Here is a 126581-nt window from a genome sequence, read left to right on the forward strand (position 1 = left end):
CCATAGAACTATATATTAGAAGAGGTTTGTCAGCATTTGGAGGGGTGACTTGTGCAGATTGGAATACATACATAACAGCACAGGCACTGGAACTTCTCTCCATTGATTTTCACTTAATGCAAGTATTTTCTTTCAAAGATGACACAAAATATCTTTGCTCTTGTTGAGAACCTTCATTTTGCTGAGAACGACTTAGTGGTGAACTCCTCCCTCTCCAATTTTCCTTGGCAAGCCAGCAATGTAATACTTAATAAATAGACAGCTTTTGCTAGACTTTTCTTCATTCTGTTTTATACTTCCCTGGTACAGGCAAAGACATACCTAGGGCATGGAGCACCTTTTCTGTACAATTTTGTAGCATTCTCCTAAGTGATGTTGTTTCCTTATGAAACATCTATCACTGTGGGGAGGGGGAGTTGTTGCCAGAACAGTTTTCCGTATTGTTATTGCCTTCTCTGGATCCTTTTCAATAATATATTATGTGAATGATTAAAAACAAGTTGTTGCTATTAAATGTATTATCATATACTACAAAGGGGGTATACCTACGCTAGTGAGAAAGCTGTACTGTGTAATTTAAAACAGGCTGGATGACAAATCAATGCATATTTTCAACTTGACCTCTCCATTAGACCTTAACTCCCATTATTATCCACATTTAAATTGCAGTGGCATTTTCTCGATGACTAGCTGTTGCAGCTAGTTAGCTAAGCGCATCTCAGTAGCCTACGTAACCTTACCTAAGTAGCCTAGCCAGCGAGGTTGAGCGGGATGGGATTCTGTCAAGCCTCCTCCAGCAAGAGCGGTTGTACTGCTGGTGAACGTCTGCCAGGGAAAGGAGTCTTCAGGAGCCTCCTGGGATCTCAGCAAGCTCAATGGCCAAAACTTTGGAAAAATCGCTTTTCCGTTTGAGCTTTGGCTCATCATCACGCGAGGGCCTGCAGCCGCATTGGCGCAGAGGGGGCTACAAGGGCAGATAGAATGCCCCCGCTGCCTCGTTTGGGCTGGGCACGGACCAGCGGCAGCGTGACACGCAGCGGGTGGCACGAGTCTCCCCTCACGCAGAAGCGCACGGACCCGCTACACCATCTCTTTTATTTCCCTCTCGGCCTGATCCGAACGTGACGGAGAGGTTGAGCTCGGCAGTTTCAGCTCCCACCTTGGGCATTTCGAGCCTCCGCTGGGCAGACGCCCGCCGCGAACGACGGGTTCCGGAGGGGTTGGCGGGCCAGGGCTGTGAGGGGCGCCGCGCGCCGCCTCAGGCGCGGAGCAGCACGCGCCCTCGGGAGACCCCCCCCCCCCCCGCCTCGCGGGGCAGAAAGCCGTTTAACGGCCGTCACGCTCCACAGTGGCGGGGTCGGGGCGGGCCCGCGCTGCGCGCTGATTGGCTGCCGTCCCTCCCCCCCCCCCCCAGGGGCCCCGCTGGCCACAGCAGCCGGCGGAGGTTGCAGGCGGCGGCAGCTTGACCAGTTCTGTGAGGCGACGGTGCTGTCGCCCCGTGCCCAGCTTACGGCTCTGCGAGCCCCCGCCTCCGCTTCTCCGCGCCGGGTCCGGTCCGGCTGCTTCGCCCCGCGCCCCGGCAGAGCGGTGGAGGGGCGGCGGCGCTGAGGGGGCTGAGGAGGGAGGGAGTGAGGAGGAGGAGGGCGCCATGCGGTCCCTGAACATCACCCCGCAGCAGTTCGCGCAGCTCCTGCGGGACAACAACGTGACGCGGGAGCAGTTCATCGCCCTCTACGGGCTACAGCCGCTGGTCTACATCCCAGAGCTGCCGGGGCGCACCAAGGTGGCCTTCGTCCTCATCTGCGTGCTCATCTTCGCCCTGGCGCTCTTCGGCAACTGCCTGGTGCTCTACGTGGTGACCCGCAGCAAAGCCATGAGGACCGTCACCAACATCTTCATCTGCTCCCTGGCCCTCAGCGACCTCCTCATCGCCTTCTTCTGCGTCCCCTTCACCATGCTGCAGAACATCTCCTCCAACTGGCTCGGCGGTGGGTACCGGGGCCGGGGCGGGTGGTCCCGGGCCGTTACGGGCTCGGCGGCTACTGGAGGGAGGGGCGGGGGGCGGACGATGAGGCGCAGCGATGGGGCAGTCCTTGTGGCCAGCCCCGCCGCTGAGACCCTCCCGCCGTCTGTGAGGGACCCCGAGGGGTGTGGGGTGTCCCCCGAGGCGAGCCCCGGGCAGCCCCGGCCGTTGGGGCCGGTCTTGGACTGAGGAGGAGGAGGGGCGCGGCCGCCCGGTTGTGAGGGAACCGCCGTCCTCCCCGAGGGCAGCGTTATTTGCCGCGCACCCCCGCCGAGCTCTTCGCGCTGGCACAGGGCTTCAACTTCTCGGTAGAAACTTGCAATGTCTGCTGTCCCCGGAGCCGCTGGTGGCGTTCAGGCATTCGCAGTCTTTTATCGCAGGACTGGGGCGCTGTCTCCAGGTGTGTAGTTCAGTAACCTCAGCCTGCCGTCAGCTGCTTTTCCGCAGAGTTCAGTAATGGCTACACCACTCCCTCAGGTTGTGTTAAACCCAGTGGGCTTTCATGCTTGCATACGTTAAAAGTCGCAGTATGTGTGTGAGAAACTATACGTTGTCTGGTGCTGATGAGGTAGTCTTGCCGTACTTTCTCTTTTTTTTGCCTCATAAATAATGGAATTTGTCTGGCAAGTGAAATATCAGTCTTTATTCAGCTTAAGTTCCTCTGACAGCGGTTGACTTGAAGTCAGACCTCCTTAACCTTTTGTGAGGAAAAAGAATGTGTCCTTGGAGAAATAGGAAAGTGAAAGAACATGCAGAATTTATGTTGAAATTATGCATTATTTTCAAGATATGCTGATATGAAGGACCTTTGGGCAAGGCCTCCCTGATGCCTAGAAATAATAATTATTTTTTTCTCTTTTTTGTGCACCCCAGTTCCGAAGTGGTAAAGTAACATAAAGACAAAGGTGAAGTAACACTGCAAATGGTATTTATCTTCCTTTTCTTGGTCTTAAAAGTGTTTGACCGTTGTAAGTGGAAAAATAAAAGGGATGGTTTTGCAGCAAGTAGCAGACAACATCTTATACAACTACAAACTGAAATATTTGTCAGAATATTTTAATATGAACAGCAAAGATGTTCGTAAAGTGACACAGTTATGTTTCGATTTCCAAGGCTTCCTGTGCTTCCATTGTTGGGAGGCAGTGAAGGTTACCTTCAAAGCATGGAGATTTAATTGCAGTACATCCCACAGGCTAGAATGCAGGATGGGAATTGACAGGTCAGAGGAAGCTTGAAAAGCACATGGATACCTAACCCAGTGAGAAATGGGCTTTATTTTTGTCTGAAAAACAGGAACTTTCTGGGAGAAGTGATGAATACAAAACTCCAGGGGCTACTGACAGTAAGGGCAACTGTTTTATTTTCTTACAAGCTGTCTTTGGGGGGGGTGGGTAACCACTGTTTTAAGACAGTACAGATGTTGAACCCCCAAACTAACAAGGACGTGTAAATAAAAATAATGGAATAAATTGATAGCTATACTGCTGTGCCTTCCTTGTGGCTGCTGTAGTTCTAGTTCTCCTTCCTCTAAGACAAATACAGCAGAAAGTTACTGGTGGCATCAAGAGATCTCACATAAAGGGGGGAGGACTGAATTGAGTAGCTTTCCCTATAGGTAAGAGGTGTGATTGTTCTCACTCCTAAGGAAGACCCTGGTCTGTCAGCTTAACCACACATCTGACAAGAAGCAACTAAAACTTAGGTGGGATGAAGCCTCCACCAGAGGTGAATTACAGCATATATAGCACAGGCATGTGCAACGTTATGGGGAAAGTATGTATGTTTATACTTACTTTCTGTTACCGAGGTCACTTGACAAAAATCTAGAAGTAGTGAGTGCGAAAAGTATAGCATAGTTGCAACAAATATCTTCAGATATTCAGTAGCTGGATACTTTAAAGTATACTGTTCTGTGGGTTTTACTGTACTTTTTGTCTACCCTCTTTGCTGTGCTAGAGCATCTTCAGTACAAGTAGATCCATAGGTCCTGTTGACTTTGATAGCTGCCTTTATGGTCCTGGTAAGATAATTAGCTTTAACTAACACAGTATTGGGAGGGTGTTACTCTTCACTGTTGGGAGCGGGGGCTGCGAAGTAAAATTCAGGAAAAGAAATGAGATATAAACTGGCGGTATCCTAAGGGTATCTGATTCCTGAGGCTTACACTGTGAAGCATGAATAGTGATTACAGTTATACTGCAAATCAGAGCCTGCCAGTTTGGGAGCAGTCTTTTTCTTGCTAGCTTTACTGGTTTAATTTTTCTTTTGCCTTTCATTTTGTAGTCTGAAAAAGCTTGTTCTCATCCACCTTAATGCAACGTCAAATGAACCTTAATGAACGTACAAACATAAGAACAGCTGCAGTTTCAGGGTAGCTGTTATCTTTTAAGACATTATGGGATGCTATCAGAGAGGACTACTACCATTTTGGCCCTTCTAAAGTGAAGGGTGAAACACTTTCACCCCAAAGGGTTCCAGGTGTGCATAGTTTACAATAGAACTCCAAGGAGAATGTTGATAGCTGGTGATGTAAAGTAATTAAAATTGTGGATGGTAAAGTGGCTCCTCTAATTGATAGCGTTTGTCAGAATTCTTTAGAAATGGAAGCTTTCTCAGCTTCACTGCATTACGCTTACCAGAACTTCTGACAGAGATGGGAAGAACTAAAGCACTGGCATGACTTTTTCCACAGTATATTCATTAATATGTCTTAACTTCACCTACAATTTAGCAACTGCAGTTTCAAGAAACTGAATGTGTGCCTCACTCTGCCTGGTGGTTATGCAACTTTAACGCAGACCTGCTAGCTCTACATAGACAGCAACCGGGAACAGCACCATATTGACCAAAAATGGGTGAATCGGTCTCACTTTTGATTCTCTGATCTCTTAAGAATGTATAGCTGTGTGAGACTCTGATAGTGACAGTATACAATTTAATTTCTGAATTTATACTTTGCAACTAAAATGGCTGTAATTTCTAGGGGAACTTTTAATAAAAATCTTGCAAGCTAATCTCTCTGTAATGTGGAAGGCACTCTGGAAGAAAATGAAAATTGTAGCTGTGGCATAAATGATCACTAGGATCATATTTATTGGTAAGAGGAAGATAAAATGGGAATTTGAGTAAGGGGTAAATTGATGCATACAGCAAAGGTAGTCTTGGTGCAAACTGAAGCAGTTGAGGATTTGCTTTCATATGATCATTGGTAGGCAGCAGCAGTGGTCTCATTGTCATACTGATGGCAGCACTGTTAAAGATAAATTTGGGCTTTTGTCTCTGGGCCAAATATTACAAGAGTTGCTTTATTTTCTGACACTGCTTAGTCAGTAACACGTTATCTTTACAGAACTGCCTGGAGCAAGTATTACTTGTAATGTTGTGTAATATAATAGCCCTGGCAAAAGATAAGGTCAAAACATGAGGTTACGGTAGACCTAGCACTATGCTACAACTTTCTCCTGAATTTCTCATCAGTTAGAATATGTATTCTCAAGACAGGTATCAGGGGGTGGCTTTTCCTGTGACTTAGAGAGTAGTGAGTCATCTGAGGCACTGTTGAACACAGAGCAGCATTTGCAGCATTTGAGATGCCCTTGCATATCTTGTTTGGCTTCCAGCTGCCACTCGAGAGAGAGGTGGGTCTTCTGTACATTGCTGTCATATCTGGTGCTCCTTGACATGGCAGTTTCTTCTTTTCTAAAGGCTTGGTTGAAAACCAAGTGGCATCTTCTACCCAGTTGAGTATTTAGGGTGCTTTCTGTTCTTTACCAAACATCTTGTGTCAAGCAGTGTGTTACCTTACTTGTACCTTTCCTGTATGAGAATGCATAAACATCCCTTTCTGAGGAACTAAAACTAGATCTTAGTAATGGAAATTACTGGGCCTTTTGTGTCTGGTATTCTTGGACACCTCTAAGTTCTTCAGAGAGACAGAAACTTCTTCACTCTGACTCTCTTCTGGAATGTTCTTGGACACTGAAGAGTTTCCAAATACTCTCAAACTGCTGACATGCTGTTAGGGTTAATATTAGACAGTAAAGCTGGATGTGAGAGATCCAGTTATTTGAGTCTCCTGTTTTTAAGCTTTTTTTTAACTTTCCAATTTAAGTTGTCTAGACTTGCTGTAAATCAGGTCAGGGACACAACAGCACTCTTCATTTGCCTCCTGCAGTGTGACAGGTTGTGTCTTGGGATTGATCCGCTGCTGTTAAGAGCAGGGTGATTTTGTAGTTTTATCTGTATTGGTGAAATCTTGCATTATCCTTCATTCTCCATGCCCTGCTATTGTGTATTTTGCGTTATTTGCTTATGAGTAGAGGCAGGAGTAAAATTCTGTATGAAGATGGTTTGAGAATGGGTTATGTAGTGAATGCCTCAGTAAAGGAAATAATAGGCATAGTGTTTCAGTGAGGTGGTTATTACGTCCTTTTTCTTGGTAGAAATACCTGGCATTCTCTCCCTTGCATCGAGTGAATCAGGAATGTGCTTGCTATGTCCTGTTTTGCTCCCTGCTAGTGAGTCTCTCTCTTGAGAAGAGATCTGGACCTTTAACCTATAGCCTGGCCAAAACCCCTCACCTGTACTACTTGTTGTTTGTACCACAATTGCAGACAGTAATTTACTGCAGTAGTTTTGTGTTCTAGTAGCAGTGTTTTGGTGCTGCACAGCTATCTTACATTTGCCTGAAGACTGTGGTGCCAATTTTGGTGGCTTTGTAAACCCACTGGCAGAGAAGCTGCATGTAAGCTTTGGAAGGAAGGAGGGTGGATGGTGTGGAATATCTTGGTCAGCTAGCCCGAGGTGTGTGGTCCACACTTTCAAATTGCAGGATAGAGGGAATGATGTGGACTCCATCAGTAAATAAACTGTAGGCTATTTGAGGTGCATGGTCTAATTGCATGGGCTCATAATGTACCATTTTATCTCAGCTGCTGTAGTGGACCATAAACGGACTTAAACTGCCATCAGGTGCTACACTCATGCCTTTTTCTGGGCAGACGTATGTATAATGTTCTTTATCCTCTATAGGTAACATGTGAGAGACTTATGTATCATGAATGGTAAACTACTAAGGATGCAAAATGTGTGTATACCCAGGAATCGATATAAAACAGTGCATCGCCCAGGTATGAAAGACTCTTAAGGATATCATCTGTATGATGATGACTGACTTGTTTTCTGCCCTGAAGTTAGAAAATATAAGAAAACTTACCTTGCTTTCATCAAGTGAGCTGGAGAGAACTTACTTACAAGCTGTGATAGAGATTTTAGTGCAAGGACTTGGTCAACAACATTTTAACAGAGGAAGGAGCAATTTAACTTTTATCAGAGAATAGTTTCAGGATTTTGCCTTTATTACTCTAATAATAGAAAAACTGATCTTTTAAATATGTGATGAAATGGCTAAGTCATAGTTACAAGTGCAACATCTGATAATGAAAGCATGAAGAATTGTTTAAAGGAATACTATTTATCTTTGCAGCCTTCTGAATGTGTTATCATTGGGGAAAACTAATCATTGCTTGAATAATCTGTGCAGTTTTTAGCAGTGCATAGGGAATACTTTTGGGAACCTCTCAGCTTCTTGAAAAAGAGAAGCAATTAGTTATTTTCATTCCCAATATTCCTCTGCAAATGATTTTCTTTCCCAATTGGAAATGGTCAGTAATAAATGCTGCACTGCTGTCTTCACTGACAATCTATTGGAAGTGTTTGCTGAAAGCCTTACCTTGTAGACAGTTAAACATTTTGATACATATTTAAGATATCGGGTGAAGTATTAATATTGTTATTTAAAATATTCAAAAAAAGTCACGCATTTCTGTACTGGGGGTATGTAAGTGGAAATTGAGCAGGCAAAAAAGGAGATTTTTTTTCTTGGAAAGACTTGGTGAAAAAGTATTATTTTTAAACAGCCTTTAAAAAGAGTTTGAAAAATATTAATCAGATTCTTTCTGATTCAGATTTATGAGGCATATTAGATGCATAATTCATAGCTTGCCAAAGATCTGAAGCAAAATTCTGCTCTGAGAGATTCAGCGTAGCCACAGCCAAAAAAACCAAAAAGTGAACCAGAATCTGAGAAATAGTTTTCCCAGTGTCTAAGTTTAGCACAAGAAGGCTTCAGTGCTGGGATCATCTCAGAGTGCTTAAGTGTGTTTATCTGTGCATTTGAAGGCATTACATAGGTGTTATGTATTTTGTGCAGTATAGTATAAAAATGTCCCAGGTGTCTCAAAGACCTGGAATAAATCTAGCTGTGTGTTTTGCATTGGGAAGCAGAAGGTAGCACCCTTTTCCCCCAAGCTCCATCTGTCTAGGGTTTGGCTCATTTAATGTTCATTAATGACTTCAGGTAGCTGGTGTCCACACAAATTTTGGAGTCAGGTTCAATAATTTAAACTTCAGTTAAAGTCAGGATCTAGCCAGCCTTTTCATATGAATCAAACTAAATGTTATTTTCAAGAGTAAATCAGTGATTGCATTAATCCTGGATTTTTATCATTATGTCCTGATTCTGATTTAGTGGCAAGGGGAATGCCTTTTGTTCTAGCAGTGCTGGTTAACTCAAGGATGGGATGCACATAAACAGACAATAGAAAGAGGAATTTCTGTTTTGAAGTCACTCTCGCTTTTTAATCCTGTGTATTATATTTACCAGGTGATCTATCATTGTGAAGTCTGAGAGAAGAAATCTAATTTGGGTCAATTAACAGTAATACATAGGGAAGCAGAGTAGTCCATGTAGACTGACTTGTCTTTTGAGAGTGGGTGACTAGGACCAGGAGCACAAGGATGTGTGAGGTGGGCTGTAGCTGCCAAATCCTGAGCTGTATATTCTGCTTGCTTTTTCCCCCTGCTTTTTCCCCCTGCTTTTTCCCCCTGCTTTTTCCCCCTGCTTTTTCCCCTGCTTTTATTGCATTTATCTTCATTGAAAGAAGCAGCAAATAATAATTTTGTTTTGTTTTCTATGATTTAAAGGCTGTGGGGATTTAAGATAAAGAATTAGTAGTAACAGAACAAGATGGTCAGCTTGGAAAAAAAGTGAATGATCGAGCTTCTCTTGAATTCTTTCACTTGACACTGAAGGTGGCTTTAGTAATTAATTACTTAAATCAGCAGCTAAGAAACATTGGTTTATATAAATTTTAATGTTTGGAATTTGCACTTCATAGCTATTTTTCCTAGAAAGGGGTTGCATTTTGATGGTTAATGATTAAAATGTGATGTGTCTGTTTAATTAAAAATAGTTCTTTTAACAAGGTAGGAGACTGCTTTTTGATAAATAAGAGGATATTTTAAATGTATGTGTGTATTAAATGTTTTCCCTTATGGAAACTTAATCACTGTTTTCTAATGTAATTTATTATATGGTTGTCATTAACTAACTGTTGTGAGGTTGTTGAATGGAAGTTGCAGTGTAACTGAAGTGTAGGAGGACAGCATTGCTTTCAGCACTTACCTGTAGGCAGTGAATGTACTGTTATAATCGATGTACAAGTCAGATTTATTTGAGGCAAGTAAATCGCGTCCTTTCTTACCTCATTTTTCTTCATAGGTTTGAAGAAGAGTGCATACTACTGGTTTCTTCCATATCAAAGGCTACTTGCCTCTTCTAATCTGATTATTACAATTTGGGGTGTTGTTTTCTTGACAGCAGGTGTAGGTTTATGTTGATGATTGGTCTGTCTCAAGAGAACTTTTAGCATTGTTTCTAAAAATTTGTCTTAAACCTTCTTTTCTTTCTCGGTTATTTCTTTTTCAGCATCATTATTCCAGAGCCAGGAAACGCTTCACGTTCCCTTCTGCCATTAAAACGAAGTTACTTCTTTCTTTGGTGAATGCTTCCTTTATCCAAGTGCTGATTTGTTTAATGACTCCGAAAACACTATAAGGAGTGAGATTTAAATAATCTTGACTGAAACTCACTGAAGTGGGCTTTTGTTCTTTACTTTTGTATGTTACTCTTTCACTAGTTGTTCTCTTTAGGTAGGATCTGAAATTATGTTTTGAAGAATATGTTGTTTAAAAAGAAATAAATTATAAAATAAAGCCATTCCAGTGCCTTTATCATGAAGATAAAATGAAAATCCAGTCTTATTTTCAGATTGGTTGGGAGATACAAAACTTCACTGTATTCTTAATCCAATGTTGATTTATTATAGGTGAGTGTATCATAACAAGGACATAGTACCTGATACAAATAACTAAAATATCTAGCAGTCATTGTAATGAATGGAAAGAAGACTTGAATAATACTGGCTGTTAAACCATACTATCTCCAAACCATGTTCTAAACAGCTACATTTTTATCAGTTTGATTAGAAATAAGGTGTAAACTAGTACCTCCCTTTAAATCTTCTGTTATTCTGTGATAAGTCTGAACACAAACATGAAAACTAGCTTGACATGTCGTCGTGGTTTAACCCCAGCCAGCAACTAAGCACCACGCAGCCGCTCACTCACTCCCCCCCCATCCAGTGGGATGGGGGAGAAAATCGGGAAAATAAGTAAAACTCCTGGGTTGAGATAAGAACGGTTTAATAGAACAGAAAAGAAGAACTAATAATGATAATAACAACACTAATAAAATGACAACAGTAGTAATAAAAGGATTGGAATGTACAAATGATGCGCAGGGCAATTGCTCACCACCCGCCGACCGACACCCAGCCAGTCCCTGAGCGGCGATCCTCCCCCCTCCCCTTCCCAGTTCCTAAACTAGATGGGACGTCCCATGGCATGGAATACACCATTGGCCAGTTTGGGTCAGGTGCCCTGGTTGTGTCCTGTGCCAACTTCTTGTGCCCTGGCTGGGCATGAGAAGCTGAAAAATCCTTGACTATAGTCTAAACACCACTGAGCAACAACTGAAAACATCAGTGTTATCAACATTCTTCACATACTGAACTCAAAACATAGCACTGTACCAGCTACTAGGAAGACAGTTAACTCTATCCCAGCTGAAACCAGGACACATGTTTTTAATATATCACAGTGTTTCACACAGCTGTTTTTTGCCTGTCTCAGTCTTATTTTAATTTCATGGTCTAAACTATGATGTAGTAGCATAATTTGGGTTTTTCCCCTGAAATTTAATATGTCTTCCTTATAGTAAAAATTGGCTTTTTTCTCAATTTTTCCAGAAGGGACTTTAAACTAAAAGGCATTTGAGAATGGGGTTGCATCAGTTTCTTCTTGCTGCAGGTGAAGCTTGTTTTACACAAATGGGTTAAATAGTAAGTGAAATGTGCATGCATTATTGGATCAGGGACTAGACCTCAGTACCTGTTTCCCTAATAGTGACTATGCAAGTTTGCAGGTATTGTGGGTTTTTTTCTGGCTGTGAAAATTCGTAAGTATTCTTGTGAGATGGTCCATTTCAGGGGGAGGTCCTGAAGGTGGGACCCTAGTGGTAAGGCTTTCTCCTTGAGGTTGTAGAGCCAGGATTTGTGGCCCCTTTTCCACACTTCCCTTGTTCAGTGATTACAGCATTCAGTCAATTTAAGGGAAAGAAGAAGTAGTGCATCACCTGTGTTTTAGGAAGGCTCAGATCCAGTAAAACCTACCTCAGCTGTTAAATCGAGTCTCACAGGCAAGGCTGTGTTTAGGGTCCAGAATACTGTGTCCAGTTTTGGACACACAGTACAAGAAAGATATTGATAAACTGGTATGAGTTCAGCAGAGGACTGCCCTGACATCAGGGTTGGGAGCAGCTGCCCTGTAAGGGTGGAAAAGCTGAGGGACTGGAGCTTGTTCGGTCTGGAGAAGCAACAGTTTTGGGGCAACCTAGCAGCATTTTGCAGTGCATACAAGTAAGTTATCGAGAAGATGGACCCAGGCTTTTCAGAGCAGCGCATGGCAGAAGGATGAGAGGCAAAAGGCTTCAACTGAAACAGGAAGGTCAGACAGGATATAAGGAAAATCTTTTTCCATGTGAGGACAGTCAAGCAGAGAAAGAGGCTGACCCAGGGAAGGCTCTGCTGTTTCAGCCTTGGAGATTTTCAGTACCTGAATCCTCTGGGCTGCATCTGGCTTGGTCTGGCTTGATTGCTGATCCTGCTGTGAGCCATGATGTCAGATGAGAGACCACCTGAGTTTGCTTCCAACCAGCATTATTCCATGGTTCTCTAATTCTCTTCTATGCTTGTCAAGACTGACTGAGACAACTCTGCAAGGCTGTGCTGGGAACCTGTAGCCAGAGGTGTCTGAAGGAATAGGGCAACAGAATCAACACTTTGGACATTAGGCAGGTAAATCCCAAAGAATAAAATGGTGATTGGACTTCCATAAAGGACTTCTGAAGTCCTTTCAGTAATCTAATTCCAACTCAATGACAACAAGCTTTCTGTTAGGAAAGAATGTGATTTAGGGCTTGTGGACTTGGAGAAAGTGTTTTGAAAAGATCTGCTGAAGAGTTAATTTCCATATAGATATTCTGTTTCAGAATATTCCTGGAATAACCAATGTGATCACTCTGAGCTTTTTAGTATTCTCAAATAATAATTCCAGGTTGTCTTCTTCCTTTCTCTATAGCACCCCAGCCCAACTGCCACCATTCTGAAATAGTTACCTTATTTAACAATAAATGATTCTCGTTTTCCATGTGTACAAATTATTTAATTATAAATAAAATAATGAAAGTTTTGAAAACCTAAGAAAAGGCTTTATGTGGAAAATATTCCCTATTCTGTCAAGTACAATGACCCCTGGTATCTCAGGATTGAATCCCATTCAAACACATTAAGGATGGTGGAGCTGGATCTCTAATCTGTTGGCATCAGATTTCCATTGAAGTTGATGACTTCTTTTGGCCGTGACATTCTAAACACTGTCTGTCTTTCTTTTTTTCTGCCCAAACATACCTGTTTCAAACACTCAAGCAAACGAGAGTTGATTTCCTTGCTAAACAGTCATTTAACATTGGTGAAGTGTTGCATTTGAAACCCTAGAGTGTCTCATGATTTCAGAAGACAGGAAGCATTTGTATAGTGAGTGACAATCCAGGGAAAGCAAAAGAGCCCTAATGCAATATGGTAATGGTAATACAAGTTGATAGTCAGAGACCCTGGACTTGGTGGCAATGAGGAGCTTCAGGGAGGTTGAAATACTGTTCTATTTTTACTGTTGATAAATAGAGGCTTTTTGAGTAGCTTTTAGTTACTGTCCTTTTGAAGATTTCATGTTATTTCTTGGTTAGAAAAATGCATGTGGCTTTTTTTCTTTGGTCACCAAGTCCACCAAGGATCCAAAATGTGTACCATGTGCCTCAGAGCAGGTATTTCTGTTTCCAGCAACCGTATCTAATGAAAAACATCCTTTTGTTTTTTGTTTTCCATCAAACTTTGCTTTTCTGTTCATGTTATTTGTATCAGGAGTCACTTCTAACTTACCCAGTGAAGAAAAAACTTGAAACCAATAGTGGAAACTCTCCTTTTGATTCAAAGGAGTAGGATTTGGGTTTGGCTGAAGATTGTTTTAGCTCTGCTTTACTCATGGCAGTAAGCTGATTTTCAGAAGTGGACAGAGATTGTGCACCATAGCCTCTTTGGTTGTATTCACCATTTGTCATGTGCAAAGAAGGTATGATCTGAGCTTGCTTTTTTTATATCACTACAGAAGTTTCAACACACTGGTTGAAGGACTATAAATTTGACCGAGTGGGTCTTGTGCTTGTATGTGTAGCACATACTGTACTGAGTGTAGTGAGAAAGTGATGAGATGCTGAATTAATAAGATATTGGCCGTGTTTTGTAAGGGTTTTACTTTGTGCTTACTGAAGCCAAGGAAGAAGTGGGGGGAATTTTATTGTATAAATTGCAGTTGATAAAAGATGTCAAGATGTCTTGTCTTGCTTTTCTGACACCCTGGAAAAATACATACTGGGTGAGAAACAGACTTGCAGCCCAGTGCATCTTCTTCCATGCAGTTCCTACTGACCATGCTAAGATTTCATTCAAGTAGCTTGAAATTGGGCTGCATGGTATATTTTTATTCTGTTTTAAGCCAGATCTGTGTGCACATTCACGGTGTTGCTGGTGTTGAAGATGTACTTGGAAGGTACTTGACTTCCATCCTTTGCCCCTTGCCCTCTCCTTCCCTTTTTGAAGCCACAGAAGTAGTGATTTTTTTGGCAGCTAGAATTGATAAGACCAGTAGCAAATGAGTTCCTTCTTGTAAGCTACAGTGGCTTTTGGCCTGGCCTAGCAGACAGAAGCTTCCCTTTTCATTGTTCCTTTCGTGGAGGGCAGGATTAACTTTCCTGTTTGTTTTCTTTCTGTTTTCTATGCTTTTGTTGCTTAAGATGTCTGTAGCATCTTAAAGCTTGACTTAAAATTAGATCAAATATTCCTTTGGCTATTTTGAGTTTATGGATTATATCTGGGTAAGGTATAATTCATAATCAAGTAAGGGAAATAACCCCAGCTGTTGCTGAAATGAGTAGCTGATACTGAACTAAGAATGTGAGGTAACTAGAGAATGCAGACATAAAAAATTATGTCAGGGTCAGAAAATGAGTAAATAAGAAGTAGGTTGGGAAAGGTGTTAACATAAGATTTTTGAGAGAATAATTTATACCAGTTTCTAAGATGCTTCGGATTTGAGGATGAGTAATGGAAAATGACTAATGTGTTAAGAACTGAATATGTACTTTTGGGAAGCTATAGCAGTAATGAAATCTGAACATCTGTGGTAGCTGTGCATAAATAATGGGAACTTATACAACTGTGAAAATGCAGGCAGAAAATTGCATTTAATTTGGACAGTGTCATTAACATAATGTGTTAATCAGGAAAGAGGGAGACTTGAAGAGTGGAAAGGTGATGAGGTTGATTTTCTCCTCTTATGTTATGCCTCTTAGAGGACTCATATATATGTATCTATATCGATATATATCTATATCTATCTATTTCATTTGGCAGAATGATGCATTAAGTGACAAAGTATACAAATAGAGTGGCATTTAAATGAGCCAAAGGAATGTATTTGCAACAGCAGAAGAGGTGAACACTAACAGGTTAACACTAAGACTTTCCTAAAACCAGAGAGTAATCTACCAAGATAAGAAGATTAATAAATATCCCTCTAACTTGGCATATTTGAAAACAGGTGGTGGAAGACTTGGTCAAAAGTGAAATAGGAATAAGTGTCAGACTGATACAGAGCAAGTGAATATATCCTTAGAAATCTTGGTTTTGCAGATGTAGTGTGTATGACAGAAGAATGACTGTTGAAAGCTGCATTTGATGAATAGCTTGAATAGGTGACTTAACAGTTTAGCTGTTGAAATAAATCTAAGAATATTAGTCTGTTCTTTTTGCACAATAGCCCTTTAGTAATAAAGTCTATTATTGGTAGCTCTTTCATGAACTGCAGCAGTTGCATACCTTACTTTCTGACTATTGCAGGTGCCTTCGCTTGCAAGATGGTACCGTTTGTTCAGTCCACTGCTATTGTAACTGAGATTCTTACAATGACCTGCATTGCTGTGGAAAGACATCAAGGAATTGTGCATCCACTAAAAATGAAGTGGCAGTACACCAATAAAAGAGCTTTCACGATGCTTGGTAAGATTTTAGGCATCTCGAGTAATTGTGTGTATCGAGAAATAATCTTCAGTGTAGATGGTGTGTCAGAACAGAAGGCACTGATATGACCAATGATTCAGAGGTAGAATTAATAAGTCTGGTAACATTTATAGAATAGCTCAGAAGTCAAAGATTTACTTAACCAAGACTCTGATAAACCTTTGGCAGGCTTTTTTTTTTTTTTTTAAGAAAGGTTCAAAATATACAAGCACTGGTAAAGCAATGTCTCACCTGTAAATGGTCCTTCCATTGTAACACAAAGAGAACATAGATAATGCTGGTCATGCAAATTAAGTTGCCTTTACACTTTAATACCAATAAATGAGGGTAGTTTGAGAGAAAGAAAACTGATTACAAAAGAGCATGCTGTTATTGATGTGAATGTTGACTGATATATGTCTCATATAGAAAACTTTGTTCTTTATTTAAATTGTCTACTTAGCCTGACTTTTTAAAGATGAAGCTGTTAAACTGTTCATATCAAAACTTACTCTGCTTGTACAAATTGTTAAAAAAATGTATTTGTTTACAGGCATAGTCTGGTTGCTGGCACTTATTGTTGGGTCACCTATGTGGCACGTGCAACGGCTTGAGGTATGTTAGGTTAAATGGGAATTTACATTTTAAACTCAGTCCTTGCTGGATCTTTTTGTACCTTTAGCAATGAATTGAATAAACTTGTAAGAAATGAGAGCGGGATAAGAGAAGTGGAGCTTTTGTTGTGTGTGCCAGCATGAGAAAAGCTAAGGATTAGGATTTGCATGCACTGGAAGGACTACCAACAGGGACTAGTCACGTCTACCCTCCCCCGTTATGTCAAAGAGCAGCAATTACATCTCACTTCCACAGTGGTTTCCTTTTGGTTTATAGGTACACTGGCACACAGCAGTGTAGGGCTTAGATGACTGTTTCAGGGTGACATAGTGTCCCTGAAATTTGGAAGAACTGTGCCTAGTTTAAAATGTAATTAGCTGCCCATTATAGTTTAAGGAGTTACTGTACACTTTTGGAGGAAATTAAAAAAAAAAAAAAAAGCTTGTCAGAATCTGCCGCTTGTGAGTCTGAATGTTAACAGTCTTTTGTTTGTTTGTATGTTTTGTTTAAGTGACTAATATGCAGGGTTTCTATATGCCCATCTTTACTTAGCCAAGGTCTCCTTTGAAAGAACTTGTTAAAAAAAAAAAATTCTGAGGAGGAGTGCAGATCAGAGCATCTCCTGATGTCTCTTAGTCAACTTGGATCAACTCAACGCTTGATGTGGAAAAGTGCTTGGAAGAATTTTGTCACTTTGAAAAGTCTCTCTGTTGAATTTTGGTTATTGTATTAAGAGCAAGGAATATTTGAATGTGCTTGGTTTTTACGCATGGGGTAAACACTGTAGTGACTCATCTCCTTTACACTTGTTACAGGTTAAATATGACTTTTTATATGAAAAAGTGTATGTTTGTTGCTTGGAAGAATGGGCCAGTCCGATTTATCAGAAGATATATACGACCTTTATTCTTGTTATACTCTTCCTTCTTCCACTGATGTTGATGCTTTTTTTGTACACTAAAATTGGCTATGAACTGTGGATTAAGAAACGAGTGGGAGATGCTTCAGTTCTTCAAACCATTCATGGGAATGAAATGTCTAAAATATCAAGGTTTGTAAAGTAAAATACAGTTGGAACTTTGACTTCTAGAAAGCTTCCCCCCCGCCCCCCGACAGTTCTTGAAAACCAATGCAAAAAAAAGTAAACTTGTCTTTCCTTATCCATTGGGAAGTCTACAAGCATAGACCAGATTTTTAAAGCTAGCTAGTTATTTAACACTTAGATACCCAATTTAAGGCAACTTAAACAGATTTTTTTTTTTTCTTCAAATTATAGTATAGCCATACCTTTGAAGTCAAGCCCTTTCAATAAATCTCATAAGTTATGAAATGCTTGTTTTTAAAAGATGTAGGCCATGAGTTAGAAGATGACTTGGGGAAAATGCTGCTACATTGTTTCCGTATGTTCTATGGAAAGTTCTTTATATAATTCTGAGACTGTGAACACTGCTTTATGATCCTGTTAGAAGTTAAATTGGCAAATGGGCAAATGGGAAAAAATCAGAATTCATTTAAATACTTTGGTACAGTTTAACTTGATGTAGCTTCCAAAGAATTTTGAGTGTTCTCAGATGTGTTTGTGTGAGCCTATCCAGATGGTAATGCTCTATCTGAAATACTATGAAAACAAATATCAACTTTGCTATTTAGCACTAAATACAGGCTACTCCTAATATTGCCTCATGGTTTTTCCTTTCATTTGGCAAATTGATCTGTTGCCTGATGTGCTACAAACCTCTTAACAGTTCTGCTCATTGAGGAGAGCATCACCTTAAGTATCAACTGTAAGGACAATACTGACAAGAAGCTTAAAAGATAAATGATTCCTTAGATATTTGTCTAACAGTGTGCCTAAGGAGGCAGACCCCTGTAAGTCAAAACTGAAAGAGGGTGCAATCTCACAGGAGTTAAGGTGACATATCATCTTTAGGCTACTCTTCAGTTTATTTTCACACTGGAGAGAAGATCCTGTAACTGCTTCCAGTAAATTGCTGCTTCTTTAGCTCAAATGAGAGATCCATCTTGGGATCTCTAAATGTAGTTATATGAATTACATGTATCAATTTGACGATGACAATAAATTCGTGTGTACCTTGAGTTTGTGAGATATTACAGTGGAGGCAGTGAGTGTGTTTCTTGCTCTTATTCTAGCACTTCACCTGCTGGCAAAGGTTGAATGTTACAGGTGCAGTTTCACCTACTCACTGTTAAATCCTCTGTGTAATCAGGTGCTGCAGGTACAGTCAGTGCAGCCAGATCTAGGAAGGGACTCTTGGTTTTTGAGCTATTAATGGAATTTCATGTGGTTTTTTTCCCCCTCCGTCTCTTACTATTGGAATTGCATTTGCTAGAATAGAGTGAAAATGGCTTGCAAGATATGCTAATGTCATTGCTTGCTGCAACTGCAAAGTGCATTGCTTTCCCAAAAGAGAGAAATAAAAGGTGTTAATTGATGTGCTGGATTTATATGATGCTGCATTTCTTGTTCCAAAGGGTATTGTGTACTTCTGAGCATTCTTCCAGGGTTTTATTTGCATCAGCAACCATCAGAACACATTTACAGATCTAACTTGAAGAGACACATCTAACCACCAGTCAATTCTTAGTGATTCAGTATGGAATGTCTTGATGCAATTTCAGGAAGAAGAAGCGAGCAATTGTAATGATGGTCACAGTGGTGTTTCTCTTTGCAGTCTGTTGGGCCCCTTTCCATGTGATTCACATGATGATAGAATACAGTGAGTATCTGCCATGTGTCATACAATAAAGCCTTTCTAAGGTTTTTTATTTGGTTGGTTTTATTTGTTTTTTTGATAATGGAACTACAGGTTGTGAAAAGCTAGTGCTGCTGTAGCGTTCAGCTATAGAATGCCTTCTGCTAGCAAAGCTTAATGTTGTGCCTATAAATCCTGGATTACTGTCTTGTAATAGACATACATAGCTAACAACAGATGAGTTACTCTGAAGTCTACAAGGGACAGACAGATCTGCAGTGCTCATACAAAATGAGTACATTTCAAAAAACCTATTATCATAGAATTATTTAGGTTGGAAAGGACCTTTAATGTAGTGTTTGGGAGATACCTTATAGCTGAGAGAAACTTGTGTGTCAGCCACCTCTCTTCCCTGCTGTGTGAATTAAAAACAAACAAACAAACAAAACCCCAAAGAACCCCAACTTTGTGCCTTGCTGTAAGCCCTACTGAACTTTGTTGCAGGGTGGGTGGGAGGGAACCCAAACTCTTTACAGGCTCCTTTAGAATGTAGGCTCTTTAGAAAGGAGATCCTTTGCTTCTGGATTTGTACAGAATATAATCCAGTCCTGAAAAGGATGTTTGCTAGGCCTTACAAGACTCAAGAAAAAGAAAGACGTGACTATTAGGATGGTGAGCATATCTCTGTGGATTCTTTTTCTTTCCATGTCTGTCATGCTACCCTCATTTGCTGAAAGGTCAAAAGTACCTGGCTGGAAGGTAAAAGTTATTTCCAAGTATAAAAACTCTTGAACAAGTAACTTTTTAATTCAAATTTAATTTTAATTTAATGTGTGAAGATTTCTATTTGCATCCACTTAAGTTGTCTTACTGCTTTGAGTTAAACTGTTAGGAAATATTTCCTTCACTTGCCCTGGTTTTCACAAGGTAGGCATATTGGAAATATAAATAGTGGTAATGCCCAGTGAATCCAGTGGAACTTTCAATGGTCTCAACTGGATACTGGCTTGGAAATGCCCTCAATGCTTGTTATCTTTGCTTTTTGCTGTTTGCCCTATTCTCTGGGGTCCTGCACTGTTCATCTCCCATCTCCTACATGGGTACTGGAATAGCACATGGGACTGTGCAGCAGGCTATGTATAGGAACAGGAGTAATTTTTCAGTAGTTTTTGTACTCTACTTGCCAGAGGCAGCAGCTGTTTCTTTGTCTTCTGTCACAAATGAGGTTGTAGCAGATAAATCAGTAGTCCTGCAGCCAGTCAGCTCACCCAAATGATGTTTATGCCTGGGCAGAATCAGAAGTGCAGAAGCTGTAACTATTAAAATGGTCTGGGTTGTCCCATGTTAAGGTTGCCCGTAATGCTACATGAACTGTTTGCTCTCTTTTAATTGCTAATTTCAGGAATTATTTCAGGTGCTGCAAGGCCTTTATTTTACTTGTCATATAAACCTTTGTAGTATTTATCCAGGGTCTGATCGCTGAGTATTTGAATTCAAGGAATTCAGTCCTTTGTGATATCAATGATTAAAAAGTGAGAGATGTGACCAAGACAATGCATTTTTACCTCCATGGGCTGATCTGTGTCAGCACAGAGAAAAAAGCCGTGCGTGGTCAGTGACAAGACAGGGATTGGTGTTAAAGTACTTACACATTTGATATGGACATGAAACTCAGAGCCAGAAGAACAACTTGAATAAACAAGGCCAGTACTTAATAGGCTGGAAGCTCTCTGTTGCTTGGACATTGGGCAGGTTTTTTGGCTCATAAATTGCCTTTTTTGAATGACTCTGTCCTTATTTACATATACACAAGGCAGGGCTATGTGGTAGATCTTGATCTTTCCTTGCTGATCAAACCGAACCCTATTGCTAATACTAAGAACCTCCAGCAAGGTCTTTTGTTGATTTTTAAACAAAAACTTCTAATACCAGACTGGATATAATTAGGCATAAGTAGTAGGCATTTATGCCATTCCATGCTTACAGCATATTTCCTTTTTCCTTTCCAGGTAATTTTGAAAAGGAGTATGATGATGTGACAGTCAAAATGATCTTTGCAATCGTCCAGATTATAGGATTCTTCAATTCTATTTGCAACCCTATTGTGTATGCTTTCATGAATGAAAACTTCAAGAAAAATTTTCTGTCTGCCATCTGCTTCTGCATTGTCAAAGAAAATGCATCACCAGCCAGGCAATTTGGGAATTCAGGGATTACTATGAGGCGGCAAAAGGCAAGTGTTTCTCAAAGAGATCCCATTGACTCGGATGAAGCCAGGAGGGACGCATTCAGTGATGGCAACATTGAGGTCAAGTTCTGTGATCAGCCAGCTTCAAAAAGGAATTTGAAAAGGCACCTTGCCTTATTCAGCTCTGAGCTTACTGTGCATTCTGCATTAGGAAATGGACAGTAGCATCACAAAGGTTTTGAGAATGGAAAAAGCATTCTCTTTATATGATAACTTTCAATAAGCTGTTTAAAATACTTTTCTACTTTGCATGCTGAAATGAGGGGAAAAGTATTTTGTGGATTATTATAATGTTGGGATAATGTTGAGAAAATGTAATATATGTTATAAGGATGAGGAGTAAAACTTTGGAAAACAATATTACTGTATGATTTCCAGGAAAAAAAAAAAATTCTTCCTAAGCTAATTTAGGGCTTGTTTGCCCTCTGCTTAAGGTAAACGAAACAACTATTGCTTGCTTTGTTTATTCTGTGTTTGGATGCTGGCACACTGCTCAACCATACAGAGCTGAATGCCAGAAGATGGGAACTATGGAGAGAGTGCACACTTTTTTTGGACAACTTGGAAAAACTGGCATGGGTCTAACATTGTAAGATTTGCTCTTTGCAGCTCTGAGGACAGAGGAGCTTCAGGTGTGAATTCAGGAAAAATGCGGACTGAGATGCAATTATATTTTGGAAAAAAAAAAAGTGAAAGAGCCAGAATTTGACTCTGAAAAGATTAAGATTTAAACCTTGCATGCATGGTCAGATTTTGTTAACAGGAAACATATTAGAAATTAACAATGCATGCATAATTAATGTGCTGTTTCTACAGATTAATTCTTGGGTACAAATTTAAAGGTCAGTGTACTGCCCTGTAAACCGCATTGTTCTGCTGAAAAATGCAGAAGTTGTACTGTACAAGCATGCAGGTGCTGGAGGTGTGATCTCTAGAGTAAACACTGAGTTTAACTTAACAGTCATGCTTGCATATGTGACTTACAGGTTGAAAGTGTGATGTTGCCATTTTCTGGAAGGATATAAAGGCCAGATCCAGAGCCTGTTGGGACTCTACAGAAGCCTTTCAACTGGATATCATGGTCTTTTGACCATACACTTCTCTGAAGACATGCACAAATTTTTCTGTCTCTTCATCATCTTCAAAGTGGATTAATTACTGTCTAAGAACAGGGTCAGTGTTCTGTTATTTTTAGGCTTCACAGTAAATTGTGGGGTTGAAATCTATATAAATGCTAAACATTTTTTTCTCTCAGTGGGTCAAACTGAAAAGTTATAAAAGGATGCTTACAAGTGGGGCTGGGGAAAAACTGTGATCTAGAATGGTACACTGTGATCTGATCCCATAAATGAGGCTTTGAAATACATAATTTGCAACTGCAGCTGAGGTTAGGTTGGATCCTTTAATAGCCTGTGAAATGTCAGTGCTCTCTTCTGTCATCCCTTGCCTCACCTAACGGACCTTGGTGCTCCCTTGGCAGTGAATTTTAAGATTTTCTTACTTTGCTACTTTATACTTCATTGTAAATGAAAACTTAGTCTAAATTATCCTTGTATAAATTGGAAGTAATCTGATCCTTCTCTAATGTTCAGAAATTCCCATTGGATAAGGTATTCTGATGCTGGTTTGGGATGTACTCTTTATTTACATATATATTATTTATATTGTATATGATATACTCCGATGCAATGACAGGGGAAGATACCTGACTGGTCCTGACAGCCAGGAATTAAGAACAGTCCTATTTACATAAGCATATGTATTAGATAAAATAACAATTTTTGAGAGCTATATCTGGGTAAAACAACATGACTTGAGGTCAGGTTTTGCTTTAGACAGTCATGCAGACATGGCCCTGTGCATTATCTTTGAATAATGCTGTAAGCAACAGCAACAATTTTTGCCTGCAGTTACAACTGTGATTTCCTTTGAAGGCCATTTCTGTCATAGCTTGTCTTTCATCCTTCTAGACAGGGGTCTTATACTAAAAGTTTTCTGCTCTGGAGAATAGGGCTAACGGTGGTTTGTTATCATAGTTTTCCTCAGTTGGTGTAAACTTTATCTGGCTGATGATGAGAACTATGTGTTTTTACAGATTCTATAACTTAAAAATGATTTATTTTAAGCTTCTTATTTATTTGCACTGCTATTTTCGATGACAGATTTTAACACATATTTAACAAGAACTTTTAAGTATTTTGTTTTTGTTTCATCTTACCCGTTTCTTCTATTGTGTCGTAAAATGTTATGTCGATGAGTAACTGTTGGAGTATTGTATTTTTTCATTAAAATTCCTCTTTGGCATTGCTGGTGCTGTTTGCACTGGGAGCATCTGCTGTAAAATTCATTCTTTGAGTCTCTTTGTTTAAAGATTCATATAAGCTTATATGTGCTTTTTTAGTGATTAAATTCCAGTCCTTTTACAGGTGCCAGCTGTTACTGTAGTCCTGAGAGATGTGATTTAAAGGACTTCACAGAGAAGTCGAGAGAGGGGAAAAAAACCTTCCAGTCTCTTGGTAGGAGAGAAATGGTAAATATTTCAGCACAAGTATATGTGGCTACAGTTAGATTAAATATAAACTAAACTAGTAAAGACAGTTCTCTTACTGTCCTTAATAATAGCTATATTATTTGTGCATTTTTGACACAGTAGTTTTCTTGGAGCCAGATAATCTTGTAAGAAGTCCTAGCTGCAGGGAATAGAAAAACTTTTATTGACTTAAGGAGAACCAAGGTTTTGCCCATGGTTTTTTTTGGTTTTTTTGTTTTTTTTTAATCTGTCAGAGCTTCAGCTTTGATTTAACTAACAAAATAAATTGTTCTATTGAATCGGGTCAATTGTCAGTCCAGGCTAGTAGCCTGTCTCTTGCAGTGGCTCATATCATGTGTTTCTTGAGTGCGTGGCTGTAACTGAGTACTTCAAACCAATGAAAGCTAGCGCTGCTGTGGAAAGAACAGCGCTGCTGTCCTCTAAGCTTGCCTACTTATTCCTATCTTATATTAACAGAATTGCATGATGAATCTGATCAGAAAAATTTCTGGCTAATGATTTTACCGGAGAACAGAAAAGATAACCACGCTCATTTCTCTAAACTGAGAATATTTATCAAAACTGTTGTGTTCTTTGAGGAAAAATGCTTCCTCAAAAAAGTTTCTTTCTAACATCTTAGTTACAAATCACTTATAATTTCTTTGACTTTGATTAAATTAAAGAGAAATTTATTTTATTCTCAGCTGTAAGAGGCTAAGCCTTAAAGTTACGATGAGGTGATGCCAGGAACTGGCATGTGGATGAAGACAGGAGCCTGAAAGGTCATGTCCAACTGAAATCACACTCTGGAAATTTGAATGGACCAGGAAAAAGTGTCAGATGTGTGGTCTTGTTCAACTGAAATCAGAGAGTAAAAACAAGGAAAACAGTGAGTAGAAGGGAGGAAACCCTCTCAGTAATTTTCCATAACAGTGCATCTGCTACAGAATTCCCATTCTTTGGGAGGAGGAAAAAAAAAAAAGATAAATATTAAGTGAGATTTCTTCCTGGCGGAATTCTTTTATTGTTTTGTAGGGGGATTGGTTTCAGAGGACATCAGATAGATTCATTTGTGGGTATGGTTTTAAGCTTTAGAAATAGGTGCTGGGCTGTAATACTTCGTGATGAATAGACAAGGAACTATGCTTTTACTGAAGAGACTTGATGCTGTTATTGGCTAACACAATGCTGTGCAGGCATTAAATAATCTGAAGATGATGAACAACTAAACAGAGAACTTGCAGTTCTCCTGTAGTGTTGACAATGTGTTCAGAAGACATTTATGGTATTGAGTGAGAGGGGCGTTTAGGTGCAAACCAGGAGATGTCCATTTGAAGTTTCATAGTTTCATTCTGTTTTCAGGTAGGCTTTGATTGTTCCCTAAACAAGGATAACAAATACTAGCAGAGAAGATGGTGTGTCTCAATCTGGCAGTGTGTGCTTAGAACATCCTCAGCCAAATTCTCAGTAAAACCAAGGTCCAAAGGTGATCTGTTAGCTGTTTAAGACCTTGGGTTATGGTTAGCATTTTGAGGACTACTGCCTAGTCTTTGGAAAATGGGTTTATGTAAATATGTTTGTAGATCAACTGAAAATCTGCAAGTTGCTGGTTCTCCGTGAAGAAGAAAAAATCTGTCTTTTGCTGAAGCTAGTTTGCTCCAGTAGAATACCCACAAGAAATGGTCTGTTTGGAGGGAGTGGTAGTGGTGGTAAGGATTTAGAAAGCGGCATGCCCTAAACGTGAGGGAGATATTGGAGAGAAAGGTAGACAAATGCTTGAAGGCCAATGACATGAGCAAAGCAGAGATGGGCAGTTGAAAAGCACATGTAAGTAAGTGTAAATCCTTGTCCAGGGTTCAGCTGTCCAAGGCTTGTTTATGAAGCACAGATGCAAGTCCTGTGTTTAGCTTTTGCTGAAAAAGTCGTTGAGCTGAGAGTATGTGTTGTAAAGCCATGTAATAAAACAATTACAATTGTTTTGTTTTTCTAAGATAGTAGTGACAACTCAGAGACGAGAAAAGTTCAAATTGAGGCATGAGGCGAAAGATTAGTTTTGGAGAGTTAGAAGATAGCAATTAAAAAATACTGAATATCAGCCTGTTCCAAGGAGTAATGGGAGGCAGCCTTGCTCCATGTGTCTGTCTCATGATTGCAAAGCCAGAAGAGATGTGTAATATGCCTACATCAAGGGGCTAAGTACCTAAATTCTCAGCTTGGCAATGTGTTAGTCCTATCTATATGCTGATTACATGATTAGCTAATATGTAATAGTTGTATATGCTGCTTGCAGAGTCTTTGAGAATGGTAGAAGCTGTTAAAACAAGTCATCCAGTTAGAAGGAGACATCTGAGAGATGAGAGAAATATGCAAAGAGCGTTGAAGGTAAGGACTAGATTATTGCCCAGGAAAAAAAAAAAAGTTAAGTAGATGAAAGGATTTAGTAGAGCTGGTGGCTTAGAGAGATGGGATAGGAAGATAATCATGGCAAGCTATATTTTTATGTAGATTAAGGATGATCTGAGTGTTACAAAACCTGGGAAAGTTTAGAAACTAAAGAGGAATTTTGGGAATGGGACAGCATGTAAATGCACAGGGCAAAAGGCTGGGAAGAGTGAAAGCTGCTCTTCTGGTGCTCCTCTGACTGGAAGCAGTGGAATGGAGCAGGAGCTTCACCAGGGTGAGGAGGAGACAGAGCATTGGGAGCACAGTCCAATTGCATCAAACTTACCTGGTGAGAACAGGAGGAGGTCTTCTTGAAACAGCAGAAGGAGGAGGATTAGAATAATTTCTCTTTGCATCCTGGTTTAGCAGATTACATCTCATGTTTGTTTTAAGGTTTTCAAAGCTACAGGTTTTCAAAGCAGGTTGTCCTTTATGTTGTAGATGAATTCTGACTAACAGCAGCGTTCTAAAGCTTGTATCTTTCTGAGAAATGGGGATTTAATACAGAAACACAACACGGGGTTAGATTGTATGTATTTCTTCAGAAACATTCATATAACAATTTCTTTTATTTCTGTCTATACTGAAAGTCCTGCTTTGGCACATCAAAACTGTATTCCAGGAGTCCTGCTGGAAATTCAAGCCATCTTTAGCTTCCCCTGTTGAAGCCTCAGTGAAATTGATGGATTATGAAGTTATTTTAAAAATTTCTGGTGACTTGAAATGAGAAAGAATCCATGCTATTAATATTTACTTAGTAATTTATTGCAAGTGGCTCTAGTTCCTCAAAACTCTCAAGATGTGAAGTCCTGCTCAAATGTTATGGAGATTTTATCAGATCCTGTAATAGATTCTGATTTCAATTACTATCTCTGATGCTGCTATTAGGATGTGATACTGTCTTTACCAGCTTCTGATTACTTCTGCTTGCATGGGTATTGTTTACTGTTCTGGGATTTCTGGGTTTTGCTCGGTCTTGCCAACAGTGGAAGTTTTTGTCTTACTGACTTGTCTGTAGGCAGCTGCAATGATTAGAGCTGCCTCATCCAGATTTCATTTTATAGAGGCATGAAGATGTCAGTTTTAAAAAATGATGCTTAGATACTTGATGCTTGAATTAAAAAAAAAAAAAAAATCACACTGGAGTAAATTCGTGTTTAAGGCACTCCTTGACCTGATGCAACTGTAGGTGAAGCTTGGTGTGTTTCCTTGGATTGAGCAGAACTAATGGTGGAATAGGTGCTTGCCTTGGATTCAGCAAAACACTCTGTAATCCTGCAATAGGAACATCTGGAGGAATAAATTAAGTGTAGTAGTCTGCTCTCCTCGAGAGTCACATACTGTTTTACTATGAGAGCTTAACCCCCCCAAACTTTTCAGCCGCATCAGTACAACAAAACACAGTCAATCGAAAGCAGTAAAACCCAGTTCCTTTCATTCCTAGAAATACAGACTTAACAGTCAGCAAGTCAAGCTGAGATACCATCTGTTTTGCTGCAAAAGTGTCCTACAAGCCAGGATTGTTTTTGAGAAGGCTTAAGGATATTTGCACGTAACATACACATTCATAAAAGGCTTCTAGTAATTTAGTAGAGATATAAACAAACTTCTAGAAATTTTTCTGTGCCCTGTAGTGTGCTTAAAGCTCAAACCAAGACCTGAAAGATGTCTGCTGCCTGAAAAATGTTACTTGAATTTTGTTGACAGATCAGCCATCTGTGGAATACAAAGCTTTCTATAAAAAGCTCTTATTTCCTTACATTTTCCTTTTTTTTTCTTAAAACAGAAACTTCTGCTGATTTCTCATTCTTTGGAAAAATAATCTTAAAACCTTTGCCGCAAACATCATCCATTTATGTCACTTGCTGGTGAAAAAGGGGGAAACCTCAACTTGAAATGTTCCCCCCCCCAAAAAAAAGGGTATTTCAAGCCATATCAAAAGAAACAACTTCAGAGCTTCAGTAATGTATACAAGTATTTGTGTGTTTTTTGAAGCAGACCTGTGTAGCTGGACAGCAGAAGCACTTTGTATGTGTGTGTGTTGGGGATGAGGGCGAGGCTTGGAGATATTCAGCAGAACTTTTAATTCTTAGTTTTTCTCTAGTCTGCTCTCATTTGCAAAGGTGCCCAGATTCAGATAAGAATGTAAAAACTCCAGGTGCCAGTATAAGTCCTTTCTCTCCTTCAAAAAGAAGAAATCATTCATCTGCCTCTGTGTTTTTTCAGTCCTCATGTACTCATTGCTATATAATTGCTGATCTATAGAGTTACCACTTTCAGGCTTAAGTTCCATGTTAGCACAGTGTCAGTCTGTCCATTTCTTCTATTGCTAACAGAAAGATACCTTGTCTCACAGAGCATAGCCAGATTTTTTAACAGATGTCCTTTTATTAAGCACCTGGATAGAAACATGTAATTAGGACCAACTGCTGAAGACTAAGTCTTCCTTGTTTTCAAAAATCTTGTTCACATTCAGAAAGCCTTAACTTCTTATACACACTGACCACAACCTTTCCCTTCTCATCCAAAATAAATCCCTGCAGCTACATATCACACTGGCCTATAACCTTTCTGGTCCCATTGCACAATGGCCTTACCATGTTTTCTTTTGATTTTTTGTTGTTGTTGTTGTTGTTTGTTTGTTTGTTTGTTTTTGTTTGGTATAATCCAAGTTAGCCTCCTATAAATTTACTTTGATACCTACTTCTGTTCATGATTTTTCTTTCTTTTACATCTATAAATCTAGCTGTTTGTACTATCACTGTTCAAGCAGTTCTTGTGGGTGTGATGTATTTTTCCCAGTTGTTACTAGCTAATTATTGTATGACTTTGAAAGTGGCATATCTTGGAATCTTTTACTGTTGTGAATTTATGTATATTTTTCTTTGTATGATGGTAACAGTGAACAATAACTACAAAGTTAGAATGAAGCAATCGTATTTAAAATATTGTATCACCATTTTCTGATACAATCTTATATGGTGCCTCTAAGAGTTTTGCTTGGGAATATATGTAAGCATTGTAGCTCATTGGGTTCATTTGCTGTTTGTGGAATATGGTCAGTTTATGAAAGGGACTCTATCCTAAAATGACATAATATTTTGCTTACATTGAAAGACTTCTTTAGATCAGCACTCCTTTCTTAAAGGAAAATCTCTTTTTAAGTTTATGGTTGAAATCACTTTATAGCTTTCTAGATTTTGTTTAATCTTTCCAATGCCAGCACTCATTTTTTTCTGAATTAATCACACCAGGGTTTCTTGGGAGTCTTTCTCATCAGGTAAGTTTACCATTCCCTTGCTGATGGTCCTTGTCTCCTCTATCTGTAATCTTTTCTAAACATGCATGATTAAATTGCATGCAACATTTCATCTGAGGCTTTAACAGTGCCTCATAGAATAAATATTAGTCTCTCCTGACAGCTGTATCTTTGTTTGCTCAGTTTGCCAGAATACAAACGCCTTTGGATGCTTAACTTTCTCCTTGTACAGAATTCACAATGTGTGAGTATAAATGTGTACTTTCATGCCTGGTCTTCAGATCTGAGATGATTTTGCCTATATCTTAAACTTACAGCTTTAATCACATTCAGTTTCTTATTTAGACCATCTCTCCCCCCTGTCCCTGAGCAAAGCCTTAATTAAATAGTTTAAAATTGAAGGCAAGGTGTCAACAATTCTCTTGTTATGTCTTGGAAATATGTAAGAAGGATTTCAGGCTTTTTCAGTGCACTTGTAGCTAACTTGTAAATCCATTTCATTTTCCATCTGAAATAGGTGTCCTTGCTACTTGTATTTATACCACCTTCATAAATATTCTAATGTATGTACATACAACTGTTACAGGATCAGACATAGTCTTCCAGTAGTATCACAGGTGCATTGTTTTATTTAAACTTTCTGCTTCAACAGTTTGTTCAAGCAAAAATTCTACAAGATTGAACTGTATTTTCCACCGCTGAAGAATGAATTCCTAACTGAATAAATAAAGTAGAAGTGCATTGACTTACACATCTGTCCCACTGGAGGGGGAAGAGAGTTTGAATGGCTTTTTTTTTATTTTTAATGTAGTGCAAGCCAGTCTTTGCAGGCAGATATGTGCTGATGAAGTTAGAATAGTAATAACTTGTGAATAGTATTCACTGTTCACAGATAGTGAATAGTTAACAATACAAGTATTTTAGGAAAGATCAATCTGCTTGTAAAAGAAAAAGGTCAATAGATTTTTTTTTTTTAATATAACTTTACTTCTTAATTACCTTTTTAGGGTGTATTCATTTGGGACTCTTCCTGATGGACTCCCTTAAGCTGTGAGTCCATATGGCAAAGTTGGTCATGGTCATACTGCAGTGAAGCTCTTTATATTATGAATATTGAAGGTATTTTTTACTTTGCTCATACCTCCAGGAACTTAACTGATTTAAATCCTTGTTGCAGTGATTATTGTAAATAAGAAGTGTTTGCTTCAGAGGCCAAGTTTGAGAGAGTGAGAAAGGGGCCTGAAGGTTTCTTAAATTTTTACAAAAAATTTACAAACTTATGCCTCTGCTTACTAATACCCAGAAAACTAAGCCCCTGCTGGTGGACAAAGTCAGGACTAAAATTCCTTTTGATTTCAGAGCAAGAAGTAGAGTTTACGAGTAACAGAAGCTCCAGGATAAACCAAACCTGAACAACTACTGTTTGCAGCACAGTCTGAAGTAAAACATTCAACAGAGGTGTGATGAAAAGCTAGCAGTATGAATACTGGAAATGTTATTGGTCAGGTTGGAGCTTATATGCTTTCTGCTGTGGAGCAGATTTGATTTGAAGATAGGTGGGGGAAGGGGTATAACTATGTTAAGATAAGTGTCCTAATGAGTATATACTGAGTTGGCATCTAGATGGAGGCAGTCTCTTTGCATGGAAATGCGTACCCATAATGAAATGTCTGAGTAGATAACATAGAATTGGGTAATAAATTAAAAAGCAAAACAAGAACAATAATAAACTATGCTGTACTGTGAAAGATCTGCTCTACAAATCAGCTCTAACAAGCTTATGAATTGCCTAATCTTCATTTTAGATGTCTTTCTCTAGTGTCCAGATTCTGCTGTGAAGGGCGAGAAAGCTGCGAACTGGACTGTGTTGGATTCACTCAGTGAAGAGGCTGAATTATAGTTCTCAGTTTGTATGAGGGCTACTTTCTCTACTCTGCTTTTTGATATTCCAGTAACATCTCTGGGAACCTTGTGCTTTCGTAGAATCACTGAACTCTGCAATTATCGATTCCTTAAGATCACGCTTTCCTAACAATCAGCTTCATTTAGTGGGAAGTTGAGGTTTGACTTCTGCTTTTGGCCTTGCTCCTTTCCTTTATCTCGCCTCATCAGTTTGTTTTACTTTTTCACTTCGTCTCTGTCCTTTTTTAATTTTTTCTATTGCTTTCCCTGAAGCAATTCCCTAAGTTCCCTGTGACCCCCCCTGTTACATCTTTTATACAGATTAGAATAACCAGGCAATGAATTTTGATGATGAAGTGAAGCAGTGCTGTGTTTTAGAATTTGTATTCCATTAAGGCTGACTATCAGATGTATGAACTGCATTTGCAGTCCTTGTTTCATGCTGTCTGCACCCTTGGGAAGACTTTGCTCACCATACTGGTTACATTTGGCTTGCATATGGTAAGAAAACTTGCAGTTAGACACCTGCACTTACCTAACAAAAAGTTTGCATGTATTAGGGGAGCTGGAGATACACTAAGAGGAGTGCATGCAGCTGTCAGGCAGACACTTGGCATCAGGCCTGGGTGCAGCTGTAACGACAGTAAAGGTGGTGAGATGGGGCAGCATGGAAAGATGTTCAGCGATGCATGATGTGGGCCGAGCCAGGCAGCACTGGTAGAGTTGTTAAGGCCTCTGTAGTAAAATAGATCAGCTCCATTTGACATCATTGGCATAAACAAGAGATGTTTTCTGCCTTTCCATCTGGCCCATTGAGTACATGAAGAAAATGTAACTTGTGTCAGCTCAAGCTTCCAGGTGCTTATTAATGCTCTCTTCCTGGTAGCTTGTGTGTAGTGTATATATTATTTCTGAATTTGACTTTATATGTTTCTATTGACATTCTATTCCTAATGCTACTTATTGACATATTTCTATTTATATATTCTATTTCTTTGAGTTTACATATTTCTAATTCCTAGGAAGTAAGGCTTCTCAGTGATGTGCCAGCTGCACTGGGAGAGTTGATTTTTCTTGCTTCAAATAAGAAGTGTAGATGTCCTTTTTGATTGTACAGATGACAGCTAAGCTATGGCTTATAAAAAGGCCCAGTAACTTTCTTCTGAGAGTCTGTAAAATACGCTCTTTGTAGTGTCTTATGTGTGTGTGACAACAGAAATGTAATGTTCTTCTGCTCCTTGCCTCTAACATATGGTTTCCAGAGACACATCTGTTAAGCACCCGACTTAGCTGTTACTGGGTTTGGTCCATAGCTGAAGAGTCTTAAAGACCATGCGATCTGAGAACAAATAGCTAGAAAATACATAGCATCTCCATGGGTAAAGTATAAAAATATATCCTACTAATATCATATTAAAGCTGCATCCTCAGTCAGACTTGAATTGTGAAGAGCAGATTTGTGGCAAAAACGTGTGAAAAAATGTCTTTGCCTATTGCAACTCCGTATGGTTGTGTTGTGTCCTCGCTCAGGCTGTAGATGGCACCGTTGCTGCACACGAAAAGCCGTCTTGGGTTTGCTCTCCAGTCACTTTACTCCCAAGAGAATTGTTATCCTACAGGCTTTTGAAAGCGTGTATTTGATGATAGGATTTGGTAGGGGTTTGATAGAGCTCCCCTCCTCCTAGAATTAGTATTGGGAAGAAACAGGGAGAGAGGTGTTGGATTTTTTTTTTCTTTCCTTTGTACAATGGTGCTTTGAAATGCATTGGTTACAGAGCTCTCTTTCTGTGATAGTGCTAATAAAGACTGGGTCTGTTACTTTGGTTCCAAATGAGAGCTGCATGTGACAAGGAATTTCTTAAAGGATTTCCTTATTTTCATCTTCAGGGTTTCTGTGATATTTTCTGTGATACTGCTAACAAGGCTACTATAGCCATGATGTATTTTGGAGGATACTGAAGTTGAAAGCCTACGCTTTTCTGATTTTGCCAGCTTAAACATCTAAATCCAGTCTTGGAACTTTAAAATTATGTTTTTCCTTGCAGAAAGAGGATGTCACTGGCAGGAAAGGGAATGGGTGTGCTTCGATATGAGGGAGGATGCAGTATGAGGTTCTTTGGGCTTAGCCATAGCCTGAAATAGTGAGAGGACAAAAACCTGAGCTAAAGGAATTAGAGCTGATGAGTGACCAAGGATCAACAGTATAAACAATCCAATAGAAATTGGTATTATTGGGGTTTTTTGAGTCTTACCTGAGGTGCTTTAAATTTTCCCTTCTGGGACGAGCATCTGAAAGTCATCCCCTCTGCTTTGGAAAACTTCTGTTTTCCAAAACAAACAAATACCACAGTTAGGTCAGTCTGTCTTGTTTTTGAAATTGAGCACTTGAAACATAAATTAGTGAATGGATCTACAAAAAAAATAGAGATCTCTGAAATCCTTCAGACAACTAATTTCCAGATTCCCTGGGGTGTACTAAAAGGCCCATAGCTGTAGACATCCTGCTTCCTGAATCTGGTGATATAGTGGGGGGAAGCCAAAGGGGAAATGGAAGGGGGGCGTGGGGGCTGGATAAAGAGTTATATAGTAGGAATCAGGAGAAATCTTAGTTCTGAAATGGTGAACTTACAAATGTAAAGGGTCTCAAAGTGATCTGTTTTTATTACGGTCTCCACAGGTATTCATTAAAACATGTTAAGCACCAAAAAAGCCTCTAAAATCTCAAAGAGAGTGGGGGAACATTGCTATTAAAGTTAAAAAAGCAAAAAATACCCTTGGGTAGGAAACAAATTCAGCAGCTGGTCAAGATCAGCTGTAAAATACAAGTCTTGGCATAGTGGTACAAGTTAAAGATCCACAAATACTAGGGCAAATGAACAAATTATTATTTGAGCCTGTTAAGAGTGTAAATGGAGGATAAGAATTCAGGCTATCCAAGGTAACACAAACCATGAGAAAAAGTGGGAAGTCTTTGTCATAATTTGCACCATGCTCATGAAATGATAAAGTTCTTCAAAAAGTTGTTGACATATGTTTATATAGTTTGAAGTGAAATAAAACCATATTACTGATGAGGGGGGGAGGAGCACAGAAGGACATAGCTACAAAAGTGGCTTGTTTTGTTTGTTTGCAAAGTAACCTGAAGAGGCAAAGGAACTTGCTGAGTTTACAGTAAGCATCTATTTTGAATGGAAATAGTTGATAATCACATGAAAAACAAGGTAAACACTGGGTTGTAGGTTTTTGTTGGTGTTTTGGTGGGGTTTTTTTTTTGGTTTGTTCCTTATTTTTCTTTTTTTTTTTTTTTTTTTAAGGAACATATTAAGGAAATGTTACTTTTCTTAGCATGTGGTAGTTTCCTCTCCAAAGTAAACTTGCACAGTTTTGAGATTAAAGAGAAAAATATCAAGAAAGCCATTAATTCATTCATCAGCTAGAAAGAGGATCCAAACCACAGCCAGCAGTAAAGGAAGCTTTAGTCCTACTAGTTTGCCTTGGTACAAATTTGGGTTGGATGTTCTTGGAAAGCAATGATATTTCAGTTTGTCACAGATGCTTGTTCCAGTCAATGGTTATGGGCAATGCCATTTTGCTTCCACTGCTTTTGCAGTAGCCATCTTATTACTTCCTGTTTTTTAATATATTTTAGAGATCACAAATGCTCCTGGAGATTTTGTTCCTAGAAGCTGTGCTGCAGTTGTTGGTATCTGGTTCATTTATGTCTGACAGATGACCCTGAGCTATCGAGAAACTACCTCTGCATAAGACACATGAAGCCTTATGCTAAATTGCCTTATTTTTACTCATCCATGCAGAATAACTTAGTTGCTTATTCTAGGAAATGTAAAATGACTGCCTCTTAGGGACTGTATTTGGACACGTTATAGGCTGTTACTACTGGTATATATAACATGGTTATAATGTACAAATCAATCAGATAAAACACACTAACTCCACCTGAGACCATAGTCACATTTTGTATTAACTGTATACTGGGTAAGTAGACCCAATATGATATATGTGCTATACTTTTTATTAAATAGTCTCTATATTATGCCAATGTGCGTATATATATTATATATCCTAAACTTCTTGTTCCATAAAGCCAATATTTGCCCCATAAGAAAGATGGCACACAAAGCCCTCTTATTTCCCATGTATAAGCTAGTTACAGCTATATTCCCAATTTAAGTGGAGACATTTTAAATTTGATTTTTTTAGTCTATTTTAGCTAGCAGCAGAAGTCCTTCCTATGTAAAATTTCTAATGGCATTTAAAATTATTTGATTTTAAAGGCTATGCATAAATATAGTTGTTTTTTTTTTTTTCTTTTTTCTTCCCTCCTCCTTTGATCATGTGCATGTGACTTGGTGTTAGCCAGCACAGCTGTTTCTCAGAGTGGAACTTCCCATAGAGAGCGAGCAGCCTCCCTGCAGGAGTGCTCAGAAGTCTTTTCTCAGCTGCTCTGAACTCTTTGCTCCTATGTGGAAAGTCTCTTCAGTCTCAAAAATAGTCATGGGAAGCACTGGGAGTGTCCTCTTTCTAGCTTTCCTCCCAGTCTTTTATTCAGTTGTTGTCCTAAGCATAAAGGCAGCATGTAAACCTTCCAGTTCTATCATATGGTTCTAAGCCTTTTGCGGGTGGCCAGCAGCTAAGCACCCACACAGCCACTTGGTCACTTCCCTCAGTCTTTATTGCTGAGCATGTTTTTGGGAAGCTTTGTTAAGTTTTGCTACCCAGAAACATCTAGTTAGACATGTCATGAGGACCTTACCTTCTGCTGTTTTTTCAAGCTCTTCCTTGCACAAAATACTTGCTGAACCATTGTCTTAAAGTTGTATGAGTGCCTTTAAAGGGCAAAATTGGCTGTTAAGATATGACCTTTTAGAGATGTTTTCCTGGCACAATCTTTTATTTCAGGATCTGTAAGGGCAGAATACAACACTTTAGTAGACTTAAGCCTGAAGCATGAATCCACAGCCCTAATGCTGTGCAACTTAGTGTGGTTTTGTGATGACAAAATGGCCAAAACCCCTATGTGGTTTCATTCTTGTTTAAGAGTTTCTTTGTCCAGGCTGGATTGTGTAGTGAGTACAAGGTTCATTAGCAGTTACATTGCCTGCTATTGCTTTGCAAAGATTTGATGGGTTGTCTCGGTCTTCCTGCTTCTTGTGAAGAATGAAATAAGGGGGAAATGATCATTTAAGGATTCTATCAAAGAAATAAGCGACAGTTCCTAAAAGCTAAAAATGATTTAACTTAGGTCAGTCCTATGGATCACAGCATGGGCATGTAGGACTTGGCTGCTTGCACCATGTGGGGCATTCTTTGGAAGCTGACATGTAGCATAGGGGTGAGGTGAGATAACTGATTTCTGCAGCAGTTAACTACAGTGCACTGGCTGCTAGGCAATAAGCAATGTAAGTCACTACACCTGGTGTACTTGAGTCTTTTGGGAGCAGGTGCGCGCTAGGCCAGTGATATACCTCTGAACTGTTCATCTGTGAGTAAATTTGTCATCTACTAAGGCTGTAAATCATTGATTTTTCAGAGAACAGGAAAAATCAGGCACTGAAATGTAATTTCTACTTGGGAGCTCTGTGTCAAATATGGTTTTCAAATGTTAATTAACCCTTATCTCAAGTGAGATGTGATTTTTTTCAAGAAAGGGAAATATGAGGAGAGGTGGAAGGTGGAATAACTTTTTTGTCCAACACAGTAGTTTTGAATTCATACTTTGTTCATACAGTGTTCAATAGAAGGGGCCTTAAGTGATAACTGTAAATGAGGATACTATCATGCCATCATATCTGATGATAACAGATATTTGCAAAACATCTCTAGCTTTTGGGGATAGGTGTGACTGGTAAAAGTTGGGTATAAAACTGTGAATGATGAAAATAAAGTAAAATGAGACAAAACATCTATCCTGGTATTAGCATGGAACTGAGGGAGAGCTGATTGATTTTGTTCCTCTTTCTATATTAGGAGTCTGAAAAGGGGGGCAGCACATCTTGTGCTGACTCCCGCTATGTAAAACGTAAAACCCATTGCAAATTTTTTGAGGTAGTTCATTAAAAGTTGATGCCTAAAGTTGACTTGCATTCCCCTTTGATCTGTATGTACTTGGTTCATTCACTGTTCAAATTATTGCCTAGCTGCTTAATAGGCCACAACTTGAAGGATAGCACTGCACAAGCACGCTTCTGCTCAAACATCAACTCGGTTTTTTCCCATGTTTTCAGAGCTGTCTGTAACATGCTTCATAGGAAGGGGAAGCAAAGACAGGGGAGGGTGTTCGAGGAGGATTTTGGCTGATGCATCTCTAGTGACACCTTGTGGGATATTTCACATGGTCGTCTATAACTCATTTTCGAGGAAGAAGTAAACTGAAAGGCTTGTTGGGCAAAAAGTTGCCCAAATACTCCACATGGGATACGGTTAAACTTCTGCACCTGTCTATAGGTTTTCAGGATTGTCTTTGTAACTTGTAGTTAGTAAACAGGATGAAATACACAACATCGAAGATGCTATTTGGCAATGAAGGACAGCAGAGAACTGAAAGATGACACTTTTGTTGTCAGATTTTATTCTGATTGTTGGATTCTCCTTCAATGCAGTTTCTGCAATTACTACTTTATGAGCCAAATCTTCAGGTTTAAACTTGAGATTTCAGAACTGATGAAGCATTCAAATTATTTGAATAAGTAGTTAATCAAATCAACTAAGCAGAAATCAAGCAATTGTTAGGATTTTCATTGCTATAGAAATTCCATTTCTTTATACATTAAAAGCAAAAAATATTAGACTAGTTGTCCTAATTTTAATTGATTTAATTGTTGTTGATATTCTCTACTGTTGTCTCTTGCAATAATTTGTGTTTGAACTCCAGCATAAAGTCTCACTTTATACCTTTTTAATTAGAATGCTGGAAAGAGACAGCTGTACAAACTTGTCTTTGGGTGAAAACAAAGCTGAAATATTTGCATGTTTTTTATTTTTTAACCAGCTCAGTTTAAAGTCTGATGCTACCTCCTCAAGACATCCTTAAACATCATCAAAGTGATTTCTTCATTATCCTTAAACATCATCAAAGTGATTTCTCCATTTTTCTCAACATGCAGTATTACTTACATAGATCAAAAAGTTCATATTTACTCCTACAGTCCAGAATTGGATTTGAGTTTCCTCAGGTACTAGTCTGGACTCTACAATTCATTATGCACTGACAATGCCTGTACAGGCATCTAGCGATTTGGTCCTCTCTTGAATTGTCTGATCTCGTACTTGGGCCTTCCAGCAGACTTAGCAGGTTGGCATACTCCATGAGTGTGCTGGGTACATTGCCTTGTAAGAAAAAATTTTGCTGTTGCTGCAGAGGCAGTTCAGATGGAGAGTCTGTAGCCTGGTAAATAGGACTTATGCTGTTAGTAGTAAAAGGTTATAGGTGTTGTACTGGCCTGACAATGGAGTGTATAAGGGCTTGTCTGGCTTTTAGCTAGCTTATGGTGTGGATGTTGCTGAATAGGCAATTGTTTATATAAATATCGGAGAACCTAGATGTAATGGTTTAACAAACAGTAATCCTTTATGTTACTTGGGGCTGGGGTGTGCTGTGTTGTAATTTGAAACATAAGCTGGTAGCTAAGTATGAGACCTGTCTGTGTTAAGAAAACATAAACATAACCCAGAGGGACCCCTAATATCGGTGATGAACACCTCCCAGTGAAGAACTTGGGATGCTGCTGATAAACTGCTGTACCCCACTGGTGTTTCAGCATGAAGAAAACTGGTGCTGTTGCCTTCAGGACCCAGAGGGACACTGAAAGAGCGAGTATAATGCCAGAGAAGAAAAAGAGTAGGTACTAGGAAGTTTGTATATGTAAATCTTAACTGTATTATTAACCAAAAGTGTAAGTGGACTAATAATAATAACTTGTGTTTTAGTTAGATTGCTAAGATTCTAATTAGATTAACTGTTTCCCTGGATATTAGCATATACAGTACTCTTTATTGAACAGCTGAAAGTAATTACTGTTCTTACTGAATTCCTTGGTTATACAATCAGACCCTCAGTCCTGCTCCCTGGAACAAAAAAAGTACCAAAACTTTTAACTGATCTTTCACAAACAGCAATTAAAGTGGAAACACTGTAAATAGTCTCCTGGCTTTTGATTTTTGACACAGGCTTTTTTTTTCTTTTTCCTAAGGTGAAAGGTTCAAGTGATTTGAAGGAACTTCACCATGCAGACCCAGCTAATTCAATAAGACTTCAAATTAGACTGGTCTTATATCATATTCTCAGCAAAGAGTGATAGAGGGAGTGCATCTGAAATAAGTGGGTCCTGTAGACTTATAACTGACACTGAAGCTTATTTTTAACTTGAAACATTAAACACAATACAGGCCAGCACCAAAAAAAAAAAAAAAGAGTAGATTAAGACATATTGGACTGTTCAAAGCACTTTGGCATGCTTCTTCAACTTTGTTTCCTTGTTTTCTACTGCATCAAGGAAGAGTAACTTCCTTTTCATTTCTTCAGCTATGAAATCTAGTAACTCAGCAGCTTTAAAAATAATGCCTATCACAGTTTCATCTTCACTAGCTATGTGCCACTGAAGTTCTTCGTAGATTTTGACAACTAGCAGTAGGCTTAAAGCCTTAAGAAGGCCATAGGTTGAAAGTTGCCCTTTTCCTCTGCAGGGCATGTGAGTGATATGAAAAATAACAGTTAGATGCTTGTTTCTGCTCCAGTAAGGGTAATAAGGAACTTTACCTTGCAATTCAGTGGGTTCAGAACCATGCTGTAGATGCAGGACAGATGCAGGGTAGAAGAAGAGGGCTGGAGAAGACCATTCCCGAAGGTGCTCAAAATCCAAGTGTGCACAGCTGATAAGGCAAACCTGGGCGCAGATTGAACAAGGTGAGGGGGTAAAACCAGTTGTTATTTCTTTTGCAGGCTAATATTTGAGAAACCAAATGTTTTACTGAGCCAAGCCTGTTGCTCCCCAGAAATAAGAGTCCTGTGTGCATGTGGCATACCTGCATACAATAAGAAAACATCTATTATAAGCCCTTCTTTAAAATAAAAAAAAACCTGTTAGCAAAGAATAAGATTAATTGTGGTAATAATAAGAGAAATACTATAGTTTCACTGAACATGCCTTCCAAATTTCTGCTTCATTTGCTTTTCTTTTATATAGAGAGCATTTTTCTGCTCTCTTCTGTTATTTCTGGGTAATTTGGTACTAAGCTTTGTGTTGTTTTTTTTGTTTTGGTTTTTTTTTTTATTCACAATGCATTGGCGGGTCCTTTGGCATAACAAGACTTAGCTTCATTATGTAAACTGCATTTGAGTTGGCTGACGTAAAACTCAGTATGTGGCTCATGGTTAATACCAGGAAAAAAACATAGTGATGTAATTCATTCAAGGCCTGCATGAAATGGTCTGATTGAGATTATTTTTATGTCTTTTCTCATTAATTAATGCTAACATTTTCTGTGAAGGAAATAGCTCTCATAATGAATTTTATTTTCTTGTGGAGCTTTGAGGATAACTTGGGTGTTGTCTTCAGTACAGCTCTGAAAACTGTTGCAAACCATGAAAACATGAATGTCAACCTGTTAAAGGGTTGATCCCTCCAGTTATTTGTTTTACATGCTAAGCACACTAAAAATGTCTTTTAAGTGCCTGTTGGTGATGGTAAATGAGGGCATGAGAAAAATAGCACAATAGGGGAATTGAAGAATAGCAGAATTCCTTTTTAACACTTGAATCAACATATGACATCACTGGGGTAGTTAGTATAACTGAACTAAAAATGCAAGGGGCAAAATTATATTGATTTCTACAGTGAATGGTATATTTTATATTTAGATGTTAAACAAATGCATACAGTCATGCACCTTCTAGTGAATGTATACCTGGTATTTAGTCAGTTCAGTTTGCTGGTTTGATTATAAGCTTTTTCTGAGAGATAGCCTGATGAATGGCATGAATAAGAATTAATTGCTTCCCAGAAGCATGTTAAGAATAAGCTATAGAGATACACTTTCTTATGTTGAATTTGCTTTTCCTTAGTCCATTGAGGTGTTACACACTTTACTCTGTGTGTATACATATAGTATTATTTAGAAAAAAAATAACTTTTTAAGATAAAAACATTTAGATTCACTTTTGAGTGAAACATTCAGAAATAGATGATGAGAATCAGTTGCAGCTGACATGATTTAGAGGGACTCAGTACATAGCTCATTGTCCTGTCTGATAAAGGTTTGCTGTTCCGAGGAAAAACTGGTAGGGAAAAAAACCCAAACAATTAAAAAACTTTTTCTGTTCAAAACCAAGTATTTAGAAAACTTTAATCAACATCTCACTGTCCAAGAGTTCATTTTTTAGAACCTTCTGGTGATTTTCACCTACTGATTGTAGGGACCGTTTTCCCTCTTTAGTGGTACTAGAGTAACTGTTTTGGCTAGATGTGTGGAAGACTTGTTTCCTGTCACTTGCTCTTATTTTGTGAAAAGTGCAAAGTCTAGGGGTAACAGAAGTCCTCTGTACAGCACCGCTTATGAAAAGGATCTCTTTTCTGTCCTCAAAGTTATACACTGGTTGCAGCTTCACCTGTCTGGTATCTCAGCCTACTGCCTTACACCGGTCAGAAGAGTATGAATCCCAGCTAATGCTGGGAGAACAGAGCAGGCAAGACTTACAGGCTAAAAGAGGCTGAAACAAGCTCTCAAACTAGCAAGAGCCTGATCTCCAACAGCTCACCTCTTTGCAAATGGCTCTCGATGTGAATTCTCCCACTGGAGCTTTTAGCTGGTAGAAAGCCTTCACTTGGCATAAGCTCTGCCATTTAGTTGGGCACCACAGGAGAGGACTACTGGGAAGCAGACCTCAGGAACTCTGATCCCAGAATGGGCTGCAATCGAGTGTGTTTTGGGTGTATGACTAGTTGATTTCAGCTGAATTTTGAAGCCAGTTGCAATGGTTTTCCAGAAGTGAAGCAGTAATACTAGACAGGAGGAGAATGACCAAGCAGAGCACTCGGAAGCATAAGCACTCAGAAGCAGGTAGACAGCTGGGAATGCAAAATGAGGTGCTGCCTGGCAGGCAGGCATTCAAGCTGTGGATGTGATCAGAGCCCAGCATAAGAAACTCAGTTTTGCTTGCAGGGGGAGGGGGAAGAGTCATTGTCTTTATCTGGATTGCATGATTTAACACAACTGTAGTAATAGGTGGGACCTTTTTAAGGGAACATTTTTGCGGAAAAATGCTGACTTGGTGAAATAGAAGCTAGTCCCACTGTCCCTTGCCATGAAGAAGTTTCTTTTCTCGGGTCTAATGAGCAGTGAGGGAGGACTGGGCTGCCACTACAGGGCCTACAGGAGGGATGGAGGTGAGAAGGATGCTGCCCTCAGGTGCTGCTCTGCAGGGATTCAGCAGCTGGTTGAGACATGAATGCAGCAAGGGCAGCAACAAATTCATAGTGAGGCTGTTATTCCCCAACACTTGCCTTTTCTCATGGTTGGGCTAAGGAGGTCAGAGCGCCTGGCTGCACAGGGGGCTGGAAAGGGGACAAATGGGTAGGCAGCAGGTTCCAGTGTCTTCCTGTGCCTCACCTCACGTGAAAGCAGAAGTGCTCGTCTCCGTGTACTTCTTTGCAAGGCTGGGGTGGGGGGGGGAGCTGAAGTACTTGTCCAGTGTGTGAAGAGTGGCAAAGAAAAGGCTAGCTGTTGTCTGAGCTAGAGTCCCCGAAGCATATGCATATTGATTGATCTGAGGCCAGTAGTTATATGTCCTACTCATTCCCTTTGGCCCAGTATTTGTTCCCTTTTCATTTTCACCAGAAAATTAGTTTGGCATCCAAGAAAACTTTTGCTGTAATTACTATGTTTCTGCAGAAGAGTTATGGTTTGAATGAATTATCAAACAGATCAGTTTTTAGAAAATTTTCAACCAGCTTTATTGCTGGGCCTACACGTGAGGAGACTATAGTAGGGGAGATGTGGCAAGTTAAATTGCTTGAAGAGAGATTGGAAAAGACAACTGAAAAGAGAGTTGAAACAGATTTACTGTTTCTTTCTTGCCCAGCAGAATATTTTATCTGCCTGTGTTTAAATATAATGAATGTAAATTTAGCTTGGTCCTTTAGTGCCTGAGAAGGAAGAATCAGAGGCTTCAGGAAAATGCTGTGGATTCTCTTCCAGCACAGCACAGCTCTACTGTTTCTGGTTTTGTGTTTGGTTTTTTTTTTGGTTTGGTTTGGTTTGGTTTGGTTTTGGTGGTGGTTTTTTTTTTTGTTTGTTTTTTGTTTTTTGGTTTTTTTTTCCCCTTTGTCTAAACACAGCCTTTCCTTCCCTTGTGTGACTTGTGCCTCTGGCATTCTCCCCCTCCCTTCCTAAGCCACCTCTTTGCTTCTATGGCTTGTGTGATTAGTTATTTAATTGATGCCCTTGATTCCGTTGATAGTTTTCTTTGTTTCAATGTCTTTTCTCTAGATGCAAGCATTGGGCCATCTGAGCCTGAGAAAAGTAAAAAGGGGTCTCTAATACCTGAATCTAGCAGTCAATCCAGAGGACCTGTTCCATTGAAAAGCCATCCAGAAAACTCTGCTATCAAAGAATAACAGTTTAGCAAAGGGGTGAGTTTGATCTCTTCTAATTTATATAGTAATTAAGATTTCACAGACAAGTCAGTGGAAGTGTTGGACAGTTCTCCTGTGGCAGCTGCTGTGGAGAAACGAAGCTGTTTGATACCCCTCATATTGCTTTCCTTTTAATTAATGTATATTTGCACTGCCTGCTTTACCTCTTGCTTTCTATGCCTGGCATTTGAAAGTGAGGTACTTGAATTGTTGCTCAATTTTGTGGTGTTTTGGTTTTGTGCTAACAGTGCAGGTAGATTGACAGAAGACAGATTGACTTTCTGGTATTGCCTCCTATTCCCATCTCTCTCTAGTGAAGAAGTAGAACTTACGTAGCTAAACTCAGTACAAAGATGATACCTAAATACAACCATACTCAGTCATCAGTAATATCTTTTGTTGGAGGACCGAATACAGTAGGAACATTAAACTGTGCAATTTTCTTAGGCCTCCTGGACGGAAGTAGACAGATGGTGTGACTTGGTGAGGTTGCACTGTGGTTCAGTGGCAGAACAACCCCCAGTTTTATCCTCTGCCTGCTGATCTTCCCCCCCATAACACAATGCCACTGCAAATGTGCTGGTGTGCCAGTGCTCTGTGAGAACCTCAAGCACCATGCAGTCACCCAGTTACTAAAAATCCTAATTGCTGGCATTTGTATTCAAGGTAGAAGGCGTTCCCTGTTTGTACAGCCTACGTGTGAAACATCCCACATAGTTTGTAACCATCCTCCCGCTTTCACTGTGCGTGGGAGTTTATCTTTACTAGAAACAGTAATTGCAAAAATGACCTTCATACTTACTGAAAGCAGTAGACTGCTCCGCTCTGACTCATGGAATGAGCCCAGGTATTGGGTAAAGGCTTGCTGCTCGATAACATGCTTCTCTATTGTCTTGTGCAATAGTTAAACCGAAGCCTAGTTCTGTGTTGGATACAATATTGTAGGCGATGCGTACGATGGTTCTGTCTCTGCCAGAGTCAAGGATGAAGCGAAAACTACAAAACTGCTGCTGACTGATGAAAGCAGCCTTGTGTTGGCTCAGCTGGGTTTCAGAACGAAGGCTCAAGTTTCAGCATGTCTTCTAGTTTCGATTTTAAAATCACATATCCAGTTTGGATCATGCACCTCAAGCTGAAATAAAAGCCATTACTTTTAATCTGTAATTGTATTGCCTCCCTAGTGGATCCTTGGGCTCCCTCTTTGCTGTCATCTTAGCTGATTTTTGTTTTCTGTAATGTTCATTAGTGTTTTACTTCAGTAGGAAACCCCCTTTTTTAAATGCCTCATGATGAGTCACTGCTGCTGTTTGCTTCAAACTGAAGGGGATTCCAACTATAAAATTGTATTATTGCTAAAATATAATGCTGTTCCATTGTGTAGGTTGTAGTTTAAAACAGAAATGTTTGGAGGAGTTGTAGAGTAAGCAAGCAATGTTGTTGCTAGTTTTGTTTATTAAATTGGGGATTAATGGCTATTACCAGTAAGAAGTAAGCAGCTTAGAAGATCAAAACCAATCTCAGACTGAAAATATTATTCAGCAGTTATGTATCTCTGAAGGTCTGTTAAAAAAACAAAACAAACAAACATAGAACCCCCCAAAACCCAACCAAAAACCAACCCCAAACATAATAGTTTGTGTGTTCCCAGTGATGAATATTAAGACTTGTTCAGCCGGAAGCACAGTTTGCTTTGGCCTTTTTTTTTTGTATGTGTGTGTGTATGCATGTTCTTTATGGATTCAAAATTGAGTTGCTTTAAAAGTATTTCTTTCAGGCATGGAAGATTGCTTTGAATATCCTCATATCTGTATTACTGTTGGTTTAGCCCCTGTTGCTTTAAGCTGAAGTCTTCTGAAACCATTGTCTATTGCCTTCTTTTTTCTGGAGTAACTGCTGCAACTCTCTGTCATGCTGGAGTTTTGATCACATTTCAAATCTCCGTGTGTGCCTGTGTGTGCATACAGGAGATGGAAATTTCAATTTGCAGTAGCCTTTGGTCCTGCTTTCTTGTGTCTGCAGAGGTACACAGGCAATCTAGATGTAGTCTCTGAACACTTACTTTGCCTCTCCTTTCAGCTCTGGATTTCCTTCCTTGTTTTCAGAGTTTACCTGAGTGCTTCTATAGGCTGTAATCCAGACTACCCCATTCCACTGCTGACAGCTACCTCCACACTCAGGACTAGGTGACACAACTTGTTTCTCTGTTGCTTTTGGACTCTGAAAGTCCTCCTGGCAATTTTTTTTTTTTTTCCCTTTCTGGCTTTATCTGTCATTTAAATAGAACTCAGCAATTCCAGTTTTACTCTAGGCTGTATAGGAATGCAAAAGAAAACCCCACAAAAGGCACCATTTAAAATCAAATTGTATCAATGTCTTCGATATTAAGATATGGAAGGTCATGGTTATATATTGAGATATGGTGGTTACGGAGCATTGAAAAGGACCATGAGGTTGCTGAAGGCCCCACAGTAACACTTGAGTTTTAAAAGAGTCTCACTACTGGTTTTACAGCGTATTGCTGTAAAGGAAGTAAGTTAATAAAAGCCACAAAGATGTACAATTTCCCATAGCCTTTGACTAATGCTTTAAGAGAAAGAACATTTAAAAGAATACTTTTAACTGAAGGTGAGGGGATTTCCTTAGGAAGAATGCTTTTAAGGGGCCTTGCTCTGAACCAGTGACCTCAGGAGGCAGTTATTTCCTAACAGCATGAGAAGTGTCTGTGCTGATGAATAGAAGGACATAGACAGCTCCACCCCTCAACGTCCAAAATGCTTTTGGGTTTATGTCTCTTCAAAGGTGTTTAAGTGCTAAGGATTCAGAATCTTACACTAATGCCCTGAATTGCCTAATTTGCTTAGCTGCCATCCTCTTAGGGTAACAGGACCAAAGGAGCTGGGCTGCCCCACAAATACTGCGAACCATGGTGGTATGGTCTGGAGGCACTCAGGTGAGTCCCTGTGGAGACACTCTGGGTCTGGAAACTGACTGGCTTGGCTGGTGCCTGTGAGGCTTCTCCAGTGAAGGTCACTGGTGAGTAAAGCCAGGCTTCCTCATTACCCCATGCAGGTGAGGGTGTCTTAGGGTCCAGCAGTACAGACTTGTCTCACGTTATGCTGAGCAGAAACTGTTAAGCCCCATCACAGTGCAACACCCACGTTGGTCTGGGGGGCCAAAGCCAGGTTTGGGTGGAGTGATTTGTCTGTGTCTCCAGGGTCCAGAGGCCTGGCTATGGAACTGAGACGTTTGTGTGAACTGGCAGCATGGTGGCCCAAGCTGGCTGTTCACAGGAGTCGAGTTGGGAATCTGTGTCTGTGGTCTGATTCAGACTCAAGCCTGGGTAAAACGTGGCTACTAGGAGCTGACTGGTTGAGTGCGCTTGAGACAGTTCCATATGGGGTTTAGGTACATAGCATGGAGTCTGGCTCGTTTGGAAAATTTGGACCTGAGTGCTTTTGTCACTTCTGAAAAGGGAAAAGATTCCATGCATCCTGTAGAAATTTTGAAAATAACACTCCATTTATGTAGTGAGATCTCTACGTAGACCATTAAGGTCACCTTGGCACTTTGATTAGGCTGTGAACTACTAATAGTCAAATATTTACTTTTCATTTCTATGACCATTACTATTTTTCTGCTGTGGTAGAATGTCTCATCCGAATAATCCTCTCATATATATTCAGTTGCTTTTCAACATCCATCTTTGGTTTGCAAATGCTGAATATGCTTTTTTAGAAAATCAGATTGAACTGAACTTGAGTGTTTGCAAACATTTGAAAGACAAGTAGTAATGGGGTATTTATCAGACTCACTGGCTCTCTGCTGTCGTTTAAAGCTTCGTTACAAGTAGGATGCACAGAGAGGTATTGCAAAAGTTTAGAGTAAGGTTATAATTAATAAGTAGATATATATCCCTACTTTATAAAATAATCTTCAGTATTTAATCTTTTTTCTGGGTTGTGATTGTGGGAAAGTACATAAGGGAAGTAAAACTGTATGTTTGCTACAGTATCCTAGTGCTCCAAGCACTTGTCTTTTTTTTGTTTTGGTTTTTTTAAGGTAAAAAAGAAAAGAAAGGAAAAAATAAGGACCATATCTCCACTACAGCAAATGGCTTTTCCTTACATCATTTATGAAAATTAATCATTTTAACAACATTTTTCTTTACTGTTCAAAGAATTTTTACATTTTTCTTGATTGTTCCCCAATGCCCATACACTGCCTCTGTCTATGTTTTATGAGTAAAATCTGAATAACACAAGGGTACAGTTTCCATAAAATTAAGGTCATATGAGGTGGAAATAGCAGCCCAAGATCAGGAGTTCCTTCATTTTTATAGCCCTTTCTTTTGGTAACAGGAAACAGCTCTAAGGCAGTTTTCTTGTAGGACGATATGTAGGAATGTTTGCCTTTATAGATTTTGTGTGTGTGTGTGTGTGTGTCTGCATGCTTATGTGATGGAGAGCTGCATTAGATATATTTGGATCTGGCTTCTAACAATGAAAGCACTCTCTCTCTAATGTGGTTATTAGCCTTACCGCACGCTTGTATGTCTTGCACAACCATATAGCAGAGTTGTAAGCAGATATTATTATTCTTGATTTCACAAAAAGGGAAAATTAGATTCAGATGCTTGGGTGGGTGGGTGCAGGAAAACTTCCGCGTCAGTGTTACGAAGAATATTAGTGGTTGTGAAAAGGTCGTCAGAGTCTCCAGAGAAGCTGAGAAAGAGTACAATTCTCATCTGAAATGTAGTAGACGTGTCACTCCTCACCACCTTCCTCTCCTCTGAAGTGCCTTTCTTCCTGTCCAACAGCAACCAGGATACCTCTTACGAGATACCTTCACTTCCCCCGTTTGCCCTTGGTCACTTGCAAACCTAGGTGAAGCCATCTTCCTCTATCCAGCTACCCATACTGATGGCAAACACTAGCTCTCACTGGGTACATCAGGCCTTACTTCCTTTTTCCTTTCATTTTTAACCCAGACTCTTGTAGCTCCTGTGTTCAGCTGACAATTTACAACCTATAATAGCGGTGGGAGCTGACAAAGGCAGGCTAAGCTTACTGTTCAAGGGAGCGGCTTTTCTGTACAATATGGTTTTATATTATTGTGTATTACCTTATTTAGTATCATTCTAGTGTTTCCTTACCATGATCAACTTCCAATGGTGCTTTAGTTAACGTGACCAAAACCCCTGCTGTGCTTGAATTCCACAGAGATCTATACAGAGGTACAAGCAAACGTAGTGAAGAAAGTAGCTGTTTTTTGTGAAGTCTTTTGACATATTTTGAAACACATTTTTGTACCATCCATCTTAGGTTAGCGTCAAGAGTGTGCGCCTTACACTTAGGGTGTGCAGCGATGGGGTTTGTGATAATCCTTCATTCTTTCCATGATCTTGAACTTAGCTTTGAACATGTTGCAGTCTATCCTTGGCCCTTTCTGTGGAGGTATCCACTGTTCCAGGTGAACATAGTAACTCACTGCACTCCTTTGCTGCTGAGAAGAAAATCAGAGACCAGGAACTTAGTTTTGTGGTAGATGATCTTGTTGAGAAAATTCTCTGTACTATTTTGTAGTAGTATAAGGTACACAAGTCCTCAGGTTCAGTGCCTGATCTTATTGTTGTAGCTCAGCTAAAAAATAGCAAAGGCAGAGGAGTGATTGCAACTTGCAGTTTTTGGCAGTCCCTGAATCTGGGTGAAAATGCTTTGCCTCATCCAGAAAAACCCTGTCTCCATGAGGTAAAGGTCACGTTTCTGTCAAACCACTGGATGTTGCTTTAAAATTTCACTGACATATACAGTAGGAAACTTAGTATGGCTTCAGGGTTGACTTTTCTCTTTTGTTAATTGCCAAGCAGGTTAAACTATGTATGGATAGGAAAGAAACCTTTCTGAAGCTTATGCAGAAAGAGAAATCCTTTTCATGGAAGATTCAGACATTGCCTAAAACAGGATTTAATTCCGCTTTGGACAAGAATTTAAATACTGCAATATTTCAGTAAGAAAATTAGTGGTAGGCAGCCAGCTGGTGAACAAGATGGCCTTATTGGCCAGAAAAAAGGTTTGTAGTCAAAATTCCTTGATACTAAGCTGCATGCTTAGGTTTTGTGGAATTGACAAATGTGATGGAAATGCTGTTCTGCTGGAACCTGCTGCTGGCCTGCAGTAAAGTCTGTTTTCATACTTGGCTATCCTATCAACTTCGTGAACATCTTCAAGAAAATCCAGTGTAAAAGCATAAGAATATATTTGAGTAATAATAAAGAATTGACTGAATTGCCATCTAAGACCTTATAAAGGAGCTGTGGCATTTCCAGCTTTTCCATAAGAAAGTGAGCATTTATTGTGGGTGGTCTTTCATTCGCGTCTAAGCAGTAAGCCACACAGGGAGCAGGAACAAAATGGGTGGGAAGTGCCTTGACTTTTACTATATCTGAGGCAAAAACTGAGTCCAAACTAAAATCAAAGTGATTCACTAAAATTTAGGGTAGAACTGGGTAGCAGTATCCTCCTCACTGGGAAAGTCATTTCTGTGAGAACAAAAATGTATTTCAATTCTGTATGAAGTGTGGATAAGAGGTACCCTCACCTTTAACTGTTTAGTTTACCTTGAAAACATGACAACTGGGACCAACTGTCTCATATTGCTACTTCTTGGTCTGGAGCATGTGAACCTGTTTAAGAAATATATAAATAGAAAAGAAGATAGCGGCCAACCTATTTCTGAGTGAAGCAGAAGAGAGTATTTTAGCTTGGCAAAAATGTAAGTGCGTGGGAGCAGTTCTCATTCATGCACCAAAAAGAGAGGAGGGCAGCTGTAGACAGCCAGGGAGTAACGCTCGTGTCGAGGACAGCAGGCTGCCTTGTTTCAGCAGATGAATTCCTAATTCCCTAAGTGTGGTATCAAAGTATAACTTAAAACTAAATCTCAGAAACTTCCTGGACAGCAAATCTGTCTTCAGCTTCCTCTCCAGAATACTGGAGTCCCAAACTGTTTTGAGCACTTCAAAATTGCTTTTTTTCCAGTCTCCTTTCTTCCTTGTAGTGGTCTTTTCTCTCCTGAATAATACTTACATGGCAATTAAGCCCTTTACAAGTCACCTAGGATCTGGTACTTTAAGCTGCTGTCTTTGCATTATATTAAATTTTCTCTAACTCATTTCCTTATTTTTCCCCTATGGAAAGCCCCTAAACAAACAGTTCTTCAGTGGACAATAAAATAATTTGAATGGCAGCCGTCCAATCTGGACTTTCTCTAGATAAGTGGCTTGGGTATGCATAAGAAGCAATGAAACTTTTATTATTCATTTATGTATGGTGTAGCCAAAGGGGTTTTCCTCTTCTGGAGGGGGGGAGTGGGGAGGTCAGGTAAAAAGATGCATATGTGATTTCTGCTGTACCCCCACAATTTTCCACTGGAGGTTAAGAGAAAGGGTTCCCCCTTCAATTTTTCCATTGACTACTTTTCTCTGCCTTCAAGAAATATTTTGTGCCTGCTTCGATGTGATTAAAATGTCATTACTTTCGTATCACTAACATTTACAGGAGTTAAAAATGAAACAATATAATTGTTTGAGTCAAGGTGGCTGTTAAGCTGGCGTTAACAGGAAAGGAAGAGCCCGTGTTTTCAGCTCCTCTTCTCTGGAATCAGCAGGGATGCTGTTCCCTATTATGATCTGCAGAAGACAGCTGTTGCTGCCACAGACAGAACAGCACATCCCTCCCCATGCATGCTTTGGACGTGGCTGTTGAGAGGCACTAGAAGTAGCCCAGCGCAACAGTAAATGTGAGCAGCTCGGAATGACTCCAGTTAAAATGTTTGTAAGCATTTTGCATTTTATTCAGGGAATGCTTTCCAGAATAAATTGGCATCTTTGGTCACTTCTTTTAACTCATGGGATGGCATGCAGCCTTTCAGATAAGAAGGCACCCAACTTTAAAGGCTTAACAGTCCTGGCTTTGCCTGGTCCTGGATGAGGAGAAATCTGATTATTCCTGGCCTCCCTGGCAGAAACCACAGTGCTGCAGTAGAACAGGTGATGGATATTAAACCCAGGAACAGCACACATGGAAGGTTTTAATTTAGCCCCATCACTGTTGCTGAGCTGACAGTTGATGACAAAATGACAACAACAACCCCCTGAACTATTTCCAGTCCCATAGAAATTAAGCATGGTGGTAAGTCCAAAGTTGAAAGCTGTGTCTGAGTGCAGTGAAAGCCAAAAACGTAGAAGGCTAAATTCACTGTACTCTGTGTGAATGCATTTCTGAGGAAGAAGTAATGCTATTCCCTTGTTACTCAGTCATCCAGTCGAACAAGCGTTTCCCCTGAGAGGTGTATCTCTTAGCTTTGATTTCTTTTGCTGCTTGGAAGGATATGAGTACATGCCACTCGCCTCCTGAGACAGTGCTCTAGCAGTTTGCTACTGAGTTTTGCTGGTGGGTTGCTTTCAGACCTCCTCTGTGGAGGCTGTTCTGCTTTTTATTAATGCTTATATAAAAACTAAACTAGAGATCAGAGTAAGAAAAAGTGACTGATGTGGAGCTGAGTGAATAGGATGCTGTTCTGAGAAGTGGAAGATGTTGGTGCTGTTGTGTTTTTTTTTGTTTGGTTGTTTTTTATTTTATTTTATTTTAACCAGGCAGACAGTAAATCTGAACTCTGTTGGTAAATATCTGAACCATCAAACTAAAGTCATTAACATTTTCTCCAACAAAGTAACAGTAAATATTTCATATGCAGTGGAAGACTGTTATTGCAAAAGACTGGAGAAATCACCCTGCAACTCCAGCAGTTAAAACTTTTATCCAGGAGGTACAAACACAGTTAAACTCCCTTCAGGGAAAGGCAGGGGAAAGAGCTGAACCTTGGTCTCCCACATCCTGATCCTGGCCTGTTGTTTCCTCTGCTATAATTGTAAGTGTCTCCAGAATAGTTACGTTTCAACAAAACTGCAGTGAATTGAACATGAATTTGCAAATGATTACTGTGAGAAGCAGAGTGTAAATGGTTTGACAGAAAAAAGATCCAGCCTGGTCTACTGAGTAGTTGGGATATTTCTGCTAGGAGGATGAAAATGCTCTCAGGGAAGTTACATCACTAGTATTTCCAACCCAGAAGACAACAGGAGTCTCCTAAAAATGTCAGAATGGTTTCTACTCCTTGGTGCAAAACCGCACAGGTTTTGTTGTCATCAAAACCGAAACTAATACAAGAATCAGGCTTAAAGATGAACTTTTTTCTGAACAAACCTGTCATGAATCTTTCTAGGTAAGAGTGTAATAATGTTAGTTTGTATCACCTGTGAAACTTGATTAATCAACTCGTGTGTGCAGTGGACTATAGCCTGAAATGAATAGTATGCTCTTGAAAATGCTGCATCACTTCTTGTCTGGGTGAAGGGAAGGCATTTCTGCAGTCTCCACCTCTATACGCCCTCTTCCTCAGAGAGAAAATCAGATACGATAACGTAGTGTTTCTGGTTGGGGGCAGACCTGAATGTCACTTCTGATGAGGAGACTGTAGCTGGTTGAACTGAGTGCTGATTCTGTAGGGAAACCTTTAGAATAAATTCTAATTAAAACGCATTCCTAGAAATGGGTCCCTGACCTATCTGCCCCTTACAGTAAATTATTCTACTTCTAGATTAATATTTGTGTTCTATACCTTTTGAGTTGATGCAACTTTTCCACTGTGCTAGACCGCCGCTTTTCCCACAGAGCAGCTTTTGCTGGTGTGTGGGCGTACCATTGTGTCACTGTTCCATGGTAATCTGAAGAACAAGAGGGAATCCTCTGTGGTCTCTTACAAGCAGTGCTTTCAAGTAGATCTGTGTGGGCTGTGTTTGTTTGAGAGAGATGAATATGCTCTCAGTTAGAATGACTTTAAGAAAGGGGTTTCCCTAAGCCTGGCGTGTAGGTTAAACCTTGAGAGAGAGAGATATATTTTTGCCTCCAAACCACTTAGTTCTCATTTGATTCAGAGAGCCTTTATTGAGACTAGTGCGCCCTAACCTAGCAGCACGGAGACGAACACCTTCCCTAAATATGGTGAGTAACTTCTGCATTAATTTGAAGCTCATATCAGTGGGTCTCTGTCTAGCCTCAGAATGAAGTCATGTGCCTCTTTTCCCTTGTTATCTACCAAAGAGACCTCAAATCCAAACCCTGACATTTTAATTTTTTTTTCTAAGTGACTTTTTAATTTCTTCATGATTTTTATATAGAATAGCTATAGCAGAGTTCTTTTACTTTCTTTTTTTTGCACAAAGCTGGACAATGAAAAGTACAGGAATAGTGAAGGATTATTGCCGTATAGAGCATTAAGGCTATGTCAAACAGTTATTTTGGGGTAAATCTAGTGATACAAAGATTCAGTGCACCTGTTCTGGGTTTGACCCACATTCCTTCCTTGGATAACACTTCTGCTGACACCTTTGGAAGTTTTATCTGTTCTGTAGAGTTTGGGATGTTCCCTGTGCTACTGACTCTGGAACAGGCACAGGATTCCCTTATCTGGGTCCGTCATTAGGAGGTGGGCCCTTTGTCCACATCTGCTACGAATTGTTTTCTGTAATCCACATTGCATTTGAGGCTAGGCTAGGACTCTGGTCTAGGTGGTATTTTGCTTGCCTTGTTGCTGTAAATTGGCATTAATGCTGTGCCTCAGGAAAAGTTTTGATGTATTCCAACCCTAAGTAAGGAATACTTGGAGCCACAGTATTATAAATTTCAAGTGATGTTTCCGATTAATAAGTTTAAATGAGGTGAGCTATGAGGACTAGTGAGATGAGGTTTGTGTAGAGGGCGAAGAAAACAAACATGTGTGTGCTTTTTCCCCTCCTTGTTTTAATTACTTCTTTGATAAAAATGTAAAGCTGCAGTATTTCTATCCATCGTAGTGAGAAGCAACCCTTCTGTTTTCAGAATCAGTGTTGTTCGCTGCCAGAGGGCATGCATAGCCATTGTGCTAGGGCAGCTGTAGGAACTCGAGGGTGCTCTACCTTCCCTCTCTCAAAGGGAAGCAAAAGTTGTTAGTACATCTGTGAGGATTACAAAATGCTCACAGCAAACCATTTAGAAGCCTGGAGAAAGAGAGCTTCTTAAACGGTCATCTTTCCTTGCCTTGCTCCTGGATCCTTAGTACACCATGATAGGCTGCTGGCTGAGTTCTAATTTCTAGCAGGCGGTATTGCGTTTCCAGAGGTAAGGGCACACTAGAGCATATGGAAAGCAACATGCATTTCTGAGTTGCACGGGACTAGTGCTCCTGTCAGCCAGGCAATGCCAAGGTTTTTTGCAACTGGTTTGTTAGATTTTCCCTACCTTGCTATGGGCTGTCCTTTCTCTTTTTTTGTACTGGGATTTTGAAGCTTGGCTGGAGAGTGTAAAATTTAAATAAAACAGAGCTGCATTCCTCATCTAGATCAGATCCTTCTTACCTTCTCACTGTTAAACTTCTGTTCTTGTAGTTGCACAACTTTTTGTAGGTAGGTCTGCCTGTATCTTGAATTCTTTTCTCAGAGCCTTGCTTCCTTCCTAGCCACGTGGGCCCTGTACTTGGAGTGATCTCCTTTCTGTTACTGTGCTACCTCTTTATACTCCAGAGACTCGATTCCCAAGTCATTGGAGTTGATAGATCCTAAATCTTTTCTCTCTTGGCTTGGATTGCACAATAAAATTCCATCATTTTGTTTTTCCTATCACAACATCACAGTTTCACTGTAGTGAGATGTGCATTAAAAATTGTTCAGAAAGACCATCCTGGGCACTATCAGTGAATATCATCGTTACTAATCTTGCTTTTATCCTGCAGCATTTTTCCTTTTCACTTCTGTATTTTATCTCTTGGAAAGTTTCCTGTCCATTCCTGTCCATACTTTGGCAGCGATTAATAATACAGAACAATTTTTTTACCGCATAATTTAAAGCTGACATTTAACAAATACCTAAGTACTTCCTTCCTATCTTGCCCACCTCCAAATAATCTGTCGTGCTAATTAAAGTTGGATATAGATGATGAGAAAATACCATTGGAGAGGCTTATGCAGTGCTATTCCATGAAATATGCCTAGTTTGCGAGTGTTTTTCTGAAGATTTGTATACTTGGCAGATTTCTATATATTTGACAGATCTACGATTGCCTGTTAAATGAATTCTAAACAAATCAAAGATATTTATTGTTGAGGGTTTTATTTTCTCAACATATAATTTTTTGGAACTAATTTGTATTCTGTTAACAATTTGCTTTCACAGAAATTGTGTATGATAGGTATGTTGAAAGTGTCATTGACTTTGCCCCAGACCCGTGTACACTAATTGGCTTCAGTTGCACCTGACATTTTCCAGTGAAGAAAAGGTCTGTTCTACATCTATTAAAAATGAGGAGTCTACATGCAGTATTTGAAAATTAGGGACAGGCTGCATTTAAACATCAGAGGGGCTCAATTAACTCGAAAGTTAAAATTTGTTTCAAAACACAGAAAAGTTTTGGGATTTGCTTTAGGTGACAGGTTTGGTTGTCATCATACATCTTCTAGCAACTTCTTAACAGGTTGTAAACCTCCCCCAAACAGAAAAGCTTAAATCCTCCCAACTCCCGAACTCACAAACTTGTAATAATTAGAGGTTAGTATTTTTGTTATTTTTTTTTTTTATGGTTGCCAATGCTGGAAGAGAGAGAGTGACTACAGGAATCCAGAGGAGTACTGAGGGTGTTTTGAGGTATGCTGTGTGTGGCTTTGATAGCTTGATGATATTTATGACTTCCTCTGGTCACTTCTTATGTGACTCTTTTGCACGTTGGAAGTGTAGTCATATTTTTGGCACTGAACTTCTGTTTTGTAGCCTTTCAGATTAGCTTGTATGCTTTAAACTCATCTGAGCAGATGCCTGTGTGGAGTGACTGACATGGTAAGCTCAAATGCACAAGTCTGTGTCACCTGAGCCCTGGGCATGACTGTGGTTGCCTTTTGGTAACGTTTGTGCCACAGATTTCTACTTGAAGAAGGGATGTATACTTGAGATCTTCATTCCAAAGACATTTAGAAATTGTTAAATGCACCGATTTCCAAAGAGAGAAATATGCCTGAAAATTGGTTTTCTCTCTGTTATAATTTAAGAAAAAAGCAATATATTGATTTTTAACAAGGTCATGTAGTTTTAAACACTGTTTTGTACCCACCACTTAAACTAGTTTGTGCATGTCAATGAAAGCATTTTCACACACCCGGTGGTGGAGGACCGGCACTTGTAGGACTGAAGAGCTATACAGCAAGCACTGTCTATCTGCAAAATCACCCTGCTACATCGAGTACGACAAAGCAAATGCAGAGATTACGCTGCACATTTTTCTTTCCTGGACTGGAGCCAGAGAACCCACAGTGCAGAGCCTCTCTGCAGTCCCATGTGCTCTATGCCGAAAGCCAGGCATTCAGTTCCGGGTAGAAATAGTGTGTTCAGCCTTTAATTGGCTCATTCCTCACTCTGGTCCACTTCAAGGGGTTTCTGTTGTTTTGGGTTTTAATTTACTGCATAGTTTGAGATAGTTGCTGCATAGTTTGAGATTATCTCAAGAAATGTAAATAGACTGCTTATCAAGTTGTGGATATCACAGCTTCGTGGGAGGGCATCTGTGAATTGAGTTCTTTGGGGTGATTGCTGTTCCAAATCTACTGTTACCCTAACCAAGGAGAATTGTACTTAATGGTGAGATCAGTTTTAAGTACTCGTCATTAACTCTTCCTGCATCACACAAAGCAGGTATCAGTTTCATTTTATCTGAACCAAATCAGGCAAGACAGAACTGAAGAACCTAACTACTCTTTATTTTTGGCAAAAATCAAGCTTCAGATTTTGAATTTTGGTTAGAAACTGTCTAAAATTGAAGTTTCAGCACTTTATCAGGAAATAATGGGGGGAGGAGAGAACTGGCAGACCTTGCTGTGTTTGCCTGTGGCTTTTTCTTGTGCTACATTTACATGACTGAAGCTACATTTTCAGCAAAGAGCGTTGTATGCAAAAGCAGAAAGACGTGTAATGCAATGGCTGGTCCAAGGCTGGCTGCACTGCATGCTGGTGCTATTATGGGTACCAAACCTAGGATTATTTAGGTAGAAGGAGATCACAGAAATGTTATATGTTTGACTTCTTCAGAGCGAAAAAATCTTGAAGGCTTTAGTCCTGTTTCAGATCAGTTTCAGTGAGTGTTGCTTAGGACCTCTCTCATTAAATGCTTTTTTTATTTCTTTGATTGTTCTTCCATTTTGATCACATTTACAGTAATAATCCATTTCTCCCTCCCACTCCTCCTACACAACAGCCACACACAGATAATGTATAACCTGCTGGCTTGTTTATCAACAGCATTTATGATTATATATGTTCCACTTTGTTTCGGAGCTATTTTGCAATATGGGTAATACTTAAATGAGGTAAGTTTACTTGTCCTGGCTGTGACAGGCCCCAAATCTTTTGCAATACAAAAATAGGTATCACTGAAAGGGTAACTTGTTAATGGGCTTATTCCTTAGGTGTAATTTGCTAGTATGTACTTCCATTTATTTGGTATACTATCTGTTTTCTGCTCCCTCCATTGTGACAATGTGTCCTCTTATGGTGGTGGTCTGTAAAATTGAATCATTGAGCTGATCTAGTCAGGAAAAACAAAACACCAAAAATCTCCTTTCTCTTCTCTGCCTCTTTTAGGCTGGCTCATTTCTGACATTCATTTTACATTGTATTGCCACAAAATATTGCTTTGGTACAACTGAAGAACAAGCGAATTACAGAGCAGGTTTGAGAAAATAGGATGCTCTTAAGCTAGAAATAGACTTGGAGAAAAAAAAAGAGAACAGGGCAAGAGCAGTGCAGGATTTAACATTTACAAGACATATGTTTGTGAAATGCATTTTGGATAACATTTTGAAACTCCAGCGTGATGAGTGTCTGTCTGTGTTTTGGTAATTAAGATGTTATTAGAATTAGTGAATCTTGTTGTCATTCTTGAATGATGTATTTTTTTTCTCTCTCCAAATGTGTTTTTTGCATGTGGAAAACTTACTTGTTTTTAAGGCAAATTAATACTCCAACAAAAAAGTGGGTTTTTTGGCCTATTGGGTATATCTAGGAGTACTTAAGGCTTGGAGCACTGATAAATTTGGTGGGTGAGCACCAAGGGAATTTTGCATGCTTTTTACCAAACATTTTCAATTATTACGAAAACCCATAAATCTGTGAGCAAAACTGATCCTGTTTTACTTCAGGGTGTTCCTGTTCTTAAAAGCCTTGACAGAAAGCAGAAAATTTATGTAATTCTGAGCAATCCTTTACATGACAATTATAACCCCCAGTTTTCTACAGAGCCTTAATTCTTTGAAGTAGCTGAATTTTATCCATCTTGGCTTCAATTTGTCTGATCTGATAAAAACCTACAGCATTATGTTGCATATTATAGTTGTAAAAACTTATGGTTGTTTTACTAACAAACACTTGCACATGGTACAATAACCTAGTTGCATCTCTCTTGTTCAGATTCATAACTGTGGATTTAGATTTAGTGCAACTTGTGCTGCCAACACAGGTTAGACTCATTGCAGTAAATTTTTTGTTGTGAAGAATAAAAAATGATTTAAAAAAAAATAATTAAAAAGCTTTTCAGAACTGACACGCTTTACCAAAAAAACCATAAGAAATGAAAGGCAAAGCTATTGCTCTGCACCAACAGCCCCTTGTGCATCAGTAGTTTGGAAGCAGTGGAGGCAAATCAAAGCAGGTGGCAATGCTGCTTAGCTGGTACTAGCCTGACCACGCTCAGCTGGGTGTATCATGCCAGCTGTCACTGCAGATAACTTTTTACTACTTTTTCCCATATCTTGGACTGGATAGAAAACAGTGGATATACTCCTGTGCTATGATAACGAAATGGCTTCCGATAGCTGGGCTGGCTTGTATAGACATGCATTAAATCAAGGTGCCCAGCACTGAGGGACACACTGCAAAATCTGCATAATGACTAAGAGTCAGGAGATATGTACACACAGACCTTGTCGAGCCACAAGGGAGGGGACCCCCCCCACCCCAGCAGATGTTAGCAGCAGGACTTCTGGAGAACTGCTTGTTTATGCTGGCTGGGTGTGCAGCTGGGCCACGCAGTGATTTGGGAATTGTTGGCTTTAGCAGTTCCTTTCTGTGAGTTTCCCCAGCTTGGTGGAGCAGGGCCACAGAAAACCCAGAGCGCCCACTATGTGATCCCAGAGCAATCCCCAGCAGGGAGTGTGCAGCACCCCTTCCTTGCAGGTCCCCGAATCTGGCTCGCTATCCTGTCACTGAAGAACCAGGAAGTGACACATCTAATAAATAAATACCCTTTTCTACGTTCTTCACTGCTTTTTTTCTTCTTTTCAGTTTTTTAGAACTTCCTTGGCTTCTTGCATGAATTTTTACCAAGATAGTTATCTTTTTTTCAGTAACAGGTAACCTGTATCTCTGTAACGTGGCCTGTTTTTCAGCACATGGGCTGCAATACTGTGTGTAACTTTGGAAATGTATCTGAGACTGCTGAAATGTCGAAGACTAGTGGGATGAATTAGAGATGGAGTAGCAGTCTGAATTCTGTGTCAGTTTTGGGGTTTTTTTTTCTTCAGACAAGTATGGTCAGATTTCATTTAGTAATTTTCATTTTCTTTTTTGTTGTTTCAGTGGGGTTAGGGAGTGTTCGTTCTAGGTCAACATTTTTCAAATTTTATATCTTTAAGTTAGGCACCTGAAAATCAAGTCTAGGCACTCCAAAGTAAGGCTTAATTCTCATTAGTACCTGGTGTCTGCAGCTCCCATTGTAATCAAACGAATACAGCTTTCCATACTTCAGCATGTTTTTTGTTCTGATTAAACAGACACTCATAAAACTCAGACAAGCTGGAATCAAGTTTCACATGAAACTGAATTGACATTTTTTCTTAATAGGATCCTTGTAATTAGTGATTACCAGATGCATTTAAAATGTGTGAAATGCCTGCAGGAATGGGAATTAAGAGGGGGGAGGGATGCCAAACACCTCGGATCTTCTCCTGGCAACCTTTCATTTTAAATTTCTGCTCTGCACATAGATGAAGCAGCATGGTTTCTATAAAATGTTCAGCTGTGGTTTCACATTAAGTTGATGTTACCAATAAAGAGAGTGACTTGTAATTGAAAACTTATTTGGTTATAAATAGCAGGTTTCGCTCTTGATGGCTTCCCACTTTATTTCAGTGGTCACATTGTTATCCTTACAATAGGTGTTATGTAATCACTTGGGTCAAGATAAGCTCTAACCTGCCAGTTTCCTAATTCCAGCAACTATCCTAATGCTTTTGTTTGTTGTTTTGATCTAAAGAGAAGAAAAAGACTTCTGGGCTCCTTTTCTGATGAACTAGAGATGTCCTACATAGCCTGAAGAAACATACTTAGGGCTGTTACCAGCCTGCAGCCCAGGAGCAGAATGATTTCTGGATGAGGTGGCATTGGCTCACTTTTTGTACCATCTGTTCTTCCACTTGTGCTGGAGAGGTGGTGGTATCAAAAAGCTTGCTTGCTTCCTGTTTGGAGATTTCATCCAAAAGGGACTGTCTAAATGGGGACTGCTTACTGTTATCCCAATGCTTGTCCTTTTCTCTGGGAAGGGTGTGGGGTTTTTTCCCCTGCTTTGGAAATGCTGTGTTGGGCAGTAGCTGGCCTTAACCAGAGGGAAGCTTGTTAGGAGCTTGTACAGTTCTTGAACAATGCATTTGTGCACAATAACTCACACATAGCTCCTTTTCTCTCCAAATGATCTAGATCAGACTCACTACTCAAATTCTCTTAAATCTGGAGCAGTAGTTTTACTGGACCCTTCCATGAAGCACATGAATTTCTGGTCAATATAAGGACATGCTCGAACTCTGGAGTATTTAAGATAGTTGATTCTCTTAGGATGAATAATAAAAGCCCTTTTTGCAACACTTCCAATGTTCCTGCAACTGCTGACAGCTTTGCTCCTTGGGGAGATTCTTGCCACCACAGCCAGAGTCTGTTATTGCTCCTACCCTTGCAAAACTGTCCCTGACACAGTGGTGGACTTCAGATGATGCTGGGAAGGAGGAAGTAGATTCCTGGCTTACTTGTCAGCCATTTATGGTTGTCGTGGTTTAACCCCAGCCAGCAACTAAGCACCACGCAGCTGCTTGCTCAATTCCCCCCCACCCAGCGGGATGGGGGAGAAAATCGGGAAAAAGAAGTAAAACTCGTGGGTTGAGATAAGAACAGTTTAATAGAACAGAAAAGAAGAAACTAATAATGATACTGATAACACTAATAAAATGACAATAGTAATAATAAAAGGACTGGAATATACAGATGATGCACAATGCAATTGCTCACCACCTGCCAACTGATGCCCAGTTAGTCCCCGAGTGGCGACCACCCACTCCCCCCAGTTTATATACTAGATGTGACGTTACGTGGTATGGAATATCCCTTTGGCCAGTTTGGGTCAGCTGCCCTGGCTGTGTCCCCTTCCAACTTCTTGTGCCCCTCCACCCTTCTTGCTGGCTGGGCATGAGAAGCTGAAAAATCCTTGACTTTAGACTAATCGTTACTTAGCAACAACTGAAAACATCAGTGTTATCAACATTTTTCTCATACCAAACTCAAAAACATAGCACTATACCAGCTACTAGGAAGACAATTAACTCTAGCCCAGCTGAAACCAGGACAATGGTACATGAAGAGGAAAACAGAAATGCAGGCAAGACATGGTTATCTCTTCTCATTGTAATCATGTACTTAAATTTTTCTTCCTAGATTGTTAATCTTTTTATTTCCCCTTTAAGTCTGGTTTTTTTCCCCTCCCTGTTTCTAATAGATTCACTGTGAGCAGCTCAAAAGGAAGAATAAAGATGCACAGGATCATCTAGAATTGTGCCCCCATGAGTGTGTTGAGATGGAAAGGTATTAACTATCTTAATTTTACGTGGAGAAATTTCTTTTATTTTTATTTTTAAAAAAGTAATTTACATTACATTATTGGAAATATATATTATTGAGTGTTTCCTGTATATGTCAATCAATTCATCTTCCAGAGACCCAGGTTAATGTTTTTTTTTTTTTTTTCATGCTTTAATCTGTTTTGTGGAGATCTGTATCAGTTCTGTTTAAATAAGTGAAACATGGACATTTTCTGTACTGAGAACAAAAAAATCATAGAGAATAGTGTAGGTTGAAAGGGGCCTCTGGAGGTTGTCCGGACCAACCTTCTGCTCCAAGCAGGGCTTGTTAGGTCAGGTTACTCAGGGCCTGTCTGGGTGTTATGAAGATTTCACAGCCTTTTTGGACACCTGCTTCTTCACGAACTAATGTTAGTTCTACTGATAATGTCAGTAAAAGAGGTTGTACTGTAGGTTATAGAGATAAAGAGGTCACATTATGGCTACAGCCTCTAACGAGGCTGTGGTGATGGCAGCCCCTTTCTAAGACTGTAAGTGAGTAATAAGGAGCTTTAAGAAAATTAATAGGGCTGACTATTGCAGTGAATACTGCTGTATTCAGCAAGATTAAAAAAAAAATCAAGGTAGCTGAGAAATGATTAAAAGGTAGCTTTAAAAACTATTAAGTATAGTGTGTGGATTTGAGAGATAAAAAGAAAAATTGTTTTAAGGTAACTGTAGATTGTTTGGAGAAGCTTAAGAAATAATACCCTACTCTTCTTTCTTCCTGTAAGAAGCATTTTTTCCCCAGGTTAGTTTATTGTGAAATAATTGGATTTGAAATCCCTTGCGGATTGGGATTTCCCATTATTCAAGACACTGTGAGCTGCTGCCAGTGTAGTTTGACTCCAACCTGTCTCTGTAAAGGGAGGAGGGTGCCAGGTTCCCATCTGGCAACAGCATCCCTGGTGAAACCGGATGCCAGTCGCTGGCAGTTCAGGCCCTGGACCTGTGATGCAGACAGCCGTGCAGTGAGCTTCCTCTGCCTTTTGGCTTGGCTCCCTAACAGCTACCGCAGGCAAGAAGTTGGCTTGATTTAACAGAGTTGTTTGTCCTCCATCAGCTACTGTATGTTAAATTTCTTGGCTGCATTTCCAAATGGTATTCATCTGTTTATTCTGCTTGCGCTGTTAGTAGATCACTGAAAGTATCTCAGGTCCGCGTGGGAGGCACTGACCCAAATGAATCATGGACTTGTTTTCCTCCAAGGGTGCAGCCCAACTTTGAGCCCAGGTCAGTAAGGTGTTGGTGATGCATCTGTGTCCTGGCCAAGGCTGAGCTAGGAGGCAAAATGGGCAGTGCGTAAGTCTTGCTCTGTTTGTGGTGATGCCTGATTTAGGAAAAGAAAGAAAAGTAGTATAAATTACTAGTTAAAAATATCAACCATGTAATTGCATCAGAATCACAACTTTCTAGAAATGAGTATGTGTAAGATCCAGATAAACTTGTGGTACTCAAACTATATCTGTGGGTGAGCAGCCAGTCCAGAAAGCACTGTGGGAGGGTGACCACTTCAAAAAGGTGCCTGCTGAGGCTAGTGGAGTGTCCTAAAAGGGGTGCAAGCTTTTCTAGCTATTGATCTTCATAGAAAAAGAGCAGGTACTTGAAAACATCTAGATTTGTCTCCCATCTTGTTTTTTAACTCTTAATTTTCAGTTCTTTCAACACTTTCTTGCCATCTTCCACCAGCTTTCTGCATGTGGGCATTTCAGTGGGGGAATTAATCTGCTCAGAAAGCACATACTACTTGGTGGCTCTGCTTGGCCAACCTTTCCCTTTGATTGATTTTCATGGCAAAACTTCAATTCCATTTCCACTAGTAATCCACAGGGAGCTACTTGAGTCCTGGGTGACGAGTCTGGGTGACCGTGCCCCATTTATTGCTTCTCCAGAGAGACAGTTATCTGTAACTTACTCATGGCTCATTTAAAGCCCGAGAAGGTTGGTGAAAATAATTTAATTGGCTTTCCCGAGGTTTGAGCTCAGCCCAAATGCTGTCCATCAGAAAGAAATTCATATGGTCTTGGTAGTATAATTAGGCAGAAGATCCAAGTGAAAGGGGAATAATGTTATTTTCCTGACATACAGGCTGTATAGGATACAGAAGTGAGGTGGCAGCGTTGAAACCCAGTCCCAAAGGACAGGAACTTCCAGGCACAAAGGGGAGCAGCACCGTGTGATAAGTAATGTGTCATTTAATGCAAACCAGCTAGTTGTCCTCTTCTTGCATGTTGTGTATTTGTTGAGGGACATAGTCAAAGACTGGCAGATGCTAAGTGCCTGTATATCAGTAGCTTTACTTCTCTCTTCACTGAGATGGGACAGATTATAGGTGCGGCTTCACTTAATCACTGGGTCTTTTTGGTGTTTTGGCTTATTTTCAGAGAAACCAGATGTGTTGCCATTAAGAATATGTACCTCTTTTGTTGTTGTGACTTGTGTAATTCTTAAAATTAAGCAAAACTATTAAAGAATAATTGTTTCTGTTCACATTAACAGCACACAGCTTCTCCAGATGTGGCATTTGACAGCCAAACAGCTGCTGGCTATTAAATGTGCCTTAAAAGCTCCATTCCTTTGTCGTAAAGGGAACAGAAGTGTAGGGACGTTTATGGGGTGATAGGCAGATGTTTTGGCTACATCAGATTTGAGCGAAAGTTTAAGTGGTTTCTCTGCTATAGTTGCAGTATGTACATGTTTTAACCCCTTTCATACACCTTGCCTTATAGAGCTCTCTTCTTGGGACTGGAGTGAGATTATTTCTAATCTCACACTTACCTCCCAAGCACCAGTGCCAGCACTTTTTTCGCACCATCTGGGACGTTTTCACTCCAAAGACAATACAGTTCTTCTGCTAGGTGGAGCTCAGCTGCTGGTGGTGGCTGGCTTTCTAGCTATGGTTTTGAAATACTGGGTGAATTTTTTTGGTGAAACTTGAGTTAAAAAATTAAGTTGGAAATAACTTGAAATAATGTGTTGCTTTTTTTTTTTTAACTTTCTTTTTAAGTATATCCTCATAATCATCAAAGGCAGGTGTTCCTTTTGTATTTGTACCAGCGCAGTATGCTTTATGCCCAATAAACTTTTTCTTATAGTGGTACATGTGAAGTGGAACGTAGAACTAGTGGAGCTCAATTTCAAGAGATCTGGCTCAAATTTCCAAGCCTAAACTCTGAGCGGAGATCTGCTTGCTGGGTGTTGAGTACTGGAATAGTGCCACTGATCCTTAGGGAGCTTCGCCACATTGTAACTATTCTCTATCAGCTCAGAATCTACTAAACTTGTAAGAGCTCATGAGACTGCAAAAAATTTTTGCTGTAACAAAAGTCTTTTTGTTTTCTTGGCAAATTTTTGTTCTTCCCATTGCTTATTGGACCGGAAATCCTTTGTCATTTAGTCTTAACTGAGTAAGATTTTAATATAAAAACCCCAATGTATTTACATGAAAAAAAACCCTAAGAATTCTACAAAACTGAATTAAAAGAGAGCAAAAATCCTGTAAAATCATATGGAACATAAAAGAATAGGCTAGTTCTACAGACAAACTGTCATTTTTAAGAATTATCAGGCTAATTTTATTCCTATTTTAAGTCTATTTCCAGTGCAAGTTAGATAAATATTCCGTCGTCCAGGTCTTATTCTCTCCCATATTCTAAAGGCCTTTTTCTGAAATGAAGTGTGTTATCATAAATAGGGGAAATATTAGCTGAAACAGTTTGCCTTGAAATTTCGCATGTTTTTTAATTTATCCGAACTGGTTCATCTTCCATAATTCAAATGCAGAAATTTATTTCTTTCTGTGGATCTGCTCCTTAGGCTTAGCCAAGCAAGAATCCTACATCCCAAATGCCCACCCAAGGGGACGAAGTATGTGTTTAACCCCTAGAGTCTGGAATTCATTTCCCGTCAAAATATGACTCCGTGGTGTTGGTGTCTGGCTGTAAATCCTGGCTTAAAACCTTTTTTCCACAATTGTTTATGGTGTGTATTTGTGCTTTCACCAATCACAGGAGCATGACCCCAGCACACTAGCCTTGAAATTATTATTTCAAATAGAGTTATATGCCTTTGGTATTAACATTTTGCAATAAATGCTCTGGGACATGTTGTAGGTATGTCCATTGTTGCCACATAACTGCTATTAGTAAGTAATAATGCCAGTTTCCAGTGAAAACCAGGGAGACCCAAGAGCTCACAAATGGTACCTACCAGCTGCAGAGCTGGGACTCTGCATGGGGCTTCTACCTGGCTATTTGATAAACATGTATTTCTTGGCCATCAGTCTGTGCTGCCACAAGCCCAAAGCATGTGGCTCATCAAAAGAGCATGGGGCAGGCCATCAGGAGCTCGAACTGGTTGCTGTTCCATTATGAAAACATGTATTAGTGGGAGTTGTTCTGTCTTCTACTTCTGCTCCTGACCAGGAAAAGATGGATTGCAAGGAGTGCCCTTGACGCTATTAGAAGCCATCGGTGTGTCCACATCTCACGCTTCCTTTCTGGTGCCATCATATTCTGGCTTTAGTTTTGGGCCAAATATAGGTTTTGCTCAGGCTCAGTTACATGCATGATTTAATAAAATTCCCTGTGTGTATGCAGCCAGCACTTCATTGCCTAACCCTGTGAGGACAGATGGACCAGCGCTGTTTATTTAGCTGGGTGGCATTGATCTGCATTGGAATTTTAGTCCCATTAACATGCAAAGCATGTGCTGGGTGCAATTTTTGTTGTGGCTCCCAGCTGAAAAACTGATTTGCTGTAAAAAGTATGCAACCATTTATAAATAATTAATTACAAAAAGCCAATAGAGCCTAGAAATTGAAATGGCGCCAAGATGTACCATAGAGCAAAAAGTGAAAACCAATTTAAGGGCATCTAGGTGAATATGTGGAAGAAATGAAAATATCTTTAATGTGGTGCACAGTTAGTCTCTAGCAGTGAAATCCTGCATGAATGTGGCAACTTGCAAACCAAAGAGAACAGACCTAATTTCTTATTCTTGGAGGACATGGGTAGAAGGATATTGGCTACTACTTTTCAGATACAACATGGAAATTATGAGTAAGGTTGGGCTTTCTCCTTTTCCTGCAAGCTGCTAAAAGTTAATGCTGGGAGACCACTTCCTTCATTATGTCTGTAGGTTCTGCTTCCATGTGAAATGTCTTATTTTTCCCAAAAAAGGAAATCTAGCAACTAACTCAAAGTTTACAAAGAGGAGTTAATATTCTAATCTTTTATTGGCTTCTATATTAATCATAGCATGCTGTGTAAGTAGGATGAGTTGTGTATTTTTTTCTATCTTCATATACTTTAGAAAGATTTTGCACGTAGTATGGATATACTTTGTCCCATATGAGCACATGAAAATGCTTTTAATACTCTGATGATTGATTTTACAAAACATAAAAAACTATATCTCCCAAATTTGAATGGATTTCATTTTTCTGATTTTTTTTCTGCCAGATTGCCTATTTGCATAATTTAATTATTAAAACCGGAAATACCTAATTTTACAAAATGTTGGTAACAGCGTAGAACAGTAAGGGTATTAATGGTGCAGAAATGTACCTGCGAACTTCACAAAACCAGAAGCAGTTTTGAAAAAATTTGCTTTTTGCAGATGCTAAATGCTCTGTGCCCTCTAGAGCTCACCAGGGGAAGCTCAGGTAATCATCAAGAGCTGTCTTGCCGTGGGATAGCTCCTAATCACCAGTATCTTGAAGATTTATTCAAGCACTCAGATAATCTGTGTACTCTGAGAGTCCAGACTGTAAAATGGATCTATACACCAGATATGATTAACGTTTTACATCACAATAAATATATCCTTCCAATTATTAAAATGGCTAATATTAAAATACAGATAAACAGAGTAATAGTTTCTGGTCAGAAGACTTTAGTCTAAAAACTGAGGGAAAACCAGATGCACTGAGAAATCCAGTCAATGAAGTAATTTTCTGACTTTTGTGATGATGTCGAAACACACAAGTATTACAGAGCAGCAATCAATTTGTAGGGATTTGAGTCTTTTGCGGTTCCCTTTCTTTTACCCATGCACAGCTGGTTCCTGCTCCTGCCTGGGTACTACTACTACTACTCCTGCCCAGAAAGGAGAATGCGAAGAGACAGGGTAGGAGCAGCCAGAGTGAACATCATTTATAGCCACAGTGTCAGACAAACTGTGGGGAGGAGAGCAGAGGAATGAGCACCTCCTGACTGAAAAGAAATATTTAAAGCCAACCCACCATCTTTATGGGGTATTTCCCAGCTTGATTCATGCTCTGATCTCGGGAGGCTGTGGTCACGTATCTTCTCCTGCTGTGGCTGAACCAGCAGCAGAGAGGAGTGCAGCCTTCCTAAATACTTGCTGCTGCACTCCTGCCAGAGATTGCTGCCCATCTTTTACTGTCCTCAGGACTGCACCTAGCCATTGCTTCTTTATTTTGAATGGCTGTTTTAGTCTAAGCTGCTTTATTTAGCTTAAAAGTGTTTAAGAAACCCTGACTACTTTGACCAAGCCGGGTGAGTGGGTTGTGCTGGCAGTTGGGGATGGTAATTTGCAGTAGAGAGGCAGTGAAAGTGGAAAGTGGCTGGGCCTGTAGAGGAGTTAGACTCTGGCTGGCTTTGCTGCAGCTTGAGCAGGATGTCTGACTGCAACCCTGGGCAATGAGCAAAATAGCCTTTACTAGAAGCCACTTGTAGGCCAGAGTTTTTTCTCTCGGCTAAGTGGTAAGCTGGTTGCTCTACTGATCTCACACAGGAGGTGTGTGGAGCAAGGAAAGAGGAGAGCAACTAGCCTGCCTTTGGTTGGTTGCCTAAGCACAGGTAAAAAACTGAAGTTTTGAAAGCTTAGTCTGAAAATATTGGCCTGTGGTTTTAGCAGCTCTGTCCGAAATCCCTCACTGCTGCTTAGTAACGTTTCACCTCGCTTTACTTAACCTCTCCGTTCCTTTTGCCATGTTTCTAGGGGCTCTAAGGAGGCTGCAGCAGTAATTTCTCCCTCACTATGTAGATACAATTTCATGCACTTTTCCTAAAACTGCACCATGAGCGACTGCTTCCATGCTGTGGCTCTTGAATTCTTCTGAGCATCCTAAAAAGCACTGAGTGGTCTGCACAGCGTGTATCCAGTTCTGTCTTGCAAAGCAATCTCAGGCTGGGTAAAGCATGGGAGTGCAAATGAGCTGAAGATGCTGTTTTCCAGGGAAGTGCACTTGAGAGAAAAGGGGTGTTGCTACTTATGTTGTAAAGTTTGCATTATGTAGCTGATTAAAAATGAAGGCAGAGCACTTGGTCATGCTGCTGCCCGAGAATTTATTTTCCAGGAACCTTAGCACAGAATTGCTTAAAAAAGAAAAAGTGCCACTTGCACTGGTCTATTCAGGATTTTGCAATATTTAGCGAGACAGAAAAGGGCTGGATACCTTTTGCAAAGTTTTGTTGTTGTCCTGCAGTTTCTTCAGGAGCTGCCATGTAGGGCCTGTGCTGCTGGGGCTCACCTGCCACCCACACACAGCTGAGGCTTTGAAAACTGCCACGAGCATTCAGAGCAGCTGCAGCCTGCTGCACCACCATGAGGTTCATGAAAATGTGCATCAGGAAGGTCTTTCTCTTAATTGACATGGCTTTGAAAGGGACTTATGGCCAGTTGAAGTGGTCTAACAAAAGACAATACCCTCTTCAGTTGGGTAATCTGTTTCTTTGAACTGGCACTAGTTGCTATATTGGTTTTAAAAAAAAAAAAGGCAAGAAGTTAGTACAAAGAAATATCTTTCTGCAGAGAAGAAAAATCATGTGATGTCTTCTAGTGTTTCAGGACCTTCCAGCGCTAAAAAACTCTGGTCTTGCTTCTTTGTCTAAAGGTCCTATTTCCCTATGCCATAGGTCTAGCTCTCGAAACACATCCAAATATCTTGTTTCTGCTATGAAACTTTTTCTTGGTGCAGGCAGGCTTCATGGCAGCTCTGAAACTGCCATGAAACTCCAGCTTGTCCAACTACTAGGCAGCAAGTCAAAAAAAAGCATCTGAGTTTTACTTGCCCTTATTTGCTACTGTTGGTATTTTATTGTAGTACCTCTGCAAATTATTTTGTATTCATGCTTAATGAAAGTACATTTCTGTTATAGTCTCTGTGTTGTAAATATTGAGAATAAAATGAGTAATTTTATGTTATCAGCATGAAATTTGCCACTCTTATTTACTCTTATGATTAAGATAGATGGGTTTGTTTATTGGATAATTTTATCAATTGCCCTTCAAGAGTTTCGTCAGAACCTGCAGCATGATCCCTGTGGATTGCCTGTCTAAACTGCAATAAGTATAACTGATAAATTCTTACTGCTTTCAGTTTTTCTGGTAGTTGAAATGAAGAATTTAGTATTTTCTGCCTAAATCAAGAAGTAATCTTGCTATAACAGGTTGGTAATACTTTTGAGCCTTGCAGTTTGCTTTCTGGTCGTGCATGACTTATATTTAGAGTTGGTTTAAGATGATTAGAGGATGAAGGTCTGAGCTTGCGAAAAAGATGAGTATTTCTTGAAAACTTGGGTTGGTCTAGGACTTTCGAGGGTTTGTTGTAATTATGTCTTGGTCCATGCTCTGAAATTCACATTCCACCATTATGGTGTATCAAGTGAATCAACTGTAATTGCTAGTTAGTTCTGCAAATTCGGAGCAAGCCCTTAAGTGCATGTGAAGTCCTGTGTGTTCTTAACAGAGAGACTGAAAGAAAAGAATTTTCCCACCAAACAGCTATCATTTTAGTGTTCACAACAGAGCAATTTTTACAAGATATGAATGTTTTTAGAAGGAATATTCAGGAAAAAAATAATTGAAAATGCATGTCAGGTATCTATTACAAAGTGTTACAGAAAACAAAATGTGCCATCAAAAAACTTTGTGAACTGAGCACCTAGTTTTGGAGTTCAAAACCAGTTTAACCATTTTGATTGCATTTTTGTTAAAGTTGAATATAAAATTCTTGAAACTGCAGGTGGGTGGCTGGGGTTGAGGGCACATGACAGTCTTCCTATAAACCCCCAAAAGGGTTGACTTGTATTTTGTAGACACAAGGAAGTAAAATGCATAAAGACTGCTTGCTTAAGTATTTTAAATGAATTTTGGCCACAAAGTACTTAGAGATTGCCTCTGTGACACAGCTCTATTGCTCTCTGATTGTATACCAGGAAGGAAGGTAGCAGGAGCTCGGTGCAGGACTAGCTCTGCTATTTGTGCTGTCAACATTCAGAAGACAGCTGACAAATTTACCTTCTCTGCGCTTCAAGTTTTGGTGTAAAGTTTAATGTTGCTATTTCTTTCTAAGCAGGTGTGAAAGTAAAGAGCTTGATGTTGAAATAAGGAACCTGATAGAGAAGAATAACACTTATCAGTCATGCGAGGACCCTAAACCTATTGCCCAAGAGAGTCCGAACCCTCAGAGAACTTCATGTTCCCTTAAGGTAAATGCAGTCTGCTTTTGCAATGTTTATCTGCCAGGAAAGAACTTTCAGGGGATGTTCCCTGGGTGACTTGATTATGCATGAAACTTTTTGATTTCTGAAATGATGCAATGAACTTGCTACACTTTTTTTTGTTTTTTTTTCTGATATGGCTACTTTCTGTGATGAGGAAGACTGAGTGAGAAGATATGTTTTATAGTGCTTTAAAAGGTCAGCTAAACCCACCGATTATCCAAAGTGCCACCCTCTGCAGCCAGCTATGCCTTTTGGATAACATAGATCCACAAAACTGTATAGCCCAAGAGCAGTGACATTTCTTTAGGTTGTTGCATTTGGTAGTTCTGATTTAACTGAGGCTGAGCAGAGGTGTGGGGGACAAAGATCTTTGGGAGTGTCAGAAAGGCTTTTAGATAAGTAGGAAGAAAGAAGAAGAAAAATGATGATTCAAATCCACACTCTGTGGTACAACAAACAGAAAATTGTAAGCCACCTGCTAAGATGGTCACCTTTGCTTGCAGTGAAGCAGCAGTTAACAAGCATGAAAGAAACTTGTTCTAGGTTTCCCTCTTGGTTTCCCTCCTCTCCCCTGGAATAGCAAGCTGCTTTTTATCGTGCGGTAGGAGGACAAAAGGAAATTTCTGTTTTCTGCAAACTGGGAAAGGGAGGAGTGAGAGGTGTGGAGGAGAGGAGTGATTAAGCCATGAATGCCATCCACCTGCAAGGGATGACACACTTACCTGCCTGTGTGACTGCTATGGGGCAGGGGGTGGGGGGAAGGAAGCCTCTGAAGGCTGTGCCCCAAGGCGTGATGCAGGAAATTGATGTGGAGGTAAAGGAGAGATGACTCTTCTACGAAACCCGAAATTACACATAGTTCCTTTCACATGTAAACCGCCATCATCAAAATGACTCATGACCTCAGAGCATGGAGCTGAGCTGAGCCTAAGGAGATGTCCCAGGGTCAGACTGGTGGGATTAGAAACAGTGAGAGAGAAGCCACAAGGAGGAATGGGGATTCCCAGCCCCAGGGGAGGAATGAACACAGTGAAACAGAAGTCTGCAGAATCAGGTATCATTGAGCTATGAAAGTAAAGGGCAGAACAGCAAGCCAAAAATGGTCTGTGGAAACACCTGGTCCCCCCATGTTAGCTTCCCTCCAACAGAAGGAGATGTAAGAAAGGATTTGTGGGTGCAGGGAGGAAAAAGAAAGGATGTGCTCACCTCAACTGTTACTGTGGTGTGCTTCAGCACTTCACACAGAATACTGTGGCAGTGTTTCATCCGTAGTGCTTTTATGCTTTTTGCATTTATAGCATTTGTTTGCCTGTGAAAGATGTGTGTGTGTGGTTTTCATAGGTTAAAGCAGGAAGGTTTAACTAGAAATATACTGGCTATTTTTTATTTATACTTTTAAGTCAAACAGTTTTTCACTTGGCTGGTTATTGACTTGGACTTCAAGTGAGTGACAGCTTGACAGTTGTGATGATAAGCTCCAACAGCCTCAGTATAAGATGCTAGGAGTACATGTATTGGATTGTGTGTTTTGGAAAAGGAGGTAATATTTTTAACAAACCTACTTTGCTTTCAATAACAAAGGTTATAAAATAGTATTTTTTAAAAAACCCAGAAAATGTTAGTTTGTGAAACAAAATGCTGATTTAGACTTAAAATGAGGGGAAAATTGTATATTTAGGAATTAGGAAAAAGTTAATAATGTAAGAAAAGTGTACTCTTCCCTATAGCGTTGGTCATTCATCAGGAAGATATTTGGCAGAACCAGCAAGTAATTTTTATTATGTAACTTTTTTTTTCCTGGAGTGAAGAGTATGAATTGCATGCTGCAAAATGGCATTTCCTTCTGAGCTTAAATTGCTTTTGAGTCTGTTATCTCGAAATGTCTGTAAACAAATTCCCTGTCTCACCAGGATTTTTTTCCATGAAAGTACGTAATATTATTGGGGTTTTAAAGGCAAATATTTGAGAGAGAGAAAACGTAGGTCTGCAGAATAAACTAATTCTCAGCACACCCTTCAGCCTATGATTCCTTCATCTGTAGTACTTTAATTGCAGCTTGTCATGATGCTATGTTTCCCACTCTAGGAGAGGGAAGGGAGGGAGGAGATTACAGAGAAACATCCTTACAGGCAGGTCACAGCAATTAGAGCCTGCTGGTGTACTTGGGTCCCTGACACCCAGATATGGTTCATTTGTCTAATATAAGGGACTTGAGTGCCTGTGTCCCTATATGTAGTTTGTCGAGGTCAGCAAACTGTCTGGGTTTTTTTAAGTGTTAAGCTGAAATGAGAGGTGAGACATTAGTGTGGCATCATTATTTTACACTGATTTTAGCTCGTCTCAGTTTAATAACATGTGTTTACTTTTGCTAGAGACATTGACCAAAAAAGGGAAACATACGATGAAATCTTTTACTGATTAGAACAATTGGTAATTTCTAATTCACATCTACTTATCTATTCCCCCTGTCTTCTATAACATCACTTATTGCTGCCATGTGGAGCAGGAGTGTATGTGAACGAGAAGGATTGCAAACTACAGTCCTGCAGAGGCCATAGTCTATGAAAATGCCTGTCCTCAAAAGGTGCCTCAGGAAGGAAAGGGTTCCTTGTTCAGTCTTCTACAAAGGCGAAAACTGAAGGCCAAGAGGATCAAGCAATTTGCTATTTTAATATAAGAAATTGAAGAAACATATTTCTTACCACAAAAAAAGCAGCTTCCTTTTTCAAATTTAAGTATACAGCTGATTACGTTCAGCTGGAATAAGCTAGACTAAATATTACACATCAAAATACAAATATTACTAAAAAGTACTCATGCAGAGTGTTTTCAGTATGTTTAGGGCTTCATCAAGATTTTACACACCAGAAGGATGTTTTCTGGGACAGGTGAGGGCGGATAAAAGTATCAAATGGGAAGGGAAGAATAGCAACTAAAATAATTCGCAGTGCGTCAACATGAAGTAAAGTTGACAGAGATAATGTATTTTATGGGATCAATTGGGAAAAAAACCCCAATAAACTTTCAAGCACCTAAACTGTTTTGGGCGTGAAGCAAGAAAGAAAAAAATTTCATTTGAGGGCTATCTGTACTTGCAGCACCTATGTTGTAAATCTCAAAATAGCCTGTTTGCTACATTTACAAATTATCATCCAACTATTCTTCGATGAAACTGGGATTTTCATCATCAGGCCTGAGTTTGCAAATGCTTAGGTATTTGAGTAGCCGTGCCCTTATGGTTAGTCTCATTAGTGATGGTGGAAAACAGTGGATAAAGAAGCCTGTGCTGTTTTACTTACTTTGAAACCATATCTTGCTCTAATTTTATCTGGTTCCCACATATTAAGGCACACATTTGCATCTGCACATATTTTTCTGTCAGAGCGAGTACCGAACTGAACAGCACAAAAGGTTGAGCCTGACATACATACTTAAGGGAAAATCCCTTTCTACCACACTTCTCTGGGTGAAGCACGTGGACCAAGTTTAGACAGGAAGAGGTAGATTCTTCTTCTGCTTAAGAGTTGATTTTATTCTTCAACTAAAATATCTCAGGTTTTACCATTTCACCATGTGCACCAGAATGGGAAAAGGGATTGCAATGGATATTGTAGCTAGTACTGCTGGCATAATAGCAGCTTCAGGAATAAAGCCAAAAGCAAAGCTTGAGCAAAATGTAAGCAAATAAAAGGGTCCCCAGAAGTCAGCAAATTTTAACCCAAGTAATCTGAGTAAATCTAGCTTCTACAATTCTGCAACTGCACAGTATAATAAATAAAAAAAAACCTAACAAAAAAACCCAACAAACCTCACAGCAGATACCTGATTGGCTAGGAAGAAGAAAAAAAAAAAAGATGATTTTACTATTTTGTCATCATCAAGGAAAGATTCACTTCTACTTGAATCAAGCATTTTAATGGTTCTTGGTTTCGCTGCAGTTACTGAACAGATGAAATTTTCAGAAGTGACGAGTGGCTTTCACTGTCTTAATTTGTGAGTGTCTATTTTGTAATACTGTAACAGAAGCCTTTCCCAGAATAAAGATCCAGCACTGCGAAAATGAGAAGTTTTATCTTCTTGTGGTACTGATGCTTGTGAGAGGATTCAGTGTTGGCCGCAGCTCCAAGGCTTTGATTTTTCTCCCATTGCAAGCTTCCCAAATATGACCAAAAGGCTTTTACACTCAGAAAGGTCAGGTCTTCGTAGAATACAAACTAAAATAATTCTCATTTTTAAACAGGAAAAAACCCCCCAACCTCAAAGCTTCTACTAATAGAAATTATAGAATATCATAGAAATAGAATAGAAACTAATAAAAGGCTTCTAAGCAGTTCAGCCCACTTTGCCCTTGCAGATGGGATTGTATGGTGCCACTTATGAGTTAATTCACTGAATTTCTGAGGGGCAGCAAATCCTTCCTGGTCCCATTTGCTTCCTGGGAAGCTTTTTTCATACGTGGTAGCTGACTGGCTTATTCCTGTTTCTCATGGCAGCCTCTCTACAGGAGCTCCCAGCAGCCTGCTAGGCATTCCTGGCAGCCACACTCCAAAAGTATCTGAAACTTTCTTCCCTAAGTGTGCTCAAACTGATTGCCATAAAAGAGGATGTTTAGCTCTTCACCCCATCTTCAAAGTAATACAAGGCAGCTGTGGACAAAAATGAAAGTTAAAACAGGTACTATCTATCTGTCATAATGAATCGGAACTGCTTGAGGAGTTTTGAAAAACATATGGCCAATTCTCTTCTGTCATCATTGCCTGTAGCATGGACAAAAATCATAAATGCCAAGGATAATGCTTCATAGGCTAAGTACGTGAGTATGAATGGGGAGGAAAAAAAAGGAGTGTGAAGAGCGGGAGAAAGTTGGGTAAAGGTTGTACTAAGAATTCACGCTTATTAAGAGAATTTCAATTTTTTAAATTATGATTCACAGACATTACAGAAGGTTTCAGACTATTAGTCAAACTTGCAGGTGCAGGTTTGCTTGCTATAGTATTTTTTTAATACGTTTAATCATGTTTTGATCAGTCACTGTAATAAGAGAGAGAGCAGTGGAAGCCAAGGAACAGAAGGGCTCATGTGGACATTAAGGAAGCATTTTTATAATACACACAAAAGAGAAGTTATCAACTGCTCTTCTAGGAGGAGCCAGATCTGACCAGCTCTCCAAAGACAGGGTGATCATTCTTGTTGTATTAACTTCATTTTCTTAAGCTAGCAAACTTCACTTGCTCATCTGGAGAGGAGACCCTGCTCCATTTCTCTCCTTTGTTTTCCATGTTTACTCAAACTGTGCTCAAACATAAAGAAAAGTTTATTTATATTCAGTGGTGGTTGATGCTACAATTCCATGTCACAGCCCAGCAGGAGGAGTAATGACGTTTTGTTTCTTTGTTCAGGACGGATAGAAGGAACGTGTGAAGGAAGTGACTTTCTGGAGAGAGAGAGTGGAAGGAGAAGTAAGGGATGAGAAACAGAGGAAAAGAGCATGTAAGTTAGTTACGCTCTTGCTCTAAAATGTGTGATGGACTCCAGCTAGGTAAAGGCCTGTATGTCTGTGTATTTTAGGGAGGCTATAAAAAGTCCACTGCAGACTATGACGTGGTTTTACACGCGTTTATGGAGAAGTCAGAGGCAGTTATGCTGTAAGAGGTTGCCCAGTTTGTATTTTTCTACTCAGACTATTCCCAGCAGTCTATTTTCCTTTTTTGTTTGTTTGTTTGTTTGTTTGTTTTAGTGTAACCAGTAAATGCCATGACATTGACTTGTTCATTTAAAGAGGAAGAGTTGAAATAATCAGGGAAATTAAGGTTATGCAAGCATTACATTGGGATTTATAAAACTTGCTGACCAATTTGTCACTGCTGTTACATCACATTTAGCAAGTCTTGATTTTGCATGTTAGTGGCTAAAGTAGGTATGATTTCACCACAGTAAAATCTGATTTTTAGTCGTCTGTGACAAGAGAGTGACTAGATTTTCCCCACAAGCCCTTTACTGTAGTGTTAGAGATGGTACTAATTTGCATGGCAGTGTCCAGCATGTATGTAGTCAGGGGTACTGCCCATGTCTGAGGTGCCATTTTAGTCCATGGCTGCAAGAATGGCTCAGGCAGCTCCTGGGGAGCACTTGCCTTCGTTAGCACCGATGGATGTCCTCTCAGCACAGCACACGGCTGACATTGTTCCCACTGTGCAGAACAGGCACACTTGGTTTCTCGGGTATCTTCTCTGCTTTTCTGTAGACATTTATCAAACAGTGCAACACCTAGCAAACACGCAGTGCCTTGCCTTTGGACAACACTGCTAAGCCTGTGTTTTCCTCTAAAATTTACTTTCCTGGTGCTTTGTGCAGACCTGTTTGCACTTTGCAGACACCCTCTTCAGCTGTCATTTTTGCTTTCTGTGAAGCTTCCTGACCTTCCTGTGACTGTGTAGCACTAGGACGAATCTTCCTCCAGAATCTTTAACTGGTCTGGTTATGTTTTGGAGGTGGGAAAATTTTAACAGCTTTTTTGAAAGTTTGCTTGGATCTGTAAACAGTTTTTTAGGTTTGTGACGGCATTTACAGTCTGGTCTTCAACTAGGATTCTCCAAGCCATTTAAAGCCACATATTTGATTCAGTAGCTTCAAACCAAGTATAAATGTCTTAAAAATATTTTTCTTTTTTTGACCTCTGAAGTCAGATAGTTGTCAAAAAAAGTCCGTCTTTCAAGTATTTTTGTAGATCTCAGATTTCCGAAGTGCTGTTGTACAACTAAGTTGTTCTTCATTGTGTAGCACTAGACTGATAAACAAACGCAGTGTCATTATCTCCACAAAACCAAAGAAAATAAATGTTGTCATCTCCTTGTCTGTCTTTTCAGTGCTATTAACTGTTTTCACAGAGACAGACAAGAATTTTGCTTCAACCCCTCCCAGCTTTTGCTGGAAGAATACCACCACCTCTGAAGAGTTTGAGCTTTTGTTCCCTACTCATTGGCATTTCTTCTATTCGTATAGATTTCAGACATTCTCTTCTATTTCCAATACCCCGTACTGTTCTTATGTTGCAATCAGTACAGAAAAGCGCTTGTGAGGGAGGGAACAAAAGGAACCTATCTCCCACCAAGGTGCTCGCACAGCTGAACAGCACCATTGTTCTTGAACAGCACATTGTTGCCCTTCAGATGCATTTCCTATAAAGTCTCTTAAAAGGCAATTGACTTTAGGCACTGTGTAAAGGAACTTCAGTGTTATCAGTATGAATGCTAAGCTTGCTTATCTAGGCAATGAAGACCACTTAATGTCACTTCTGTCATATTTTGTGTAAAATTCTTGTAGCGAAGAGCAATAGCTAAGATGGAGCAAGAAAATTTGGCATTGTTTTTAACGTGTATATGTAGGGTGGAAGGCCAGTAACAAAGCTAAGAGCTTCCACACAGGCATACCTAGCTTGGAGCTTGTTGATTGTTAGCAGGGAGCAATATGTCTTTCAAACAAGATGTTAATGTTATGTGAAAGATTTGCCCAATAAATGAGGCCAGTATAAACTGCATTCACTGACAGTGCCGAAGTGCAGGCAAACAACAGCTATTTCAGCAAACAGCAAAACTTGACTCAAAACACTCATGTACAGCCCTAGTGTGGGAAAGGACAACGGCTGTTGCTGCTCAGTCACTGTGGTAGGCTCACAGAGTGAAAATGAACAAATGCAGGTCATTTTGTCATGGAAGGGGTTGGGGAGACATGGAGATGCTGTTGCTGTTCTAGCCTGTACTCTTCCAGGAGCTTCACCTTTCCCCCAAGGTCTCCCCAACTCTCACAGCATCATGGGGGGCACGTGGAGAAAGCGGAAAGGAACAGTGTTGCAACTAGTTAAAATCCCTATAAATGGCACCTTCGAATCCTCCAGTCCAAGAAAGAATCATTCACTTTTGGTAGTTGTTAATACAGTCGTTAAGATATCACAACAAAGGACTTGCTGTCCTAAAGTCCACCTAGCTTTCCAGGAAACTACTCAGCTTTCCAGGAAACTGTTTTGAACTAAATAACAGTAATAACTGTGTGCACTCCAGGGTCTTAGCCTCATCCTCTCTTCAAAGTAATTTGAGCACTGATACCTTTCAAGTAGAAGCTGTGATTCACAAGTAGGGCTGTGCCCTGTGTTTGCTTTTCTGTCCCTGCTGCAGGGACTGCTCAGCAACTCATGTAGCACATCGCACCGCGCTGTTGTGAGGAAATCAGAAACTGGGGCTGGTTTACCTTAGCAGGCCAGACCATAAAATGCAGCTGTTCAACCTAAGCTTTCTCCCAAAGCTTAGCTGCTGCTGGAACGGAGAAGGGACTGCTGAGCATGGGAGCCTGGATAAGGGAAGGTGTCTGTGCTTGAGAATCATTGCCCTTGGGAGCAAATGTGCAACATGGAAGTTTTCTGATTGTATTTTTATGAATCAGATGCTCAGTGTTGGTACTTTATAAAGACAGACTCTGTTTCCGTGAGTTTATAATCTATAGGATTGTAGCAGGCCAGCGCAAGGTAGCGGGACGTTGTGAGAAGACGATAACTAATTGCTGTTCATGTCATTTGTGTTTAGTTACAGTACCTTCTCCTTCAGCAGCTGACTCTTGACTTTTCATGTTCCCTAACTTTAGTACAGTCAGAACACAAAATTATGCGGTGACAGCCTGTTAATGGATGCTGCAGATGCAGCGGTGACAGACAGATGGACAGACCGTGGGTGAAAGGACACATCATCATTCTCTGATCTGACACTAACATCTGGATGACCTTTAGCATTCAGTTGGTCTGTTTCACTATGTTTATAATAGGATTATTGCCTGCTTCTGCAAAGAGCTTTGAAGTCATTAGGTGTAAACTTTGATTTGACATAAACTTTTAATAATATTGTAATACTTGATCTCATTTTTAAAATATGTGGTGCTTGCTCTTCCTTCTCCACTATGGGGATTTTACAGTTTAACTATTACTATGTTCTTTCAGGTAGCACAGTATGTTTATTCATTTTAGAAGCTGACCTTCTTGCATGTCTGTTTCCCGGAGGATGGCCTTCCTGTTTCACTCACCTTGCTTTGGTGGTACAGAGGTTTACTTTGTTTTATTGCCTGACAGTTACTGGCTCGTATATCTTGCAATATATTGGTCACTACAGAAATGTCAAGAAATGCAATTGTGAAAATTGCTGTTGTGTTATCAGCCAGTAGTTCTTCCTTCTTTAAACCAGTGCTGTACCTGGGAGGGATATGGTCAAAGGCTAGTTTTGGTATAGGTACAGGTGAATCTTTTTTTTTTTTTTTTTTTTTTTTATGTGTAGGATGACACCTACGTAGAATCTAAAATGTCTTTATTAAAATAACATTTGTTTTTTAATTTCTCTCTTTATACCCCATGAGTTTTCCTACCCCTTCATAAAACATCAGGTAGGGAGTATATATTTCATATGCAATATTATAAAACAGTAGCTTTCTTCCAAACTGAGTTTTGTATATTGCAGAAGAGGAGTTGCTTAGTCACACATTATGAACCAGAGATCTGGAATGTGGCTGTTAAATTCCAGCAATTCACAGGATTACCTTACTTTGTCTAAATTCTTTTTGGAAATTGAAAGAACTCACACAGATTTATATTATTTTATGTAAAATTTCACAGGCTAACTTTCATTCCATTCCTTGAAAAGGAAATAAGCAACCTCTGCTCCCACTGAAAAAGCCTTAGACCCAGGGATCTTTCCTCAATAAGGAAAATTGTTTTTCTTTCATGCTTCCTTCTGAAATCCATCATTATTCAGAATTCCAAGACTGAAGATGACAATACTTTGCACTTTTCTATTTCATCCTTACTTTGTATGTGAAGTCTGTGGAAGCCTTTTCTTTGTTAAACTTTCCTGTGAATTTAACTTGGTAAGGCTAACCTCTTTTCCAAATGGGAAACTAAGACACAAGTTTGAAGTGTTGGGTACATTGAGTAGTCAAGTGAAGACTTGAGTAGCTTGAAGCTAGATCCATGCTTAGGTAAGGTAAGTACTAGAACTGCAAATACGATGTCCATATTACAACACCTATCATTTGTCATCTTTGTGCAGCTTTTCTTCAGGGAAAGTAAATCAATTTTCCAGTTACGGTTTTCCCCTAAACATCTTGGAGTTTGTATGGGTGTGCTCCTCCCTGTAGCTGTTAAAAGACTTCAGTATTAATCCTTTGTAAGCATAACTCACTAGTTTTTCTGTGATGATAGTTCACACTGTCTTAGTGTCACTTAATCCTTGTCATACTTGCATAAGTCCTTTTTTACAACTGGAAGCAGGTATAGAAAACCCTGTCCTCTTATTTACTGAAAAAACGTACCCTTCCTTCCCTTACACATGCAACTTCCTCTCTTGGGGTGAACTGGCCAGTCGATTGCGATTTACATGCACACTAAGCAAAGTGCTGCCTTGCCGGGCATATTAGTCATATGCAGTGTGCTTCAACCCTTCTGGGAAGCCCCGGCCAGGAAGGAGGAAAAGGTTAAAATCAAAATTCCACCACTTATTTCTGAACCTCAGCTGCCTCCACAGGCAGCACTTGCGTATCTTCTGGGTCTTAATGCAATTCTCCTGCTCCTGTAGCCAACATAAAATACCTGTTTCATTGCTCCTCTTCTTCCAAAGACCCGTAGTGAAACCAATGCTCAAGGCCGTCTTGGATGCGTGTGGGCAGGTGTGAGTGACATGGAAGCCCCAGCAGACCCACTAGAAGTAAGTGACTGTTTTGGCTGTCCTCTGAAGTGCTGTCTGATGAACAGGCTTTAGCTGGTGTAGGTATCATGCATGTCACTTTGTAGATTGACAATTATGGGCTCAGTTTTGTTTTCCAGGATATTTATCTGAATTATTTATGCTGTTCAAGAGTAGAAGAAAATGTTAGAAATATTTTTGGATACAGCATTCTTGGAAAGATAACCTTTTCTAGATCCCTAAGGATCTGGTAATTTTAATTTACCATTGACTGTCAGGTGATTGCTTCAGATACTTGAAGTTAAACATGTCAATGAACTTCTACAGGAAGAGGGATTAAGTGTTTTCTGGCATGGAAGTCAAGTGCTCCACATTAGAGCTCAGCAGGACTGGCCATGGAGCAAATACATGGTCAGGATTTTTGCCTGTGAAAAGACACACCAAAACTATTCTTTGATCTTCTTCATTGGTATTTGGCATTAAATTCTGTACCTGAAGAAAATAAATGTATTTCAGGAGATTTAAGACCTCAGAAGTGCTTGCACTTTTATTGTGGTTTCTCATATATTGGTTGAGAATTTAGGGAGGAAAAAAAAAAATAAAAATCCCTGACCAGTTATCTGAACATAATATGTTTTATCTTTATGAGTATGTATCTTTTTTTCAGTACAGTTCTCTTGATATATCTCTCTATATATCTCTAATAGATCACATGTTTATTTTCATGACAATCCATAGAAACTTCTTGGAAATTATGATCTATGACATTCCCATTATAAAAATGAGGGGTTAGCTGCTGTTGTCCTGCATGGGCAAAACTCCACACTTTAAAAAATGGAACAATTGCAGACTGATTTCCTAATTTCTCCAAATGGCCTATTCATTTTCTGTATTTCTTGTTTTGAACCCATTGTGCTGAAGTTTATTGCCTTGGGCCTGCAAGCACTTAACAGCAGCAATACTACTAATTATTCTATTTCTTGTAAATGGAGGTAATTACTTATGTCCACTTCAACTTATGCTCAACTTTTGTGGCTTGTACTACTTGTTTCTATTACCATCTGTAAGATAATTAAAATGCTCTTTTGTGTTCTGTGTCTCAGATGGTACAAATATGTTTTTGTTTATTTCAGTGTCCATTTGCACAACGCTTCAGTTAAAACATAGACTAAGCAGGGTTAAAGCACATGTACACTTCAGAATCTTCTGTCAGCAGGTGCAAAGGTACTGAAATACAAATGCAATGTAAGAAAGTGTTGCTGTTTCAGTTTCTTTACCTGCACATGGCAGGGTGGATGGGAGTTTTATATGATAATCTTGACTTGAAGAGAGGATACTGAAAGCATTTGTTTTTGAACATTTCTGTCCTCCAGTCAAGGCATGTATTACTGACCAAAAAGAAGAATATATCAGCCAATTCTCCGGAACAACAGATCCTCTCACTGGAAAGACAGAGACGAGAGGTAATCTTAAGTTTACCCTTAACTTTTACAGATATAACCCTTAAGACAGACATTGCAGTATCAATAATATGCCTGGGGCAGGAAATCACTGAGTGTGTTATCACTGTTACTTACACTGTGTTTATGCTGCAGTTGCTTTTACCTGCCAGTCCATCAAGGCCTATGTTTTTCTGTGGGAATCTCATCCCGTGCTCGTGCAAGACAACTTCTATGTGGACACTTTCAGCTTTGCATTTCTTCACAGCCCGAAGTGTGAAAGCACTTAAAATTATATTTAAACTAGTTCCTATAGTCCTTCTTCTCTCTGCCAAGCTAGGCAGAGTTATATTTGAAAAACTGTTCCTTAGAACAAATGATGACTTACTGTAACGCGGCTATGAATGTAGAAGAGCAGAGATTTATATGGTACAAAGGGCAAATTTTCTTAATGATCACTACTGTAAAGGCCAAGGAACCACTATGAGTAGTAGCCAGTGTTGTCTTGGTCACTGGTAGCAGCAAACTGGAAGCCATTCTTTTGCTGAGCATCCTAAAGTGTGACCCTGTATCCTGCAAAGCAAAATGCTTCCGAGGGACCTGTTTGGCTTTCTCCAATAAAAACATACGCACACTGACTTCACTCCTACCACTTACATACATGGTGTTAGCTGATCTTCCCATCCTGCATGTGTACACTTGCTCGGTTTAGTGGTACTGAGAAATGTTAAGTGGGGTTTGAACCCAGTAGTAATTGCAGTCAATAGGAGTCTTCAATTTACTTGTTTGAAGTAGAGACCTTCTGATTGGAAATATGTTTATGGAACTTAAAGCAAAGTAACAAGAAAGTCCGTGGCCATCTAGGAGTTGCAGCTTGGGATTTGTATGGTGTCACAAATTATTCACCTGTAGCTTATTGTGTATTTGCATGTTTCCTGAATTTTACTTCCTGAACGTTCATGTACTTTAACTGAAATACCAAAGCACTGGCAGATGGGCTGTAAAGCTTGCCAAACCTTTAACTTGCTTTTCCTGAAATGAACTGGCCAGATAATGAGGAGGTTGTGAACACTCGTTACTGGAGGGTTAGAATGCCAGTCTATTTTTTATTTATTGACAATGTTGAAATAAGGGTTATTTACTGTGACTTCCTGATAATTACAGCTGCTGGAGGTGAACAAACAATGGGATCATCAATTTAGAAGTATGAAACAGCTTTATGAAAAACAGGTAACAATGTTGACTACTTTTATTGGATTATGTGTGCCACCTGCTGATAGTTAAGTCTGTGCTTAAATACCAACCAGCCATAGCTATAGTAAATATCTTAGGGGGGAAAGGCATTATGTTTACTTTGTCTTTAGTTCACAAATTAAAAAAGCTTCATCACATAGAAGTGAAGCTAATGTGCGTGCAATCTTCAGTAGGACAAAATAACTAGAGAAGCAGGGCATCTCTCAAATAGTAGGAACCAGGGTGGACATGACAGCAGAGATCTTCATGTCCTCCACAAGGTAATAAAAATTGCTTGTACTTCAGAGCACATTTAACTGAAAATTAGCCTGCAGTGCCTGGTGTGCCCAGCCACTGATCTGCACCATTACATGTATGTTGGTTCTTGTCCCATCTCTTGTGGCTGGCTTGTGAAACCTGGAAGCTCGCTGGGGCTCCCTGTAATGGGGAAGCTCTTATCTAAGTCCTCCGTGAATGCTGCCTTCCTTAAGCAGAGATACTTTCTTGCTTTTAAGAAACTGCTCTGTACAGTATCTCTTCATTTAAAAAAATAAATTGTAAATAAATCCTTTTTATGTCTTTTTTTTTTTTTTTTTTTAAGATCCCATTGGCATAGCTTTCATTCCTTGCTTGTGGCTGTGTGGCATCTTTGCCGCAGACGTTATAATCAGCTGCCTAGTGAAGGTGGCTGCTTACAATTATTCCCAAAACCAAGTTGGTTCATTGACTGACACTTCTCATCTCCTGTTTCCTTCTATGAAAAGGAAGTTTGCAGAGTGACCTCATGTGCTTATCAGGAAATTTTTTTCTCTAATATTTTCCAGCAAGCTTTTCTGAGATCTGGATCATTTCTTTGTTTTATTTTTTTTTTTCTTTCCCCAAAGAGAAGAGGAATTTAAATGGCTCTTCCTCATTTAATATGGGACCGTTTTATGCCTCTGGCTAGATCATTTGGATGTGCACCACTGCAGAGGGAGTCCGAGTTGCAAAAGGGAAAAAAAAAAAAAGCATATTAGCTGTCCTTTGGCAGCAAAACAGTGCAAGACCCCGACTGGGTTAACACCAACAGAGAATTTGCCCAGGGTCATGAAGAGTGTCTACTGCAGACAGAGCAGTAGAGCTTGGAAGTGGGGAGGGGAAAGTCAGTGGCTGGGGACTTTACACGCAACCAGATCCATTCCTTTACAGTGATCTGCTGAGAGCTGAAAGGATTTGAAGGCACCTTCGAGGTGCTGTGCCTTTCAGGATCCCCAGTCAGGCCACCATGTCACTTGCTTTTCAGCTGGCAGAAATGAAAGCAAAACTGGATGTGTCGGAGAGGAAAATCAGTGAGCTGGAGGAAGAGAGACATCGACAGCGTCCAGAAGCTGAGAGGTTCGGAGCCCTGGGCAGAGAAAGGCCGTTGCAGGAAATGGTAGGAGGATGCACTCTGTTACTCTGTGCTCAGTGTTGAATGCTATCTTGCCTTTCCTCTTTCTTTTCTCATGAGTGGCAGGGCGTGGGTTGTCACACAGCTGTAGTTGAGATTGTTGTGTTGAGTGGTTTTCAATGTTGTATCCACAGCACTGGCTGATCTTCTGTCTAATGAGAGAACTATGTATAGAGAGCAAGCCATTTCAATAGAAATTGGCAGAGGGCACAACATTAGTGTGTGTGGGGGAGTAAAGAGCAGATTGATACAAATACTGCAGAGATTTCCTCCCTCACTGTTCAGTTCAGGGTGAATTTCTTTGTGAATGAAAATGCTAGAGTATTTCAAATGGAGTAGGAATATCATTGCAGACATTGCACAAAGCACTTAGCAAGAAATACCTGAAGGAATGAATTCAGCTCCAGGCACCCGCATTTTGGTATTGACAATATATGGTTTTATACATGTGTTATCTATCTCAGCTCCCTGTAAATATTAGCAATGGTGTTGGTGCAGTTGTTAGGGCTGAAAGTGCCTGGGCTGATCAGCTGCTCTACAGTGGCATTCACCTCACTCTGAGAGTGGTTGGGCACCTCTCTTAGGACTCCTTTGGGACTGGCTTTTGTGTAGCATTCGCATCTAAAGTTAGACCCCTAAGCTGAATTACTACAACAGTAAAACCACCAACCTGAGTGATTGGCATATATATGCCGAACGTATACTCAAAACTTTGTGCCCTGTTTTACAAGCACCACTCTGTGGTGCTTCCTATTCTTATTCTGCTTTGTGGTATCACACACTTCATAACCTCTTGTAAGAGTTTCTGGCTGGTGCCCTGATGGCTAAAGTTGGGCTTCGCTATTCACTTCATAACCTGAAACAAACCTGAAAACAAGTGGCAATCGCATCACTTCTAGGCTCAGATAAGATGTAAGTTAGCTGCTGCAGGAAAAGAAATGCAAAGACCTTAGCTTTTATCTTCATAAGCAGAACATTCATCTTACTTGCCTATCAATTACGGTATGGTCTTAGCTAAGCACGTGCTTGATTTCCAACCAATAGGACCATTCACATGTTTTGAAGCCAACTATGTTGCTATCTACTTGCTGAATCACTGCCTATATTTGCTCCGAGTGTAGATTTAATGCGAGACAATCCATCTTTCTGTTCATGTTACTATGGTTTTTACTGCCTGCCCTTTAATATATGATAGCTGTGAAAAATAGCCCTAGCTACCTTTTTGGAAAGGTAAGGATGAGCACTCTCCCAATTTTTTTACTACATACATGAATAATGGACTAAATGACAAAATAATCCAAAAATCTCTTAGGAGACAGGTTAACCTGCATGGAACTTTAGCCTTAGATCAGCAATTTCTTTACAAATTATATACTCAGACAGTAAGTGCTTCTATTCACTCTGAAGTTCTTTACTTTTTGGACGTCATGCAGGGATGCAGGACGTCTAAACCTTTGCAGAAGTAGCTGCTAAAAGTACAGATTTTTGAATGAGCAACAAGGATTGTAACACCCATGTCAGCAGCTGTGCCAACTCAAATTATCCTATGCTGAGCACAGGGCAGGATGAAGAAAAAGCAGTGCCAGGGCATGATTCAGAAAAATGCATAAAGGTATGTTCAGCTTGAAAGCACGTGAGCAGGCTTGTTGCTTTAAAGTTCAGCAGATGCGGAAGAGGCCCAGGCTGACAGATCTACCAAGATTAGATTTTTAGAGCTTTATGTTCAGGGTTTTTTTTTCTATAGCAACTAACATTCTTCATACCTGCATTTCTTTATACATATATATATATATATGTGTGTGTGTGTCTGTATATATTTTTTTTCTTTTCTTCAAAGGTAACAACCCTTTCTTTTTTAAATGTTTTACTTACCCCCCTGTAGCCACGGAGCTGGGATGGGCTATACAGGGCAATTGCCAGAGCAAAGTAATAAGATGTTTGTTTTCTACTTGCTTATCTAGTCCAGCAGCCTGAAAGTACCTTTTAAATTTGTTTACTCACAGTGGCAGTTCTCTGGGTGCTCTGCTGAGCCATTTAGGAAAACCAGCAGCACCTAACAACCCTGAGACAGATTATATGCTGCTGCTGTTTTACAGAGCTGTCTTTTTTTTTTTTTTTTTTTTTTTTTTCAAATGCACCTGGAGGTATGGCTCTCACAGAATGATAAAGTTGTGAACTTTATCTGTCCCCATGTCCTCCATGGCCCACAGAGGAAAACTGACTGTTCTGTAGATTTAAATTTTTTGTTTTGTTCTCTCTGGGCATGACTATGTACCCACAGACAAGAATCAAAGACCAACCTAGTCACTGGAAAGTCTAGGTGCCATAACACCTAAGATTCAGTGTCGAATATGAAGCAATAAGAGGTAAGAACTGAGATGGTTCAAAAACCTGAACAAACTGGAAATCTTTAGTTATAGACAGCCATGTTCCTGGAGGTGTCAGCCTCCAAGAAGGAGGATATGTGCTAGGAGCTAGGAAAAAAGGATGGCAAAGGTGAAGAGAAGGGCATAGCTAAAAGCCTGTATGGATTTTAGTGGTTTGTTTTTCTTTAATATCTTAAAACATACATGCACATGCTAGCTTGAGGTGCCTCCTGGGTGAGTTCCTATACTCAATGCAGAGATACCTTACTAATCTTGCCCAGTTTTTGGAGAAAGTGAAATGTTCCAACTAACTTAGAACAAAGGAAAATAAAGCTACCTCATGTGTAAGCAACAGTTTCTCAAGGGTGTTTTTCACTGGCTCAGCTAGCACACGGTGATGCACTTCTCATGAGCCCGAACTGTAAATGCCTGGTAGCTGGCTGCACAGAGGTATGCCTGCTGCACAGAAGAAAAAGCATTCATGCGGTGTCCTGTGCATGTGATTGTTGGATCTCATTCTTTTTAATCATATAAAGCAGCTGCAGAAGAATATTTGAAATACTTTTGTGGAACAGGCCATTCCGTTTCATATGTCTAAACAGCTTTGGTCTAAGTCTGGCAAAAGCAGGCTAGTGAGGAGAACATTACCCAGCAAGAGAAGCTTACACAATGCCATTTGCTTCAGGGTCTGATTCAGATCTTAGTTCCTTCACTGTAAATTGAAAATAGTCATGCTGAAAGCGATAGAAGAGAATCAAACTTAGTTTGGCAGATCTGTCCTAGTAATTCTTATAATATCATCTTGAAAGACTAGTGTGTCAATCCTGTTGCAAGTAGAGACATCTTCCTGTTAGTTTGCTTGGGTGGCAACAGTGTAGGCACATGCACTAGGAAGGGTCAAGCTCAAGTCAAAACCAACTGTGATGGCGTCAAAGAAAGTGGATTTTTAAGCCTTGGTTGGTAGCATGGTAAATTCTTGAGCAGGCTGAGACCTGCTTCAGTCTCTCGTGTAGTGGAAAAAGCCCTCAGACTATGTGATACTGAGATCTGGTTTTGTCTTTAATGTTGTATGACACTGGGAACAGCTGGGATTCCATCAGCGTTTAGCCCTGGCCTTACACTGTGAGTACATAAGAATAATGCAGTTTGGGATAATCATCTGTACAGTACTGATCTGCTTGGCCTTCCAGCTTTATCATGTCTTTGTGCAACTGCAGACTGTAGAGAGCAGGGATTTAGTCTGGTATGTTGTCTCTGTCTCATCATATGGTGAGTGGTCAAAACAATTTCAATAGACTTTATCATATCTGGGTTTTACTAACCATCCGCCTTCCTGTTGCCTCCCTTCCCAGCTGTGTTTGGGACAATAAAAATGCAGCACATCTGCCAGACAGCAGATATTCTGAAGATTGTTTTTGAAAAATGGTTCCATCTGCATTTCAGCAGCATCTCTCTGTATTTTTGCATCCCAGAAAGAAACAAAGGTCCTTAGTGAAGCTCTCCATGAAATGAAAGAAGAGAACAAGCTCCTGAAGCAGAAGAACGCCTCCATGATCAGAAAGAAAGAACACTATGAGTGTGAAATAAGTCGTCTCAATAAGGTATGAACAAGAGTGAGCCACTGACCAGGACCTCTTCCTTTAATTCTAGGGTCTGTGTTGTCAAGCAGTGACACTATCAGCTGCCCATCTTTTCAGTCCTGGGTGAAGAACCCGTGGTAGCAAACGCATGATCACCATTTGGAAGCTGGGGAAACAAGCAGGAACTTACTTTAGCTAATACCTGTGCATGCTGTTCTTGGCAGGCAGTAGGGTTGCATTGTAAAGAGGAAAGTTAAGAGAACCTTTGGCTTCTCCTGTGAAACCTGTCTGCGTGTCATATCTAAGCTCTTTCTACATTCTCCCTCCAAACAGAAGGGAAATGACACAAAGATGCTTTCATATGCATACAGTGAAACATTGTGATTAAAAAAAATTCAGACAGTTTAAAACTGTTGGTTTACATATATTCTGTGTTTCAGAATAATAGCTTCTCTTCACAAGACATGCTCCTGTCTTACTTTTTATATACATACAGATATATATTTATACATGTAAGTATTGTGTGTATATATGTCTCATTGAGGAAATTGCCATAAAATAGCTAAACGGTATTTATTTTTTTTAACTGAGGGAAAGTAATAAACGTAACTTTGTTTAATCAAAAGATCACATAAAGCAGTGGGTGTTTTCTAACAATTTTGTATTTCATGGTGAACCACAAACACTTCCTGAGGAAATGCACTGCAGTAACCATTGCTGTGTAGCTTTAAGTGATACACAAGCTAAAGGGCCACGATGTGCAAAAGTCAAGGCAAAAAAGTAATGTTGCCATATTAAAAAATCTGACAGAACATATGATCTCTAGCTCTTTTTGAAATGCATTGACAGGGCTTGCTCAAAGCCTCAGTGTAACTTCCATTCAAGGTCTTGTTTGTAAAACAACTTATTTAAATATTTTATTTTGCTGTCTTATCTTAACAATGTGGCTGGAACTAAGGCAGATGGGTAAATAGACCATTCTTAAATGAAGCATTTTCCACAAGTAATTTACTGATTTTCTGTGTATTTGCATCCTTCAAATCTCGTGTCATGAATACACATAAGACTGGAAGGGACCCTCTGTGCCCTTTTAAGTCTAGTCCCCTGCTATTGCAGGTTCAGTGACTTGAAGTTCTTACAAATTCTCTGAAATAAAACAACTTTTTCCTTAAACATACTTAAGCTCCTTCTGCTGTGCTTCTGTTGGAAGGCTGTTCTGGAACTGTAACCCTTCTTTCATTAGATGCTCTCATATGTTTCAACTGGGCTGAATTTATTCTGGCCAGACGATATTCATTTTTTCTTCTGGTAGTAGTGTGTAAAGCAGATCTGTCCTCTCGGTGAAGCAGAACTGTCCTCTAGTGAAAATACGATTGCTCTCAGGGGCTCTTGCTCTTTCCCTATAGCTACAGAGAGCAATTGTATTTTCATGAGAGGACAGTTTAGCTAAGCTGACCCAGCTCTTTTGGTCTTTTAAAATGCAGCTATGCCTGCTAATATGCATGTTTTTTCATCTCAGTCATTTTAAACTGCTTAGTTCTCAGTCTATGGGAGATATTACTACTTGTTTCTAAGTACATTAACCTTTTTACTTTTGGCTTCATCCAACTTTGATCCAGTCATCCAGAGTACCCAAAGTATAGAGTCTGATCTGATCCTTTGATGTCTGCAGCATGAAAGTGATGTTGCAATGCCATAATAGTTTGCAATGCTATATCCCAAGATTATTGGCTTTCCTGTGGCTGTTTCCTTGTTCACCATATAGTTTGAGTACAAGCCAAATTTTTTACCCATTTCATAACTTTGCTGCAGCACTATCTCAACTGTTATTTAAACATAGACTAATAAGATCTAATGTATTTCCCTGATAAGAAAATCTGGGGTTTTTATGAAAGACATCAGGTTAAAGAGTGCTTTACTTCATCCCATTTCTCATGTCTATAAGGCAATCCTCTTCAAAATTTCCACCCAAGCCTAACACACTCTTGAGGTTAAATTAAGAGGTTTCTAGGTGCATGGACCGGTTATCCTTTTTGTGGCTTTGGAAGCCAAGGTACTTATTTTTCATACAGTTCCATTTTTGATGTTGAAAAATTCAGAAAACCTCTGTGCTGCTTGTCTTGCAATTTCAGGTTTCAGTTCTCAGTACTTCTGAATGAATTTTATTTAACACAACATTAAGTTAAGCTCAGTTTAACTCAGTGAGCTGTGAGTTCTTTCTCATTGGTACATCTTCCTTGCTGTTAGCCATCCTGCCACTGCCACAGCGCTCTACGTTATCCTCGTTATTGGAAATACTGTATTTAGTCTTGCTTTCCTGTGTAATGCCTTCCTTGTACTCATTTTTACAGTGAAAAAAAAATTATATGTATATATTTTATAGTTAAATTTCTTTTGCAACATACAGCTCAGTGTGACTGTCTCTCTTACCCTGCATTTTAATCTAAAGCTACCAAAAGTGATAGCTTTTGTTGGGATTAAATCCTTTCTCCAATCCCTAAAGGCATTTTAATTTTTCTTCTTGAAATTTTTCATCTAGCGGTCCCTTGAGCATTTTCCTCTACAATTTTTTTCAGCTTCCTTGAGATATGATTTTCTGGGGAGTAGGGGAGTGGTTTGTTTGGTTGGGCTTTTTTGTACTTTGACTTTTAATGAAGTAGGAATAGCCAAATGATCTGAAAAAATTGCATGCAGGACCAATTATAAACGGTGCCTAGAAGTTCTTTGTCATTTCTCAGATTTGTTAATTTGAAATTACAAATCTTAGTTACATATTTAAAATAGCTTATTTACTTTTAATTTCAAGTGTCTTGTGACAGTTTTATTCACTGCTGTTTTTTAAAGCCAGTGGAACAGTAATATCTTCATTTCTTCCATAAATGACTCTAAAACAGCCCCCACCTTTTATCTGTTCAGAGTGATGGGAATTTTGAAAGAAAAATATTTGTTATATCTGTGAGTATTAGCTTCAGTAGTGTTTAGTCTCTGTTTTATACTTGGGAATCCAAATCTCCTATAATGACATAGTTCTCAATAATTTGTAATGTTGCTATTAGATCAATAGCAAAATTTTACCTTTTCTCCCCATACCTAGCACTTCTCAGAATGTCTTTTACAATATCTCCTCAAAGTATGACCCTAAACCAATTCAGCGTTATTCATGCTGCAGTTTCTTATTTTATTTGAAATGATAAAACAAGGTCTCACAGTATTGATTCCAAATGTGGTTTAAAAAAAATCTTCACTTTTTTTTCTCTACTGTTAACATTTTGGAGATCGAATTTTCTGGATTTTTCTATTTTTTTTCTTCTGTAATTCTGAGATGTAGAACCTCCTCAAAAAAAAAACCCCAGATAAACAAAAAAACCCTGAAGAATTGCCCAAATACCTAATAAGTCTATATCATGATATGTTTCTACAAAGTGAGCTGCAAGGAAAGTAGTCAGTATAGTCACATTTGTTCAAGAATTAGGAGAACCATCAACAGCTTATGAATATACATACTTCAATTGTAAAGGTGCGTTACCATTTGGTAATGTCAGGATGGCCACAAACAATAAGATACATCCTAGTAAAGGAGTTTTAATATAAAAATTGGGTGCAGCAGATGGCTGGGAAAACAGTATGTTGTGAAGGAAGCAGGACATTCAGTGATCATTGAATTAGGGCATCTGAAGCACTTTCTTTCGAGGGTGGTCAAATATTAGAAGAGGTTGCCTGGAGAGACCATGAAATTGCCATCATTGGAGGTGCCCGGTACTCAGTTGACAGGCCCTGAGCAACCTGACCTCTTTGGCCCAGCTCTGAGCAGGGGCTTGGACCACCAGAGGTCCCCTGTCACCCAAATGAGTCTCATGATTCTGTGGTTGTCAGCAAGATTGAGATGTATTCCATGTAGGCAGGGGGAAGAAGAAAAGCATGCTTCACTCGTCACTGTCCCCAGCGGTATGCTTAACAAACTATATGCCTGGGAAAGCTGGGTTGCAGTCAGCCAGGGAACGTATCAGAGGTACCAAGATGTTGTCAAACTTCACTGACTCTTGCTGCTGCTGGTAATTCCTGCCCAATCTAAACACCAATGTGAAACTTGGTTTTAGTACTTGTTTTACTATTTGTGCAGAGCACTGCAATGTCATAACCTAAAAGGGATTAGCAGCAGCTCAAAGGGGCAAAAGGAGGATTAATCAGTAAGCTATCTGTATCTTCATCATCCCATGTTTATGTTCAACTTTATTTATGTATTGACATGGCATACAATCTTACCACTATTATACCAATTTCTCTTCTGTGTGATTCTTAGGGTCAGTAGATCATCAGATAAAAAGCCTCCCTTTTCTCTTCTGTGCTCTTAATGGGAAGTGCTTTGCTTTTTTTTTTTTTTTTTAATTGGCCTTTTGATAATTAATACTAATCCTTGGGTTACTTTATGTACCAGTTCTCCTTCTTGGCCACTTCCCCCTCTGCCTCTTCCCCCTCCAGATTATCTTCCCTTCTTCCCTTATGACATGAATGGAGTGTGGTCAGCAAGGCAGAGCTGGGGATCATTAGCAGGAATTGAACTTTCTAAAATGGATGAACTTAGCTGAGTCCATATTTTAGGTGAGAGATATTGAAAAGTACTGAATGGTGAGTATTTTGTGCTAGAGCAAAAAAAAAAAAAACAAAGTGTAGTGTGTGGTTATAGACAGAGAGGGGTAAGAATGATTTAAAAATTATTCCAGTCCGAGGGAGAGCTGTGTAATGCTGTTAAAAATAACCAAAATCTGCAACGAACTATGGCAGAATTTGGCTGAAAAATAGGGTAAGAGCGTTACCAGTGTAGTGTGTGTGTATTCATAACTCCCTCTAGTGACAAGCTGTAGAGACTACATAACTTCCTCTCAACTGGAGGGTTTACTTCAGTCCAGTCACAGAAATTTGTACTCGGTGCAAAAAATGTTTCAGTCAGACTTTACTGCAGTCACATTTTTAGGCAATCTTTGAATATTGCTGTTATGTTCTTTGGTTTTTTGTTTGCTTGTTTTTGGGCTCAGCTGAGTTTAGACACCTGTCTTTGTTTTCCCAAATTCTGACTTGCACAGGGAAATGGTGTTTATGAATGAGATTTGCAGCTGTGATTTACATAGGTAAATGTTGGTTATAGTTATAAGTAAAAGCACAGTCCCCTAAATGACACTGTCTCAAATTCATGGATGTAGTGTGAGCACTTTGAAAATTTGGACCTAGTCAGGCACATACGTTATTCTTGGGGTTTATATCCAGTGTTTATAATTGAAGCAACTGCAAATGAAGGAAAAAAACCCCACAAGTCCGTGACTTACTCTAATCTGTTTATTTAGAGAGCAAACATTCTAATCATTTAAAAGGATTTTTTTTTTTTTTAATATGTATTGAATCTCTGTTTAGTAATTTTGCTGTTTGACATTGTAGGCCCTTCTGGATGTGTTGAAAAAGCAGCACTCACCTGTTCTTGGGACTCCTTCAGAGAAGGATGACAGGAACAGCCTTGAGGAAATGAGAACCCAACTTGAAGTTCTCAGGCAGCAGGTGAGAACAGCTGGAAGTAAGCCTGGATGGATTTCATACGGCATAATTTTGCCCTTTCTCCCAAGAATTGTGCCTGGTAGACTTGCTATGTAGAGCTTTTGAAAGGAAGAACCAGTTTAGCCATAGCCCGTTCAAATGGTGTTTCCTAAGATTCTGTCATCACAGCAGTGTCCACGAAATGCAACTGAATCCTTGCAAAGGACTGGAACAAGGACTTGTGTAGGACTTGAAGCAGCAGAATGGCTTCCGTGGTTCTTAAAGACACCCTGCCAGCTCTCTGCTAGGGGCTGAATTTCATCCAGAGGGAATGCTAAACTTCATGAGTTACTGATTGTGTCTTCTGCTCCTTTTTTTCTTAGAAGTTGAAAGTTTAGTGAGTTATCTAAGAATCCTAGTCTTGGAAAACTAGAGTGTTGGCATTGCAATTTTTCAAAGTGTGAGGCAAAACGTTTGCATCCACAACCTGCATACCAATCACTATAGAGAAGTGGTTTTGTTTTTTTTTTTTTTTGTCTTTGTTCTGTGCAATTCAAGTGCTTTGTGCACTCTTTTTCTTTCCATATGAAAGAATCTGTTTAAAAACATGATACTTTTCAGATAATTTTACATTTTAGGTCTGTCATCCTGGACAGTGTTAGGGTTAACATTATTGACACACAAATGGATGTGATCAGAACGGGAATTTTATTCAATGGGAATAAAATACTTGTTTCTGTCACGTTTGACAGCAGAGCCAGATTTTGCTCTCTAATGTAATGCTTGCCACATGCTGGAGAATAAAATCCTGTACTTGATTGTACAGTAATGAGTTATTTCATTCTACACAATAAAATAGAGTAAACCAATTTTTTTCAGAATTCTCTTGGGGTATCCATTTTATGAATGTCTTTTTCTAGTTGTATAAATCAGTACAGTAAGTCCAGACTTCCTTCTGCACGAAATGGAGCAGAAGGCTCTAGCTGTATGGAGGAGGGACTCTTGGGACAAACAGCGACGTGACAGAGTCTCACCAGAGCTTGGCTGTCATCAGCCCACCCCTGGCCATGACAAAAGAGATGAAAGCATTCAGTCCTTGGGATATTCCCCCCTGTTTCTCAGGGTAGCAGAATATACAGCAAAACTGTGACAAAGTGGTTCCCTTGCAGCTTCAGCAAATTGTACAGCTGGGGAGCAGGAGAGAGGTGGGACAGCAGAGAGGGAATCGGGAGAGAATAAATGAGGAAATACTGAGGAGAGAAGCATATAGATGGACAGGGGTACAGGAGACCTAGATTTCTGCAAGTGACAGCTTTGCCTCTGCTTTGGAGGGTCAGGAGCACGCATGGCTCCTCCAGGCACAGGCTGCGGAGCTTGAGTCCCTGTGTGGCCACACAAAAGCCTTTGTTCCTTTTACACAGTTATTCAGGAACAGGGTTATATCTAGTGGGGGACCATCAGGTCCAAAAAAAAAAAACCTTGCAAAAATTAGCTGCAACAGGCAAGTCGTGAAAATAATTGAAAGCCCTCTGTTGACTTTTTTTCTTCCCCTGAGGTATTAACATTTCTTTAGTCCTCCTGTGAAGTTATAGTACTGCTGCTAGCAAAAAGAAAACTGGATCTGTATGATGGGCAGGGCATCAGCCACAGCAAGGAACTTCTTTGGAAATAGACTGTCAGCGGTCTTCAGTGAGCAACCAAGAGGACATGAAAGGACTTCTGAAAGTTCTGGTGGTTGTTCCCACCCCAACATGCTTTTGCTGTTATTTGTCAGTAGAAGTGCCACCAATCTCCAGCTTCTTACCAGGTGGATGCCTGCCCATTATCTGAAGAATTAAGCCAGTCAGCTTAACACAAATTAATTTACTGATTTGTGTTTTGCTGCTGAATCCATGCGCTAGCTGCCTGTGCCTGGGGTGGTCAGATATTTTTTAATGGGATGAAGCACTATGATTCCTGGTGACATAAAAAGAGCTAAGCCATTGCATCCTTCAGTATTTCAAAGGCAACTTATCTTCTAGGAACAGGGTCAAACCTCTGTATTTCGATTTTGAATTGTGTACATAACATTCCTCTGTGCTTCTACACTGGGGCAGGTAGGTTCTTTGGGCTGCAGTTTGAGAGTATGAATTAGAAGTCCTATATTGCAGACAAAAGGTACACGGGCCAATTATTTTTTCCACATACAGTTTCTAACATCTGGGGCACAACAGCCTCCTACAGGTATTTTTTTTTCCACAGTGCTCCAGCCAAGGTCTAAATTCCTTGACAGTGCTGACTAGTCCAAGTCTTCTGGTCATTAATAGGTGATCACAACTTTGAAGACTATCACTTATTCTGCACAGATTAGTTCTTTGGGCCACACCTTGATTAGATAGGGCAGTGGGTAAGGTAAAGCTGCAGACAACTACAAAACGGTGTAAAGCAAAGCAGGCTCAAGGCCAGTGGTGTTCAGTGGGCTATAAAAAGGCAGGATGTTATTTGATGATAGTGGCTCATTGTTAGGTTGGATAAGGTGATAACGTTCTGTCAGACTGCATGCTAGAAGTCAGTTTTTTGTGCTGTGCCAGCACCTCCCATTTCCACCAGAATTAAATGCTTGCTATCTGAGATACAAGGGGGAGTTGAAAGTGCTCATAACTGAAAACTGGAAAAAATTTTTGGTAAAATGTTTGTCCTGCTACTGTTTATCCCTTAAAAAGATCAATGTCTTTTAGTATTTGCTATCTTATTTATAGCATTTAAAACCGATATCTGCTAGCCAGCCTTTTAAATTGCAAGGGTCCACAAATATTGAAGCTGTGGACTGTTTCGACTAATGGGTGCCATTGGAGAACAGCCCTTACTTGTCATTTTGTATTGGTCATAAAAAAGGTGAGGGAAACTTTTGGTTGCAGGATTGTGAAGAGGTGGGATCCCTTTGGAATGCACCCTGCTGCTTGGCCAGTGTTTAAAAGCAACCAAACAACAAAGTGGATGAAAATTTCCATTGTGGCTCTGCTGAAATTCACACACTTGGTCATAATGATTGCAGGTACAAATATACGAAGAAGACTTCAGAAAGGAGAGATCTGACAGAGAAAGACTTAATGAGGAGAAAGAAGCATTGCAGAAAATTAATGAGAGATTACAGTCTCAACTGAATAAACTAAACTCTCAGGTATGAGTCAAAACAAAGTTGCCATTGCCAACACATGTGTATTTTATTTTTATTTTCTCACTTTCCACACAACCCAAGGCTTTCTGGCTTCTATTAATTGATATTGGATTTTATATGAGGTCACCACCTGGGATGAAATCATTCTGAAGTAATGCAGTAAGAAGATGAGAAATGGTTAGAGATGACTTCCAAATTAAGTAGATGAAGGGAGTATTTATTGCAAAAACTCTTCAAACGTATCGTAAAATGGAGGGGGGGGACCAAAAACAAATCCAGAGGACTGTTGATTATTTCACTGGCACTTGATATAAGAGTTGTAACATCAAACCAACTTTTGAAATAAAAAGCTTCTGTAATTAAACCTGACCTCTGCAGTGGAATTAGAGAGTAATGTTAATATCACTAAGGAAAAAAAATTTCTCCATCCAAATTAGCTGAGCAGCCACTGCAATAGTTTTTTGTTGCAACATCTTTTTTATCTCTTCACAGCAGTGTCAGTATTCTGTTCACAGACATTCAGGAAGCCATAGTAAAATCATGGCATGCAAAACTCTGAGCTTTCTCAATCCCCATTTAAAAATGATGAAATCTTGAGGTTTCCTGTCTTGACAAAATTGTGCAATGTTTTAAAAGAATGGCCAATTACCAAAATGTTCTGTGATGATTTATTGTTCTCCCCAACATTGTTGTGAAACAGAAACTTCAGTATTGGCTTATTGTCAACCAACCCATGCATCAGGACTAGTAGGGTCTTGCAGTGGTATCACAGGCAAGGTGCTGTCAAGTGCCCCTCACTCCTGTTGGCTTCAGCAGGAGTGGAGAGCAGGTTGGGCATCCTGGCTGATGCTGGGCACTGCTTAAGTAAAGCCCCAGATTTGTCAGTGCTTTTATGGGTACTTGGAAGCATTTTGTGCAAGTCTAAGAATAGCAATGCCAGAGGGAATGCCATGATTTGCCACTCAGGGCATCCCAGGCATATAGAAATACCTTGGACAAATCTGCTAGCATTGCATGCAATAACTTTCAGGTATATTTCCCCCAGTCACCAGCCCACTCCTGGGTGATTCAGTAAGGTAAAGAAATTTTTTTGTAGGAGACAGTACTCAAAGACACCTTCTTCCTATATTTTTGTATTGTCTTGAGACTGGAAAAGACTAAATTTCCTGCACAACCCCAACGGGACAATGGATGCTGTGAGAGCTTCTCACAGCAGTGACAGTGAAGAGGGGGACTACAAATGGGACTAAAAAGCCTTTCCCCCTCCTCTCCAGCACTCTGGACCAGGAGAAATGCCGACAGCACTGCATGTGTACGACATACCCAAAGGGCTGTACAAGTGCTGTGCAATGTGTATGTACAACTTGATTGTCCCTGTATTGCATCGACAGTTTACACTACAGATCTTCTTGTTTGTCTCTTCCTGCCTTGGGATTGGATTAAACAGAGCTTGTGAAGGCTTTTAAACATGAGAGGAACCATATAGAATTTTTATTAGTTTGTTTTCTACAGTCAAATTATTTAGTTGTGACTCCTAGAATAGAATTATAGAATGTTAATCATATGTCACCCCTCCTTGCTCTGTCCTTAGGCAAATTACCATTGACTCTGCTGGGACACAGAGGGCCTAAGAAAAGGCAGACCCAAGTCTCATGGCCATCGACTTTGGTCCTTTACCAGAATTATTTTTCTTGTTATGCAAGTGCCTGTCCATGTGGTTCAGCTTCAAACTACTGAAAGCTACTGTGTGTAATGAAAATGTTTCTTGAATATAGAAAACACCCAGAAATCTGCTTGCCATATCTTGAAACCTATATTTTCTCACATAAAAAGTGTCAAGACTTCGGTGTGGCACGAGCCAGCTTTCTTAAATAATGTTTTAAATCTTGAACAGTCTGAAGGGGCTAAATGAGCAGCATTGCAAAACATGCTGAGAGAGGAAGGTTTCTTCCCCATTGCTTTTTACTGATGAATTTGTACATGAATATTCTGTTGGTCATCATATCCCACTGCTAATGCATTTTTTCTTTTTCTTATTTTTTGACAGACAAAAAACCTCCCAGTACAGCCTGAGAAGCCCAGCTACACACCTCCACTCTTCCTCTCACCATGTGTTAATTATGGGAGTTGTGGGTTGGTTCTTCACTATCAAGATCCTCGTGTATATCCAGCATCACACAGGGCACGTGAGCAGCAACAGCACTCAGTAAGGTTCCCACCGTCTCCCATTTCACATGGGCACTGATCTTCTCAAAGCATGGTGAACACTGGAGAATAACCTGGTGCCATCACAGGGCCATCCTCACCAGTAACTAAATCTGTTGTTTCCTAGTTTATTCCAGATCAAGATTTTGTACTGGTTTTAGGATTAGCCCTAGGTCTGGAACAGCCTTGGTGATCTCTGTGCAGTCTCCCTTCCCTTACTCTCTGCCTCAAAATGCTGGTTTTCTCTTGATAGTTGTGTTCTTCTCTTCCTTGCTGTTCCAGTGTCTTCAGTACTGAACTGCACAGTGTCCTGCTTCTGGGGCAGGCAGACAAGCTGTTGGCAGGATTCACAATGTTGTTATTAAACTGTAAGGGTGAAATCCCAGGTGCTGTTGCTTGTACCCAGTAGTGTCTTCCCTCTGGTACACTGCTGTGAAATGGGATTACATGACAAATAAGGTTCTACTGAGGTTGAGGCACTCTGGCTGTGAATGTTTTAGGAATGCAATTTTTCCTAAGCAAGCCTTTATATTGCAAAAAAAATTTAAAAAAAACAACAACAAAACAAAATCCAGAAGTTGAAGTTATATCTGAGTGTGGCTAACACAATGGGAAATTTGCCTTTTTTCCTGGCACACAACAGTGTCCTGTCTTCCTCAGCATGAAGAATAGCTTTGCACTAGGGCAGGTTATGTGAGGAGGAGTTATCTATTTCAGGGAAAATACTGCTTTAGAGAATGATATTTTTTAAGTGCTTTGGGTTATCTAAGAGGGCTGTGCTTGTTCAAATCTAGTGAGAAAGTATTTAAACATGGTGAATGTCATTTTAAATACACAATATCTGTTTCTGGCTATAAAGCTGTCACATATGGAAAGATGCTCATTATTTGAGAAGTTATAGCCAAATTTTTGCAAAACACATATAAGGCTTTCAGACTGTAGAAATCCAGCGGAAAAGCTGTGGTCAAACAAGTCATTTCTATGCTTCACGAGTGTGCTTATCTGCCTATTTATCAGAGTTGGAAGTATTGCAGAATGTTTTTCACTGCAATTTGGATACTGTCCCAGATTATTTTGGCTCTTCTCCCTGAACTTCCATCATCTGGGTTTCTAATTCTGTGAGGGATCACTGGGTTTACAACTTTGCCATTCCTGCTGGAGCGACGGGGTCAGTTTGACTGGTTGCTTTGTAACTCCCAGTTTCATTCTGAGTTTTCTTTGAAATTCTTTGTCTGTGTGAGTGCAGCGTTGCTGCTCTGAGCTTTTGATACCTCCCTGAGCAATTTGTTTAGCAATGAAGAAAGGTGTTAGAATTTAATGAGTGTCCTGAGTTAACGTACGTAATCCTGTGAGTTTAGTCTGTGCTTTTGCTTTTTTGTTCTTTTTATATCCTGCACCTTTTTGTTCCTTTTTACATTGTTAGTAGAAACATTTTGTTTAGTCTGACATGAAATGCACCTCTTGTTTCTGAAATTCATTCAAGTTTGCATAGTGTAAGTACATATGAAAGAGAAGAGTAGATCAGAGAACAGAAAATTCAACAGAAACTCAAAAAAGCAATGCACATAAGTGTATTTTGAGGCATCGGTGGAAAAACTACCTGTGCTTAATGCAAAGCAGAGTCTTGCTTTGTATCAAAGCCTATTTTGTTTGCCCACAAAAACAGAATTAGTTAATAATTTCTGTGGATGGTATAATTAAGTGAAGATAGGATAGCTCCTTTTTTCCTGACAGTGTATGAGAGTGATTACTGCTATGTAACTGCAAATGACAGCATACAGAAAAGTTACGTCTATTTTCTGTATTTACAACTTCATCCTGCTATTTTAATTTAGGCAAAACTTCTTTAGAAGTCTATGAAATTTCTTCTCTACAAGTTGAAATCTGTAAGAGTCTCCTTGGGACTATTCAGGATTTTGTCAGAGTAATTTCTGCAAAACAAGAATTATTTTCTGAGTTTAACTAATTTGAAGCAGTAATTACCTGGAATTTGACAAGCTTGCATGTACTACTTGAACCAGGTAGACAGCTTAATACAGCGTCAGCTGAGACGTCTGGTCCCAAAATTGTTTTCTCTAGTGGTAATTTGCTACTCATTTACCACAGTGTGTGGTATAAACTATAATGCACTATTTATTTCTTCCAGGATTTCCCTGGACAAAACTATGTTTGCATGGACATAACCTTCCTAATACTTCATCTTATAAGAAAGATGGGAATTTTTCCCATCCCACAGTGTTTTCAAGAAGTAATTTGGTAACAGCTAATGTTATAGTAACACTAATGCTAACCTGTGGGGAAGGGAGGAGGGGAGAGAACTTTATTAAATGGGTTATTCCTGTCACACAGAAACATATTACAGATGTTACATGTATTCAAAGTGGAACAGCTTCACCTGTCAGATCGATGTGTACCAGGTTTTTCTGGGGTTCTTTAGTACAGAGAATGTGATGCCTGCTAGTATCTTCTAGTGCACTTTATTCCTTAGTCCTTTTAAAATCTGAGTTGTTTCTGTTAATGTTTCTTTTGATTTGTGCGATCTAGAAAGGTTTTCACCAGTATTTCTAATGAGTGCAGCATCTAAACCACATGTCATAAAAAAGGAAGCAAGCTGAAAGACTCGATCAGTGGAAATATAAAGCTAAATATAAGATTTTTTGTAAACTACTTTTATATAACTAATAAAAAACTTCACAGCACAATTATATTTTTATCATGTCACTATTCTTTTGTTTGAAGTGTCTATGAAGTCCATATTGCTGTAATAATGTTTTATTGTTCTGTGCAGCCAGACTATCAGTGGTATGTTCCTGACCAGTTTCCGCCAGATGTGCAGCACAAGGCAAATGGTAAGACAACAGCTGTACAGAGCATATTTTAAATGTACTTTTTAAAATGGGGGCCTTTGAGGGATGTAAACTTTCCTATTTATCTGTTGAGTGCTTATGTGACAGCTTTGCCTCAGAGAGCTGAGGTTGGTGTATGTGCAACACAGGTGAGGTTTCTAATGTAATACCATCTACATTACGGCTTTCAGCTTCATTGCAATTTGTAAGATGTCTCTATTACACATTATAGGATCCCACACTTGCCTCATTAAACGCCTAGTAACAGTCCTAAAGAAAAGATATCCTCAGAGTTGTCCTCAGAGCTTCTGTTGCTCCAGCTAAGATAAAATTTAATGGTGTGCTGAACCTAGGGGCCAAGACGGGGCAGATTTTAGAAGTCCTTGGTAACGAAGTACAGGCTTTAGGATGTTGTTTCACCTTAAAGGCAAAATGCCCGTTGCTGTTCTTGATCTGCTCTGATAGTTCAGGGTGGCAGGTCTGAAAATAAAACCATGTAAATGGACAAAGTGAATTAGTTGCCAAAGTGTTGGTGCAAACTATCTTTTGGAAACCAGGAGGAGTATTTAATATTCATACCTGGATTTGAAATCATGCCAAGTTCCTGGGTGTTTCAAAGTACTTGTTTCAGACCACTCAAAAGATGGATGCCAGAGAGCACAAGGAAGAAGAGACGTTGTTCTGGGTGGGAATCTGCCCCTCCGGATCTTTTCCTTCAGAAACTCCCCTAAACCACCCCTTTTCTCTCAAAAGTGGTTGAGAATTACGGCACCTAAAGTTTTGTGTTTTGCTCTGTTCTCATGTCTTGTGTCCTTTTTGTAGAGATACCATCTCAGATGCGTGATAGATCATCCTGTGCTGCAGGGGGACCAGCAAAGTTTGCTGGTGTGCACTGCACGAACGTTTGTGCTTCGTGTGTCTGCCGTTTCACAGTGCGAGTGGGTACCATATGGGGTGGCAGGGACTCATCGCCAAATGCTGTTTTGTAACATCTAGAAGAAGATGATGGCTACAGAGGAACTATTCCATTATTTATTGTTGTCCACATTTGCACAGAAGAGAGGGTAGGGTGGGAACGTAGCTCACTGAAATGGAGGATGAGCTTGCCATAATTACATGGCAACTGTTTGGAGGGTTCTGATGTGGTTGTAGGGAAAGTAGTGCTGTGACTGCAAGAGAGGACAGGAGATTAATTTTGTAGTTCCTCCCACTTAAACTCAAAGTGATTTACTGCACCAGAGAATACAGGGAGGATGTTTATAACAGTGAATGAAACAAGTCCGGCCACCAACTGCAGCTGTGGTCCAGGGCAGTACACGTAGGGGATCTGAAGAAAGAGAGTTCTTCTTTTACTCTGCCTGATTATATGACTGGACTTCTGGCTCCCTGAAAAAACTTTTTTAAAAATCCATGCTCTGTCCTTCTTATTACTGTTCCTTGTCCAGAACATCCAAATACCTCCTTCTCAATGGGACAGTGAGTGGGACACTTGAAGACTTTTCCCTTCCCTTTTTTTTCAGTCCTCATAAAGAGAAATTCTCATGAGTCCCATCACAGCTATGGTTAGGATGTTTGCTTTAACATCTCCGGGGCTCTTGTTTTTATCTTTGCTGATAAAACAAAGATTATTTTATTAGCCATTGATCACAGAGAAGTCCAACTTCTACTATCAGTTAAAAGGCATTAGCCTGGGTTTATGTATAATATATAGTCACCTATATTAAATCTGTATTTAAGTATTTTGAGAAAGGTTTCAAAGATAGAAACTCCAAGAATACATGATGAAAGGATTCTTGATGTTACAATTTCTTTGTTCTGTTTTGTACGAGTGAGAATTACAATGGTGAGTTTAAATGAGCTAGTATGTGCAGCAGCATTCCCGAGTCTCAGTTCTCATCTTTCATTTCCTCATTAGGTGATAAACTGACCAATAAATCTTTTCTCTTCTGAGATAGGGCTTCATTATAGAAAAACAAAACAGCAGTGCAGCAACTTTTAGGTGTGAGGCAGTTTCCTTTAGGAATGCTATTTCAGTAGATTGATGTTTCTAGGGAAAGCCCTTAAATATTCCTTAACTGAACAAATTTTCCTTTGACACTGGGTATTTTTTCTGAAGGAATAATTAAAAAATACAGGTCACAGGTTGTAACTTTAGAACTGAACACAAGTGAATTGAATCAGGAAACTGATTTTTTAAAAAAAAAAACTGTTTTAAGGATATCTGAAATCTATGAGAGTCTCTACATCAACTCTAACTAGTTTGCTATAATGTCATGGGGACTGCAAAGGCATATTGTCGCTGAGGAGGAATTATTAATTTTTTCTGCAGTTTTGTACAGTTGCACCTAGATTGTGTTTTCCTCCCTCTCTCCCCTCCTTTGTGAGGGAGGAAGTTATCTGCACCTGGTGTGCTTTGGCATTTGACTTAGCTTCTCCAGGTCCTTCTGTAACCAGCCGTAATCTCATGTTTTCTGCATCTCGTGTAACCATATCTGTACTTTTTCTTCTGACTGGCACGACTTTTCTTAGCTGCTCCCATATTCAGAGAAGGCTATCTTAAAGGACTGCTGCCTCTATGAAGCCTAGTTTGTCTCTCTTTTTTTTTCTGTAAGAAACACCTCTTTGCCTGTATCTACAGAAATAGGATAATCACTGAAATATTTGTTGGGTTTTTTTTTTTTTAAATTGGCTACAGAAATTTTTTCAATCCTATTTGATCCTATTTTCCAAAGTTTCTACTCCAGTCTGTTATTTTCCCCACAGATCTATTTTTTGGTAGTTGGCAGAGGATCACTTTGGCACAAGTCTGAGGAGCAATATTGCCTCCAGCACTGAACTTTCATGGTAGCGTGATGGTTTGGATCTGGCACTTTTTGATTTGAGGCCTTTCTAATTACCCTGGAAATAACTTCATCAGAATATGGGAAGGGTGAGAGGAATAGGGAGGCAAAATGAGAAAAAAAAACCCAACCAAAACCAAACTCAAAAAACTCTGTTCTCTTTTTTCCATTAAGCCTTTCTTTCCAAAATGAGAATGAACAAGAGATGTTCCACAGTAGCAAAGATAATGGTAATTATCTAAATGAAATCCTTGCATTTAGCTTTATGAAGAGAGTAAAGCCAAGATTACAGCTATGAAGTATGGCTTTATGCAAAAACCTTATGTGTCTCTTCAGAGTTTGGGGTAATGAACACCACTTGTTAGTTAATCAGGGCTACATCAGCTCCCCCTTTCCCAAGAAATTTGTCAGTTAAGTGAGGTTGAGCAATGTGCTGAGCCGTCCTCAGTTCTTTGACTAAAACACCTCAGAGCTACCCTACACTTCTTGTTGGTGCAGTAATCTGTGTCTCTCTGTATTTTGCAGCTGGACTATCTAAGGGCCATTTAAGGATTTAATCCTACTGAAAAGAGCTTAAGTTTGTTTTAGTGACCTACCTTTCTCTTTTACAGCTAAGTATCTATGGGCCAGATAAGAATCTGGATGAAGAGAAGGGTCTTGTAGCCCTTGTGGTGCACAAGGCTGAAGTTGCTCTATAGAAACAGACAGTTACTCCCAGAGTTGCCACAGGCTGGCTGCTGTGGCTTGAGAGACCAGTCCTCAGCCTTGAAATCACATCAGCATGCCCTTGAACGAAGAGTTCAGAGTGTGATGCAACAGCATGCTTGAGTATCTTATCCCTGCCTTCGTTCACGTAGGGCATGGAAATGTGATGGTAGGCATGCGTGTGTATGAATAAGTGCAGGTGACCAAACACAGCTAGCAATCCTAGTATGTGTGTTTGATTGCATTTACTTAACATTTTTACTTCTCTGTGTGCCTGAGTAAGTAAAACAAAAAGTACTAGCTGTATCTAGACATTCTCACATCCAGAAAGGGATTCTGTGGATAAGACTTGGCCTTTCTTCATATTTTTGATTCAGTAGCCAAGATTTAAATTATTTTATCAGTGATTTTTTTTTTTATTTTATTTGTCCACAGTTGCCCACAGTTATTGTTGAATTGCCTTCTTTAACCAGAAGAAGTTGATGATCCCCCCTGGCTCCATAAAGCCACTCAACTTGTTTTTAAAGATATGTCTCTGGCTTTAGGGAGTTTACTTAAAAGTTAACAAAGAACCATTCAGGCCACTCTGGCTTTGGGACCCTAGAAACGGTTTTAGTAGGCTTCATAGGTTAGAAAAACACAGCCTCTCCACTGGTAAGTATGGAGACAACTTTGACTTGCCAGGGGTTGCATTGGACAGTGAAGAATTACTAACCACATAAAATATAATTTTCCCAAAAGGATGGGGAAAAAAACGCTATCCTTGATGATATGTTTAGTGAGTTGATGTATTCCACACCCTTGCACAGTCACAGTGCAACAGGTACTAAAGGCATGCCCATGGTTTGGGGTGGCTTTCATGCCAGGCTGCACTGCAGGATGCAGTTGCCTGCCATCTGTATGTCTGCATGGCCACAAGAAGGTGAGAGTTTAACCTGGTTCCTCTCCTCCTGCTCTTTCATGCTGCAATCTCAAGAGTTCAGTTTTCCACACCACCACTGAGATCTGAACTGAATCCAGAAGTATTCAACAGGCGGTTTGCAAATAGGAGGGTGTGGGCTGTATTCAGGTTTATTGGTCTGATTTTACTAGCATTTTCTTCCCGTTTGTATCCAGAAAGTTTCATGTTGCACGTCTTGTTAAACTGCTTAAAAACTCAGATAACTCATACCAGAGTTCAGCTTGTCTGTGAACATAAGTATTTCTTCTCCATATCTTCCCAAACATGAAATACTCCAGCTGAAAGCAGGCAGGGCGAAGAGATGGATAGGAATGTTTTGTGTCAAGCCGTGCTCCGTAGGTGGGCTGCAATGGAGATCAGGCTGCCAGGGAAAGACCACTCAGGTAGTCCTCACAGGGCGACCACCTGTCTGCAAAGCAGGATTAAGGGAAATCATCAGGCTTCCAAAAAAGCAAAGGTATTTCCTTGAAGGTCACAATAAAGAGAGAAGGGCAATGTGGAAAGGTAAGCAATGGGAGGAAGGTAGGGATTAAGGAAGATGATGAGATGAGATGTTGTCTCACTACACTGGCAATGTCTTTACAAAAGAATAACGCTTCCTGCCTGCCTCTGGGCTGGTCCATCCCAAGGTACTTTGCTGTGCAGAAAGCCTCGTCCTAAACTGTGCTTAAATTTTTCCAGTTTAGCCTTGTTTGACCACCAACCCTGCCTTTGGAGAGACGTTATCCCCTAAGTCTCTCCATGCTCTGTCACTCGATGTTCCTGGAACAGGTTTCTGATCTTTTTCTTCTTGGTTGTGGGTTTGGGCGGTTTTGTTGGGGTTTTTTTTTGTTGTTTTTTTCTTTTTAAGGAGCAAGGCAGAAAGATTTCCAGCAAGCGTACTTAATGTCACTTTATTTGGCAAGCAGTGTTGACTTCCTTCCTTATCCAACTGTGCAAAATTGAAAAGACAGTTGAAAAAAAGATTGATTTTGGAGATTTTCCCTGAACCCAGTTTTTTAATGAAAAATTCTCTGGAAAAGAGGTTTATTGCTCAAAGCCTCCTCAGAGCAAGAACCCTTTTGCATGCCACAACTGCTGGCATGTATTGCCTTTTTCACTTCCAAAATTAATCTTACTGTATTTGTTTCCTTGGCAGAAAGATTCTCAGTACATGTATTTAAGAACCACGGTTACCCCTTCAGAACATCAGATACAACTACCAGATTTCTTTGACCTAAACTGTACGTTTTTATTTTGGATCCGGTTATGCCAGGCACAGGGAGAAGCCAAAATGTAGCCCTTCACCTACATCTATCTGAGTTCAAGGGTGAAACTCTGGAGGCTTGTGGGAGAGGGAAGAGCAGCTGGTCACCACCTCATCTTGGCATGCCTAGGGAAAGCAGAAATCAACCTGCAGAGCCCTAAGATGCCCAGATGAGCACATGAGGAAGCATGATGTGTCCGCTTACTTTCATTATAATACCATCTCTTGTTCCCTTCCACACTCTGCTGCTTTCCAGATTTTTGCCCTCAAGGTACCTACTTGGCTGCTAATGTTGTTATAATTACAGCTATTTGGAAGAAGAGGAGGGAGAAGTGTGGGGTTTTCCACTGAAAATAATGACATCTGTAGGGAGCGGGGGGGGGACGGACTGAAAAATGGATTTGTGGAGGTCTTCAATGAAAACCAGACAGAAAAAAAGTCAATTAACTGACATCTTAATTTTCCTGGAAAAAATCCCAGACCCTAAATATTTTTGGTATTAGCCTGTCCTCAGTGCATACATTACATTAGAGATTATCAGTGCTCCCAACTAGTCAAGACAGATTTAATTAGCAGCTTGCCATCCCCACTGGGAATGAAAATGTGATTATTTTCAGGATTTTTACTGATACAACTTGATTTCTGCTACTGCAATGTGGCAAAAAGGCCATTAGCACACCTTTAATTTCTAACTCCAGAACATGAGAAGTTGCCTTTTTTAGAAAGGTATTGCTTTTAAAAGCCCACTTGAGCTAAATACTCCAGAATGTGTTGTAGTTTTTCAGACTACCAGGCAGAAAAGTCTCATGTGAAGAGGAACAAGATATGTAATTTCAACAGCTGCATGATTTGATAATTTTATTTCCATGAAACAATGTATTGGGATTTGTCATTCAGTACCCGTTAGATTTTAAATGGCTTCACACACACTGGATTTTTTTTTTTCCTTTGAAAATGAAACATAAGGAAGAAGCAAAGCATTTAAGGGAACTTGCCTGAAAGGGGATGTCAATGGTGGTCTTCTGGTGATAGGTGACGTGGTGGCTTTTTTGATTAAATCATTCTCTTTCCTGGTGACTTGATGAAGCATCCATCTGCTGTCTGGAAATATCCTTAGTTCCTCATTGATCATCTAAGGAAGCAATGTAAAAATTCATTCCATGCCATTTGCTTGTTAAAGTAGCAGCCAAGCGCTACCTGCTCTCGTTACATGGAGTCCATCTTCTTTTGCCTGTTGTATGTGTGTTAAATGTAAAAGTACTCAGTGCTGGGCTCTGAAGCCTGCTCGTACTGCAAAATATCCAAAAGGTTTTGTGAATGGTTAATACCATCCTAGGTGAGAGACACTTTGTTGGGAATGACATGTTTATCATGTTTGCCTTTCTTCTGTGGCAGACTGTGCCTGCAATGCTGTGGTATCTGCTCGTTTGCACTAGCTGGGCAAGAACTTTAGGAGCCAAAAGCATCTTGGCATAAGCAGGGTGACCTCATTGTGTCCCAGTGGGACTCAGGACTGTGAAGGAACAAAAAAAATTGAATGACATCCCCACTGTATAGCTGCCTGAGATGTTTGAATATTCAAGTCCTCTCTGGTTTTGGTTTTTTTGGTGGGGGTTTTTTCGAAATTATGTTGTTATATGAATACCAACATTTGATGTGAAGCTTGGAAACACATTTCTTGTTAGAAGAGTTTTGTTCCACCATCTTTGTGGACACCCCCCCCCCCCCAAATAGGGGACCATTTGCATTAAATGAAATAAAGACACAAATATCTATAATTATCTATCTAGCACAAAGAACCAGTTTGCTAATTGTCCTTCTTCCTGGCTTTTGTGAACAAATAACATGAATTTTAGCTCTGATACTACCTACAAGGAAGATGTGTCACCAAAATTGATGATTCATGGTACTGCCGCTTGCTACAAATGTGGACCTTTTGGATCAAGTTTTCTTTTCGTGTACATTTGGATATCATCAGCACTGTGGGTTTGGAAGTGAATGATGGGGTTACTGTGTAGCAGCTGCAGAGCAATTCTCCTAGGCAAATTCAAAACCCTGCTGGAAATATTTCACTCTTAATGTTTCTCTTGTAAGCAAAATACTGTGTGCACTTGCATGTGTGCTACTAGTGATGTGTTACAGCATTTCCAGAATCTTTTGAAACTTCAGGAAGGAAGTATGTGTTACACCAGCAACAGTGTATTTCCTTTCTTCAATTTTATTTTGTTTTCCTAGCTCGAGTGAGTTACTATCAAACACATCTTTGAACCACAGACACCTACTTAGCTGTAGGTACTACTATCTAATTCTTCCCTCTGTCATACTTACCTACTCTCTTGGGTGCACCTAGTGCTAATGTATACCTATGAGCACTGCTGAATGTCAGCTGTTCTTTTTAGAGGTCTAGAAAGATTTTACATGGGGGCTTTAAGTTACTACATCCTACTGTTTGCTCCATATCTGCAATCAGGACTAGATGAAAGTCAAGAGAGAGGCTACTAGTGCGCTGTATGGTACCCCTAACCTCTTTTGCTTCTTCACACTGTCATTTGTGTTGGATTGATTACAGGCTTGTAATGATGTACATTATTGGCTCCAGGGGTGGTGGTGGTGTATGTGTTACAAAATAGAGGGAAATTAATCATAAGTAAGTTGTATTTCTCAATGTCAAAATAATTTGTATTGATATACTTTTGCAGATTCATCCTCGGAGAAGGGAGCCCATCGCTGACAGCCTATAACCTGGAGAAGCGTAGACCAAACGCTGCAAGCTAGTCTTGCAACTTCATTATTCTGTTTCATTCTGGGGTTTTTTTCCCCCTAGCTCCTTATCTCTTCAGCGCATGTTATTTATGCCTGGTGAAATAGCCGCAAGGACAATAGAAAAGCAGATCATACAGGCTGGTGATCCTCAGGATCCAGTTAAACTCTGCTGGGAAGCGTTATTGCCCTTTGTTCTGAAGATGCTGTTTGTGCTGCCTATGAGAATCTGTTAAAAAGCCTTATGAGAAAAGATGCAGCTATTGCTGGGGATTCAGAGACAGTCACATCTGGTTTGAATTCAAGAGCTTATAAGCCCGGTAGTGTTGTGATATTTTTTTGTTTGAGAATTATAGTCTTTTTTATTTGATTCCAGGGAATGATTTGTTGATATACCATCTTGAACTCCGTACTCTCTTTCTTGGTTGTTTGTTAAAAAGGAAATCTGCTTTGCTGTTGTAACAAATTTGTGTTAATTGTAAGCAGGGTACCGCTGATGCCAGGCCAGGTAGAAGGTGCCTACTCCCCTTTTTGAGTCAAGGCCAGCTCTCCTTTTGTTTTGGCTCCAGAATTATATGAAAAATGTAATCACAGTTTTTGCTGTGTGTACTTACTTGTATCAGAAGAATTTTAGTAGAAATATTTAATGGGTTTAACTTTTAAGTGAAAATGGCTTTATATTTCCAAGTGATTCTTGTAATGAATCTGAACATCATTGTGTTAACCTCTAATCTGAGAATAAATCCTGGCTTTTAAAATGAAATTGTATTTAAACCGTGAATTTTTTTCAGAAAATTGTGGTGAATTGGTGTTCAGCAAACATTACTTGATAATCTACTTGCAGGATTGTCTCTTCCCTTCAGGCTTTTAAGAGGGCAGCTGTTGGGAGACAGGTACGTGAACCTGCTGGGATCCCACCTGAAAGAAGGAATTGAGATTTTTGCACCATAAGGCCCCATGAGATGTCCTGTGTGCTTTCCTTATAGCTCAGAAGCAGTTAATATGAGTTTAAGTTCCCACACGAACAGCTTTTTGAGCTGTACAAAGACAGTCTCGTCAGTTACGAGACCGCCTGCCTGTGTCATGTCTACTTTTAGAACAGGTATTTCCATTCCCATCAATATACAAAGGCCTGTGCATTAAAATAATAACCTTGCAGGATTAAACATGTTCAGCATTTGATTTTGGACACAATGGGGAACGGTCCATGGGAAAGGACTTTTCTGCTGTTATATTTTACAATGATGCTGCTTTTGCCTACACGGATCAAAGAAACGACACTCCTAATACAGACTGAGGAAGAACATGAGCAAAGCACTGAGCAAACCGGCCTCTGCAGAGAAATTGCTTTTTCATGAACTATTGAAAATTAGAGTTTGACTGCAACTTTAGCTACAGAATAAACTCCCGAGTCTCTGTTAGAGAGATAGGAGTTTTTATCTCTGCATGAATTTGGAGCTGGCTTACAGACACTGTAGCAGCAGATAGTTTAACCAGCAAACAATATAACCGCGCAACTCCTGATTAGTGATTTGGCTAATAAGGGTGAGATCATGGAAAATGCTAATGCGGTGCCTTCGGAAAATCCAATTATAATGTAACCTAATTCAATGCGAGCTCTCAGCAGGTGATCAGTGCTGTGGGCAGAGCACCCTGCACTCAAAGATGTTGTGAATCCTCAAAACAGACAAGCTTCTGTGTCGTTGGTGTGGGAGGCAACAAACCCCCGTTTCATTCATTTCCAGTGTTTTCCCCAACTTACCACGAAGGTTTGTGCCTTCCATTTGTGGCGCTTAACTCATTATCTGACAACTTGTGCAAGCATTATCTGGCCCAAGCGGATGATTCAACACCACCCATTCACAGTAGGAAAATAGAGTTTGCAGGGCTATCTTTTTTTTCTCTGTGTAGTCATGGGTTTTTAATGTTTGGCTGGCTTGGCCACAAGACTGTAAACCTTGGCTCACACAGATCCTAATCACATTAAGTGTAGGGTATTCCTTGTATTATATGATGGAGAATTTTTATCTTTCAAAATGCATATAAAATGCCTGTACAGTTGATTTTCCTCTTGATTTTTCTTGTAATGATGTATGTTTCCCAAATGCAGGTGCTGTCATCTATTTGAATTAGCATTGTCAGACTCAAACACCCCCAAAGGATATGCTTTCTGCAGTGACCCAGACAAGTTTGAGGGGGTGAGTTATTTTAGTTAAAATCAATCATAGTACTCATAACAGGCGTTTTTCCTTCCTTGAGCTTTGCCGAAACTGGGTATCAGCACTCCCAGTTCTTCCTCTGGCCTTTTAAAGAATGTTCTGGCATTTCTCAGTCTTTGTTACATATTTTATTTTCCATCTCATTCTTTCTATTTAGCGTTCTCTGATATTTTTGAGTATCAGTAGTGATTGGACCAATTTCACAGTAAGGGCTAATGTGTTTGTGAAAGGCCTTTTCTTTTTTCCTTCCTTTTATTGTAGGGACTGCTCAGGGTTTGGGAATATTGTAATTATTATGCACATTGCAAGAGGAGCAATTCATATACAGAGAGTAACTTTCTTTTCATACCGGACCAGACACTTATGTGAATACCCAAACCTGTAACAGCAGTAGTGAACTACGCTTGTGGTTTCTGCCCCACGATTTCCTCTCTCACAGTGGCTTGGGGAAACAAGACAAGCATAAAGTGATTTTCTGTCAAAACTTCTCAGCAGTTTAAGGGGATGTTTTCACTCATCCGGCAGAAAGACCAGTGTGACCTGGCCATGTTTGTCCTGCATCGGTGCTGGCCAGTCTGCCTACCAGGCGAGATGTATCAGGAGTGCTTGACTTGTATGCCTGTGCGACCGACTCAACTGCCATATTAAAAATACTTACAAGGTGGTGAAATTTTAGGTATACAATAAGGAACTGACCCATAATGAAGCTGATCACTCAGTGTGTTAAAATGATGGGGGAGATCCAGGCGTTGGTCATGATCAGCCCTTGGAAAGCCTTGTTACTTCTGATGGGAGTGTGCGTGTTGACATGTGTTTGTACAGATTCTGAATGATGAGTTATGACAGCTAACAGACACATGAAATTTTATTAAATAACAGATGTGGGGGAACGTTTTATGTATGTTTTGGCATGAGTTTGTGTAGACTTTTCTTCTAAACTGAACTTTTTCCATTTGGTTGCAGTGCTATATACTAAACATGTTGTGGAAAAATTTTCATTTCTGTGAATGAGAGCAAGTGTTTATATATCAAGTTAAATTATCTGCTTACAATATTATTTTACGTTATTTTCAACATGATATGCTGGATTCACTAAATGATGTTTTGATTACCATAACAGTAATTATCTAACATTAGAATAGGAGCACGTTTGAACTCATGGTGTCATTAACACAAAAAAGGTACCTAAAGGCTTGGGGTCTTTGGGGAATTTTTGTCCTATGCTTTATTTTTTATCTCTCTCTCTTTTTTTCCCCCCCTTTCTTATGGAGCTAGCAGATGTGACACCAGCATTTTGCTGACTTGAAGTTTTTTGTTTTGATTCACCACTATTTTACTTCTCAGGTATTTTAAGCTCTGTGCCTTGTAAAAAATGTATGTTGTTTTAAGATTGTCTTTTTCTTCTGAAGGCCTGAAGTGACAGTCATGCCAATGCTTATTCCATTCAATTTCTATAGATATTTCTTTCTACTCTTATACATAGATAATATGTGGCATGATATGAAGATTTCATTGGTGATAAGCAAGATGTCACTAAATAGCATCCTTCCTTAGTCTCAGTTTGTTTTAGGAAGGAAAAACTGTTACTTTGAAATTGCTGGTAAAAGCTAGGACCTGTTTTAATTTCCTCAGAAACTCTGGATATAAGAGGAATTGGATTCATGATAATGCTGTAGGCAAAGCACATGGGGTGCCCCAAATACACACCTATGCTGTCCTAGGCTGGGAAGGCTAGATATCACAGTTGAGGATGACTTGATAGATTACAAGCAAAATCCTGGATAACATTACTTTCCTCCTTGAATCCATTCACTAGTTTTTTATCTTTTACTGCATCAATATTAGATTTCCTGTCCAAATAATAAACATTCATCTCTCATTCATCTCCCACGTAACATTTCACTCTCTCAGGCTCTCCCAGTTTCTTATCTTTCCTCTTGCCTTCCGGAGCACAGCTTTTGCATCCTATATAAGATGATGTTGCTGTTGCAGAGTCTTCAGCTTCTGCCTGTCAGAAATGCTCCTGTCTTCCTTCAAATCTCTCCTGTAACCCCACTTCCCAATTTCCCTGTATGATTGATTTCTAAACCTTCTTTGCTTGCAATGGCCTTTCAAATTCCAGCATACCATTCTTGTTTGTCTTTTAATAATATCTAAGGTAAGGTCAGGGCTTTAGTTTCCAGATCCACAGGCAAGGAATGCCATTTTACAGTCCTGTAAGAGGGATTAATGTATTATCCACTGCAATGCAAAGCGTTATATATAGTCATGTGAATTATAGTAAGAACACATCATCAACGAAAATATTTTCTTCTGAGCTGAAATGAATTAGATAAATAGTAGAACTAGATATGCATGGTGAATGCTGTGGATTAAAGAGTGCACTGCACCCTTTGGCTTTGGTTCCCCACACCCAAAGACTTGCACTTCATTAGCTCCATGCCATATTCCCAACCTTCTACCAGTCATTGCTCTGTCAGCATTTCACTTTCCATGACAACATGTTTTGGGGGAATTAGGATTATGAGATGCCCCAAATTTCCAGTCTTCATCCCTCTCTCCCTTTCTGTAGTCTAGAATAGAATGGGAAAAAGCTGGTGGTGTATGACAATACCTTGTGATCAAGCAAGCTCAGCTGCTCCAGCTCCCCCTGTTCTTCCCCCTTTAATAGACTGGGAATGCAGCCTTACCCTAATGAGCTGGGAATTCTGCCTTGCCCATACCATCCTGTGCTGAGCTTACAGAGTATTTCTAATCAGGTTGAAGTTCTCTCTTGTTTAAAAAAAAAAAAATCCTCATGTTTTAAAAATGGTTTCTGTATTTTAACTTTGTTGTGAGAATGACAGAAGAATTTCTCTGATTTTTGCAGATGCAAGTTTAAAGGTCTGCAAGACACCACAGGGTGGAATGTATTTTTTTGATTAATAAAACACTTTCCCACCAGGAGCCAGGATGCCGGCTAATGCTGTGTTTTCACTTACGGCAGCAACGGCTTCGCTTCCACCTGCCCTATAAATGGGGAACACCCAGGTGCTTCCTGTTCAAGGGTTGCTTATGCGAGAGCAAAGGGTCCATGCTGGCCACCGACCGTGAAATGGACTGGTGGTGGTGAGAGCAGGGCTGAGGGCAACGATGGCCGGCAGGTAGGGTACGAAATGGGGCACAGTTCCTGATACAATCTGTTGATCAATGTAGGAGTCAAGATCTTGCAAGACTGAGACCGTAGACTGCAACTCTGCTAGGCTAGTGGGAGGTCTGGGGTCTGGGGCTCTTCCCATAGCCAAGGGAAAGGATTTGGAGAAGGGAAATCTTGTAGAGCGAAAGCAGGATGTGTGCCGCTAATGTTTGTATCGCATGACTTAAGAGAGAAGTTACAGCTTTGATGAATGGTAAAGCTCCTTTGTTGGCATTTTCATCATCAGGTTGGTTTCTTTCATTTAATTGTTTGATTTAGTTGAGAAGAGAGAGGGAGATGTTTTAATTTTCTTGGAGGAAGTTTTAATTTTGTGCCTTCCAGTGTTCAGGCATCCTGTATCTCAGCTCTTAGTCATGTAAATCCCAAGTTAATCCATTTAAGGTAATGGCATTACCCTGCAGAGCTGGCACATGCATAGGTCCTTTGTAAGGTTTTCACAAAACCAGCTATCTCTTTGACTAAATACACCAGTCACTAAACTGTTACTTAAGGCTAGGCATAAAGCACCAGCCAGATTATTTCCCTATGCTAAAAGTTGGGAAAGAGCTGCATTTTTCTGAAGTTTGAAATAAGAGCTGGTCTTTTTGTAATTCCTATTCTTTTACCCTCTTTCTCTGCAATGCCAAATTTGCAGCCTGTCCTTTCTAGTCATGACCCAGCATGGAATCTGTAGAAATAAAGGGTTGGAAGAAACAATCCTAGTCGTGCTGAATGGAAGGACTCGCAATGATACCAGGAAAACACGGTCATCAACACCAAAGAGCAGGTTATTTCAAATAAAGTTCTTTCAACATAAATGACCTGTTCAGACACCAAAACAGCTTTGGAGGGGCAATCAGTCTCCCCACATTTTCAGCTTTCTTTTGGGAAGGAACATTATGGCCATACAGGAGAAAAGCCGATCACTTATGAACTGGTGTAAAAATGCTCTCTTACATTGGCAGTGGCAAGGCAGGGATTACTTTATTCCCTGTTATAATTCCCCTGTGGCCAGGAGTTAGTGAAGGTGGGGATACTAAACAGGGGACTTGGAGCCTCCAGTGATGTACTTGCTCTAGAAGGGAAGGGAACTTGCTAAAATCGGGTTTGAGGCATGAATATTGCATTACAGCTAAAAGCAGGCTTGAGTCTGGCTCAGTAACGCCAGCAAAATTAGTTGCTCGCAGGGATTGTTCCTAATCCTTAATAGTGACAATTAAAATTCAAAGCGTGTGTGTGATGTTGTTATCTCACTGTTCATGACTTCTGAAGAGACATCTGACTTCCCTGAGGATTTGGGTGTGGTTGGGTCAGAGCGCTGTAGCTGCTTTTCTATTTCTGTCTGATAAATTAATAACTCAGGACTGTGAAACACAGCTAAGAAAAAGCTGCAAAACCAGAAAACCTCACCACCAAATCAAGCCCAATGCGGTACAGGGTGACCTCTGTGAACCACAATTCTGCATTACAAGATACCTGTTGGGCAACTGAAAAAAAAATCCCAGGAAAAAAAAAAGGCAATTAATCTGAATGTGCTGTTAATTTAATAGTATTCCCAGGGGGAGCCTTAGACAGTGCTACTATTCACAAGCTTACCATAACTTCCTACTGTTCCACAGATGCTTGTGACAGGCTCCACTTTTCATGCTCATTCCTCTGAAGTCCTTTACTTTGGAGTCAGCAAACCATCTATTTGTATTTTATGAGTCAAACAAAGTTTATGGAAAGTAAAATTCCCATTGGAAGTGAACTTAGAAAGGTGGTGCTGTACCGCCAGGAAACTTTTCCAAATAATTGAATTCTTTTAATAGAAGTTTTCACTTTGATGAATGCAAACATTCAAGCTGTAGCATGTTGTGAGGCTCTCTGTATCTGAAAGCACAGATAAGAGATGTGGGAAAGGCAAAGAAAAAAACTTCTGAGTAGTACCAGGGAGGGGGAGGATATTAATAAGGAAGGAATATCCCTTATGAGTTTCTTGTTTGTTCTGATTAATTCAGCCTATTTCACCCAATTTTGTTCAGTTTCTGTATGTAAACATCACTGCTGTTTACGAGCAGTATTTCATTTTGTTTTAGAACAGCTTAATCTTACGAAGGCAGTGAGCCTTTCTTCATCTGAGAAGAAAATGATATAGACATTGCACCTTGATTTATGTATGCTAGTAGGACGTAACACTGACGTAATGTTTCATGACTACTAAGCAGATGCCACTCATCTTGGTCCATCATTCTCAAAAATACTACATTTCAGCTGCAGACATCTAAATCTCCGTTAAATTCTTCAGGCTACTTTAAACTTCTACAGATTAGTCCCTGAAATTCTGCAGGCTTTCTGTCTCTGAAGTCCCCAGAAACCTGGTGGGACTCTGCAGAGCCAGGCTGATTCTGGCTTTGCTAAACTGCATGGGTTTTCCTAGAAAAATAGGAAAAATACATGTAGATAACTCAGATTCTTCCAGGTGGTCTAAGGACTGTACGTGCAGGTGGTGACGTTCATGCACACATGAACACATCCCAGTTTGTGCTCATGTGCGTACTTGCATATTTATATTATACACATAGAAAATAAGTGTTCAGTTATGAAGGTTTGAGCGTAAGACCTGATTATATAAATATACATGGTCTTTCCTCTAGGAAAGAAATCTAGCAGGATTGCTAAAACTTTTAACCTGGCCACATAACAAGAGTCAGTATGCTGTGTCCCCAGGGGAGAGCGTTGTAGAAGAAAAAATGAAGATTTCTTTTTAACCTGGAGTTCAAGCTTCACCAGGCTTTAATTTTGAAGTCTTCCCAGGCTGAGAAGCTTTGCTTGTGTTAACGATGCATTGTATTCAGGGCTGGCAGAATCCACTCCCTGCCACCATGCTTGCTTTCTCAGCACCGGCTTTCTGTTTATACACTGGTGAGGGAAAAGTGCATTTCCATTGATTTTTATTTACTCTTTTATAAGAGTACTTTGAGTTTACTAGAACAGTTTAATTGGGCTCCAAAGTGGTCTGTACCGCTCACAAAAGCATACGGTTGTTCCACTTCTATTTTTCCTTTCGGGATGAGGGGCCTCCAGAGCTAAACCACCATCTCCTCTCTTCCCACAGGCTGCGGAAAGGCTCGTGGTGCACCTCCGTGAGCGTTGCTGGAGTAGCAATGGGCAGCAGATGCCTTTCCTCTCCTCGGCCTCCTTCACTCAGCGGCGTGTGGTATTTCAGCAGGAGGGAGAAGGTCAGTGCCTCTCTGGCAGAGCTGTGCTCGCAGCCGAGAAGGTGGCTGGATTTGTCTGTAAATACACAATTTTAGACAAGCCTGAAAAAACACTTTGGGCAATTTAAACACCTTTCCTTTGTAGTGAGAAAGTACAGTATAAAAACTGGCTTCCGCAAAGGCTTCCCGGGCCATTCCCTCACTTCACAGCATTGGTTTCTGTTGTGCAAGGCACAAGCTCTTCATTACAGGGAGTGGATTGTTTTTAGGAGTTCCCAAACAGAGGTATGATCCTGCCTCATCCTTGCACGGAGGGGAAGGGACACAGGCAGAACAGGTCCATGCTCTTTGCCTGGTTTCCTGTGGAGCAGTGTTTATGAAGCTGTGCTGGCTGCATGCAGGCATGTCCCTGAGAGTGCGTGCACGCGTCTGCCAGGCCTTCCCAGTGACTTTGTAACATCTATTAAATGTCACGTTTGCCAACTTCAGTCAAATTTGATAGAAAGCCAACAGGTCTCAAAGGTTTTAGCTTCCTAGAGGTGGGCAGTTAGAAGATAGGGGAACCTCTTTGCTCAAGGAAATCGCAGCATGCGCTCCAGCCTTATTAGACATCAGCGAATCCACACAGAACCTCAGCCAGGTGACACTTGTCCCTAGCAGACCCAACTTCATCGACTCAGGGCCATGCTGCCTGTTCAATCTCCATCCCTGGTCCTGCAGAGCTGGTGAGATTTTTCTGAGGGGGAGAGGCAGGTTGTAATAAATAAATGTGGAGTGTGTATGTTACGTACTGTGGACACTCAGATAATTATGGCATTAGTGTGATTTTTTTTCTTGATATTGCAGTCTGCATGATCTGAATCTTGCAGAGTTAGGCACGTGATTGGTTTCTGCCTGAGTGGTTATACTACAGACCATACACATGTTTTTCTGATATATGTATTGTTGCCATAAGAGTATTATGTTTCATACTCTTCATTTTGTATAGGAACAGTTGTCTTTCAGAAGGCTGTCTGATAAAGCCATAAAAGGCAGATAGGTGGGTAAGAGTGATCAATCTTTATTTCCATTATGGTCATATAACACAAGACAGGGTTACATGAGGTTACACTCATGTAACATGATAGGTTGGTTTTCCAGTGTTTCCAGTTGACTAGTGTTCCAGTGAAAGAAAGCTCCATCTTTATTCAGGACTCTGAAGATGTATTACAAGGAGTGCACACCAAAATAGTGTAACCTCATGTATAAAATTAAGCCTAGTGCATTCCTCTATTTAGGGAACTGAGGCTTTTATATTTTTGGTAGTCATTCATTGATGAAATTTTATGCCAGCAGAACAGTGAAATAAGAACATAAAATGTCAGTAACATATGTGCACATTTGTGTATGTATATATAAAAAAATCAGGACATGTTCAGAAGATGGAGTCCAACCTGTATGTTTTCATCAGTGGGAACTTTGTCTGAATAAGGGTATCAAAATACAGTCACTGCTGTACAGCCTTATCTCTGCTTTGGGGATCATAAAATTCTTCAAACAACTGCATATGTGACTTTCTGCTGGGAAGGAGCTTTATTGACTCTAGAAGGAATGAGCATGTAAAATGTAGAATATTTGTAATCCAGATCCAGGCCAATTCAGAGGAAATCTGTCATGTATCAATAAAGCAGGAGAAGGTTATAAATTAGCGCATGATAAATGAGTTGATGGGCTGGCAGCTAATCTAGACAATATATTGAAATGTCCTTATTGATGCCAGGCTGAAGTTAGCATAGCTGAAGTGCTTTGGTGCTGGTCTTCCCTTGATTCAGCAATGGGATTTATGTGGACATGGTCATCATCATCTTGATGGTTTCACAGAGAAACCATGCTATCTTCTCTGGAAAAGTGGGATGTAATAAGCATCACCTGAGGATGCTGCCTTGTCTGTGTAGTGCCAGACCTTTACTGAATTGGCATTGCGTTGCTGTGGCTAAGCTGTAGCTGGTGCTAATGCTGTCTCCCTCTTTAGTTCTCCATCATCCCACTTCTTTCTTAACAGGAGTAAAATATCTTTTGAAAACAAATGTGCTGTATCTTATCCTGTTTTCAAAGATTATGATGGTGATGGGGAAAATGAATGCCTTCTAAGCTGTACGTTTCCTATTTGGTTTTTGCTTGGTTTTAAAATGCTGTTTCCTTTCCCTTTCTCCTTGCTGAGCCAACACTTGCCAATCTTAGAAAGCAACTGTTCACCCTTGAAAGACCTGTTCTCTCAGCACTGCTGGGGATATTGCCAGGTAGTGTATGTCCTTATTTTTTGGAACTTGTCCTTGGGATAACTAGTACCATCAATTGTTAGTTGTACATGAAAGCATTACATGACTTTGCCCTCTCTGCCTGCGTTAGCTGGTTAGCACTGCACAAATACTCTATATACAGTGTGATAGAGCGCTTTCCTCTCCCAGGGGGTACGTGTTTGCCGCACGGACCTCCTTTTCCAAGTTTGGATTCTGACTATTCTCGGAAACATTAGCAAAAGAGGAAGAAAAAAAAGAAGAGCTACTCATGGACCCCAGGAGAAAGTAGATTCCAGTAAAGAAACTTGGGGCCTGTGAAATTTTTGCCTGCACGTTTCTTGGATTCAGTGTAAGAGCTTTTTAAGCAGTGATCTTAGTAACATTCCTCAGAGCCTTCCGGCACAGCAGGTCATGGTGTTTACAGACAATAAATGCCAGTTCTGTGTGGAGGGGTGGGAGAAGAAACTGGGGTTGGAAAGTATTTCATTGGCTTGTACGAAAAACCTTAAAGCTGGTGCTGAGAAAAATAATTATCTTTAAGCAAACAATTTCATTTGGGATAGTAATACCCCAAAAGTGTTTCCAGCCACTTAGTTTAGGGGTGCTCTTTCCACACTGACTCTTTGATTTAGTTGACTCCCTGTGTTCCTCCAGCTGGTGTTGTAAAAACGAGAGGAAAGATTAAATAAGTGTATCCCGTCAATTCCTCCTTGGCTCTTACGGCTTCAGTAGTAAGCTCATCTGCACAGATTTCTTAATGTCTTGAGGCAAGCTCTCCCATGGGCTTTCCTGAGGACCACACACAGACATTCAGTTTTCTTCGTGCATTTTTCTGTTAATTGCCCATCTTCTAACAAGCAGTCCTTGAGCTTATCAAGAGTCACAAATAACTTCTTTTGAATAGCTCTGATGTGCTTAGCTACAAGGAAATTGTAAATAGAAAGCGTCTCTGTTGTGCCTTTTGCTCCTCACAACATATGAATACTATGAAAAAACAGACAAACTCGTCGGGCTTGTTGACTACACACACACATCTGAGGCTATGTGCAAGCCGTTCACATAGCCATATGAATCCTGCTACCCTGTCCAATTTGTGGAGGCTCCTACCAGAGACAACACAGCGAGTCCTTCTGAAGGCAAACAAGTTACGTATGTTCCCACATGCTGTGTTCTTTAGTCAGAGACAAATTTCTCCTGTTATATAAGATGTTGGGTTTTAAGCTTTGCATAATTGTGTTCTATATCATTTCGATCTTGTGTTTTTAAATTTTGTTTTCCTGGCCAATGCAATTTATTGCAATTAACTTTTAATCTTCTGCATTGGTCTTTATCATCTATTCACTTGGGATGGGAAGCAATTAAAGATCTTTGAAATAGATGTCCTACTTAGACTCGGCAAAAGATCTTTAACAGGATCTGGTGTTTAATAAGAGAGGATTAAAAACTATGGTAACAACCTAAAGTGCAAACTTGGGAACTTTGTTGTTCCTAAGCTATACTGTCTCTTGTCAATGCAGCCAGGTGTGGTAGCTGGAGAAGGTGCTTAGGGATCAGGGCTCCTGTCACTGGTTTGCCATGTGACCAGAAACAAGTCCCACCTGGCTCTGTTTGTTGTCTAAAGACAGTCACCTAGTGCCATCTGAGAGGCCACTGGGTATCCAAAACATCTGCAGATACGGTACTGGGCAATGGGAGGCTTACGCCCTTCAGTGTGGGCAGCTGTGGCCAAATAGGACACCTAGAGATGTCTCAGAGGGTGTTAGGTACCTCTCTTCAGGAAACTGAAATAGCCTTTAGTCTCCCTGTGTCTTGTTTTCTCCATCAGTAAAGACCGTGATAGTGGTTGCACAGGGATGTTGTAAGGCTTGACATCAGAAAATGCACTTAAGACAACTCCACAGGTTATTTTCAGAGCACAGAAAGTCAGAGACTCTCTCTGACACAAATCTGGTTACGATTTCTGGTACACCTCTCACCTCTGTGAGAGGTGAACAGCCAGGCAGGGTGAGCTTTGGGTTAGTTGTCCTTTGAATGCACAGTCAGGGTGGACCGAAGCAAGACCAACTCTGTGGCAAAGTGCTGATGCTGGACGGCTGGTCCTGTCAATTCTCGTTGGAGGGGTTTGTAACTCTGGGTTTGACCGTGAGGGCCAATATCCATCCCCTGAAGTAAGTTATGGCTGAAATTCCTATGTGTCGTTGGGGCACCTGAATTTGGCGCCGAGAGGGCTGGCTGGCTGCTTCCACGTTTTGGGGAAAGTCCACCAG

General features: G+C 40.0%; 2 protein-coding genes across 2 annotated transcripts; both read left to right on the forward strand.

Annotated features, from left to right (window-relative positions):
• The first annotated feature begins 1648 nt into the window (after window positions 1-1648).
• Window positions 1649-21739, forward strand: QRFPR (pyroglutamylated RFamide peptide receptor). The gene is made up of 6 exons (XM_075025590.1): window positions 1649-1988; window positions 15436-15594; window positions 16148-16209; window positions 17025-17260; window positions 18850-18947; window positions 20933-21739. The coding sequence occupies exons 1-6, from the start codon at window positions 1649-1651 to the stop codon at window positions 21334-21336; spliced, it is 1299 nt and encodes a 432-aa protein (XP_074881691.1). The 3' UTR covers window positions 21337-21739.
• A 25138-nt stretch (window positions 21740-46877) lies between these two features.
• Window positions 46878-114184, forward strand: TNIP3 (TNFAIP3 interacting protein 3). The gene is made up of 13 exons (XM_075040236.1): window positions 46878-46904; window positions 62843-62928; window positions 72289-72421; window positions 83086-83172; window positions 84525-84614; window positions 85755-85820; window positions 87106-87237; window positions 91091-91219; window positions 96629-96745; window positions 99756-99881; window positions 101926-102084; window positions 104872-104932; window positions 113381-114184. The coding sequence occupies exons 1-13, from the start codon at window positions 46878-46880 to the stop codon at window positions 113410-113412; spliced, it is 1245 nt and encodes a 414-aa protein (XP_074896337.1). The 3' UTR covers window positions 113413-114184.
• The last annotated feature ends 12397 nt before the right edge of the window (window positions 114185-126581 follow it).

Source organism: Buteo buteo, chromosome 1 (genome assembly GCF_964188355.1).
Source record: "Buteo buteo chromosome 1, bButBut1.hap1.1, whole genome shotgun sequence".
NCBI classification, from domain to species: domain Eukaryota; kingdom Metazoa; phylum Chordata; class Aves; order Accipitriformes; family Accipitridae; genus Buteo; species Buteo buteo.

Coding starts and splice junctions, on each gene's coding strand:
- QRFPR (XM_075025590.1), top strand. CDS start 1,649: ATGCGGTCCCTGAACATCACCCCGCAGCAGTTCGCGCAGCTCCTGCGG. Junction 16,210..17,024: donor GGCACGTGCAACGGCTTGAG/GTATGTTAGGTT, acceptor CACTTGTTACAG/GTTAAATATGACTTTTTATA. Junction 18,948..20,932: donor TCACATGATGATAGAATACA/GTGAGTATCTGC, acceptor TTTCCTTTCCAG/GTAATTTTGAAAAGGAGTAT.
- TNIP3 (XM_075040236.1), top strand. CDS start 46,878: ATGGTGGTATGGTCTGGAGGCACTCAG. Junction 85,821..87,105: donor AACAGCTTTATGAAAAACAG/GTAACAATGTTG, acceptor CTTGCTTTTCAG/CTGGCAGAAATGAAAGCAAA. Junction 99,882..101,925: donor TGAATAAACTAAACTCTCAG/GTATGAGTCAAA, acceptor ATTTTTTGACAG/ACAAAAAACCTCCCAGTACA.